The 144,179-nt window shown below is 46.1% G+C and overlaps 3 protein-coding genes and 3 non-coding genes across 8 annotated transcripts in view; 4 read left to right on the forward strand and 2 right to left on the reverse strand.

The window, feature by feature from the left end:
- LOC140189345 (histone H3) overlaps nucleotides 1-19,881 on the reverse strand; it is a 35,911-nt gene extending 16,030 nt beyond the window's left edge. For 2 of the 3 annotated variants that reach the window (XR_011883502.1, XM_072246091.1), the window contains exons 1-2: nucleotides 19,729-19,881; nucleotides 5,698-5,797 (exon numbers count right to left, since the gene is read on the reverse strand). The gene's annotated coding sequence lies outside the window, so the exon portion shown is untranslated. Of the gene's footprint in view, nucleotides 1-5,697; nucleotides 5,798-14,098; nucleotides 14,295-19,728 lie in introns of those variants that run through there. The other variant, XR_011883501.1, reaches the window with a different exon arrangement.
- Nucleotides 394-935, reverse strand: LOC140189087 (histone H4). The gene has a single exon (XM_072245787.1). The coding sequence runs from the start codon at nucleotides 719-721 to the stop codon at nucleotides 410-412; it is 312 nt and encodes a 103-aa protein (XP_072101888.1). The 5' UTR covers nucleotides 722-935; the 3' UTR covers nucleotides 394-409.
- Nucleotides 19,882-25,493: 5,612 nt separating the features above from the next.
- Nucleotides 25,494-108,184, forward strand: LOC140189181 (uncharacterized). Its single transcript, XM_072245874.1, has 6 exons — nucleotides 25,494-25,564; nucleotides 48,660-48,789; nucleotides 50,671-50,835; nucleotides 55,001-55,061; nucleotides 66,009-66,905; nucleotides 107,829-108,184. Exons 1-6 carry the CDS (start codon nucleotides 25,494-25,496, stop codon nucleotides 108,182-108,184), a joined length of 1,680 nt encoding a protein of 559 aa, XP_072101975.1.
- trnaa-ugc (transfer RNA alanine (anticodon UGC)) lies at nucleotides 41,238-41,309 on the forward strand. The gene has a single exon. It is a non-coding gene; the product is annotated as a tRNA-Ala (tRNA).
- Nucleotides 47,031-47,112, forward strand: trnas-aga (transfer RNA serine (anticodon AGA)). Its single transcript has one exon. It is a non-coding gene; the product is annotated as a tRNA-Ser (tRNA).
- On the forward strand, nucleotides 55,164-55,235 carry trnad-guc (transfer RNA aspartic acid (anticodon GUC)). The gene has a single exon. It is a non-coding gene; the product is annotated as a tRNA-Asp (tRNA).
- Nucleotides 108,185-144,179: the final 35,995 nt, after the last annotated feature.

A 144,179-nucleotide genomic window follows, 5' to 3' on the forward strand; every position in this document is an offset into this window, starting at 1 on the left:
GGCAATTGAAGACCATCCAGCAACGGTGCTTGATTACATTTTATTTACAATTAATTGTATGACGAATTATACAAATTCAGTTTCGTTTAATAAATTTAATATCTAATTTCCTCAGTTAAGATTTAAATTCACAACTGCAGAATCGTTCTCTAAACGAGTGAACTGATTTCTGTTCGAAACTGATAGAGGATTAACATCGATCCTAATGCAGGTTTTGCGGTAATCACTGACTGGAAAGGCAGAATTGCAGTATGTTTCAAGCGGAATCGATCAATCTGTTTCAAATGCAACCCAACTGAATGTATCGATAAAAAATAATTAAAAGTCTGCGGATACGGCTCCGTTTGTGAGGCGGTGGGTGGCTCTCAGAAGAGCCTTTGTTTTGTGCTCGGGAGGAAGTGGGAGTTTTTCAGCCGCCGAAGCCATAGAGAGTGCGGCCCTGGCGTTTCAGAGCGTACACCACATCCATGGCAGTCACCGTCTTGCGCTTGGCGTGTTCAGTGTAGGTGACCGCATCCCGGATCACATTCTCCAGGAAAACCTTCAGCACCCCGCGGGTCTCCTCGTAGATCAGACCCGAGATCCGCTTGACGCCGCCACGGCGAGCCAGACGGCGAATGGCCGGTTTGGTGATGCCCTGGATGTTATCACGGAGCACTTTACGGTGCCGCTTGGCTCCGCCTTTGCCCAGTCCTTTGCCTCCTTTCCCTCTGCCAGACATGATGCTGCTTCACTCAAGGTCGCTGCTCACTGACAAACTGCCTGCTGCTGTCTCCTTTTATACACAGCGCCCCGACCTGCCCGAGAAACGCGCAGAGAGACAGAGGCGGGGAGGGGAGGAGACAGAGTCAGAGTGACGGACAGAGCCGAGAGCGGCCTCTCATCGTCCAGCTCCGCCTTCACTTTACCACAACCGCCAATTTCCAACGATTCATCCGACACGAAGCGCTCCAGCGAAAAACAAAACTCCCTCACACACCACGTACATACTATGGGTTTTCTGGGAATTTGCCGATTCTCCTGCTTTAAATTAAAGGAAGTGCTTTTCCATTCTACAAATCCCCGAGGACCTCGGTCTGTCCCTCCCGGCCCCATGACCAGTGTCAGCGCCCTCACACACAGCAGTTGGTGGGAGAGGGTGCAGTCACTTCCAGTGATGAGGGGGTTGATTCATTAGAACAATTGTTCCTCTGGGTCGTCAGGGAAATGAAAGACTGGTCACATACAAGAACAGGATACATAACCAGATATATAGACCGCGCTTCTGGCGCCTTCTAAAGCCCAGGTAAAGGGGTGGCTGAGGAGCTGGTGCGAGGTGGGTGGTTCTTCAGGTACAAGGATCTTTGGGTCTCAAGGGAAACGAGAGGCGGGTCCAAGGAGGAGGGGAGCCAATATGTTTCCGGGGAGCCTTCTTCGTGCTGCACGGAAGGGTTTAAACGAGCAGGGATGTTAAGTCCTACACACTGGTTTTAGAGAACTAGGTTAAAAAAACAGCAGGACTTCCAGGATTGTAATCGCGGAATTGTGACCAAAACCATGCGCTAGTGTGGTGAGAAATCGATGTTTCGCGCAGTTTAATATGTTGCTGAGGAACTGATGCAGGAGGGAGGTTTTCAGATTCATGGATTCATGGGTGGTCCAGGCAGCTGGGAGACCGGGACAAACAAGACCATTTGCATTTGAACCGGACGGGAACCAATATCTTCACCAGGAGGTTTGATGGTGTCACTTGGCAGAGTTTGAACTGGAGTAGCAAGTGGGAGAATGTATGTCTGACAAGACAGTCTGAAAAGAACGAGAGCCAATGTCAGGCTAATAAACATGGTGGGATTGCTGGGCTGAAATGAGTTTATTTCAACATTAGGAGTTTTATGTTGTCGGACGGACAGGGCTGGCAGCTCAACATTCCTGGGTTTGATTGTTTTACATGTGAGTGGGGGTGGGAGGGGGGGGTTAAAAGATGCAGAGGTTACCCCACTGGGAATGTCACTGCAAACTGGAAGGTTCATTTACAGAGGCAATCTGCAGTTACACTGTTGGGATGTTTGCACTGGCCCCACAATAACCAGTGGGGGGACTTTATCTTCCCTAGAATTGACTGGAATTTGCTCAATACTAAGAAGCGCAAGATTTCTTCAGTGAATCTGAGGAAAGTTTGAAACATTATGTCGAGCCCAACCAGAGTTGAGAACATGTGGGAATTAGTTTTGGGAAATGAACCAGACCAGGAGACAGCCAAGACTCAGTGAAAATTTTGGGATCTTATATTTTTCTTAGTTATGAGTAAGAATAAAATTAGATCTTGTAAGAAGGTACTAAATTGCAGGAGGGCAAGTTAGGACGTAGTAAGACAGAAGCCAAGGGGCATTGAATGGGAGCAGCCACATGTGGGAGTTGTTTCAAGACCACCAGGTCAGAGTTAAATATTGAGGTACAGGATTTATGCACATTTGCAAAGGCATGGCCTGGTTAGGGACAATCAGCATGGTTTTGTGTGGGCAGATCATGCTTGACAAAGTTGCTCGAGGTTTGTGAGGTGATGACAGAGACTAAGGTATAGGAGTAGAATTAGACCATTTGGCCCATCGAGTCTGCTCTGACATTTCATTGTGGCTGATCCATTTTTCCACTCAGCCCCAATCTCCTGCCTTCTCCATGTGTCCCTTCATGCTCTGACCAATCAAGAATCTATCGATCTCTACCTTAAATATACCTTGGCCTCCACAGCTGCTGCCTGTGACAACGAATTCCACAGATTCACCACTCTCTCTAAAGAAATTCCTCCTCATCTCCATTCTAAAAGGATGCTCCTCTATTCTGCGGCTGTGTCCTCTGGTCTTACACTCCCATCCTCTCCACATCAACTTTATCACAGTGATAGGTTTCAATTAGTCATCCCTCATTGTTCTCAATTCCAGTGAATAAAAGGCCCAGAGCCATGAAATGTTCTTCATATGACAAGCTGTTTGATCCTGGAATCATTTCAGAGAATCTCGTTTGAAACCCATCCAGTTTCAGCTCACCCTTCCATACAGGGCCCAAAACTGCTCCCAATACTCCAAGTGAGACTTTGCCAGTACTTCATAAAGTCTCAACATTACAGTCTTGTTTTTATATTCCAGTCCTCTTGAAATGAATGCTAACATCACAGTTGCCTTTCTCAGCAGAGACCCAACCTGCAAATTAGCCTTTAGAGAATCCTGCACAATGACTCCCAAATCCCTTTGTACCTCAATTTTTTGTATCTTCTCTCCATTTAGAAAATAATCAACCCTACTATTTCTTCAACCAAAGTGCATGACCATACACTTCCCAATTCTGTATTCCATCTGCCACTTCTTTGCCCATTCTCTTCATCTGTCTGTCCTTCCCTATTTCCTCAAAAATACCTGCACCTCCACCTGTCTCTTCATATCATCTGCAAATTTTGCAATAAATTCATGAATTCCATCATCCAAATCATTGACATATAATGTGAAAAGAATGAGACCCAACATCTTGGTGCTTGATGAGGGCAAGGCTGTGGACATGATCCACATAAACCTCAGTACGGCATTTGAAAAAGAGCAGTGGGATTCAATATAAATTGCAATTTCAATTCAGAAATGGCTTTCTCATAGAAGGCTAAGTTGGGCTGGAAGTCTGTGAGCAGTGGTGATCCACAAGGATTGATGCTGGGAATTATGTTGTTTCTGATACATATCGATGTTTGGATGAAAATGTTGATGGGCGGTTTACAAGTCTACAGGTGACAGCAAGATAGGTGGAATTGTGGACAGTGTAGATATTGATCAATGCACACAGTGGGATACAGATCACAAACAGATATGCAGAGTAGCTGCAGAAGGAATTTAATCTGGGAGGGAATGTGGCGTTGCAGTTTGGGAGGTCAAATGAAAGAAGAAAGTATAATGTTAATAACTGACCCCTTCACAGCATTGGTGTAAAGAGTGATCTTGGGATCCAGGCACATAGTTCACTGAATGTGGCTACACAACAGGATAAGGTGTGCAGAATGCTGGTTTCCACTGGTCAGGGTGTTAAGCATAAGAGTAAGGGTGTCATGTAATATAACGTACAGGGAATGGACCCTGTGCAGGTAGGTGTATTCACCTCCTTCAAGTCAGTATTTAGTCGATGGACCGTTGGCAGCAATTACAACCATGAGTCTATGTGGATAGGTCACTATCAGCTTTGCACATCTGGACACTGCAATTTTTCCCATTCTTCCTTACAAAACTGCTCAAGGTCTGTCAGAATGCACAGAGTTTATGAGTGAACAGCCCTTTTCAAGTCCAGCCACAGACTGAGGTCTGGACTCTGACTTGGCCACACCAGGACATGAACTGTGTTGTCTTAAGGCATTCCTGTGCAGCTTTGGTTTTAAGCTCGCAGTCATTGTCTTGCTGGAAAACAAATCTTTTCTGAAGTCTCAGTTCTCTTGCAGATTGCATTAGGTACAGCTCATCCTTAGGGAATGTGTGGTTTGTGGAAGGATGATGATCTGAGGAGCTGGGTGACAGGCAGAAAAGGCAAAGCGATGAAGAGAAAGGAATCCAATAGGAGAGAACTTTGGACCATGGGATGACACGAAGGAGGTGGAGAACCAGACAGAGTTGATGGGCAGGTCATGAGGGTGTGTGAAGAGAGGTGAAGGGGTTAAATGGTATCAGAATGGGGGAAAAGAAGTGGGGGTGAGGGAAACAGAGTGCAGTGATATCCGGAATTGGTAGAAATCAATGTTCATTCTATCAAGATTGGAGGCTGCACAGTCAGAATATGAGGTGTTGTTTGGCTAACCTGTACTTGGCTTCGTCGTAGCAGTAGAGGAGGCCACATGCAAACATGTTGGTGATGGCTCTCCGCTGGTCAGGGTCGACCATGGATATTGCGCCCTAGCTGTGGAAGTCGATATGCAAGTCGGGGACGTACGATACGTAAAGCAAGTCAGGGACGTACGAAACGTAAAGCAAGTCAGGGACGTACGAAACGTAAAGCAAGTCAGGGACGTACGAAACGTAAAGCAAGTCGGGGACGTACGATACGTAAAGCAAGTCGGGGACGTACGATACGTAAAGCAAGTCGGGGACGTACGAAACGTAAAGCAAGTCGGGGACGTACGAAACGTAAAGCAAGTCGGGGACGTACGAAACGTAAAGCAAGTCGGGGACGTACGAAACGTAAAGCAAGTCGGGGACGTACGAAACGTAAAGCAAGTCGGGGACGTACGAAACGTAAAGCAAGTCGGGGACGTACGAAACGTAAAGCAAGTCGGGGACGTACGAAACGTAAAGCAAGTCGGGGACGTACGAAACGTAAAGCAAGTCAGGGACGTACGATACGTAAAGCAAGTCAGGGAAGTACGATACGTAAAGCAAGCAGTCGCCCATGCAGGAGCTGATGAATCCAGAGCAACATCGGAGACCGATGGCGTCAAGCACCAGCGGTGTCGCAGGATTGCCAGTCTGCACTGAACATCAGACCATCAGACCAACAAGGAGTTAGTGTTCACAGTGGGGACACAGAAAACATCCCACAGATATCTGATGGTGACATTTCAATATTGTGCCATAATGTGTAACAACCGCTGTCTCCAGGGAGAAACTAATGGGACTAAAAGCAAACATTACCAGGTCCCAACGACCTGCAATAAAGTCTGGAGAGAAAGGAGAGACATTGAAGTCTGTCAAAACTCACTGTTACAGAAAGGTCCCAGTTAGTTGAAAACCATTGTTGAAGAAGGGTGGAAGGCAACTGTAGTCCTGTTAACTTCACTTCAGGTACTGGAGTCGATAATCTATCAAGAAATAGCAAATCATTTCGAAAAGTTTAATGTCATTGAACTAAGTCAACAGGGTTTACAGTCAGATTCACACAGCACAGAAACAAGACCTTCAGCTCAAATTGTCCACTATGACCAAAGTTTCCATCTGAGTTCGTGGTCTGTAACCCCCTCACCACCACCAACTGGAAAAGTTGCCCTTCAGGTTCCTATTAAATCTCATCTTAAACCAATGCCCTCCAGTTCTTGATTCCCCAACACTGGCAAAATAATTGTTATCTTTGACCCAACTCAGGCCCCTTATTATTTTTTACACCTCTGCAATATCATTACTCATTCTCCAACATTCCAGGGAAAATTGACCAAAACGCTTTCCACAAATCAGTCCTTCAAGATCCAGCAACATCCTCGTAAATCTCCTCTGCTCTCTTCCCAGCTTAATGGTGTCTGTCACACTGCAGGGTCACTGAAACTAAACACTATTTGCGAAATGCGGCCAAACCAACGTGTTGGACAACTGCAACATTTCATCCCAGCTTCTATATTCGGTGCCCTGACTGAAGGCCAGTGTTCCAAAAGCCTCTTCACCACCCTGTCCATCTGGAACCTGGTCTTGGACCCTGTAACCTGGGTTGTTGAATGTTCAGTCATGTTTGACAAACATACCAGAGATTTGAGACTTTACAGAGGAAGTTGGAGAAGTGGTGTTATTGGATTTTTGGGAGCCATTTGCCAAGGTGCCACATGTCAGGCTGGTGCACAAGACCAGAGCTCAGTACTGGGAAGGAAGTGTGTTAATACTGACTGAAGACTGGTTACCATACTGAGACAGAATAACAGGTCTGTTTCAGACTGGGATGATATTACTAGTGGAGTTTCCCAGTGACCAGTTCTGGATCGACAATGATTTATTATTGATATTAATGACCTAGAGGAGGGAGTTCAATGACAGGGAATGTGGTGGGAGACATGTTGTGATTGGACATTTCATCTCTCCAACAGGATAAGAAGAAGCTGGTGAGTAGAATACTTGGTAAATGGAGTTTAATGTGGTGAAGTATGATGGCGTGTAGAGTGGTAGGAGGAATCAAAACTGTGATTTATGTGGAGATAAATTGTAAACGAGAGAAATAGAGAGGGGTCAAGGTGCTGAACTACACAACAAAATAGAGATGGATGCAGTGAGTGGTTCATAAAACAATATATGACCAAGGTTCAGAGCTGAATGGTTCATTGACATTCACTGCTGGGTTGTTGGTGCGGAGAAACAGAGAAATGTTGTTACTGTGACAGACAAGTGCACAATGATGGATTTTGGGAAGTTAAAGCAGGTCAGGACATATCCAGTGAATGGAGGGTCCTGAGGAGTGTTGATGAAAGAGAAACCTGGGGCACAGGTGCGTAATTCCCTGAAAGTGCCAACACAGGTAGAAAAGGTGGTGAAGAAGGAACACGACATGCTTGTCTTCATTGGCAAAGGCTCTGAGAGGAGTTGGGTCATCACATTACAGTTGTACATATCAATAATGACACCACACCAGGAGTACCCTGTGCAGTTCTGGTCACATGAGAGGAAGGATGTGATTAAGCTGGAAAGGTGCACAAACGATTCACAGGAATGTTATCTGGACTGGGGGCTTGAGTTACAAGGAAAGATCAGACCGACTGGGACTGTCTTCCCTGGAGTGAAGGAGACTGAGAGGAGACCTGACAGAAGTTTATAAAACTATGAGAGGTGTAGACAAGGTAAACAGGCAGAATCATTTTGCCAGGGTAGAAATATCAAATATGAGAAGGTGCAGCTTTAAAATGCCAGGGTGAGAATTTAAAGGTGGACGTTAGGGCAGGTAAGATTTCTGTTTCTGTACAGAGAGTGGTGAGGGCCGGGTATGGGCTGCCATGGGGAGTGGTGGAAGCAGATACGATAATGACATTTAACAGGGTTTTAGACAAGTCCATGAATATTCAGAGAATTTAAGCACATCAATTATAAGCAGGCAGAAGAGATTAAGTTTCATTTGGCATCGTGTTCAGCACAGACATCATGGGAAGAAGGGTCTGTTCCTGTGCTGTACTGTTCTGTGTTCTCGGTGAGCCTCAGTGACAGGGGAGTCTTTAGCCAGGTGTAGCTGTGGTAAGGAGAGAGACTGCACGATGGTGCATTACCTCCCTGGTACCAGGGACAGGGATGGAACTGAACAAGTACAGGCCATTCTGAAAGGGCAGGGTGAGCAGCCAGAGGTCGTGGTCCATATTGGCTCTAACAAAAGAGACAAAGTCCTGCAAAGAGAACTTAGGGAGTTGGGGAAAAGTTAAGTAGAAACTCTGGTGGGGGGTGGGGATAATCCCAGTACCACTCGCTAGCGAGGGAAGGAAAAAAAAAGGTATCACAGTTCCGGCCCAAAACGGTGACTTTTCGTTTCCACGGATGCTGCCCGACCTGCTGAGTTCCTCCAGCGTGGTGTGCATGTTGCTTTGACCCCAGCATCCGCAGAGTATTTTGTGTTTACAGAGATCCAGCTGAGAGAAGGGCAAGACTGGAAGTGAAACATTCCAGGATTCAGATGATTCAGACAGTCCAGAGGGAGGTGAATGAGGTTGGGGATCTGTACGGCTGATCAGGCAGAATGTCACAAGGTCGAGGTCACTCTGGAGGCTCCTCCAGTCAGACAATGTGGGTGAAGTTCAGGAATAAGAAAGGAGCAATCCCCGTGCTAGGATTATACTGGAAGCCTCACAACGGCCAGTAAGAGAGGAACAGATATGTCGGCAGGTTATGGACTGATGTAAAAACTACAGAGTAGATGTGGTGAGTGAATAATCTCCCCAGAGTAACTGGGACTCCCTTGCACCCTCAGGCTTGGATGGAGCATTATCTGTGTTCAGGAAGATTTCCTGAAACAATATGTGGTCTACCAGGGAGGGGGACATTCTTGACTTCACCTTGGGAAATATGGGACTCAGCAGAGTGGTGGCAGGAACAACCAGTGTTCAAAGAGGAATTAGACAGGTCCTTCAGGGGAAATGACCTGCAGAGTTGTGGGTGCAGTGGGGAATGGGATTGTGGAAATGTTGTAGCAGGAGTTGGTATAAATTTGATGGGTCAAATAGTCTCGACGATCACAGAATGATTCTCTGCCCAATAATAGTCTGAAAAAAATCACTCTGGTCGCCAGTGAATCTACCAAACTCCAGGATGGACAAGATCAATTGTGTAATAAGGACACACTTCTGTTGAAACACTGACACTGTATACCAAGCACACTGAGCTGCCAGAGCACAGCACCGGCCCGTGAGGACACAGACCAGTACAACACCCGGCTCTCTACTACAAAGTTCAAAGCTGAAAGTAAATGTATTATCAAAATACATTTCTGTCACCATATACAACCCTGAGATTAGTTTTCTTGTGGGCATACTGCTGGTTTGTTAGAGTGGTTGGGGAGGGTTTAAACTAATTTGGCAGGAGCATGGGAACTGGTGTGAAAGGATGCAGGATAGGACAGATGGTAAAGAAAGCAAAGATTGCATGCAGTCACACTGTCAGGAAGGGCAGGCAGATGATAGGACATAACTGCAGCCAGCAGGGTGAGTATCAGTGCATGAGGGATGCAAAATCAATTAGGGTAGCAAATGCAGAACTCAAACTGTTATATCTCAATACACGGAGTGTAAGAAATAAGGTGGATAATCTTATTGCCCTATTACGGATTGTCATGTTTAATGTTGTGACCATCACTGAATCACGGCTGAAGAATGTTTGTATTTGGGAGCTAAATGCCCCAGGTTACACGTATCAGAGGGATAGGAAGGTAGGCAATGGGGATGGCGTGGCTCTGCTGGTAAAGAATGGTAACGAATCAGTAGAAAGATGTGACACAGGATCGGAAGATGTTGAATCCTTGTGAGCTGAGTTTAAAAACTGCAAGTGTAAAAAGGACGTTGATGGTAGTTGTATACAGGCCTCCCAACAGTTGCTGGTATGTGGACCACAAATTACAACAGGAAATAGAAAAGGCAGGTCAAAAGGGCAATGTTGTGGGAGATTTCATCGGAGTCATGGGAGATTTTAACATGCAGGTCGATTGGGAAAAATCAGGTTGGAAATAGATCTCGAGAGTCAGTTTGGTGAATGCCGAACAGATGGCTTTTTGGAGCAGTTTGTCATTGAGCTACTAGGGGAACAGCTATACTGGATTGTGTGTTATTGAATAAACTGGAGGTGATTAGGGAGCTTAAGGTAAAAGAACCCTTAGGAGGCAGTGATCTCAGTATCATTGAGTTCAACCTGAAACTGGATAGGGAGAATGTACAGTCTGACACAGCAGTGTTTCAGTGGAGTAAAGGCAGTTACAGTGGTATGAGAGAAGAGTTGGCTAAAATAAATTGGAAGGAGATGCTGGCAGGGATGGCAGCAGAGAAGCAACAGTTTCTGGGGAGAATGAGGGAGGTGCAGGATGAATGTATTCCAAAAACAAATAAATACTCAAATGGCAAAATAGTACAACCGTGGCTGACAAGGAAATCAAAGCTAATGTAAAACCAAAAGGGAGGTGTGATGAGAATACACATAAAATTAAGATGTTTGCTGGCCTGGGTTAGCATCAGTGGCATCAGCAGTTGGTCTGCCACCTGTCCTCAGGGGGAAGGAGAGATAAGGAACAATGAAGCAGCATGTGGAGATGGTAATGAAGGAGCCATCAGTCTGGGTATTGCCAAGATCGGCTCCCCCTTTGAACCCTGAACTGTTTAAAGTGATGGACAGGCGATGTGAAGATGTGTAATGAGGGGGGGGGGGAGAGAGAGAGAGAGAGACACACACACACACACTCCCCCTTTGAACCCTGAACTGTTTGAAGTGATGGACAGGCGATACCCCAGCAGGGGGATAAAAAGGGACAGGTTCGCTAAGGCAGGACACACGACACCCGAGGTAACGAGACCCTGGAAGCGGTGCGCCTCTCACAAGTCGGTGAGAAGCTCTTGGATGGCTGATCGGGGGATCAGCCTTAAACGCACAGGGTGGAAAGGTACGATCAGCGGGAACCCGGTGGGTGTCCACCCTCGCTTGGGTGCCGGGTTCACTGCAGAGGATCGACCGCATCTGGAGGAGGGTCACAGACGGTGACCTCAGGTGACATCACCAAGGACCTGCCTGGAAGCTGTTTGTGAGCCATATCGCCGGTCTAGTGAGTGGAAGCCGTGTCTGAATGATCAGTCGTTCCCATTCTCTCTCTCTCGCTCCCCCCACGTTGTCTATCGCCATGGCAACGATTACTGCGAACTGAACTAAATTGGACTGAACTTTTGTGTCACTTTGAAATTTGGTCATTTACCCCTAGACAACGATAGAGCTTGATTGATGCTGTTATCTTAATTCTGTGCACATGTGTGTTTATCATTGCTGAACTGCTGCATTTATTATCCTTTCAATTACTGTGTTGCTTGTTTCTTTAATAAAACTTTCTTAGTTCCAGTAATCCAGACTCCAACTGAGTGATCCATTTCTGCTGGTTTGGCAACCCAGTTACGGGGTACGTAACAGAGGGCATATAACAAAGCAAGGCAGCAGAAAGGGAAATATAGACCAGTTAGACTGACCTCAGTGGTTGGGAAGATATCGGAGTCAATTATTGAAGAGTATTGGAAACACAGGACAAGAAAGGACAAAGTCAGCACGGTTTCCTTAAGGGAAAGTCTTGCCTGATGAACCTGTTGGAATACCTTGAGGAGATTACACGCAGGATGGATAAAGGGGATGCACTGATGTCATATACTTGGACTTTCAAAAGGCTTTCTTTGACAAGGTGCCACAAATGATCGTGGCAATAAAAGGATTAATGCATGAGGGTGACCACTAGAAGTGGGAATGGTGCTGGAGATGGACAGACCTGGAGTTTCCAGGATGCTGAGACCAGAGATTCAGTGGGTTGGTCAAACCTGAGGTCAGGCTGTAAATAGTTTGGTGACTACCACGACTGGAAAGGGGAAGAGACAGACAGTGCAATGTCTCCCTGTGGCTGTGACCCTCAGCAACAAGTACACTCCTTTGGATACCCCTGGAAGAGTGACAAACCAGAGAGCAGCAGCCTGTCATGTCAGTGATACTGACACCCCGGTCCGATGCTCCGCGGGAGGAAAGGTCAATCACAGCAGTGATGACAACAGACTCACAGTATAGGGGATGTGCAGGAGATTCTGTGACAGCAAGAGAAATGCCACAGCGGGGTGTCGCCTCCTGGGTACTGGGGTCAGGCACGTCTCAGATGTGCAGGGTTTCCTAATGATAAACTTGCCAGTTGATTTGGTGGTACGGAAATCAAATGCAACGTCAGCATTCATTTCAAGACTACAACACAAAAGCAAGAATGTAATGCTCAGAGTTTATAAGGCATTGGTCCGATCACACTTGGAGTATTGTGAACTGTTTTGGGCCCCTTATCTAAAAAGGTACGTGCTCGCATTGGAGAGGGTCCAGAGGAGGTACACAAGAATGATCCAAGCAATAAAAGGGTTAATGCACGAGGATTGTTTGCTGCCCTGGGCCTGTACTCGCTACACTTTACAAGAACGAGGGAATCTCATTGAAACCTATCAAAAATAGAAAGACCTACAATGGAGTGGGGAGGATGTTTCCGATAGTGGGGCAGCCTGGGATCACAGGGCACAGCCTCAGAATACTAGGACATCCTGTTAGAACAAAGATCAGGAATAATTTCCATACCAAGGGGTAGTGCATCTGCACAGCCTGTGTCAGGATGTTGTTCATTGACTATAGCTCAGTGTTTAATACCATCAATCCCACAGTCCTGATTAATAAGCTGCAGAACCTGGTCTCTCTGCAACTCGATCCTCGACTTCCTAACCGGGAGACCACAATCTGTGTGGATTAATGGAGATGGGCTAACCCCTATTGACATCAGTGGATCTGGGGTTGAGACTGTAAACAGCTTTAAGTTCCTCAGCATCAGCATACCGAGGATCTCACGCAGTCTGCACACACCAGCTGAGTGGTGAAAAAGGCACAACAGCGTCGCTTTCACCTCAGACGGTTGAGGAAGTTTGCTATGAGCCCCCAAATCCTAAGAACTTTCTACAGGGGCAAAATTGAGAACATCCTGAATGGCTGCATCACTGCCTGGTATGGGAACTGCATCTCCGTTAATCGCAGGACTCTACAGAGAGTGGTGCAGACAGCCCAGCGCCATCTGTGGTTGTGAACTTCCCATCACTGAGGACACTTACAACAGAAGGTGTGAGAAAAGGGCCTGAAGGATCACTGGGGACCTAAGTCACCCCAACCACAATCTATTCCAGCTGCAACCATCCGGGAAACAGGACCGCAGCATAAAAGCCAGGACACACAGGCTCCGGCTCAGCTTCTTCCACCAGGCCATCAGACTGATTAACTCACACTGATTTGAGTGTATTTCTATGTTACACTGGCTGTTCTATTTATTATAAATTAATATAAATTACTATGATTGTAAATTGCACATTTAGACGGAGATGTAACAAAAATTTTTACTCCTCATGTACATGAAGGATACAAGAAATAAAGTCAATTCAAATTGATATCTCCTCCTCGCTGACAATCAACACTGACACTGGTGCACCTCAGGGATTGTGCTTAGCCGACTGCTCCACTCCCCCTCTACCCATGACTGTGTGACTAAGCGTAGCTCAAAAGCCGTCCATAAATATGCTGGATACAACCGTTGCTGGTACAATCTCAGATGGAGAGGAGAGGACTTACAGGAGCAAGATATACCAGCTAGTTGAGTGGTGTCGCAGCAACAACCTTGTGCTTAATGTCTGTGCGACAAAAGAGCTGATTGAAGGAAAGGTACGATGAGGGAACACAAACCAATCCTCAGAGAGGGATGAGAAGTGGAGAGAGTGAACAATTTCAAGTTCCTGGATATCAATATCTCCGAGGATCTAACCTGGTCCCAACATATCGATGCAGCTACAGTATAAATAAGGCATGACAGCGGATATGTTTCATAAGGAGTTTGGAGAAAGTTGATTTCTCAATTTAAAACAGACAAAACTGCTCTAGATGTATTCTATATATGTTATTTCTGTTTTTGCACTGTTTTCAATCTACAAAATAAACATATCCATACACACACATACTGTAATTTATTTATTCTTTCTATATTATCATGTACAGCATTGAACTGCTGCTGCTACATTAACAAATTTCATGACACATGTCGGTGGTAATAAACCTGATTCTGGTTCGGACTCTGAATTCATCCCCACAGACGGCTGTGGCCAATTCATTGGGTATATTTAATGTGGATGTTCTTGATTGTGGGTGGGATGGGAGGGATAAGGATCGGTGATGGTCTCCCGAATGACCTGCCAGAGGAGGTGGTGGAGGCAGAAACGCACAAGTCTCTGTTCATGAACACTTCTCAGGAACCTGTCATTCACTGTGTACATCCTGTCCTGGTTAAACTTCCCAGTGCTGGATCCATTGCTGTTTTCCATCTGTATTAACGATCTGGATGAGAATGTGGTAAACTGGATCAGCAAGTTTGCAGATAACACCAAGATTAGGGGTGCAGTGGACAGCAAGAAAGGCTAGAAAATATTGAGATGGGACGTTGTCCAGCTGTTAAAATGGCAGATGGAATTTAATGCAGATATTATGATGTGTGTGTAACAAAAGTTTAACGAGAGAAATATGTGGTTTAAAGAGGATGAGGAAAAGCAAGCAGGCTGCGAGTGGAACGGCTCAGGATTTCCAGAGCGAAGGCATTTTACTACTCGGAGTAAAGAGAGGCAAGACTGCACAGGTACATGACGTCAGCCAGTAGAGCGGGAAAAGGTTAAAAAGAAGACCGCCATATCCAGCGGGCAGCAGAATGAGAGGGCTTTGGCTCAACTGGTTTAGGTGGTAATGCGGCGAGGTAGGTTTACCTGTGTTAATTGCGGAAAGGAAGTATGTGTGTGACACTGGTGTTCTGTGCTCGGTGCCAGATGTGGTAAGTTCTGGAGTCTCCCAGCCTCCTGGACGGGAATATCCGCACCCGTGTGTTGAGCTGTGGCTCCTAAGGGATCGCGTCAGGGAACGGGAGTTGCAGCTCGTTGACCTTCGTCTGGTCAGGGAGAGCAAGGAGGTGATACAAGGATGATCACACCGGGACCACAGGAGACAGACAAGTGGTTAAGAGTCAGGAGAGGGAAGGGGAAGAGTCAGGTACCAGAGAGTAGCTCTGTGGCTGTCCCCCTGAACAATAAGTACTCCTGTTTGAGAACTGTTGGTGGGGCGGGGTGGGACAGTCTTCCTGGGGGAAGCAACAGCAGCCGAGCCACTGGCACAGAGCCCGGCCCTGTGGCTCAGAAGGGTAGGGAAAGAAAGAGAAAGGCCTTAGTGATAGGGGACTCTTTAGTTAGGCACTCTGTGAATGCAGGAAAGAAACACGGATGGTAGTTTGCCTCCCAGATGCCAGGGTCCGGGAAGTTTCAGATCGCGTCCAAAATATCATGCAGTGGAATGGAGAACAGCCAGAGGTTGTGGTACATATTGGTACCACTAACATAGGTAGGAAAAGGGTGGAGGTCCTGAACACAGTCTACAGGGAGTTAGGGAGGAAGTTGAGAAGCAGGAGAGCAAAGTTAGTAATCTCGGGATTACTCCCTGTGCCACGCGACAGTGAGTATAGGAATAGAATGAGCTGGCGGATAAATGCGTGGCTGAGGGATTGAAGCAGGGGGCAGGGATTCAGATTTCTGGATCATTGGGACCTCTTTTGGGGCAGGTGTGACCTGTACAACAAGGACGAGTTGCACTTGAATCCCACGGGGACCAATATCTTGTGGGGAGGTTTGCTACTGAGGAGAGTTTAAACTAGAACTGTTGGGGGGTGGGGACCGAATTGAAGAGACTGGGGAAGAGGCGGTTGGCTCACAAATAGAGAAAGCTTGGAGACAGTGTGTGAGGGAGGACAGGCAAGTGATAGAGAAGGTACATGCTCAGACCAACAGTTTGAGATGTGTCTATTTTAACGCAGGGAGTATTGTGAACAAAGCAGATGAGCTTAGAGCATGTATCACTACTTGGAGCCATGATGTGGTGGCCATTACAGAGACTTGGATGGCTCAGGGACAGGAATGGTTACTTCAAGTGCCGGGTTTTAGATGTTTCAAGAAGGATAAAGAGGGAGGCCAAAGTGGTGGGGCGTGGCACTGTTGATCAGAGATAGTGTCATGCCTGCAGAAAAGGAGGACGTCATGGGAGGATTGTCTACAGAGTCTCTGTGGGTGGAGGTTAGGAACAGGAAGGGGTCAATTACTCTACTGGGTGGTTTTCATAGGCCACCCAATAGTAACAGGGATATCGAGGAACAGATAGGGAAACAGATCCTGGAAATGAGTAATAACAACAGAGTTGTCGCAGTGGGAGATTTTAATTTCCCAAATGTCAATTGGCATCTCCCCCGAGCAAGGGGTTTAGATAGGGTGGAGTTTGTTTGGTGTGTTCAGAAAGGTTTCTTGACACAATGCGTAGATAAGCCTACAAGAGGAGAGACTGTACTTGATTTGGTATTGGGAAATGAACCTGGTCAGGTGTCAGTTCTCTCAGCAGGGCAGCATTTTAGAGATAGTGATCATAATTCTATTTCCTTTACAATAGCATTGGGAGAGATAGGAACAGACAAGTTAGAAAAGTGTTTAATTGGAGTAAGGGGAATTATGAGGCTATCAGATAGAAACTTGGAAGCTTAAATTGGGAACAGATGTTCTCAGGGAAAGGTACAGAAGAAATGTGGCAAACATTCAGGGGATATTCGTGTGAAGTTCTGCATAGGTACATTCCAATGAGACAGGGAAGTTATGGTAGGGTACAGGAACCGTGGTGTACAAAGGCTGTAGTAAATCCAGTCAAGAAGAAAAGAAAAGCTTACAAAAGGTTAAGAGAGCTAGGTACTGTTAGAGATCTAGAAGATTGTCAGGCTAACAGGAAGGAGCTTAAGAAGGGGCCATGAGAAGGCCTTGGCGGGCAGGATTAAGGAAAACCCCAAGGCACTCTACAAGTATGTGAAGAGCAAGAGGATACGACGTGAAAGAATAGGACCTATCAAATGTGACAGTGGGAAAGTGTGTACGGAACCGAAGGAAATAGCAGAGGTACTTAATGAATACATTACTTCAATATTCACTACAAAAAAGGATCTTGATGATTGGTGTGATGACTTGCAGTGGACTGAAAAGCTTGAGCATGTAGATATTAAGAAAGAGGATGTGCTGGAGCTTTTGGAAAGCATCAGGTTGGATAAGAGGCCGGGACCAGATGATATGTACCCCAGGATACTGCGGGAGGCAACGGAGGAGATTGCTGAGCCTCTGGCGATGATCTTTGCATCATCAATGGGGACAAGAGAGGTTCCGGAGGACTGAGGATGTTGTTCCCTCATTCAAGAAAGGGAGTAGAGATAGCCCAGGAAATTATTGACCAGGGAGTCTTACTTCAGTGGTTGGTAAGCTGATGAAGAAGATCGTGAGAGGCAGGATTTATGAACATTTGGAGAGGTATAATATGATTAGGAATAGTCAGCATAGCTTTGTCAAGGGCAGGTTGTGCCTTACGAGCCTGATTGAATTTTCTGAGGATGTGACTGAACACATTGATGAAGGGAGAGCAGTAGATGTAGTGCATATGGATTTCAGCAAGGTATTTGATAAGGTACCCCGTGCAAGGCTTATTGAGAAAGTAAGGAGGCATGGGATCCAAGGGGACAATGTTTTGCGGATCCAGAACTGGCTTGCACACAGAAGGCAAAGAGTGGTTGTAGACGGGTCATATTCTGCATGGAGGTCGGTGATCAGTGGTGTGCCTCAGGGATCTGTTCTGGGACCCTTACTTTTTGTGATTTTTATAAATGAACTGGATGAGGAAGTGGAGGGGTGGGTTAGTAAGTTTGCTGATGACACAAAGGTTGGGGGTGCTGTGGATAGTGTGGAGGGCTGTCAGAGGTTACAGTGGGACATTGATAGGATGCAAAACTGGGCTGAGAAGTGGCAGGTGGAGTTCAACCCAGATAAGTGTGAAGTGGTTCATTTTGGTAGGTCAAATATGATGACAGCATATAGTATTAATGGTAAGACCAAGGCAGTGTAGAGGACCTGAGGGCTCTTGGGGTCAGAGTCCATAGGACATTCAAAGCAGCTGCGCAGGTTGACTATGTGGTAAAGAAGGCATACGCTTCATTTTCCTTCATCAATTGTGGAATTGAAATTAGGGGCTGAGAGGTAATGTTGCAGCTCGATAGGACCTTGGTCAGATCCACTTGGAGGACTGTGCTCAGTTCTGGTCGCCTCACTACAGAAGGATGTGGAAACCACAGAAAGGTGCAGAGGAGAATTACAAGGATGTTACCTGGATTGGGGAGCATGCCTTATGAGAATAGGTAGAATGAACTCGGCCTTTTCTCCTTGGAGCGATAGAGGATGAGAGGTGACCTGATAGAGGTGTATAAGATGATGAGAGGCATTGACTGTGTGGATAGTCAGAGGCTTTTTCCCAGGGCTGAAATGGCTGCCACAAGAGGGCATAGGTTTAACGTGCTTGGGTGTAGGTACAGAGGAGATGTCAGGGTAAGTTGTTTTTTTTTCTTTATTTTAAACGCAGAGAGTGGTGAGTGCATGGAATGGGCTGCAAGCAATGGTGGTGGAGGCTGATACGATAGGGTCTTTTCAGAGACGTTTGGATAGATACATGGAGCTTAGAAAGACAGAGGGCTATGGGTAACCCTAGTAATTTCAAAGGTAGCTACATGTTTGGCACAACTTTGTGGGCCGAAGGGCCTGCATTGTGCTGTAGGTTTTCTATGTTTCCTTTCTCCCCAGAGGGAGGTTACAATCTGGAACACAGTCTGAAGGGGTGATGCAGGCTGGTATTTAAGGAGCATCTGGATGAGCATTTGAATCACCAAGGCAGGGTAGGAGACAGACCAAGTTCTGAGTTAGTGGAGACAGATTCTCGATGGTCAGTATGGACATGCAGAAACCACTGACTGTGAAAGTGCAATGGGAACCTGAAACACAGAACTTCAGGATGGTCATACCTAAAACATTCAGTACCCAGTATGATGGGATTGTTGTTGTACAAAGGAATTAATGGTCAAATACTGAACCAACCCCCTCAAAAGGCTACCAAAATGCTGCCATTCCCTATGCACCAGTAACAATAGTTTTCTATGGGAATTTGGTGAAGTACTCTGGGTGATATTAGGAGAGATGGCTGACAGGTTGGTCATAGTGGGAGGGTGCAAATGTCTTCTCAGAGGGTAAGGGGTTCAGTGGAACAAGCTCACAGCTGAGAATGAAGGTGACAAGCCCCAGTGCAGTGGAGGACTGCTGTGGTCAGGGTTGTACAGGATAGAAACAGACCCTCTGGCCCATCACATTTATGTTCCCCATCATACACAGCTATACTAATCCCACTTCCCTGCATTAGTTTCATATCCCTCTGGGTCTTGCTCACTGAAGCCCCTGTGCATGTGCCTCTAATATTGTTACACAGTTCTCTGTATGTGGCATCACAGGCAGACAGGGTTGTGTGTTCTACTTGCCTTGTCAGCCAAAGAACTGCCTCTCATTAGAGTAGGACAAAACTGTTTAAAGACAGATTTAAAGGGGATCTGAGGGGTAAATATTTCACACAGAGAATAGCTGGTATCTAAATCAGTACCAGAAGAGGTGTGGGGGAGGGGGGCAGAAACTCCTCAGGAACCTGTGTACATCCTGCTATGATTTAACCTCCCAAAATAGAGTCACTGATTTATACAGAACTGAAACAGTCCCTTTGGTACAACTCATCCCCGCCGACCAAGTTGTCGACCTAAACTCGTCCCGTCTGCCTGCATTAGGCCCGAATCCCTCTCAACCTTTCCCATCCATGTGACTGTGCAAATATGTTTTAAATATTGTACCTGAGGCAGAGAGCCGGTGCAGTGAGGCGCTGACAGACACTCACTGTTCCGCGGGCAGGAAAGGGAGAGGCCGAAACCCCAACAAGTCGAGACCGACTCCACCATCCCGGACTTACCGCCCACCCCGGACCGTTCCCCAGGAAACGACGTCGCTGAAGGTGGGGCTTTGTGACGTCAGCGCGTCACGGGGCAACAATCACAACGTGTCACGTGACAATGACACGGCAGCCGGGGAGGCGGGGCAGAGGGAGCTGTCAATCAGCAGAGCGGCTGAAAAACTTGCGACATTGTAAACAGAATGGGGAGAGCGGGAGATTTCCAGGGACGTGACCCACTCCCCCATTCCCTGGAATTGAGTGTGTTATACACAGTAATATTCATATTGTAATTTAGCTCTTCGATCTTATAAATATGTCATGTTTGTATTTTCTATATTTTTGTGTGGATAATCTTTTTATAATTTTGGATAAAATATGTTGGAACTAGATCATGAAAAAAGAGCGTCACGGAAAAATATTGTCAAAGCCAAAATATTATCCAAAGTAAGTTGTTATCACACTGCGCATATGTCACCATATTGTTCAAAGTTCAAATTAAAATTTATTCTCACAGTCCATACATGTCATCCCAGACAACCCTGAGAATCTTGTTCTGCGGGCAATCTTAACAAATCTATAGAACAGTAACTGTGAACTGTAAATATGAGGAACTATAAACAAATTGTGTAAATGCAGAGAAATAAATAGCAATAAATTACAAGCATGAAATAACGATATAACAGTGGTGACATGAGTGTTTTGTTCAAGACACTGATGGTTGAGGGGTAGTAACTGTTCTTGAACCTGGTGGGGCGAGTCCTGAGGTACCTGTACCTTCTACCTGATGGTAACAGTGAGAAAAGATCGTTGCCTGGGTGGTGAGGATCTTTGCTGATGGACACTGCTTTCCTACGGCAATGTTTCATGTAGATGTGCTCAGTGGTTGTGAGGGTTTTACCTGTGATATACTGGGCCGACTCCACTACCCTTTGCAGGATTTCCCACTCAAAGGCATTGGTGTTCCTGTATCAGGCTGTAATGCAGCCAGTCAGCACAACTTCCACCACACATTTATATAAGTTTGCCAAGGTTTTCAATGACATGCTGAACATCCGCAGAGTCCTGAGGAAGTAGAGCGCTGTTGTGCTTTCTTCACAATTATATTTATGCGATGGGTCCAGGACAGGTCCTCTGAGTGAGTGACACACATGCATTTAAAGTTACTGACCCTCTCCACCTCTGATCATCCTTTGATTACTAGCTCATGGACCTTTGGTTTCTCCCTCCTGAAGTCTATAATCTGTCCCTTGGTCTTACTGACATTGAGTGAGGGGTCGTTGTTATTACACCACTCAGCAAAGTTTTCAATCTCCCTCCCATTTGCTGATTCATCACCACCTTTGATTGTCGTGTAATCAGCAAACTTGTATATGGTGTTGGAGCTGTACTCAGTTACACAGTCATAGGTGTAAAGTGAGTAGAGCTGGGGGCTAAGCACACTTCATTGTGGTGCTCCTGTGCTGATAGAGATTGTGGAGAAGCTGTTTTTGCTAATCTGAACTGACTTGGATCTGCAACTGAGGAAATCCAGGATCCAATTGCACAAGGGGGTATTGAGGCCCAGGTCTGGGAGTTTACTGATCAGTTTTGAGGGGATGACAGTGTTATGTGCTGATCTGTAATCAATAAAGGACATCCAGATGTTTGCATCTTTGCTGTCCAGATGTTCCATAGTTGTGTGAAGAGACAACGAGACAGCATCTGCTGTTGCTTCGGTAGGTGAATTGGAGAGGATCCAAGTCACCATTCAGACAAGAGCTGATATGCTTCAACACCAGCCTCTCAAAACACTTCATCACTGTGGATGTAAGTGCCACTGGGCAATAGTCATTTAAACAGGTTACCACGCTCCTGTTGGGCACCGATATGATTGAAACTTCCTTGAAGTAGGTGGGTTCCACACACTGCCAGATCGAGAGGTTGAAGGTATCCGTGAATACACCAGCCAGCTGGTCAGCACAGGTCTTCAGTACTCGGCCAGGTACTCCATCCAGACCGGATGCTTTCCTTGGATTCACTCCCTTGAAGGCAGCCTGCACGTCATCTTCAGATACTGAGACCAAATGACCATCGGGAGACACGGGCGTGCACGATGGTTCCTCCCTCTTCTGGTGGACAAAGTGAGCATAGAAGGCATTGAACTCGTCTGGAACCGAAGCTCTGCTGTCTCCTTTGTCACATGATTTACCTTTGTAGGAGGTTTTGACATATAAACCCTGCCGTGGCTGTCAAGCATCCCTCTTTTATTCCAGTCTAGTCCGGAATCTCCACGTTGCCTGAGAGATCGTTTCTGGAGATCAAACCTGCACCTCTTGTAGCATTCCTGATCTCCAGACTTCAATGCCTCTGACCTGGAACTCAGCAGGTTCTGGATCTCATTGCTCATCCAGGCCTACTGATTTTTGGAAAAGCCTGAATGATTTTGTGGGGACACACGACTCCACAGCTGTTTTAGTAAAGTCTATAGTGACCCCGGTGTCGTCCTTCAGGTCCTGAGATGAGTTCTTGAACATGGCTCAGCCTGCTGACTCAAGGCAATCCTGTAACCGTTCCTCTGCCTCCCAACACCACCCCTCGGTTATCTGGATATCTGGAGCCTTGTTCCTTAGGCTCTGTCTGTGTGCAGGTAGGAGGAGTACAGCCAAATGATCCTACTTAATGAAATGTGGTCTTGGGAGCAAACGATAGACATTCCTTATCGTAGTGTAGCAGTGGTCCCCTGTGTTGGGACATCTGGCACAACAGGTTACTACTTTCAGATTAATTTTCTTTCAGGTATTTACAGGAAAATGAAGACAGTGGAATTTATGAAAACTATAAACAGCAAAGACTGACAGACAACCAATGTGCAAAAGAAGACAGATCATGCAAATACTAAAGCATAAATATTACTGTGCAATTCAGTTGTGGAGTACTTGAAAGTGGGTCTGCAGGATATGGAATCAGTTCAGTGAAGATACCTACACCATTTCAAGAGCATGACTGGTGTAGGGTAATAACTCTTCCTGAACCTGGTGGTGTGGGACCTAAGGCTCCTGTACGTCCTTCCCGATGGCAGCAGTGGAAGAGAGCATGAGGTGGCTGAAGGATGTTGTTGATGATGGATGCAGCTTTCTTGTAGAAGTGCTGCTTGTAAATGTACTGAATGATGGGGAGGGCTTTGCCTGTGATGTACTGGGATGCATCCACCAGTTAGAAACATGGAAAACCTACAGCACAATACAGGCCCTTCAGCCCACGATGCCGTGCCAAACCTGTACCTATTTTAGAAATTACCTGGCATTACCCAGAGCCCTTTGTTTTTCTAAGCTCCAAGTACCTATCTAGGAGTCTCTGAAAATACTCTATTGTATCCGCCTCCACTACCTTTGCCGGTAGCCTATTCCACGCACTCACCATGCTCTGTGTAAAAAAAATTACACCTGACATCTCCACAAATTTCTTGTAGACAGTTTCTTTTCCATTCCTGATCATTGTGTTTCCATATCAGGCCATGATGAAACCAGTCAGGTTACTCTCCACTCTGCATCTATATACGTCAAAGTTTGAGATGTCACGCTGATTACACACAGGCAGAGTCTCTGCCCTGCCTGCTTTATAGTGACACTTACTGCTAGTCCCAGGACAGACCCTCTGAAATGATAATGCTCAGAAATTTAATGTTACTGACTCTCTCCACCTCCAGTCCCCTGATGATGACTGATCCGTGGACGTCCGGTTTCCTGCCCCTGTGGTCAGTGATCTGCTGATATTGAGTGAGAGGTTGTCGTTGTGGCACCATTCAACCAGATCACACATCTCCCTCCTGAGGGCAAATTTGTCACCACCTTTGATTCATCCAACAACAGTGGTGTCATCTGCAAACTTAAATATGTCACTGGGGTTGTACTTAGCCACACAATCACAGGTATAAAGTGAGTAGAGTCATGGGCCAAGCACAACCTTGTGGTGCACCAGTGCTGACAGTGATTGCGGAGGAGATGTTGTTGACTTTGAATGCAAAGTCTTCACCGTGCAGAGAAATAGAAATTACAACTGAGGAAGAAGATTACATTAAAATCAGCAAAATATAAGAATGAAAATTAGTTACTTTTCTCACAGAAATGTGAAAACAGGGGGCCCACTTGTCCATGCTGACATTTGTCAGTCTGCAAGGAGTATTGTGAGCAATGCTGGGCCCTTCATCCAAGGAATGATGTGTTTGCATCGGAGAGGGTCCGGAGCAGGTTGACAAGAATGACCCCAGGAATGAAAAGGTTAACACATTAGGAGCATTTGATGGCTCTGGGCCTGTACTTGCTGGAGTTCATAAGAATGAGAAGAGAGTGACATTATAACTACTTGAGTGAACGTGGAGAGGATGTTTCCTGTAGTGGGTTAGTCCAGCACCAGATGGCACACACTCAGAATAGAAGGATGTCTCTTCAGGAAAGAGATACGAAGACATTTCTTTAGCCAGAGGGTCAGGTACAAGTTCACATCCTCTGTCCCGCACAATATCCCAGCTGTCAGACCTGTGTCCAATCACGTCACCTGTATCTACCCCTTTGTAGACTCCTCATCGCTCTTCACAACTCAGTTCCCATCAGTGTTTGTGATCAGCAAGTTCAGAAATCACAGTCAGCTCTCATTTTCCCCAATCCCCTGTGATGGAGCGGCATATCAAACGTGTCCTGGACATCTCGGTTCAGTGCGTCACTGGGTCCCTTTATCCACAGTTGGTGTTACAGCTTCAACCACTCAAATGTGTTTGTTAAACACGGAGTCACTTTCACCAGACTCTGCTGACTTTGCCTGATGGTTTTGTAAGTTGGCAAAAAATTCCTGCTTTGCTACAGCTCCAAATGTTTTCCTGGTACAAGTGGAGAACACTCAGGTCTGGAGTTTCCTGTTTTCTGCTTTTGCTTCAGACTACAGAATCTGCAGTTTTTATTGTAATGTTTTACTTCTCTTCTATTTACTTATTTTTCTCCTATTTGGAGCAAAGGAGTTACTCAAAGTGGTCTTCCCTCCAGACACAGACTGGTTTTGAACCCTGTCATTATTTCCGTCTCCTATCGTGTCTGGATTTTAGTCTCTGATACTCCAGCACTTGGGTCCTGACCATCCTCACCCAGGTCTGCCGTCACTGATGAAGTTTATTGATACGGTTCATATAGGCCTCAGTCAGGCCATTTGGCAAATTGGATCCAGAATTGGTTTTGCAATAGGAGACAGAGTGATGGCAGAGAGTAGTTTTGTGATCAGATGCTGGTGACAAGTGTTGTTCCACATGGATCTGTTCTGGGACCCTTGCTGTTTGTGACACAACTGAGTGATTTGGGAGTGGATGTTGGAACCGTGAGCAGTAAGTTCACACTGACTCTGAGATGATGGAGTTATTGCTGGTGTGGATGGTCATCTTTGGCTGAAGTGTGACATCGATGTGTTGATGAAATGAGCCGAGACCAAAACAAATAGATCAGTTGGTGTGAGAATTGGGATTTCCCATCAAACAATCCCAAAACTCCCATAGGGGAGATCAGAGGGATAATGTGTGTCAACACTACAACAGTCTCATGAAGAGAAAGCGACAACCCTTTCCTCTTCCAGGTTTGTGGCTTTTAAAAGAGTCTTTTGTTGTGTTTGCTGCCGAGGCCAGGCTGAGGCTCGCTTCCGGCGGATGCGATGAGCCAACTGAATGTCTTTGAGCACAAGGGTGACTCGCTTGGTGTGGATGCTGCAAAGAGCCCGACCAGGTAAGCCTCGTTAATCTCCTACAGGCCTTTGATGGCCGAGCTCTGGAAGCATAGATCGGTTTTGAAGTCCTGCCTGATCTTCTGCACCAGATGCTGGAAGGGAAGTTTGCGGATGAGCAGCTCGGTCGATTTCTAGTAGCATTGGTTCCCTGTCAGAGTCACGGTGATGGGCCGATAGCTCCCCAAGAATACCCACACAGACACCCAGGGATATTCAGTGCTCCTTTACACTTATCAATTATTTACAGAGTCACAGTGATGGGCCAGTAGTGCCCCAAGAATACGTACACAGACACCCAAGAATATTCGGTGCTCCTTTACATTTATCAATTATTTTACTGATATGGTGCTTCCATGTCAGCTTATAATCCAGCCACATGCCATAAAATCTTACCACTGACACTTATTCAAGAGTTTGACCATATAATTTCAAATCAATTGCTATTGAGGAAGATATGGATGAATAAAGAGGTCTATTGATCATCTTTGTGAAACACAAAATGTATTTTAGCTACTGAAAGCTTTAAACCCTGTCTATATTCCCACTGTTTGACCTTATTAATCACTAATCACATTCTATATACAATTGAATTAAATTTTATACCTCTGATCCATAAATCTGCATCATCTGCAAAAGGTCATTTCCCCACCCCAGTACCTATCTCAGAAAAAATATCACTAATCATAATATTAAACAATAAAGGGCTACAAATACTGTCTTATGGGGTCCCATTCTCCACCACATAGAAGCCCAAATATACCTCACGCATCCTTAACTGCCTGAAGCATACAAATAAAAAACTCAGAAAAAAATAATGTAGCCTTCTTCTCACTCCACATTTCTATAATTTAATCCTTTCATAACATACGATATGTTTTTTCAGTACAAAAATACTGCAATTACAACTTCTTTATTTACCTGTGCTTTCCCAATATCATCTTCCAAACATAAAACTGAATCCAATGTCATTCTACAGTTCCAAAATCCACGCTGATAAAATGCTCCATCACCTCTCTTTTCCAAAATATAATTCAACAACTCTATTACCATACGTTCTGTAAGTTTACCGAAATGAGATGGGATATTAATGATATTGGTCTATAATTAGAAGGATCCTGTGGGGATTTCCAGGTTTCAGAACAGGTACTACCATTTTCTATAAGGAGGAAATATGGTCTAAACTCCAAATATGATTCCAAATTGTTAATATTATCTCAAGAGTTGTAAGCTATATGTTTAAACATACAATCCTACAGCCATCTGACTTGCACTGTTAATAGCATTCTTACATTCACACAAATAAACTCTACGTAACTAATACTATCATTGTTACAGCTGGCTTCCAACACATCAGTGTATTCACTTAAAACCTCATCTTGACATCATTTAGGCTCTTTACTTAAATTACCTTGATTGTGACTTGCAGCAAATGACAAAGCCAGTAACTCAACCTTCTCTATTTCAGTAGAGGGGGTACATTCAGATTGGAGGATCGTGACTAGTGGTGTCCCACAAGGATCTGTTCTGGGACCTCTACTTTTCCTGATTTTTATTGACGACCTGGATGTGGGGGTAGAAGGGTGGGTTGGCAAGTTTGCAGATGACACAAATGTTGGTGGTGTAGTAGATAGTGTAGAGGATTGTCAAAGATTGCAGAGAGACATTGATAGGATGCAGAAGTGGGCTGAGAATTGGCAGATGGAGTTCAAGCCTGAGAAATCTGAGGTGGTACACTTTGGAAGGACAAACTCCAAGGCAGAGTACAAAGTAAATGCTAGGATGCTTGGTAGCATGGAGGAGCAGAGGGATCTGGGGGTACATGTCCACAGATTCCCTGAAAGTTGCCTCACAGGTGGATAGGGTAGTTAAGAAAGCATATGGGGTGTTAGCTTTCATAAGTCGAGGGATAGAGTTTAAGAGTCACGATGTAATGATGCAGCTCTATATAACACTGCTTAGGCCACACTTGGAGTACTGTGTCCAGTTCTGGTTGCCTCACTATAGGAAGGATGCGGAAGCATTGGAAAGGGTACAGAGGAGATTTACCAGGATGCTGCCTGGTTTAGAGAGTATGCATTATGATCAGAGATTAAGGGAGCTAGGGCTTTACTCTTTGGAGAGAAGGAGGATGACAGGAGACATGATGGAGGTGTACAAGATAATAAGAGGAATAGATTGAGTGGATAGCCAGCACCACTTCCCCAGGGCACCACTGCTCAATGTAAGAGGACATGGCGTTAAGGTGAGGGGTGGGAAGTTCAAGGGGGATATTAGAGGAAGGTATTTTATTCAGAGTGGTTGGTGTGTGGAATGCACTGCCTGAGTCAGTGGTGGAGGCAGATACACTAGTGAGGTTTAAGAGACTACTAGACAGGTATATGGAGGAATTTAAAGTGGGGGCTTATATGGGAGGCAGGGTTTGAAGGTCGGCACAACATTGTGGGCCGAAGGGCCTGTACTGTGCTGTACTGTTCTATGTTCTAATAATCACCTTCTTTAATCAATACTGGAATGTTATTAACCCGATGAACCCCACACCCCGATTTTCTGAATCATTCCCCAAACACCTCCAAGTTTAGTATCCTGTCCAATACTATCACAAGATGACCTCCAGTAAACCTCTTTCACAACCTTCACCACTTTCCTCACCATAGCTTGTACCCTTTCATACTTAATAAAGTCACTCGGAGAATGATAATTCTCAGCTCTCCCAAATACCTTATTTCTCTCCCTAATTCCCTCTGCACACTCCCCCATCCACCAAGGTGCAGTCTTCCTCCTATTAATGTCATTTTTAACAGGCAACACTTCCACCGCAGTTTGATGAATAAAGTGACATCACCATTCATTGCAGAAACCCCTATCAGCCTCAACATTCTCCCAGTTTGCTTCATCAAAATTCCACTTCCTAAAAACAGTCTCCTGCCCCCTATATAACTCCAAACCCATGCTTATAAATATAGGAAAATAATCACTCCCCATTGTCTCCTCACCCATAACATCTCATTTAGTCACTCCAGCCAGAATGTTTGAAACTGGAGTTAAATTTATAGCAGTTTTCAGATGATTAGAAACATTACATTTCATACCCCTCCCATCATTAAAGCACACAAGATTGGAAATACCTAAACATTCTTCTACAATCAAACAGTTCCATGAATGACCCCACAGTGAACTGTGCACAAAAATCCCCGCACCATACAACCCTTAGTGAGCTAGAGTGACATATGCTTTCCAACAAATCAATCAAAAGCTCTCCACAAGAGTTTTACCACTTTAGTACCCCTACCTGTTGAATCAAATGCTTCTGCTACAAACACCTCATACACTTCATTCACATCCACAACTCTGTGTCCTGCCCCTTCCCATGTTAAACGTGCAACACCACCCCCTCTATCACCTAACCTATCATGCCATACTGCAATATAATTTCCTGTAAAGGAAATGCAGTAACAGCCCGGTTTCACATTAGGCCGATTTGATGAATCAGAAATAAACTTCCTAATGTCTTGACCATCGAATTTCTCTCATTCCACTGCAATATTCTTAATCCCATTCTGTACCTGCACAAAGAGACTGAACTACAGATACCCCATCCATCAGAGCTTCTTTTACAGTTTCCCATGAAACACTAGTTATACCTAGATACCTTGCAGCAGCTTTCACAATAATTTTAATTTTCTCAGTATGTCTAGATGACTGAACAGTACAATTCACCACACCTTTTATAAACATCACAAACTTCATTTCATTGACTAGTAAAGTATCTTTATTAATGGACCTGTGAAGTGACACATAGCCGCTGACTTCATATTCTGTCTGACTGGTTATACTTGATCAACATTTGGTTTAACTGTGTTGCAAGGCCTCTGTTTAAGACACACCTAACTGTACTTTAACCTGTTCAACCAGCTGCTTTCTTAAGTACTGTACTTCACATCTTTGTAACATGGTGTGAGCTGAATTATCTGCAGCTTAATGTGAAAAAGACAAAGGAGCTGGTGGTAGACCTGAGGAGAGCTAAGGTACTGGTGACCCCTGTTTCCATCCAGGGGGTCAGTGTGGACATGGTGGAGGATTACAAATACCTAGGGATACGAATTGACAATAAACAGGACTGGTCAAAGAACACTGAGGCTGTCTACAAGAAGGGACAGAGCCATCTCTATTTCCTGAGAAGACTGAGGTCATTTAACATCTGCCAGACGATGCTGAGGATGTTCTACAAGTCTGTGGTGGCCAGTGCTATCATGTTTGCTGTTGTGTGCTGGGGCAGCAGGCTGAGTGTAGCAGACACCAACAGAATCAACAAACTCATTTGTAACACCAGTGATGTTGTGGGGATGGAACTGGACTCTCTCACGGTGGTGTCTGAAAGGAGGATGCTGTCCAAGTTGCATGCCATCTTGGACAATGTCTCCCATCCACTACATAATGTACTGGGTGGGCACAGGAGTACATTCAGCCAGAGACTCATTCCACCGAGATGCAACACAGAGCGTCATAGGATGTCATTCCTGCCTGTGGCCATCAAACTTTACAACTCCTCCCATGGAGGGTCAGACACCCTGAGCCAATAGGCTGGTCCTGGACTTATTTCATAACTTACTGGCATAATTTACATATTACTATTAAACTATTTATGGTTCTATAACTATTTATTATTTATGGTGCAACAGTAATGAAAACCAATTTCCCTCGGGATCAATAAAGTATGACTATGACTATGACTAGACTGCACTATGTTCTCCTCTACAATTACACCAGTCAAACTTTACACCTTCACAATCTTCATATTAAGTTTCCCACAACACTAACTACACCTTAGTTTTCCAGGAGATACTGCCACAAGATGCCCAAATCTCTGACATTGTGACATCTAAGCAGAGGTGGAATATGTGCTCGTGCATTATAACTAACATACCCCATACTAACTTTACTTGAAAGCTTCACCTCATCAAAATATATCAATGCAGTTAAACTGTCCATGTTTTCTCCATTTCAAACTACTTGCAATCTCTGCAACACACACAAAAAATGCTGGTGAACGCAGCAGGCCAGGCAGCATCTATAGGAAGGGGTACAGTCGACGTTTCGGGCGAGTCCTGACGAAGGGTCTCGGTCCGAAACGTCGACTGTAACTCTTTCTATAGACGCTGCCTGACCTGCTGCGTTCACCAGCACTTTTGTGTGTGTGTTGCTTGAATTTGCAGTATCTGCAGATATCCTCGTGTTTGCACTTGTAATCTATTTACATTCTTAATCTCTTTATCGAAATCTCCACCAGAACACCTGTCCTAACACCCCGATACCTGTATTTTCATTAGGCAACACAGATACCATCTTTTTTAACCAAATAAAGTCTTCAAATGTAATGCCTTCTCACAGTTTCTTATCTTAACGATTAGCACATCACCTCCCCTTAAGGTTTGAGCACAATCTATATTCCCTAAAATAGTTATCAAATTTAGTTAATTTCAAATGAGAAAACGTGCAGATGCTGGAAATCCAAGCTACACAAATGAAATGCCGGAGGAACTGAGGACTGATGAATGGTCTCGGTCTGAAATGTCGACTGAACTCTTTTCTATAGATGCTGTTGAATTCCTCCAGCATTTTGTGTATTGCTGCAGTTAATTTAATGGGATTGGTAAAATAAATCTGTTTCGGGTAAAATTTAAACAGTACCTTGAAGTCTTCTTTCCTTTTTTCAGTATCCTCTCAAATCTCTTGAAATGATTGCAATATTGTTTTCCTTTTTCTGTTTTACAGATCTAGATCCAACTTCATTCCAACCTCTTACCGCACTCACCCGGACCCCTTATTTCCGGTTCCTTTTCCAGACACTCTTCGCCCCCACCCCCAACCTGAACTTACTTTATTTCCCATCATCCCCGCACATTCACAGCCAGCGCCACCAACGCTACTGAGCCAATCAGCAACTCGCACCGTTTTCAGGTATTTTGCTGTCAATCAGGTCTAGGGGCGGAGCTACAAACCGAATGTTCACGTGTTGTAATGACGTCACAAAATCAATCGTACCTTCCCCGCCCCCAAGTTCATTTTCTGAACGTCTGTTCAGCGGGTCCAGTGTTGCGGGAGGGGCAGGGTGGCTTTAAACCCGGCGTTACACATTCCATGGCATCGTTCTCTCCAAAGTGTTTCAGCTGTTCCTTTGCCTGTCTTCTCCACACAGTCAACCAGACAAACTGAGAGAGTGCGGGAGTTCATATCTCACGGCAGCAGTCTCTGTATAATGTTTCGGAGTGACGGATTCGGTCATTGAGTGTAACGTCAAACGGCCTTGAGATACAGACGTCGTGAGGGAAAAGTGAAAACAAAATGATGAATGTCCCTTGTTCTCGGGAAACTCTCCAGTTTTGGGCTATTTGCACACTAGATTGTCCCATATTATAATCCCGTCTTCATTTGAAGCAGGAAAACGGTCTCCTCGTTGGCGAAATGAACCTTGGTCTCCCGCGTGACAGGCGGGGATACTAACCGCTGAACCAGCGAGGAATAAACAAGAGTATGGAACCTGTCACACGGATGTCAGTGTATAGGAGAACTCATAGAGTCACTCTGATGTTTGTTTGCTGAGTGTAGAGCTGGTGCATTTTACCCATCCGCTCCTCACTTTGTGACTGGACGGGTCTCAGGATTCATTAGCGATTCAGTCACTTACCGTGTTCAAGGACTGGGCAAAAGAGGGGATCCCATTAACGTCTAACTGCGTGTTGTTTGAACGGATACTTATAATCAGGATTTGTTTCCCTTTTACTGATACGTGAAGCAGGAAACCATTTGTAGCCCTTCGAATCTCTCGGGTCGATTCTCCCTTCAGTTGGATCCCAGGTGCTGTGTTTCTCCGGTCTGTCGGAACGTCGCGACACCCACTGGTCGGAATAGGAACTGCAACAGAGTGAGGAACGATCCTTCAGAAAACAGCTCAGACACTGAGAATCGAGTTACAGAATCTGATAGCACCAGAGACCATTCAGTAACCGAATCTGGTTTGCATCATGGGGCGATGGTGGTATAGTGGTGAGCATAGCTGCTTCCCAAGCAGTTGACACGGTTTCCATTCCCGGCCATTGCAGGTTGTACACTTTCAGGCTAAAAAAAAATCCCTCGCCAAGCACCATGAACGCAGAACTCTAATTCCTGAGCAATTTGTTCTGACTGAAATTCACTCTAATGGATCTGATGAATTCCTCATGTACGATGGTGGTGGTCCCTCATGTAGGATGATCGAGGACCCCAAACTGAATGAGAAAAACAGCATTAGACCAGGGAAGTCGGTTAGTTCCACGGACTCCGCTGTAGGAAACACACACTTTCTGGTCAAATCGAACATACATTTTCCTGACCAAAGACATGACCTGCCCCAGATATTCTCTCGTTCCCTCTTTCATCCGGCAGAAAGTACAAAAGCTTGAAAGCACGCGTCACAGTCTCAGGGATAGTTTCAGTCCCACTGTTGTGTCTATTGAATGGTTTCCCATAAGGTAGCATGGACGTTTGACCTCACAATCCACCTCGGTACGAAGCTGCACCTTATTATTTATCTGCGCCGTCCTTTCTCTGTCGCTGTTACACTTTATTCTGCATTTTGTTATTGTTTCACCTTGTTCTCTCCCAATACAGTGTGTAATCATTTGATCTCTCTGAACAGTGAGAATGAGAAGCTTTTAACTGTATTTCGGTACAGTATGTGACTGAAACACGTAGAACAGATTCAATTCCCCCTGAGCCCGTTGCAGCATCAGTAGGGAGCGCCGGCCTCCGGACAGCGCAGAGTTTCCCAGCTGGTAATGAAACACAGCAGGAAAACAAGAGCTGAGATCACAGAGGGGGAGCAGTGAGAGAGGGTTTCACTAACTCCCGTCGAAGGGAAGATTCAAACTCCTTCAGAGTACGCAGCCCTATTGACATCAATGGATCTGGGGTTGAGAGGTTGAAAGGTTCTCGGCATACACATCAGCGACGATCTCACGAGTCTGTGAATACCGGCTGCGTGGTGAAAAAGGCACAGCAGCGCCTCTTTCACCCCAGACGGTTGAAGAAATTTGGTCTGGGTCCCCAAATCCTAAGGACTTTCTACAGGCACAGAATTGAGAGCACCCTGACTGGCTGCATCACTGCCTGGTATGGGAACTGTACTTCCCTCAATCACAGGACTCTGCAGAGAGTGGTGCGGACAGCCCAGCGCATCTGTAGATGTGAACCTCCCACTATTCAGGACATTTACAGAGACAGGTTTGTAAAAATGGTCCGAAGGATTGTTGAGGATCCGAGTGACCCGAATCTCAAACTGTTTCTGCTGCTACCATCCGGGAAACAGTACCGCAGCATAAAAGCCAGGACCAACAGGCTCCGGGACAGCTTCTTCCACCAGGCCAGCAGACTGATTAATTCAAGCTGATACAATCGTATTTCTGTCATATTGACTGTAATAAATATAGTACTATCTATTACATATTTACTATAAATTGCACATTGCACATTTAAACGGAGACGTAACGTAAATATTTTTACTCCTCATGTATGTGAAGGACGTAATTACTAAAGTCAATTCAATCCAATCCAATTCCATGGAAGAGATTTCGTCGTGCACTAGTCGAATCACAAACGAGAAAATGTGCAGCAGATGCTGGAAATCCAAGCAACACACACGAAAGGCTGGAGGAACTCAGCAGGCTAGGCTGCTTCATGATCTTGAAGAAGGGTTTCGGCCTGAAACACCGACTGTGTACTTTATTCCATAGATGCTGCTGAACATTTTCTCGGTTACAAGAGAGAGAGAAAAAGCTACCGGAATACTAGCGTCCCTGGGTGGGCTCGAACCACCAACCTTTCGGTTAACAGCCGAACGTGCTCACCGATCGCGCCACAGAGACAAGAATTAAACAAGTACGAATAAATGAAGAATTTCAATTGAAATGCGGTTTCCTCTCTAGATGTATGACGTGACACATTGGTGTTTCAAAACATGAAGATGAATATCTGCTGCCGCCAACAGAGAATATAGCAGAGGATGATTTCGATCCATCGACCTCTGGGTTATGGGCCCAGCACGCTTCCGCTGCGCCACTCTGCTACAGGGATTATTAAGAATTGTAGAACTGTGAATGTTGCGCGATGTTTTGTGTGAATGTGTGTATGTGTTTATGCCTGTGTCTGTAAATGTCTGGGTCTGGTTCTCTGTCTGTGTATGCCTGTGTCTGTACATGTCATGGTCTGGGTCTGTGCCAGTATATGTCTGGGTCCATTCCGTCTCTTTCTCGTATACAAACTCAAACGTACTTCATTTCTTTTGTTCATTCCTGTTTTTCCTCTTTCTCTTTTTCTCCACCTTTCTTTCTTGTTTCCCCACTTTCTGGCCCACCCGGTTATTATCTCAGTGCCTTTTGTGTTCTATCCCGTCTTGCACCTCGTTCCCGATATTTCACCCGCAAAATGTGTTTTACTTCACTTAATTGTCTAGACGGACAATTCATCACACTGGTAAGCTCATTTTTAATAAATAGGACGTTTTCAGCCGAGGTGCCATTAACTTCCTAATCCTGTCCTGATGATTGAATGAATGTCGGAGTTGCTTCAGTGTTGAACCCGCAGTTCACCTTGTGAGCGGAACTCGCGACGTTGATGTACTGCAAGCACTCACCTCAAACGCAGCAACTCCTCCACCGGGATTACCTGTTGGTGTCATGTTCAGACCATCACGGCCGGACCAGTGAGTGACAGATGGGGAGATGTGGAGTATCGCTGATGCTTCGCACCTCCCTGCCACGCGGGGCGGGTTTTCCATTTCACCACCACAGCTTTGTAACTGAAACAGTAAGGGTCGGGTTTTAACTCTCCACGTGGGACGGTGTGAAGACAGGCAGGCAATTGCTTATCCCCTGGCCTGCTGAGTTACTCCGGCATTTTGTGTGTGTTGCTCGGAATTTCAACATCTGGGATTTCCCACCGATTTTTTTTAATTCACAGTCACCAACCTGGAGATGCCGGGGGTTGAATTCCTTGCCTGTCCATCGCCTCCCTCTGGTGCTCCTCCTCCGTTTCCTTTCTTCCATGGCCTTCTGTCCTCTCCTATCAGACTCCCTCTTTTCCAGTCCTGTATCTCTTTCGCAAAACAACTTCCCAACTGTTTGCTCTGCCCAGCCCCTCCCGGTTTCACCACTCACTTGGCTTCATCCTTTCCTTTCCCTACATTTTAATTCTACCACTCATCTTTTTATTGCTCCAGTCCTGCTGAAGGATCTCGGCCTGAAACGTCGACTGTTCTCTTTTCCATAGATGCTGCCTGTTCCTCCAGCATTTTGTGTGTGTTGATCCGTGTCTTCTATCTCACTTGGCAAACCGGTGAATCTGCTTCCTCATAACGTCTCCCCAAATCTTTGATTAGATTAGATTATGAGGACACTCCGTCCTCGTTTATTGTCATTTAGTAATGCCTGCATTCAGAAATGATACAATGTTCCTCCAGTATGATATCACAGAAATACAAGACAGACCAAGACCAAAACTGACAAAAAGACGCATAATTATAACATACATGTATATTTACAACAGTGCAAAGCAATACCGTAATTTGATACAGAGCAGGCCATGGGCACGGTAAAAAAAAAAAGTCTCAGAGTCCCGATAGCCCCATCATGTCACGCAGATGGTAGAAGGATGAAAACCTCTACCTGCCATGAACCTCCAGTGCCGCAAGCTTGCCGATGCAGCATCCTGGAAGCATTCGATTACAGCTGATTCTGAGTCCGTCCAAAAACTTCGACCCTCCGACACCGAGCACCGGGCACCATCTCTGCCGAGAGCTTCGACCCTGGCCCCAGCCGCCAAGCAACAGGCAACGCTGAGGATTCGGGGCCTTCCCCTCTGGAGATTCTGGATCGCACAGTCGAGCGGCAGCGAAGCAGACATGTCAGAAGTTTCACCAGATGTTCCTCTGTGTTTCTCACGTCCGCCTCCATCAAATCAGGATTGTGCACGGCACCCTGCTTGACAGATTACAGATATTCATTCCGGAGTGGCCACTGCGTGCTGCATCGTGCAGCCATCTTCTCTGCTTTTTAAGTAGATATTCTGAGAAATGTTCTTATGTTGTAAAAATAAAATTCGGATTGATTAATTCAATAAAAGCTATTAACACATACCAAAACCAGCCACAGAAAATGTAATTAAAGTATCTTTTTTGATTTACGAAACTGACCCTTTCCCTCCCAGAGGCAGACTCTTGATATGAGTTGTTTCTCTGGTCTGGGAATGAGTTCCCAAATATTAAATTGAAATTATATCTGCTGGTGAATCTCACACCCACACAAACAACACACACAGAGACAAACACACACACACACACACACACACACACACACACACACACACACACACACACACGCACATTTACGCTGGAAAACTGAAAGTCTAAATGTGACAAAACAGAGGGATATAAAATAAAAACAGGTCTGGAAATACCTCAGAGGACCTGTCTAAATATTCGTTGCATGCGGACATCAATAAATGCGCGACGGTCATAACCTCCTGGCAGCGTGTTATGCCTTTGAAGAGACGGTGCTGCGGAAGACAACAACGTAAGAAGCAGTGGAACTTTTTTTAGGTAGTTGAGCTGTCACTGAAGCAGCGTTATAGGAGTGAGTTGACAAACTCAGCTCACGAAATTAAATGAAAGAAGTGAGAAGGGAATCTATGTCAAAAGCCAAGTGAGAGCGCAGTGCGGATGGTGAGGGACGAGGGAGCAGCAGCGAGGGAAGGATGAAGGGGGAAATATAACTTCCTCAGTGTTATCATTTCAGATTCTCTCTCCTGGGCCCGGCACATACCTCCTGTTACAAAGAAGGCACGGCAGCGCTCTGCATGTCATCTAAACATTTGACAGACTTCAACAGATGTGTGGTGGAGATTATATTGACTGGTGGCAAGAGGACCTGGCATGGAACCGCCAGTGTCCTTGTATGGAAAAGCCCAGAAAGCGTAATGGATAGAGTCCAGTCCAGCACAGTTATGCCCCTCCCCACCGCTGAGCGCATCTACACGGAATAGAGGGCCGCGGCCATGCAGGTCATACTCTCTTCACACAGCTCCATCAGGAAGGAGGTAACACATCAACAGGTCCATCACCCCGCAACCATCAGACTCCTGAAGAAGAATGGATAGCTTCATTCACCCAACACTGAACTGTACCCACAACCCATAGACTCACTTTCAAGTCTGTTCATGTTCTCGACATTTATTGATTATTTATTTATTATTAATATTTCGTTTGTCCTTTATTGTATTTGCATAGTTTATAGTCTTTTGCACATTGCTCATTTGCTGTCTTTCTTGAGTGCGGTCTTTCATTGATTCTATTGTGTTTTATTGTATTTACAGTGGATGCTCATGTGGTTACGAGTATATACTTCGGTAATAAATTTCGTTTAATCTTTCAACTTTGTACCTTAGGGAGATGAATCCATTTGGTGAGATGCGGATGCTGTTTCACACTGTTGGGCAGGAGGTGAAAAGATTGGCGCAGACCCACAGCTTTATTCTCTGGGACAGGATTGTGGCAGAGGACTGCACCGAACGGAATGCATTATCTACGGAAATAGAAGTCAGGAATCTGTGGCATTCATTGCTGAGGAAGCCAAGTAATTTGTATATTAAAAACGGACGGCTCTGGTGGTAAAGTTACTGGGTCTATTTAAAGCGGACGTAGGTAAGTTCTTAAATATTAAGAGTGTCACACATTATGGAAAGACGGCAGGAGAATAGGGTTGGGAGGGATAATAAATCAGCCACGATCGAATGGAGGAGCAGACTCCATGGGCCCAGTCACATAACACTGCTCCTGTGTCTGATGCTGTTATTGACTGATAGCATTGATTCTGAGATACTGTATTCATGCGGATCATTGTGTCCAATAGTTCAAAGAAGATTTAAAATTTATCAACTGCAGTAATGAAACTGAATTAACATTACTTCGAGGTAAACTGTGCACTAAACCTCTGCACTATACTAGAAACTGACAGTTACAGATTGAACCCCCACGCTCTCAGTTTGTGCCAGAGACTGATGGATACAGAATGAAGCCCACACTCTCACACTGTACCAGAGACTGACAGGTACAGAATGAATCCCACACACTCACACTGTACCAGAGACTGACAGGTACAGAATGAACCCCACACTCTGACACTGTACCAGACAGTAAGAGGTACAGAGTGAAGCCCACACTCTCACATTGTACCAGAGACTGACAGGTACAGAATGAACCCCACACTCCCACACTGTACCAGAGACCAACGGGTTCAAAATGAACTCCACACTCTCACAATGTACCAGAGACTGACTGATACAGAATGAATCCCACACTCTCACACTGTACCAGAGAATGACAGGTACAGAATGAACCCCACACTCTCACACTGTACCAGAGACTGACAGGTACAGAATGAACCCCACACTCTCACACTGTACCAGAGACTGACAGGTACAGAATGAACCCCCAGTCTCATTTGCACCAGAGACTGACAGGTACAGAATGAACCCCCAGTCTCACCTACACCACAGATTGACAGGTACGAAATGAAACCCACACTCTCACACTGTACAGAGACTAATGTGTACAAATGTTTTTGACCTGCCTGTTTTGTGAAACATACTCAAATTTACTGATAAACCCTGCACCATGCCTACTTGTTACCTCTTGAATAAATCCACGCATCACGTGATCGTGACTCGTCTCTGCCTTTCTAAAATGAGATTACACTGTACCTGTGTCCTCTCAAACTGAATGCGAACATTGTATTTACCTCCTTACTCCCAACTCAAGCTGCAAGTCAGCATTTGGGGAATCCTGCACAAGGACACCTAACTTCATTTGTACCTAATGGCTGAATTTTATCCTTATTGAAAAATCAGTTGACAAGAAAATAATTTATTTGTAAAATAATGCTTAATAATGGACTCCAACATCATGTTAAACACTGAAATCAGGCCATATGGTTGTTGCCCCCTTCCATTCTTCGAAAAGTGGAGAGAGAGTTTCAATTTTCCACTTTCCGGAAACATTTCTGAATCTAGTGATTCTTGAAAAGATGCACCATCTGTTCAGCTACCTCTTTCATATCTCTGCAATGAAGTCCATCCGGCACAGATGAATCCGCTTCCCAAGCGCGTCAGCCTGTTCAGTTATGGGAGGCGACGGGACGACACAAAGTGACTGGGGCGCCGAGGCGATGAATAGGTGGATACGCGGGACAAAATTGTTCAAAAGACTGGGGAATGTATCGCCCCATGATTAAGTCGGTTGTGTGATACAGATACAGATACGGTGTCTCTGGCCATGGAGAACAACGACTTGCTCCTTCTTTCTGCAGAAAGTGACATCAATAGCCAGCGGTGGAATGAGAATGATGTGCTTACATATTTTGAGGATTTCGCCCTCTTCGATAGACTGGGACACGAGTGTGCACCTTGATAGACCAGGGACGAGGGACGCATGATGCTTTAATCATGCAAAGAATGCAAACAACACTTAAAGGGAAAATTAGGAGAGGAAAGGAAAGTATAAGTTTGCTTTGGCAGACAACTGGAAGGAGAATCCCAAGGGATTCTACAGATATATTAAGAGCAAAAGGATAGCGAGGAAACAACATTGGCCGTCACGATGGTCAGCGTGGTCATCTGTAAATGGAACCAAAGGAGATTAGGGAGAACTTAAAAGAATATTGTTTTACTTTAATTTTCTCAGGAAACGGACGCACGATCTATATAACTAAGGTAAAACATTAGTGAGGTTATGGGCAATACTCTGATTGCAAAAGAGGGGGCAAATTGGGGTGTAAATACTTCATGACCTCGTAAGGTATCCCTTTGTCCCTGTTGAAGGTTAGTGCAGAAATAGCAGGGGCGATTCTCATTTCGGTCTGGCACATAAATACCTCTGCAAACCAGGGATTGTTTGCTGGACTGTTCCGTTCCCTTCCTGCCTGAAACCTTCGCCTGCATCCTCGTCAATATCCCCATCAAGTTCAACCGCTGGAGTGAGTGGAGCATTGCCACGCCAAGAGAAGGAACTATCTATCGTTGAGTTCGGAACTGTCTCTTTGTGTCCCCGTGTTTAGTGTCCGTGTTCTGTGTCCGTGCTCCCTTTCTGCTGCCGTACCTAGATACAATATGTAACAAAGGCTTCTCTTTCATCCTATTCATAGACATCATATCATTACACAGTTCCTTGAGAGAGAACAAGATAAATAAATAATAAAATGCAGAATAAAGTACAACAGCGACAGAGAAAGCACAGTGCGGGTAAACAATAAGGTGAAGTGTCATAACAGGTAGATTGTGAGGTCAAGCGTCCATCTTTTTTCACAAGGAAACCATTCAATAGACAGAACAGCGAGATTGAAACTATCCTTCAGAATGTGGTACGTGTTTCCTTTTTCGTGATCATTCTGCTGGATTCTAATTGGTTTCATTCCACAAAAATTATCATGGTGTTTAAGAAGAGAACTGAACAAGGATTAAGTATGATCGCACTGGATGGTGCAGCAGACTCGGGGCCGAATGACTGTGGCCATCAGACATTATCTGTGTCGCACTGCTCAATTGTGATATGCAGGAAGGTTTGGACCTGAACACTTCTGCATTTTAAGTGGGGATGTAGCTCAGTGGAAGAGCGCATGCTTTGCATGTATGATGTCCCGGGTTCAATCCCCGGCATCTCCACGCTGGTGAGCATTGAATTTTGAACATTGCAAAACTCAAACCCAATCGTCAGGTTTGCAGTCAGCACAATGATGCGTTGAGTCTCAACGTGGACAAGAGTAAAGAGATGATTCATTAGGCCAGGGGACCGCTCATTACTGCAAATAAACGGCTCCTCAAGAGAGAGAGAGAGTGGACCACCAAACCTGCCCTCTGAACGCCACAAAGAACAGCAAGAAAGCGCACCGGTGTGTCCACTTCCTGGCTTCAGTGAGACTTCCCCAACCCTTCTTTAATCTGTTTTTATTTCACAGGAGCATCATTGAGCGAGCTCTAACCACTTGCTAAACCGTCTGGTACGAGAATCGCAAGACATCCGACGGCAGGACTCTACAGAGGGGAGAGAGGACTGCTGACAGCAGCTCACTTTCACATTCAGACCCAGTGATTTGCGGACTATTGAAAACTGACGGAATTCTGATCTTCATTCGATCATATGGACGGATTGGGAGGTGAACGAGACTCAGGACTGGACAAAATAAATCCCGGAGTGTGGGTGTATTCTCCACTGCACCTCAGACTGCGATCGCTGCTCGTTATGTCGGAGTCTGACCGAAATAGCATACACAAATGGAGGAGGAACTCAGCGGGCCAGGCGGCATCTCGCACGAAACATCGACTGTTTACTGCTCCCCAGAGATGCTGTCTGACCTGGTGATTTGCTCCGGCATTCAGTGTTTGGGATTTCCAGCACCTGTGTTTATAGCCTAAATAACAGCCCGCTGACAGAGAGAAGGAAGGCAAGGAGACACAGAGGGAGATAACCAGCGTGTCTGACTGCAGGGCCGTAGGAATAGGGCCAGAATGATAATGAAAATCAGATCCGTTGCTGAAATGTCGGGTCGAGATATCCGGCTGGGTCGTAGCACAGAGACCGGATAATAACCGGATGGGGCAGGAAGTGATGAACAGGGAAAGGAGGACGGGGAGGAAGGTAAAAGCGTGAGAGAGACACGAGGGAAATTGGACAGGGAAAATAATCCAACAAACAAAACAATAGATAATCGGGGTAAAGCGTCAAAATTAACAAATAGAAAGACAGGAGAAGAACAGAGATATTTACCTATCAGCAGAATAGCGCAGCGGGAATGTGCTGTGCCCGTTATGCAGAGGCCGACACATCGAAGCCATCGTCTGCTATTCTTCAACAGAATTTTTTTTTACCGCAAATCGCCGTCACGTCACCTGTGTACACAACACACATTTAACTTAAAAAGAAAAACTTGTACTTCTAACTGAAATTTCCGTCCACTCACTTCATCACTTTCTGAGATTTGTTGAGAACTTCGCGGGTAAAACGACAATTGCTCTTGTGCTCTGCGTTTGTCCAACACATCTTTTTCTCCACTGCATGAAGCTGTGTCTGGTATTGAACAGATTGAACAGAAAATACTGGAAACACTCATCACCTCAAGAAACATTTGTGAGTGATGAAACGGGATTACGCTTTCTGATCTTGACACTTAATTAGAAATGATGAGAGAAGAAGATAGTTTTCTGTGTCAAAGAAGGTGAGAAGTTGTGTGGGAAGTGAAACGGGGGACATCTCTGATAGGGCGACACCAATACAGGATGACGGTAAGACAAATAGGAAACAGAAAAACTGGTCTAAAATGGCAGAAGAACGACGGGCAGAGATGTCATTTCATAGAGAAGGAAGTGATGTGGCTGAGTGATTCCAGACCGATGCGTTTATGTGATAAGTGCTGAAAAACAGGTACAACTCACGGCGATCGCCGGGAATCGAACCCGGGTGAGCTGCTTGAAAGGCAGCTGTGCTCATCCCTATACCACTGTCGCTCCATGTTGCGGGAGTTTCGAGTAGTGAAGCGGCTCCCATGCGCCATGTGATTCCACCAGATCCCGAGCCGCTCTCTGTCGGATCAATCCTCACTCTGCAGCAGGTTTTATTCCTGCAAATGGCGCCGGCCTCACGCATCAGCAAATGGGAAAGAAAATTCTGATTGTTCATGTTCTTTAGAAAAGCCGAGGAATATGCAAGTATGAGTTGAGTTTAGGAATAAATAAAATAACCACCAACAACCACATTGCTGGGATTATACTGTAATTCTCTCCATAGCTGGTAAAATTCTGAGGAGCAGATCTGCTGGCAAATCACACAGAAATGTCATTTTGTAGATAGGGTTACAGCAATCAGACATTTCAACTTCTCCAAAATTAACCAGATCATTTTTTAGGCAAGATAAGAAATGGAATTTTTGAAGTGCATCTGGAAGAGTATTTTTGTTCCTGTCCATCGATAGTCCTATCGAACTAGGTTAGGAAATTCACTCTGTAATCAAAACTCGCACTTCATTGTCTCTGCATAAACAACAACGTAACTGTGTCGACACCGGGCCAACAACTTAGAACAGGAATTCTGCTGTTCCCGCTATACCAATACTCACTCAGCCTAATTTTCTCATCTATATCACCAAACTAGGGCATCTCAGTTGGCCAAGTGATCCATCCTTTCTTCTCTCAGTCACCGACTTGGGAGTTCTTCCTTGCGATGGTGGGTTTCTAGAAAGAGTTATTGCTGCTAGCACATTCGAAGTTTCCACTTTTATATTCATATTTTCCAGTTCAGTTATCCCATTCCAGTGTCATTGACTGTAGGCCATCTGATTGGTTTGAATTCTCCTGTTTGTTGACTCTGCTCCAGGTCAGCATCCATTTATTGCCCTCTTCTCAGCAAGCGTCAATCGGTAATTTATGGCTCTTTGTTCCCTTCAGGAACCAATTTATGTCATGGTCCGGTCCGTGAAGTCTGCATTCCGGTTCACAGTCCAGTCCGTGGACTCAGGACTCCCGGTCTTCGAACTGTCCCTTGTTTTGATTGAGTTAATCATAGGCACCTGTTTCCCATCTTGTGGCTTGGAATCTAAGTAGCCTTGGGGTTGAGTGCGGGCTGCTGGTCTGTCTTGTCATGATCCCCTGGGAGCAACCTGCCTGTGGAAGGCTAGAGCGGCCACTTCCCATCTTTAGGCCGCGTTGGAGAACCATCGCTTCATAGAGCCTTGCTGTCGGTAGTCGGAGCTGTCTTTGCGGTATGGATTCGGCTGTTTCCAGGGCCAGCTGAGTGGCTGCCAGACACTCCGAGCTATGTACGGATCCGGTTGTTTCTGTAGTCAGCTGAGGTTGCTGGCCGAACTGCGACTCGGAGCAACTCCGATGCAGAGGTGGAACTTTCTGTAGTTCTTTGGTGTTTATCTCTTCTTGTCCTTGCCTCCGTGGGGGTAAGTCAGGCCGTTTCTTCCGTTGCCTGCGGGGAGATCTGTCTTGTCTTGTCCACGCCTCCGTGGGGTAAGTCAGGCAGTTCTGCCGTTGCCCTGCATGGGGTCTTGTCTTGTCTTTGCCTCTGTTGGGTAAGTCCGGCCGTTCTGCCGTTACCCGACAGATGGACGTGTCCCACCTTGGTGTGCAGATAAAGTTGAGTTCTGGCTTGTCTAAGGATAAGTCCCGGCTCTCTGTCTATGTACTGTCCTGTCTCATGTTTGTGTCGTGTTAAAGATGAGTCCCGGTTTTTCGAAGTATAAATCCCGGCTCTATGTTTATGTGCAGTTCGCAGTCTGGCTCCGAGTTTCAGCCTTCGAGTTATCAGCCTCTGCAGGCCTCAAGAACCAAGAGCCAAGAGCCAAGACCCCAGCCTGCAGGCCTCAAGAGCCAAGTCCAACACCCCAGCCTCAAGCCCCAAGACTGTAGACCCCAGCCACGTCCTGTCCTGTAGTTATGTCCTGTCCTTGCCTGGTTCTAGGGCCCGAGCCCTAGTCCAGACTCAGGTTCTGGCTCTTTGTCCAGTCTCTGGCTCGGAGCCCAAGGCTAGGCTCCTAGTGCTTAGTTCCTTGTCCGGGTTCCCTGTCTTGTCCATGTCCTAACCCAAGTCTGTGTTCTCGTTCGTGCTCGTTTGCATCCTGTCACGTCCCTGCCCTAGTCAAGTCCTGTTCCTTGTACTTCAGTGTCTGTGTCTTCCTGTTGGGTCCACCATCTACGCCCCCCCCCCCGCCATTGTGACAGTTTCAATCACTCCAGGCAGGGATTGACCCCAACATTCACACATTTGCATGTTATATTATATCAGAAACACTTCACAATAACTTCTAATTTGGAAAAGATTTCTTAACCCGCAATTTACCTGAAGCAACGTTGTGTTTACTTTAAAATACCAAAATTTTCACCTCATAAAATGGAAGATGTAAAACGGTTCCACAAAATTACATGTTCACTTCCAAGTACATGGCTGGTACAAAGACACTTGTTCTGTCTGCTTCCACTGTCCTTGAGCCATTTGAGTTCTATGTTATGTTACACATTTGAAATCTTCCGTGGCCAACATCTCCTCCTTTTCCATCCACGGAAAATTCTGGGGATCACATTACTCTTTATGTCTCAGTGAATATAGCACAAAAGGAACAGCAGAATTCATGACTATATCAAAAAATACCGATAAGGATTTAAAAATAATGTCATAACAAAAGCGTGAAGAAACATGATAACGTAACTAACTTCATACCATATATCAAGGAATTTAACAGGAATTAATAATTTTAAAATTCAACATAGCTATAAGAAATTAAACGATCAACAAAAAGAAATTTTAGAATGGCATGTGCTTTTCAAACACAGAAGTTATTAAAATTGGCCTAAAAAAAAAACAACACCGGGGGAAATACCTTGTGTAACCATCAGAACAAAGAGCAAAGCAATAAGAACATGGGAAGTAAAACATATCCATTTAAACCTCAGTTCCAAACTTTATTCCAAAAGGGATGGATTCTGCAAAAAGTCATTAGCTGAACCCACATAATATTTAATAGTCTTGGATAACAGAGCCCATAGTTTAATAACATTTTTAAAACATTAAAAACCAAAAAAAAACTTTGCAACTTAGGGTTCCCTTCTTGTCAGATATGCTTGAAGTATCAATGCGATGAGTATTATTCACCACACCAAACAAATACCAACATACATTAGCCTCATTTCCTTTACACACTTCGTCCTACATGCAACCTTCAGTGGAGCCTTCGACCATTCTGAGGCCACTCATTAGCAGAATTCCAACACCAATCGCTTCTGAACAGCAGCGTGTTTTAATTACTACTGTGTGTTTAATCCATTGATGTATTATCTACCTTGGCTTGTTCACAACAGCTGTCCAGACTGCAGTCAAGTTAGAGGCAACTTAAAAACAACGTAGTCCAAAAAATTACACAACACCCAGTGCTGAATTGTTTATTCCCCAGTAGACTCAACCAAACAGATATCTCGGAGGCATTCCATGCATTCATCAACTTGATTTTCCATCTATATGCTTTTTGAAATACTCCCTCTGACGTAATCTGACCTTTCTTACATGTTTTTTTCTGTCTCCCGCTGTTGTAGACCAGATCCGTGGCTACAATCCGAAAGCCTATAAAATACTCCCATCAGGGTCTTCTTAGCCGAGGAATTTCTTAATCCCCGCAGAAGGATTCTACATCTTCCGATCCTGCTCTGACTGAGACTCCATCCAATTCAGTGCACTGATTTCCTGGTGAAAGGTCATGGAGCTGAACGTGAATTCGGTTTGTCTTTTCTCAGACGCTAACAGATCTGCTGAATATTTCCAGCAATCCCCGCTTTTAGTTCAGGATCAACCCTGTTTATCTGACTCCGGGATTTGAATCCAGCTGTGAAGAACTTGTAGTCGTGGCCGAGTGGTTAAGGCGATGGACTAGAAATCCATTGGGGTTTCCCCGCGCAGGTTCGAATCCTGCCGACTACGTGTTTATATCGGTTTTGACGCCTTGATTCCTCTCACGGATGCAGATTGTAAAAAGCCAGTCGAAACACCGATCTGTGTTCGCCGCCTCCAAAACCAGAAGTGCACCTGAAGTTCCGCTTTTATTCAGGTGGGCTCTACGACGCAATCCATCAGCGCGTTCGGCACTGTATCCGAAATGCTGGTGGTTCCAGACTATTCAGGGACGCTGTTGATCCAGTGGCTTTCGCTGTACGCTCCGTGTGTTCCTAATACAGTCATTAAAAACCCACATATAGAAAACAGAACACTACCACGACCTGTCTTGCTTACATTGATGTTGACATAAACTTAATATATTGTACATGGACGATCAAACCAACAGAAACTCTTACAGGGCACCAGAGTATTTCATGTTTAAATTGATGTTATCGCCACTTGAACCAGAAGGATCAATTCACTGAACTTCACTCACACCAACACTGACTGTTTCCACAACTCACTTTCAAACTGGACATTTCGTGCTAGAGACATTTTTGCTTTGTTGTTGTTGTTATTACTTTCTCAGCTCACGCTAGCCTGAAGTACGGAGGTGCTGAAGCACACTCATTCTTCAATAACTCCGGACTTCGGGCCATTCTACTGGTGTATAGTATAGTGGTTTTCAGCAGATTTACAGAAATATTGCTTTGCTGGCCTAACTGTTTAATGCTATTGTGTAGTGACTTTGAGATGATAGTTGTTGATATTACCATTGGGACAATATATACCCTGTTCATGCTCGATCGTCTTTCAGTTTCTTCTTTCAATTCAGTATAGTTCTGGTGCTTTTCACTTGTTAATTGTTGTAGGTTATGTGTGCTTGCAATGGCTATATCGATTATGTACGTTGTAATTGCCTTTTAATCCAGTAATATTATGTATGCAGACGGTTATTATAGATTGTCCTGTAATGGATCAGTCATAAAATAATTGTACGACTCTGACCCTAATCTAGAACAGGGTTGTACTTATAGTAAGGTTTATGAGTTTGCATTTTAAAGCAGTGATGTTTGTCAATTGACTGTCCCTGTGTAAGCAATCAGATTGAGTTAAACTGCTGCTCCATCCTGTAATGTGTTGGATTGTTTCTGGTGTCTCTTGTCATTTTCTGCAATTATCGACTTTAATTTGTTGGGCTTTTATTATGGATTTGTAACATTTTTGTGTTAAACACTTGGCCCTGTAATGCCACAACGAACCCCTCTGTTTCTGGGAAGATGTCTCCAACTCTGACCCAAGCGTTCCACGTCTCCTTCACACCCTGTCTGCTCAGATTATGGGGATGTTTTCCATGGAGGGTTGCTGCTCCATTAGTTAACTTTATTTGATTATTATTTTGCGTTTTTGTACTTTCAGTCTGTTATGTTTTCTGCATTGATTGTCCGTCTTGTGTGCACTCTTTCATTGATTATATTTTGTTTCTTTCACTTACTGTGAATCCTCTCGAGAATATGCATCTAATAGTAGCATATTTGTGCTTTGATACTGAATTTACTTTGAACTCTGAAGTGTTCTGCGCTGCTACACAGGACCCGGACCCTCGGTTCCCTCCAGTGGCCGGTCGCTGGTACTGCCTCACGGATCTCACTGCGACTCTCCGGGTCGTTTTGTGAATCCAGGAGCAGGGACGTTTCGCTTCTTGTTCACATCAACGTGCAAGTTAAATAAAGCGGCGACTTGCTGCTCCTCTGCGAAGTTCACGGGTCGGTCACATTTGTAGAAAGGGAAACAGATAATGTTTCAGGCGGAGCCCCATTCGTCACCACTAGGAAAGAGAGAAAATAAGGTATTTTTCAGTTTCAGACAAAGTGGGCGAACGTGATCAGGCAGAAGAAAAGCCGCGGATCTGGTGAGACCAAGTGAGTGACTGACTGTTATCATCGGGACTTTTGTTTCTATGTTATATGTACAACAGAACTGTGGGGAATGCCCAGGACAGCAGTCTATGGCAATGAAAGGAGTGGGGGGGTGGGGGGGAAGGAATCAAAAACCAGGTGGGCGGCGATCAATGATGGGTATCTTTTGGCACAAGAATCAGAGTAACGCACACAAAACACTGGGGCATCTCAGCAGGTCAGTCAGCATCTATGGAGAGGAATAAAAAACCATGTTCCTTCATCAGTACTGGAAAGGAAGGTGGAAGAAGCCAGAATAAGAGAGTCGGGGAAGAGAAGGGGTTCACGCTACAAAGTGATAGGTGAAGCCAGATGAGGAAGGAGGGTAGATAACTTGGGGAAAGGAGATTGAAAACTGGGAGGTGACAGGTGAGGAAGGAGGGTAGATATGGGAAAAGGGGAGTATTGAAAACTGGGAGGTGACAGGTGAGGAAGGAGGGTAGATATGTTGGGGAAAGGGGAGATTGAAAACTGGGAGGTGACAGGTGAGGAAGGAGGGTAGATATGTTGGGGAAAGGGGAGATTGAAAACTGGGAGGTGATAAGTGAAGCAATTTGATGAAAGAATGTAGATATGTAGGGGAAAGGGGAGATTGAAAACTGGGAGGTGATAGGTGGAGCCAGTTGAGAACAAGAGGTAGATATATTGGGGACAGTGCAGTATTGAAAACTGGGGGCCATAGGAGAAGCCAGGTTAAGATGGAAGTTAGATATGCTGGGTAAAGAGGAATATTTGAGAGGCTGGGCGGTGATTGGTGGAAAAGGAAAAGGGTTGAAAGGCAGAAATCAGTTTGGAGGGGCGGGTTGACTAGAGAGAGGCGGTAAACATGTGGGGAAACGTGAAGACTCAAGAGGGAATCCGGAACAGAAAATTAAAGCAAAAGGAGGAGAATGGAGAGATTAGCGGGTTAGAGTAATCGACGTTCATTCCATCAGATTGAGGGCTACCCAGACGGAATATGAAGTGTTGCTCCTCCATCCCGAGCGTGGCTTCATCGTGGCAGTAGAGGAATCCACGACCAACATGTCAGAATGGGAATGCGCAGCAGAATTAAAATGGTTGACCATTGGGAAATCCTACTCGTTGCGGATGGAGCAAAGTTGTTCCACAAAATGTTTCCCCAATCTATCTTGCGTCTTGCAGTTGTAGATGAGGCCGTATTGGAGCATCCGATACAGTATATGACCCAGAGAAGCTCACAACTGAAGTGTTTCCTCACCTGGAAGGACTGTTTGGGACTCTGAATGTTATGAGGGAGGAGGTGAACGGCCAGGCGCAGCACTTCCTCCGTTTGGATAAATGCCAGAAGGGAAATCAGTGGGAGTGTGTAGTCGTGGCCGAATTGTTTGGCGATGCACCCTGAAACCATTGGGATTTCCTCGCGCAGCTTCGAGTCCTGACTACGGTGTACTTCCAACATTTTCTGTTTGACTCTCTGATGCAAACCAGTCATCTAGATTGTGAAAAACCGAGTCCCGCCCAGCAGCGATTGTCGGTCACGTTCTACAACGCAGAATTGAACCATTTATTCCTACTTTCCACAAAACTTGTCTCTGCGGCGCATCGGTGAGCGCGTCCGGCTGTTAACCGACAGGCTGGCGGCCAATGATCCGGCAGATTTGTTTCTGTTGTGTTTCATTGGCAGCTGGGAAACGCTGCGCTGAAGGGAGGCCGGGGCTCCCTACTGCGGCCGCGATGGGAATTTAAACTGTTATATTTTAGACACATGTACCGAGATACAGTGAAAACCTTCTCGTTCATACTGTCCATGGAGATAAAATCATTGCACAGTGCGTTAAGATCGCACAAGGTAAAGCAACAACAGAGTGCAGAATAAAGTGTAACAGCGACAGGGAAAGCACAGTGCAGGTAAATAATAAGGTGCTGCATCATAACGAGGTGACTTGTGAGGACAAACGTACACCTTATCGTACTAAGAAACGATTCAGTAGATAAAACAATGGGATTGAAACTATCCATGAGCCTGTGATACGTTCTTTCAGGCTCTTCTGCTTTCTGCCCGTTGGAAAGAGGATACAGACAGTCGTTTTTCAGGTAGGTAGGAAGTTTAAAAATACAAGAGTAAACTTCAGACGATGGCAATCGGATAGGGGACAAAACTAGCGGAGGAACTTACGCTTTTTGCGTCTGTCATTTTATGTTGATACCAGCAGTATGTTAGAAATTCCGGATGTCACCTGGACCAGATGAACTACACCGCGGGTTTATGAAAGAAGTGGGTGACGATATCACGGAAGCGTTAATAGTGATTATTCAGGAATGACTGGATTCTGGAATGGTTCAGACGACAGGAAAATTGCAAAAATAATTTTAAGTTTACAAAAGACAAGATATTACGGACCGGTTGGCATGGATTTTATGTTGGGAAAATGCTGTAGTCCATTCGTAAGGATGTGCTTTCAGGCGTCTGATAAAATAGTCCGGTCAACATGGTTTTCTTAGAGAAATCTGGCCACACAGATCTGTTGGAATTCTTTGGAGAAATAGCAGTCGAGATAGAGAAAGGAGAGTCAGTGGGTGTTGTTAACTGGGATTTTCAAAAGGCCTTTGTCAAGTGATGCAAAAAGGTTGCTAAACAAAACTAGAGCTCATGGTATTGCAGGAAAGATACGAGAATCGAAAATATATTGGCGACTGTTGGGAGGTAAAGTCTGGGAATAAATATGGCATTTTCAGTCGTTTGTCGGTAACTAGGTGTCTTCTGGAGGGGTCTCTGCCTTGTACCTTATCTGTCAATGATCTGGATGACGAAATTGATGGCTTTGTATGTGATAGAAAATTAGATGGAGGGGCTGGTAATATTGATGAGGCAGGAAGTCTGCAGAAGGTCTTGGAGAATGGGCAACTAAGTGGAAGCTGGGATACAGAGTACGATAATGTATGGTCAGGCACATTGACAGAAAGACTATTTCCCAAATGGGGAGCAAATTCAGAAATCAGACGTGCAAATGTGCTGGAGAGTTCTCGTGCAGGATTCCCTAAAGGATAAGTTGCGGGTTGAGTTGGTGGTAAGAAAGACAAATACAATTTTAGCATTCATTCCGCCAGGACTAGCACCTAAAAGCAAGGTTATAATGAAGATGAATTGTAAGACATTGATCAGATTCATTTGGAGCATCGTAGACAATTGTGGGCCCATTTCTGATAAAGGATGCGCTGGCATTGGAGTGGGCCCAGGGGAGTCTCACGAGAATGATCCCGGAATGAAACGGTGAAGATACAAGGAGCATTTGACGGCTCTGAGCCTCTACTCATTGGAATTCAGATAAATGAGGGAGCATCTCATGGAAACCTATCAAATATTGAGCGGCCTGGATAGAGTGGATGTGGAGAGGATGTTAGTTCAGATTCTCTGACCCTCAGCGTTGATGTTGAGCCCAATCGACCCGGGACATAGTGATAGGATCCCATGAAAATGTCGTTCTGCCTCACTGTCTGTGTGGTAGCAGTTGTCATGGCCGAGTGATTAGGCGATACACCAGAAGTTCATTGAGGTTTCACTGCGCAAGTTCCACTGCGGGAGAGGCGGGTCCTCTCAGAGTAATCCGTGTCCACGTAATTCCAAATTTCTTCATTCCTTCTACCAAAGTATTACTTGTTTCGCCGTCTCGTGATGAAACTATGGAATAAGGAAATTAAAACCCTTTATTGCATTGCGCTTCAAGGGTCTTGTTATGAATTCAGGGTGTTCATTGGAAATTCAATCGGGTGAGTCACTCTTGACATTCGAGAGATCTGCCGCCAACATGGACTGAACTGCTTTCCTGTTGAGCCGCACATCCTCAGAATTCCAAATCTCAGGGTTCACTGAGTGTGTGAAGAAATTAGATTGTTCTGGAGAGTATCGGCGATCAATGCCTAAGGTGTCCTGAATGGACAAATCTAGTGTCCCTTTGCCGCACCCACTCAGTCATTTAAGGTATCCTTCCTCAGGTAGGGTCCCCTGACTGCCGGCAAGCGAGCGGAGTTGTCTGGATGTCCCGTTCTCAGAGGGAGATAGAGGCAGATTCTATTAATGAGTAATGACTCAACTATTCAAAACATATTTATTTTCAGATTTGCCTTCATCCAGGCAGCCACAAACCAAGAAACTCGAATAACCCAATTAAAAAAACACTAAAAACCACTGCGCAGAGAAAGAGAAAGAAAAAAAAACGTTATGCAAACAAGAGAAGCAAGCTAACAGCATCTCGAAACAGACTGGGTAACGGATCTGCTCCCGGAGCATCCGGAGTAGGCCGAAATCCTCGAACCCCAGTTTTCACATCAGCAGGACAGAAAAGCACAGCAGCCGGATCTGCTGCGATCCCTTTGATTCTGTTATTTATTCAATTAGCTATACGGCACGAGATGTTAAAGACACTTCTGGATACAATAAATTAACCCACCTAGGTGTGAGTCAACACATCGTAAAGTTCAAAATACCCAATAACAGTGTCCTCCGATAATCTCGGCTGCAACTCAGCTGGTGTCCATTGTTCGAACCATTGATGTCTATCCCAATGAACAACCCAGAGGCAAAGAGAGAGAACGCGGAAGAGACACAGTGGAAGAGTAACTGAATGTGTAACAGCAGGGCCACTGAAACCGGACTCATTAAATAACGTAAAACACATTCACTGCTGACATGTCGTGAACAAGGCCTCCGGAAGGGTCGGAGCACAGAGGCAATAACAGGACGGGGCAGGAGGTAGCAAGCACTGAATGACAGACAGAGTCACGGGCAGAGAGACACGCGAGGAAATAAACCACCAAACAGCAGCTCGCGAGGGGAACGATGTGACGTCAGCAAAGAATCGACAAATAAAAATGAAGGAAAAGAATGGGAAGCGTCCACAACGGAGCGGCTCAGCACCACGTTCAGCCAACAGCAGAGTGGCGCAGCGGGAGCGCGCTGGGCCCATGGTCGTCCAGTCGGTAGAAACCAGCTCCGACTTATCAAGTTTACCGCGGATTCGAGAATTGAAAACTTTGGCATTCTGTAAACTAACTGGAGTGTTGAATGCATGGGATGTTCGCAAGGATTTTGCCAGAGATGGAGAGTTCCGGTATAAACCGAGGCTGGATAGACTGCGGGCGTTTCCATGGAGCGCTGGAGATGACGGAGGTCTTTGTAGGTCATATCAAATTAACGGGGGCCGTTCAGAATAGTAGGAAACTGTCCTGACGTGTGTAAACCGAGACAGCATGAGAGGAAGAACTTCATGCAGATGGCGGCTGGAAACTGGAACCGATGCCGGAGTGGCTAGTGGAGGCAGGTATTCCAACAATATAAGAGAATTGCCTGGATGAGCACCTGAATCATCAAGGCACGGAAGGCAATAGCTGATAAGTGAGATTCTTTTCTGGTGGGATTGGTACTTGACTCTCAACATCGACGTGACGGGCCGAAAGGCCTGTTTCAGGGTTGAATGATTCTGTGATTCTAGATTACATTTGTTAATCGTATTAAAGGGTTTAATTTAATCGTGTATTGGAGAGAAGGATCGCTTAGGATATAAATAGAGTGGTGAGTGGACTGAGAACACTCAGTGTGAACACATCACCCGACATGTTTTGGTGTGTCCTAGTTTGTTGTGAGAATCTGGTTTATAGTGACAGCAGGAAGCTGCATTGGTCGGTCCATCGGGAAAATGTGAAAGACAGGAAATCCACCCTTGATCCACTTGATAGCCCAGTGTGAATAATAATTTTACACTCTCTTCGATTTAAATAATTTGGGGAATTCGTACCCGAGGATCGGGTTCTATGAGACGTTTACATCTGATAGTTTCGATGAAAGAATATTAAAAGTCGATTAACTACGATCATCGGAAATGGAACCTGCGTCAATTGCCTGGAAGACAGATATGTTCACCATTATATCACCATCGTTCCATCATTCTGCAGGAGACTCGAGTCCTGCACCGTCTCCAGTGGTCTATGACTGTGACTCGCACTGCTTTCTGAATCAGGTCACTCCGATGCAGTTCCTGTTATGTCAAGTTGTGGTCGCCATCCTCCCACAGACCGGAGGTAAGTGAGTAAAATCACTTCCAAACTCGAAGAGCTGCACATCGTTTGCTGCTTGTCGCATTACAAAACCGGAATAATATATATTCCGATACCACCACCAATTCCTCGTTAGTATAGTGGTTAGTATCCCCGCCTGTCACGCGGGAGACCGGGGTTCAATTCCCCGACGGGGAGATACAAATTTTACTGCATTCTTCAAGCTGAATACTGTCTTAAAAAGACAAATAAAAGAGGAAAAAGTATTCGGTGTTGAAGCGATCAGTCCATTGGACATTGGGGAGGTGAAATACCTCGGACTCTTGTGAGCTGAACCGCCTCTTCAGGTCAGTGAAAGCCGAATCAGCTTCGGAACTCCAACAAAAAGTTTGGTAGGCGAGGTAAGTCGGTAAGGAGCGCCGCCACTCGACTGTAATCCCTGATAAAACGGCGATAACAGTTTGCAAACCACCAAAACGGCTGAAGTTGATTGCGAGACGTGGGTCTGGGCCATTCTTCCAACGCCCGGATCTTATCAGGAGCTGCCCTCACCTGCCCGCTCTCGATGATATCGCCAAGGAGATGACCAAAGGGACGTCGAACTTACATTTCTTGGCCTCCACAACTAACCTGCTCTCCCACAGTCTCTGGAGGACTAGTCGGACGAGGTGAACGTGTTTCTGGGGGCTGCTAGAAAATATTAAGATGTCATCTAGGTAGACGAACACGAAGCGTTTAATGAAGTCCCGCAGCACATCACTGATTAGGGCTTGAAAAACGGCGGGGTATTTGTGTGGCTCAGACGTGTATTAAAGGCCGTCTTCTACTCGGCTCCATCCCTCATCCTGACTAGATGGTAGGCGCTACGATGGTCCAACTTTGAGAAGATGGTGGCTCCCTGAAATGGTTCAAATGTCGAGTTAATCAGGGATAGTGGGTACTTATTTTTAACTGTTATATTGTTCAGGCCTCGGTAATCAATACAGGCACGAACTGACCCATCCTCCTTCTATAGAAAGAAGAAACCGGCGCCTACCGGCGAGGATAAAGGTCGTATAATGCCCGCCGAGAGGGACGCACTAATGCACTGTCCGGTCGGGATAAGTTATAAAGACGACTGCTAGTTAACGAGGCCCCGGCCAGCAGGAAGATAGCGCAATCATACGGGCGGTGCGGGGGCAGGGAAAGAGCCCGTTGTTTGCTGAATACCTGTCCCAGGTTATGCTATTCTGCGGGGACTCCGGACAAGTCCAGTGGTTCCAATACAGGCGGGGTGTGTTGTAATTAGAGGAACTGGGAATGATTGAAAATCAGACGAGGGGATTAAGGCCCATTTAAGGAGGTAATAGCAAGATGGGGAATAGCCAGACGGGCCTATGGCAATGGGTTAAACTTCAACTGCCACTTTTCAGCCCTATTTTGCATCCTAGCGATGTCCCGATTTAAACTCTGTCAGCCCTCCACACTATCCAAATGTCCCCAACATTTGTGTTATCAGCAAATTTAGTAACGTACCCCTCCAATTTCTCATCCAAGTCAGTTATAAAAATCACGATCAGAAGGGGTCCCTGAAAAGAACTCTGAGGCAGATCGCTGGTCACTGATATCCAATCTGAATATGATCCGTCTACAATAATTTTTTGCTATCTATGGGCAAGCGAATTCTGGGTCAACAAAGCAATGTCTCCTTGCTTTCTTAGTAAGCCTTGCATGGACTACCTTATCAAATCCCTTGCTGAAATCCATACAATCGCCAAGGTCCTTTTGCAGAGTGAATAGCACTTGTGCTGTCTCCTCTGGTTCCGCACACACTTTTCCATTGTCACGGTTCATTGATCCTATTTTCTCACATCTTATCCTCTCGCCCTTCACAGACCTGTCGATTGCCTTAGGGTCTTCCTTAAACTGCTCGCCAAGGCCTTTTCATGGCCCCTTCTGGCTCTCCTAATTTAATTTTCAAGCTCCTTCCTGCTAGCCTTATCATTTTATATATTCTATCAATACCTAGTTTTTTAAACATTTCGTAAGCCTTTCTTCTTGACTATATTTTCATCATGTGTCCACCATGGTTCCTGTACCGTAGCATCTCTTCTCTGCCTCATTGACACCTATCTATGCAGAAAGCCACGCAAATATCCCCTGAACATTTGCAACATTTCTGCCATGCATTTCCCCGAGAACTCTGTTCCTTCCGAGTCTCTGCCTGATAGCTTCATATTTCCCTCGAACTCCAGTTAAATGCTTTTGTTACTTGTCTGTTCCTATTCCTCTCCAATGCTATGGTAAAGGAGATAAAATTGTGATCGCTGCCTCAAAAATGCTCTCCCACAGTCACGGTCCGGATCGGCGTCCCTTTAAAATTACTTTGTTTATGATACGATCCGGACCGTTGACTCCCTGTTTCCCTTTGGTTCCCTGTTTTCCCGTGTCCCTCGGGCTTGGTGATTGGAGGCAATTTGCTCTCGGTTGAACCGGCAGTTTATAGTTTCCGGCTTTCAGCCGTTCGGCGCGACAGCGTTTGCAAAGTCAGCGAAAGTACTGCGAGCCCATGTCATCTGGACGGAGAAAGCCTAGTCTCTTCCCGGAGCAAGTGCCAGCAAGCCGCCTTCCCTTGTCAGTACGGGTCAGTCAAAGTTAACCCGCTGTGGTGAGTCATGAGCTCGCCGCGGCTTGAAGCGTACTTGAGCCCAGTTATAGGTCTGTCCATTATTCTGTGGTCTCCGTATCCATGTCGTACGTCTGAAAGCGATCCCGGCCTTGTACCAAGGAATACTGGGTCACTGTGTCAAGAAGATTCCCGACTCCGTCATGTGTCTACGGAGGATTCCCGGCTCAGTGTTTTATGTCCTGTGTCTGAGTCTGTGCCGTGAATAAAACAGAATTCCTGTCTCCGGAGGCTCCAAGTCTCAAGTCCTGGCCCTGCCGGCTCCAAGTGCCGAGTGCTGAGCCCGGCGGCTCCAAGTGCCGAGTGCTGAGCCCGGCGGCTCCAAGTCCCGAGACCAGGCCCCGGTGGCTCCAAGTACTAGGTCCTGGCCCTGGCGGTCCGTGATTCCGACTCCTAGCCCATACCCTTATTCCCAGCCTTGTCTCAGGCCTGAGTCCTTGTCCAGTTCACTATTCTTGCTTCTGCTTTGCACCGAGCAATAAAATTAATATAAGTTAACCTCACATGATGTGTTTGAGTCTTGCATTTTGTTCCACCCTTGCTCCCAGCACAGCCCACTGAGATACCTGACACCTGACCAGGTTCATTTACCAACAGTAGATCAAGTGCAGCCACTCCTCTTGTAGGCTTATCTATATATTGTGACAGGTAACCTTCCTGAACACATTTAAACTCTACCCCATCTTAACACCTAGCACCAGGGATATGCCAGTCAATATTGGGCAAATTAAAATCTCCCACCACGTCAACAATTATTTGTTACACCTTTCCAGAATTTGTCTCCCTATCTGCTCCTCGATGTCTCTGTTACTATTGGATGATCTATATATTTAAAAAAAAACACTCAGTAGAGTTATTAACCCCTTCCTGTTCCTATTGTCCACCCACGGAGACTCAGTAGACAAGCCCTCCATCACTTCCTCCTTTTCTGAGCCGTGATGCTGTCTCTGATCAGCAGTGACTCGATCCGACCACTTTTGCCTCCCTGCCTGTCCTTTCTGAAACAGCTGAAGCCTGGCAGTCTGAGAACGTAAGACAATAAGACCATAAGATATAAAATCGTAAGCTATTCGGTACATCGAGTCTGCTCTGCCATTCAATCATTGGCTGATCCAATTCTTCCGGTCATCCCCACTCCCCTGCTTTCACCCTATACCCTTTGATGCCCTGGCTAATCAAGAGCTTATCTATATCTGCCTTCAATACACCCACTGACTTGTCATCCACAGCCGCTAGAGGCAACAAATTCCACAGATTTACCACCCTCTGACTAAAGGAATCTCAGTTCTTAAAGGACACCTTCAATCCCGAAGTCGTGCCCTCTTGCCCTATAATCGACTATTATGGGAAATAACCTTGCCATATCTAATGTCTTCAGGCCTGTTAATTCGAAATGTTTCTATAAGATCTCACGCCCCCCCCCCCCCGCACTCTCCTGAACGCAGCGGAATACAGCTCAAGCGTTTCCAGACGTTGCTCATACGGTAACCCTTTCATTCCTGGAATGATTTTCGAGAAGCTTCTCTGAACCCTTTCCAATGTCAATATATTATTTCTCAAATAAGGAGCACAAAACTGCTAATAATACCCCAATTCTGGTCTCACGAGTGCCTTATAGATCCTCACCAATCACATCCCTGCTCTTGTATTCCATACCTCTGGAAATGAATGCCAACATTGCATTCGCGTTCTTCACAACCGATTTAACCTGGAGGTTAACCTTTAGGTCATTTAGCACAAGGACTCCCAAGTCCCTTTGCATCTCTGCATTTTGAATTCTCTACCCATCTAAATAATGGTCTGCCCGTTTATTTCTTCCACCAAGGTGCATGACCATACACTTTCCAACATTTTCCTTCATTTGCCACGATTTTGCCCATTCCCCTAAACTATCCAAGTCTCTCTGCAGGCTCTCTGTTTCCTCAAGAGTACCCGTTCCTCCACCTCTTTTTTGTATCATCGGCAAATTTAGCCACAAATCCATTAATTCCGTAGGATAAATCATTGATATACATCGTAAAAAGCAGTGGTCCCAACACCGACCCCGGTGGAACTGCAATGGTAACCGACAGCGAACCAGAATAGGATCCCTTTATTCTCACTCCCTGTTTTCCGCCGTCCAGCTAATGCTACGCCCAAGCAAGTAACTTCCCTATAGTTCCATGGGCTCTTAGCTTGCTAAGCGCTTCATGTGCGGCACCTTATCAAAGGCCTTTTGGAAACCCAAGTACACCACGTCTACTAAATCCCCGTTGTCTACCCTGCTTATAATTTCTTCAACGGATTGTAGTACGTTTGTCAGTCAGGATGTCCCTTTCAGGAAACCATACTGGTTTTATCCTACCTTGTGATGTCGCTCCAGGTACTCCGTAAACTCTTTCTTAACAATAGATTCCAACAGCTTCCCAAGCACTGATATCAGGATAACAGGTCTGTAGATTCCTTCCTGATGACTCCCTGCCTTCTTAAATAGCGGAGTAACATTTGCAATTGTCCAGTCATCTCGGACAATGCCAGAATCTAGCAATTCTTGTATGATCATCGTCAATGCCTCTACAATCTCTCCAACTACTTCCTTCAGAACCCAAGGGTGCATTTGATCAGGTCCAGGAGATTCATCCACCCTGAGACCATTAAATCTCCTGAGCACCTTTCTCAGTCGTAATTTTCACAGCAAAACTTCACTTCACTGACACTCTTGAATGTCCGGTACACTTCCACTGTGAGGACTTATGCAAAATAAGCATTCGGTTTCACTGCCATCTCTGCATCTGTCATTACAGTATCTCGAGCGTCATTTTATATTGGTCCTATATCTACCCTCGACTCTCTTTTGCCCTTTATATACCTAAAAATTGATTTTAGTATCTTCCTTTTTATTCGTCACCAGCTTCCTCGCGTTATTCCTTTTCCTTCCGAATGACCTTCTTAGTTTCCCTTTGCAAGTTTTCAAAAGCTCCCCAATCCTGTACCTTCACGTCAGCTCTGGCTTCCTTGTATGCTCTCCTTGCTTTTACTTTGGCTTTGATTTCACTTGTCAGCCACGGTAGTGTCCGTCTTCCAACTGAAAATTCCTTCATATTTAGAGTATATCACTTCAAGCAGCTGCCCCTGAGCCATACAAGTCTCTGCAATGGCCACAACATGATAGCTCCACGTACTAATCCACGATCTAACCTCACTAGCTTTGTTCATGATACCCCTTGCATAAAAATAGACATATCTCGAAACATCGGTCTCAGCGCATCCCTTCTCTATCACCTACCTATCCTCTCTCTCACACAGTTTACAAGCTTTCTGTTCCAATGTGCGCGGCGATTGGAAAGCGGACTTAAAAGCAGGACACGGACACGTAAGTAGCATTACCGGAAGCGTGTTTTTTTTTTTTATTAATAGTTGCCAGGACAAAAAGGAAGCGTGGATTAGATGCTTACATGGACGTGAACGTAGGATGACAAACAGGCGGAACCTGGACACGGAGCCGGGGCTCGGAAATTGGACACGGAGCTGGGACTCGGAACCTGGACACGGAGCTCGGACTCCGAACCTGGACAGGGAGCTGCGACAAGAAACTTGAATACGGAGCCATGACTAGAAACTTGGACACGGAACCGGGACTTGGACTCGGATTTGGACACGGAACCTGGACTTGGACTTGGACTGGAACACAGAGACTGGACCTGGACTTGCACTGGATCCCAGAGCCTGGACTTGCAATTGGACTGGAACAATGAGCCTGGACTTGGACGTGGACTGGAGCACAGAGCCTGGACTTGGACTTACCTGGAACTCAGAGCATGGACTTGGACTTGGACTTGGACAACGAAGATATAGAATACCCATCCCGGAGTAGCCGCAAACGGCCGGATCTTCTCAGCTGTATACGAGAAGCCGAAACTAAACAACAACAGACAGTTCTAGTCTGGGCACAGAGTAGGTTATGAAGCGGTAAACGGCCGGCAATCACTCAGCTGGGCACGAAGAGACAGAATTCCCCACTCGGAGCAATGGCAAACGGCTGGACCCACCCGGCTGGAAACGATTCGGTAAAACCAAACGATGACAGTCCATTTGTATCTTGGCTCGTCAGCAAATCTCGGAGGAACATGAAAACAACAGTATTCGCATCTTGACTTTTCATTTCCTATTCCTTACATTGTCATTGGTACCAGACCATGATGTATCCAGTCAGGATATTCTCCACTATACACCCACAGAAGTTTGTCTAAGTTTTACACAACATAGTAAATCTGCTGAAACTGGGGAGTATGGGCTGTAAATGCCGGTAAATCGTTCCAGGATGCCAGGAAATTCTGCTCCTCAAAACTTCCACACTCAATGAATTCCAGTCAATATTGGGGAAATTATAGTCACACACTACTCTGTTGCTATTACATCTTTCCTGTAGCCTGCCTACATTTCTGTTCCACTTTCTCTTGCTGGCATTTTAAAAACAGTTGGAAATGGAAACACACAGCATCTCAAGATGCCACTTTATCAATTCTCCGGTCCATCCTGAAAGATGCCCACTGGGAGGGAGGGGGTAGATAGAGTCCATGAAATGCAGTTCATTATTAGGGTTGTGCAGGTCTCTGTCCTTGAATTGCTGGGATAGTACTAGAGTTTAACGGTGGAGTGCCGGGTGTGTACATGTCTCTGCGCTCACTGCACAGTGCTGAGCATTTTAATGTTCTGTGTCGTGGAAGTGAATGTCTGGATATTGTGAGGTACTTTGTCCCTGTAGTCCACTACTGACTGTTCTTGGACAGTCTCTTATGAAGGGCATGTTTATACCAGAGATTCAGCCTGGCCTTCCTCACCATGCTGAGTTGCAGCAGTCTGTGTTCCTGCAGGACATTTTTGGTTTCTACTTGTCCGCCTCCCTGCTGTGCATTGCTGGAGCTAAAGTGGGCAGTGTCCATGCAGTCCAGAGCTGGTTTGTGCAGGTCAGTGTTCTTGCAGTTTTGCAGGTGGCTGGTGTACACAACGGGATGAGTGTGGTCTGCGTTCGGCTGTGAATTTACAATGCAATCTGGGGTTTTCCATGTCTTTATCTGTAGAGCCAATGGGCTGGTGCTTGAAATCTGTGGCACCAAAAAAACAGTGCTGGGGTTGTGGTGATGTCTGTTCCCCTATTCTGCTCTGCTCTGGATCAATACTAATATATTTTCATAAATTTCTGTCCTTGTGTTAGAGTCGTGTACTGCTTCGTACTCTCACTGACCAGTGTTGTGCTCTGGCATCTCAGTGGGCATGGAATGCACTGCCAGTGTTTTTACAGAGTGCCTCATTATTACAGAAAGAAATACCTTGTACACCCAGGTAAATTAGATGGTTCATGGAGGCCAGACCGAATGTTCCGGATCATTAGTGGACACCGGATCATCGGGGGATGCCCTAGAACATTCAACCCATCAATTCTATACTATAGAGCATCAAGTCTATAGTACAACATTCCACTGTCCCATTCCCAGTTCTGTTCCCACAGCTCAGCGGGTTATTGTCCCGGAAGGACCTGTCCAGTTCCACTATGAACAATTTAATTGGCTATTCCCATCACCCCTGCAGGCAGTGTGCCCCAGATGAGAACCACAGTCAGTGTAAAAATAAGAATGTCATTACATGATCCTTTGATCCTTTGCCCATTCTTCTCAAGTCATTGAGCAATTTACAGTGAACAGAACAGCACAGGAACAGTCCCGTCAGCTCACTGTGTGTGTGTTGACCATGATGTGAGTTCGATCTGTGTGTTTGCCCTCATGTGGTCAGTGTCCCCCAGTGGACTAATTCCCCCAAAGTATATGCCCACCTTAATACACTTTGAGAGACCCAACAACAGCTCTTCCTTAGGTTCAACACGCCCGAGAATGTCACCATACCCGCTTCCTGATCTCGCTTTCCTCCAGGTCCTTCTCCTGAGTGAACATCGATGAATGCAGAGTGTTCATTTTGTACCTCGCAGTACAGAAATCAAAATAATACGGATCATCCATTTAACAAGCCGATCTCAGTTTTGGAGGGCACCACAGATCCGACAGTGTCACACAGCCTGTTCCCTCTCTCTGTCTCTCTCTCTCTCTCTCTCTCTCTCTCTCTCCCTCTCTCTCTCTCTCTCTCTCCCTCTCCCCCCTCTCTCTCTCTGTCTCTCTCTCACTCTCTCTCTGTTCCCTTCTCTCTCTCGCTTTTTCCAACTCTCTATCGCTCTCTCTCTCTCTCACTCTCTCTCTCTGTCTCTCTCTCTCTCTCTCTGTCTGTCTCTCTCTCTGTCTGTTTGTCTCTCTTTCTCTCTCTCTGTGTCTGTCTGTCTGTCTGTCTCTCTCTCTCTCTCTGTATCTCACGCTAGTCGTTTTCTCGTTCACTTTTAGTCGTCCTGCATTTATTGTTCTTCCAATTCCGAGTACTATTTTTATTATTTTACCGGTCTTCCATTCTGTTGCACAAGAACACATTTCTGTCCAATTACCTTTTGACCATGTCAAATTTAAGATGTGTATAAAAGACTACTGCATCTGAAACTCCAACACAAAATGCTGCAGGAACTCAGCAGAATTCTAGTGTGTTCCCTTGGATTTCCAGCATCTGCAGATTTTCTCGTGTTTCTACATCAGTAACGTGGTCAATTGATCGTTTCCATCCCGACATTTTTCTCTATTGTATCCTTAATGACCAGGATGAAGCTGAATGACTGAAGGACAGATCAAAATGGGAAGCTACAGAAAAAAAGAAGGCAGGATTAGGACAGCGTCGCTGGTCTTCGTTGAATACTGAATAAATAGACAACAAAATGAAATCTCTAAATGTAGCTGCTCCGTGACAAGATTCAGTCCTTGTAGTTAAAGCTACCGGCCTATTTCCACCAGAGACACTACTGAGGTAATGCCACAGAATTTTCATGTATACAGTATATGTACATCAGAGACAATGGTGTTGAATCAAATTGCTCGTTGTAGTACCTGTAACTGAGAAAGTTAGTGAGGAGTATAACCGTATCTCTGGAGACTGAGCTTCTGTATAAATCAGGGTTGATGTGAAGCATCAGCCCGGTATCTGCCGGAGCTGTGAATTCAGGAGCAACACGAATCACAGATTCTCATGAAATGGTGTATCCAGTCATCTGGCGGATACGAGACATTTACTATCCTTTTATTTCAGCCTTTGGAATTCCCGGTAAGTCGCAGTCTCAGCTGCTGTTGGTGGAAAATAATATTTACTTCCAATGTTGTAATTGTTCCTATCACTGCCACATACCAGTTCTAGTATTCCGTATTTCAGGGTTGGAATGGAAACACCGGGGATATGGATTCTGGGATCAGGATCTGAAATAAACGGCTACCGGAATTGAGGGATTCTGCCAACATCTGTGGTACTGAGTGGGTCAGGCAGCGTTCTACGAACAGTTTGGGATCAATAATGGGATGTTCTTGTTTCTGTATTTTTGGTCTTGTAGCAGCTGAACTGCATTTGCAAATATTGTGTTGAAACACACCGCGCACAATCTTGTCCGTATTTGTATACGAGAGATTGCCTGAGTTCGGTGCGGTGCTCAATCAATCGACTGGCTGTAACGCGTTAGCAAATGTCCGGAGTCCCATGATGTTTCACGGACCTGTTGTGGATTTTTAATAACTGTGCGCAATATCACTGAATATAAAGCAGTTGATGGACAACACAATAAACACGAAACCCCAAGCAGCTTGTACAGAACGAGAAAGCAGTTAACACACGTGTCTGGGGTCTATCCGAGAACAGTTCTGTGGAGAACTGTTTTAACTGTTTTTCCACATATTCTGTTTTACCCGAATTAGCATTTCCAGCATTTCCTGTTTTTGTTCCGTCCTTCGGCAGTTCTGTCGCTGAGAGTGATCGCCATGACTGTCTAATGGAGGAATCCCGCCATCAGCGTCCGAACGAGACGCGGAAGGCACCGGTAGAAAATGTTCCATCCAGTATTGACTCTGAGGAGGTAGTTACTCAGTTTTAGCTTTCCGCTGACATTTCACATTTCGGTCACAGTAAGTAATCCGTATTCAAATTATTTTACTATGTAAACTCCTTCCTTGTCTCCGCCAGATCTTTACCCTCCCTCGACCCTCCCATGCTAAATCCAACAGTTAAGTGGCAATATCACAGGTTACCCTGAACCTGCTGCACTGGCTTCTAATCAGTATTTTCTCAACTTGTAGCCTCTCTCGTCCCTCCCACCACTAAATTCAAATATTAAGTGGAAAGATTACAGGATCGCTCGAACTGCAGAATTGGATTCTGTTTGGAATTTCTCAAACTGCTGTTCCCTGTCTCTCTTCCAGCGAACTTGGTGGCGATTGTGATCCTGTCCCGAGGAAAGTGCGGTCTCTCCAAATGTATCACTCTCTACCTTGTGGGAATGGCAGCGGCCGATCTCCTGGTCGTTATTTCGAATCCGCTGCTGAAGTGGACTGCTGAGATTTATTTTCCCCGATCATTCCTGCGAATCACTCCTGTGTGCAGACTCGGTGAATGGTTGATGTTTGCGAGCACTGCGACCTCAGTCTGGCTGACTGTCGCTTTCACCGTCGATCGATTTGTGGCTATTTGCTATGAGAAGCTGAAAACAAAATATTGCACCGAGAGAACGGCGGCTGTGGTTATCGGGGCAGTGAGTGTGCTGGCGTGTTTGGAGACTGTCCCCTGGGGCTTTGTGTACGGGGCTGGAAAAATAATTGATGGTGTTTCCTGGTATTGTGTTTTAACACCGAGCTTCACAAATTCTCCCTCATGGGCCGCATTTGAGATTTTTCACCGCATATTCTACCCTTGCATCCCTTTCATTCTGATGTTGCTGTTCAATATTCTGACTGTCAGGCGGATTCTAGCGGCCAATCGAGCCCGCAGGGGGCTCCGGGGACAAAAGAGTGGAGAGAATGACAAGGACCGGGAGATGGGGAACCGACGCAAATCCATCGTTTTGCTGTTCAGCATCACCGGTAGTTTCATATTGTTGTGGGGAACAATGGTGGTATTCTCTATCTATAGACGGGTTACAAACAGTTATGTTCGTTCTGTCACGGATCCTCGTTACGTCACAGACCAAACATCGATAATGCTGCAGATTCTCAGTTCCTGCACCAACACGTGTATTTACGCCCTGACTCAGAGCAAATTCCGAGAGGAACTAAAGAATGCGGTGAAATACCCACTGAATCTGATTTTGAAACTCATGAAACGTTAGAAATAAATGCTGTAAAGTATTACAATTTAGCTGCCTTCATACGTCCTATTCTAGCTCCCCACTTGTGGGTAAATGGTAACAATGTGATGAACAGAGTTACAAAACAAACACGAGAAAATCTGCAGATGGTCGCAATTCAAGACAACAAACACAAAATCAGACCCTGATGACGTTTCTCACAGAAAATGCTGGAGGCGCTCAGCAGGTCTGGCAGCATCTATGGAAAAGAGTAAATTGTCGACGTTTCGGACCGCCACCCTTCATCAGAAACCTGACAACTGTTTACTCCTTTCTATTATGTGTGTGTTGCTTAGTTTGACAAGACAGCTGTTTAAAGCTGATCCCGATGGCATCGCTGGCTTCATATTCCCAGAGAAATCCCCTTTGCATCTCACGTCCCGCCATGTTAAAATGAAGCTCGAGACGAACCTGTTTCCCCTGCTTCCAGGTTCTGACAAAACTGCCTGATCTTGGATAATATTTTCGACTGTATCAACCACTCCTGCTTCCGTCACAACCCGTCTTTTCCTTCAACCTCTTTTCTCCTCCTTCTCTACCTGAAGGTTTCCCTTCTCATTGCCACCTTGAACTATCTCTATGTAACAGAGATTTTGTTTTACAATTGAAGACAAATTAACATTACTTTCACTCGTAGCTCTGTGAGGAATATAGTGATAGAGAAAGAGAGAGAGAGAGAGAATGGGGGAGAAAGATAGATGGAGAAAAGGGAGAGAGAGAGAGGTCAAAATATAGAGATAGTGGGAGCGAGTGAGACATCGTGAAGGAGTGAGCGTGAGAAGCAGACATCGCGTTCGGAGAGAGGAGTGGGAGAGATAGAGAGAGAGAGAGAGAGAGACAGACAGACAGACAGACAGAGAGAGACAGAGAGAGACAGAGAGAGACAGAGACAGAGCGAGACAGAGCGAGACAGAGAGACAGAGAGAGAATGAGATATCGTGAAGGAGTGAGCGTGAGAAGGAGACAGCGTCACGTTTGACGGTGGGAGAGAGAGAAAGTGACTGAGACTTCGCGAGAAAGGGGGCGCGAGGAAGAGCGCGCAAGATGGAGAGCCTGAGGGAGAGGGCGCGAGAGTGAGCAGGAGGGTGAGAGCGTGCGCGAGGGTGGGCGTGAGGGAAAGCGAGAGAAGCAGACATCGCGGTAGGAGAGAGGGGTGGGAGGGAGAGAGAGATAGTGAGAGTGAATGAGACTGTGAAGGAGTGAGCTCGAGAAGGAGACATCTCCAGGGCTGAGGTCGCGAAGGATAGTGAGCGAATGAGACATCAGGAACACCCATCATTGGGGTTTCCGGTATAAGGAGGATGGATTACACTGAAATTATATTCTCACAGGGAATCTTGCTGAAGCCACCCTGATGATTTTTATCAAGTGACATCTGGAGGATATGTTGGTGTCCAGAGCTACAGGTCAGTAGGTTGCATTGATGGAAGGTAGAGATGAGGTCAAAGCAAACCTAAAGGAAGTCAAGATGGGGTCACCATAATGAGCACAGTGGCACCGAACGGCAAAAGTGAGTTTATTTCAGTGTAGGGGGAAAACTGTTAAGGCAGACATAACCAGATCCTGCATTTATACATGGCACGGTGATTCATCCGTTGCAGATATCTGGTTGAGAGAGAGTCAGGACTGGTATCTAAACATTCCAGGATTTAGATGATTTAGAGAGTCCAGAGGGAGCTAAAAGAGGTTGAGGAGCCGCACTGCTGATTAGGCAGAATGTCACCAGCTCGAAGTCATCCCGTCACAATAGCCAGTAAGAGAGGGAAACGGACATGTCAGCAGGTTATTGACTGATGTCAAACAATAGAATACACTAGTTGGTTAATCTTCTCTCCAGAATGACTTGCACCTCCTTACCACCTGAGGCTTGGACGGGGGATTATTTGTCAGGTGTATCTATGATGGTTTACAGAAACAGCATGTAAATGGTCCACCAGGGAGGGGACATACTTGAGATGTTAGTGGGAAATGAGCCTAGCGAGATTAGTGGGGTTTCATTGAGATAGATTTACGGATTATAATTCTGGAGGTTTTCCCCTGGGTATTATGAAGGGTAAGTCTGAACCTGCAGGTGGACGAATCAGAATCAGGGTTATTATCAACGGTATGTGACGTGAAATTTGATAATTAGTAGTCGCAGTTTAATGCAAAACATAATATAGAATAAAAAAGGAATAATCAATCAATCAATAAACCTCAGTATACATATATTGAATATATGAGAAATTGTGCAAAAAACTTAAATACTATATATCAGAACAAGTCAGATGATGTCCAGGGGTCCGATGCCAATTTAGGAATCGGATGGCAGAGGGGAAGGAGCAATTAATGAATCACTGAGTGTGTGCCTTCAGGTTTCTGTATCTCCGACCTAATGGTAACAGTGAAAAACGGGCATGCCTTGGGTGCTGAAGGTCCTTAATAATAGATGCTGCCTTTCTGAGACACTGCTCCTTGGGTATTTAGTAGGCTTCTACCCAAGATGGAACTGACTAAATGTACAACCCTCTGCAGCTTCGTTCGGTCCTGTACAATAGCCCCCCATACCAGACAGTGAAGCAGCCTGTCAGAATGCTCTCCACGGTACATCAATTGACAGTTTTTGAGTGTACTTGTGGACATAACACATCTCTTCAAACTCTAATGAAATATAGTTGCTATCATGCCTTCTTTATAAAAGTATCGATATAGACATAGACATAGCATTGTACAGCACAGTACAGGCTTTTCGGCCCACAATGTTGTGCCGACCCTCAAACCCTGCCTCACATATAAGCCCCCACCTTAAATTCCTCCATACACCTGTCTAGTAGTCTATTAAACTTCACCGGTATCTGTGCCTCGACCACTGACTCAGGCAGTGCACTTCACGCATCAACTACTCTCTGAGTAAAAAAAAATTCCTTCTTCTAAAATCCCCCTTGAACTTCCCACCCCTTACCTTAAAGCCACGTCCTCTTGTATTGGGCAGTGGTGCCCTGGGGAAGAGGTGCCGGCTATCCACTCTGTTTGTTCCTCTTATTATCTTGTACACCTCTATCATGTCTCCTCTCATCGTCGTTCTCCCAAAGAGTAAAGCCCTAGCTCCCCTAATCTCTGATCATAATGCATACACTCTAAACCAAGCGTCATCCTGGTAAATCTCTTCTGTACCATTTCCAATGCTTCCATATCCTTCCTATAGTGAGGCGACCAGAACTGGACACAGTACTCCAAGTGTGGCCTAACTAGAGTTTTATAGAGCTGCATCATTACATCACGACTCTTAAACTCTATCCCTCGACTTATGAAAGATAATACCTCATAAACTTTCTTAACTACCCTATCTACCCATGAGACAACTTTCAGTGATCTGTAGACATGTACCCTGAGATCCCTCTGCTCCTCCACACTACCAAGTATCTTGCCATTTACTTTGTACTCTGCCTTGGAGTTTGTTCTTCCAAAGTGTACCACCTCACACTTCTCCGAGTTGAACTCCATCTGCTACTTCTCAGCCCACTTCTGCATCCTATCAATGTCTCTATGCAATCTTTGAATATCCTGTACACTATCTACAGCACCAGAAACCTTTGTGTCATCTGCAAACTTGCCAACCCTCCTTTCTAACCCCACATCCAGGTTGTTAATAAAAATCACGAAAAGTAGAGCTCCCAGAACAGATCCGTGTGGGACACCACTATTCACAATCCTCCAATCTGAATGTACTCCCTCCACCACCACCCTCTGCCTTCTGCAGACAAGCCAATTTTGAATCCACCTGGCCATACTTCCCTGGATCCCATGCCTTCTGACTTTCTCAATAAGCCTACCGTGTGGAACCTTGTCAAATGCCTTACTAAAATCCATATAGATCACATCCACTGCACTACCCTGATCTATATGCCTGGTCACCTCCTCAAAGAACACTATCAGGCTTGTTATACACGATCTGCCCTTCACAAAGCTATGCTGACTGTTCCTGATCAGACCATGATTCTCTAAATGCCCAGAGATCCTATCTCTAAGAATTGTTTCCAATAGCTTTCCCACGACAGACGTAAGGCTCACTGGTCTATAATTACTCGAACTATCCCTACTATCTTTTTTTGAACGAGATGTCAACATTCGCCTCTCTCCAATCCTCGGGTACCATTCCCGTGGACAACGAGGACATAAGGATCCTAGCCAGAGGCTCAGCAATCTCTTCCCTCGCCTCGTGGAGCAGCCTGGGGAATATTCCATCAGGCCCCGGGAACTTATCCGTGCTAATGTATTTTAATAACTCCGACACCCCCTCTCCCTTAATATCAACATATTCCAGAACGTCAACTTCACTCATATTGTCCTCACCATCATCAAGTTCCCTCTTATTGGTGAACACGGAGGAGAACTATTCATTGAGGACCTCGCTCATTTCAGGGAGCGTACTACCAACGGTTTGGAATCAATAATAGGATGATCGTGTTTCTGTATTTTTGGTCTTGTAGCAGCTGCACTGCATTTGCAAATATTCTGTTGAAACAGCCCGCGAACATTCTACCAATTCATTGTCCGTATTTGTATATGAATGATTGACTGAGTTAGGTGCCATGTTCAAACCATCGACTGCCAGTAACGCGTTAGCAAATGTTCGGAGTTCCATGATATTTCACGAACCTGTTGTGGATTATTGATAAATGTGTGCAACATAATTGAATATAAAGCAGTATACGGACAACACAATGAAATATTTGCTGAGCAGATTATCTCAAGCGAGGGTCTAGTGAGTTGGATGAACTGAGGGAAATACATATTAGTAGGAAAATGGTGTTAAGTAAATTGAAGAGATTAAAGGCAGAAAAATCCCTAGGGCCAGATGGTCTGCATCCCAGAATGCTTAAGGAAGTAGCCCAAGAAATAGTGGATGCATCAATGATAATTTTTCAAAAATCCTTCGATTCTGGATTAGTTCCTGAGGATTGGAGGGGGACTAATGTACCCCGCTTTTTAAAAAAAAAAGAGAGAGAAACCAGGGAATGATAGACCGGCTAGCCTGACATCGGTGGTGGGGAAGATTCTAGAGTCAGTTATCAAAAATGTGATAACAGCACATTTGGAAAGCAGTGAAATGAGCAGACAAAGATAGCATGGATTTGTGAAAGGAAAATCATGCATAACGAATCTCATAGAATTTTTTGAAGATGTAAGTAGTAGAGTGGATAGGGGAGAACCAGTCGATGTGGTAAATTTAGATTTTCAAAAGTCTTTTGACAAGGTCCCACACAGAAGATTAGTGTGCAAACTTAAAGCTCACAGTATTGTGGGTATGGTATTGATGTGGATAGAGAATTGGTTGGCAGAGAGAAAGCAAAGAGTGGGAATAAACGGGACTTTTCAGAATGGCAGGCAGTGACTAGTGGGGTACCACAAGGCTCAGTGCTGGGACCCCAGTTGTTTATAATATATATTAATGATTTAGACGAGGGAATTACATGCAGTATCCCCAAGTTTGCGGACGATTGGGAAAAGGGGAGGTGCAACGAGACCTGGGTGTCATTGTACACCAGTCGTTGGAAGTGGGCATGCAGGTACAGCAGCCGGTGAAAAAGGCGAGTGGTATGCTGTCATTCATAGTAAGAAGATTCGGGTACAGGAGGAGGAAGGTACTACTACAGTTGTACAAGGCCTTAGTGAGACCACACTTGGAGTATTGTGTGCTGTTTTGATCCCCTAATCTGAGGAAAAACATCCTTGCCATAGAGGGAGTACAGAGAAGGTTCACCAGATTGACTCCCGGGATGGCAGGATTTTCATATGAGGAAAGACTGGATCGACTAGGCTTATATTCGCTGGAATTTAGAAGATTGAGGGGGGGATCTGATTGAAACGTATAAAATTCTAAAGGGATTGGACAGGCTAGATGCAGAAAGATTGTTCCTGATGTTGGGGAAGTCCAGAACGAGGGGTCACAGTTTAAGGATATAGGGGAAGCCTTTTAGGACCGAGATGAGAGAAAAAAAAAAACTTCTTCACACAGAGAGTGCGAATCTGTGGAATTCTCTGCCACAGGAAACAGTTGAGGTCAGTTCATTGGCTATATTTAAGATGGAGTTAGATATGGCCCTTTTGGCTACAGGGATCAGGGGGTATGGAGGGAAGGCTGGTACAGGGTTTTGAGTTGGATGATCAGCCATGATCATACTGAATGGCGGTGCAGGCATGAAGGGCTGAATGGCCTACTCCTGCACCTATTTTCTTTGTTTCTATGTTTCTATGTCCTAGACCAGACCCTCTATCCTAGCCTCGTCTAGGGCCTGTGTCATGTCCAGCATCGTTTCTTCCCCACTTACCTTGCTTGCTTGACACACCAAGTCCTGTTCAAAGTACTTCAGTGTTGATGTCTTGCATTTGGATTCGCTCCCATCGTCCCCGTTAAGACAGAGCTGGAGCTTTTGGAAAGCATATACTTGGATAAGTCACCGACACCGTACGGGATGTACCCCAGGCTCTCTGGAAAGTGAGGGAGGAGTTTGCTGAGACTCTGATGAATATCCTTGAATCATTAGTAAAGACGGGAGTTTTTCAGAGGATAGGATGGTTGCGGATGTCGTTCCCTTATTCAACAAAGGGAGTTGGGATAGCCCAGGAAATTATAGGCCAGCGAGTCTTACGTCAGAGGTTGGTAAGTTGGTGGAGAAGATCCTGAGAGTGTCACCAAGGCAGGGGCTTTGGGAGCAAGGGTGGACCCAAATGCATGACACATCTTGTGAGGTTACTAAGATTTAGTTTATTGTTTGATACCAGGAGAGCAAGGCAGGAGCAGGAAAGAGTGAACTGGACAAGGACTCAGGACTACGACTAGGCTGGGACCAAGGGTCTGGGCTTGGACTCGGAATCGGCTCCCAGAACTAGAGGAGACATGAAGAGGCTAGGGTATGGACTCCGAGCCAGAGACTGGGCAAGGACCCGGTACCTGGATCCTCCCTCGGACTCGGACCCCAGAACCAGGCAAGGACATGACATGGGCTAGGGAGAGGAAGAACATGGGAGCACAGAGCCTCGGTCTCGGGGAGCAGGTACATGGAACCATGGACACATACACAGAACACAGAGTCGAGACCCTACCTTGGGTACAGGACATAGGGCCGGGACTCATGACCCTCCGCGGGGCAACGACAAGACGACCTGACTTACCCCACGGAGGCGAGGACAGGACAAGACATGATTCCCCGCGGGACAACGGCAAGACGGCCAGACTTACCCCACGGAGGCGAGGACAAGACAAGACAAGACCAACACGAATGAACACCAGACAGCACCTATATAGCTCCGGCGATGGAACTAGACCGAAGTGCGGGCGCGTCCTGCAGACGAGGGCTGGAGGCGAGAGGGGCAGAGTAGGTATTCAGACAAGGGGGTGGGACAGGAATCACAGACGGCCAGGGCCAGGACTTGACTCAGAACTGGGAAGCTGCCAGGGCCAGGACTTGACTTGCTGCTTGAATGCCGCCAGGAACAGGACTTGATTTGGTGCTTGAATGCAGCCAGGACCAGGAGTTGACTTGGTGCTTGAATGCCGCCAGGGAAAGGACTTGACTTGTGGCTTGAATGCCGCGAGGAAAAGGACTTGACTTGGTGCTTGAATGCCGCCAGGAACAGGACTTGACTTGGTACTAGAATGCCGCTGGAGCCAGGACTTGACTTGGAGCCTCCGGGTAGTGGCAAGCTCTCGACTCGGCCCGGGAATAGTAGACAGTGGTTCTTGATTCCCTCCGGCGGGTTAACTGACGGACCTACCTCGGTGAGGAAACTTTGCAGGCTCGCTTTGGTGAGGTAACTGGACAGGGTTGCTCCGGTGAGGAGAGGCGAATTACCAGCACTCGCTTCGGGCGGAGACAAGGCTTGCTCCGGCCAGATGTCACTGGCACGCTGTAACTTTGCAGACGCTCCCGTGCCGAACGGCTGAAAGCCGGAGACTATAAACTATCGGTTCAGCCAAGCGTTAATTGCCTCTAATCACCAAAGCCAAGGGACACGGAAAAACAGGGAATCAACGGTCCGGATCGTAACATAAACAAGGTAAATTTAAATGGACCCCGATCCAGACCATGACAGCGAAGTAGGATTTCTGAACATTTGGAGAGGCATAATATGATTAGGAATAGTCAGCATGGCTTTGTCAAAAGCATGTCTTGCCTTACGAGCCTGATTAAATATTTTGAGGATGTAACTGTAAATATTGTAGAAGTAGAGCCGTCGATGTAGTGTATATGGATTTTAACAAGGAATTTCATAAGGTACACCTTGCAAGGCTTACTGAGAGAATAAGGAGGCATGGGATCCATGGGATCCAAAGGATATTTGGTTTGTGGATCCAGAGCTGGCTTGCCCATAGAAGGCAAAGCGTAATTGTACACGGGTTATCTTCTGCATGGAGGACCGTGACCAGTAGTGTGCCTCAGGGATCTGTTCTAGAACAACTACTCTTTGCGATTTTTATAAATGACCTGGATGAGGAAGTGGAGGGAGGGGTTAGTAGATTTGCTGATGACACAAATGTTGGGGGTGCAGTGGTTAGTGTGGCGGTCTGTATGGGTTTACAACGGGACATTGATAGGATGCAAATCTGGGCTCAGAAGTGGCTGATGGGATTCAACAAATTAAGTGTGATGTGTTTATTTTTGGTAGATCAAATATGATGCCAGAATATAGCATTAATGGGAAGACTCTTGGCTGTGTGGAGAATCAGAGGGATCTTGGGGCCCGAGTCCATAGGTCACGCAAAGCTGTTACGCAGTTTGACTCTGAGGTTAAGAAGGCATACGGTGCATTAGTCTTCATCAATCGTGGGATTGAGTTTAACAGCAAAGAGCAGCTCTTCTGGACCCTGGTCAGACCCCACTTGTAGTACTGTACTCAATTCTGGTCGCCTGAGTATAGGAAGGACGTGGAAACCATTGACAGGACGCAGAGGAGAATTACAAGGATGTTGCCGCGATAGGGGAGCTTGTCTTATGAGAATATTTTTAGTGAACTCGGACTTTTCTCCTTGGAGGGACGGAGGATGACAGGTGACTTCATAGAAGTGTAGTAGATTAGGAGAGGCATTGATCGTATGGATAGTCAGTGTTTTTTTCTTTTTTTTCCCCAGGGCTGAAAGATGGAAATCGGGAGGAGCTGAGGGCAATACAGAGGGACCTGAAAGCTAGGTTCAGGGAGGCTAAAGACAGGTACAGGAGGAAGCTTGAGTGGGAACTCCAGCAGTACAACATGACAGAGGTCTGGAGGGGGATGAGGACCATCACTGGGTTCCGGCAAACTAGCAACAGAGGAGCTGAAGGCAGTGTGGACAGGGCCAACGAACTTAACCTGTTCTTTAACAGATTTGACATTGTGGCCCCTGCCCATCCCCCACATGGGTCATCTGTTGTCTGGCACCAACCAATGCATATTCCACTCTCCCCTCCTACCCCTCCTAACAGTCCCCCACTCTGCTCTCATGACTATACACCTTCCCCACATGAAATCACCACTGTGGGCTTCACAGCTGAACAGGTGAGAACTCAACTGAAACGTCCCAACCCATGCAAGGCTGCAGGACCGGATGGTGTCAGTACCAGGCTGCTCAAAGCCTGTGCCCCTCAGCTAAGTGGAGTACTTCACCATGTATTCAACCTGAGCCTGAGGAAGACGTCCTGCCTCGTACCTGTGCCGAAGACGCCGCGCCACAGCGGCCTCAATGACTACAGACCAGTGACATTGACCTCCCACATCATGAAGACCCTGGAGAGACTTGTTCTGGAGTTGCTCCGGCCTATGGTCAGGCCACACTTAGACCCCCTCCAGTTCACCTACCTTCCCCGACTAGGAGCTGAGGATGCCTTGTCTACCTGCTGAACTGTGTCTACGCCCACCTGGACAAGACAGCGAGCACTGTGAGACTCATGTTTTTTGACTTCTCCAGTGCATTCAACACCATCCGCCCTGCTCTGCTGGAGGAGAAGCTGACAGCGATGCAGGTGGATGCTTTCCTGGTGTCATGGATTCTTGATTACCTGACTGGCAGTCCACAGTACATGTGCTTATAACAGTGTCTGTCCGACAGAGTGATCAGCAGACCTGGGGCTCCACAGAGGACCGTCTTGTCTCTCTTTCTCTTCACCATTTACACCTTGGACTTCAACTACTGCACAGAGTCTTGTCATCTTCAGAAGTTTTCTGATGACTCTGCCATAGTTGGATGCATCAGCAAGGGATATGAGGCTGAGTACAGGGCTACGGTAGGAAACTTTGTCACATGGTGTGAGCAGAATTATCTGTAGTTTAATGTTAAAAAAGACTAAGGAGCTGGTGGTAGACCTGAGGAGAGCTAAGGTACCGGTGGCCCCTGTTTCCAAACAGGGGGTCAGGGTGGACTTGGTGGAGGATTACAAGTAACTGGGGATACGAATTGACAATAAACTGGACTGCTCAAAGAACACTGAGGCCGTCTACAAGAGCGATCGGAGCCGTCTCTACTTCCTGAGGAGACTGAGGTCCTTTAACATCTGCCGGACGATGCTGAGGATGTTCTACGAGTCTGTGGTGGCCAGTGCTATCATGTTTGCTGTTGTGTGCTGGGGCAGCAGGCAGAGGGTAGCAGACACCAACAGAATCAACAAACTCATTCGTAAGGCCAGTGACGTTGTGGGGATGGAACTGGACTCTCTGACGGTGGTGTCTTAAAAGGGGATGCTGTCCAAGTTGCATGCCATCTTGGACAATGTCCCCCATCCACTACATAATGTACTGGTTGGGCACAGGAGTACATTCAGCCAGAGACTCATTCCACCGAGATACAACACAGAACGTCATAGGAAGTCATTCTTGCCTGTGGCCATCAAACTTTACAACTCCTCCCATGGAGGGTCAGACACCCTGAGCCAATAGGCTGGTCCTGGACTTAGTTCCTGGCATAATTTACATATTACCATTTATGGTTTTATTACTATTTATTATTTATGGAGCAACTGTAACCCAAATCCAATATCCCCCGGGATCAATAAAGTATGACTATGACTATGACTAAATTGCTAGCACAAGAGGACATAGTTTTAATCTGTTTGAAAGTCGGTACAGAGGAGATGTCAGGTGTAAGTTGTTTTTTTTTAAACGCAGAGAATAGTGAGTGCATGGAATGGGCTGCCTGCAGCGGTGGTGGAGGCTGAAACGACAGGGACTTTTAAGAGACTCCTGGATGGCTACATGGATCTTAGAAAAATAGAGCGCTATGGGTAAGCCAAAGTAGTTCTGTTACGTCATCAGCAACAATTAATGTAGAATTGAGTCAGGCTTTATAAACAAACAATCATATTTATTAAACTCTGCTCAACAATAGCGAAAAGTATACAAACGACTAACCTAACCGTAAGTTAACTGCTACATGGCAACTCTGGAACAGTTCTTAAAATGGTAAATACGAACAGTCTTAAAGTGGTAAATTCAAACACAGTCTTAAAATTGTAAATTCTGAAATCCAATTGACTTACACAGTCAATAAGGAGAGACTTCTCTGGAAACGAATTTCTTCGAGGACGTGATGTTACTGTTGATTCTGTCCAAAGGATTCACGACGAAGGAAATAAAATGGCTTAAAGTAATTGACCTTTTCCTGGCGAATGAACACTACACAAAACTTCCTGATCTTACAGGAGTTATCCCAGATGCAGGTCACTATTTCTGAACGAAGATTCAATAAGGTCGATCCTGTATTAAACCACCGAATGACAGCAACTTTACTCAATCATTGAGGTTTTCGTACTTTAGTAAGGTCTTCACTCTCCAATGCTAGACTTACAATAGAAAGTACAACTCCACCTTAAAATGAAACTGCGCTATGAGACAAATACGTAGCATAACGGAATAACTGACGAATTAAACAACGAATCAAACTGCGGAGCAACAGAGGTCTCCCTTTTATATACCTGTTGGGAACATGTCATCACGTGACCTCGCACTGGCAGGAAAATTACATCACCCCACCATCACCAGACTATTACATTGTGCTCACAAGATACTCAGTTACATCACGGTCATAGGACAATCACGAGATACACATGATGTACGTAACAGTTCTAAGGTAAGGATATCTTCAGCATAGCTTTGTGGGCCGAAAGGCCTGTACTGTGTTGTAGGTTTACTATGTTTCTAACATTATCAATGTTTTCGGTGAAATTCTTAACTCTGCACAAACTTACATAGTATAGACTGTAAATGATCGTAAATCCAACAAATTTCGCTCTAAAATAATCTGAGTCAATTTTGAAGAAATTGCAATGACACACTACTCAGTTGCTTTTACTATTTTCCATAACATGCCTACATTCTTGTTCCTCTTTCAGCCCATGGCATTTCCACAACTTTTGGAAATTGAAGCACAGATAATACAAAGTTCTCCTTTATCATCTCTGGGTTAATTCGTCAGAGATGCCAAGTGAGAGGGAAGGCATTGACAGTGTCTGTGAATAGCAGTCCAATTATGGGGGTACAGGTGTCTGTCTTTGAAGTGGCTGTGTTGTACAAGTGTTTAATGTTGAATTACTGTGCTGGGTATGTGCAGGTCAATGTGCTCACTTCACAGTGCTCTGAGTATTATAGGCCTGTGTCCTGGTAATGAAGGTCTAGATATTGTAAAGTTCACTGTCCCTGTATTCAACTACTGCCTTTCTTGAGCAGTCACATATGCAGGACATGCAGGAGTTAGACTCTCCCCTTGTAGTACGGGCCAGATATTGTTACGTTTTGTCACTATACAGTACGCTGCCAGCAGTTTAAACATCATATTTAACTGCATGTGGTCTGTGTATCCCAAAGGACCAAATAACCCAAATTATTTGCCCATCTAAATGGTCTTAGAGTCCCAACAGTACCTTCTCATTAGTATCAACACGCCAGAGAATATCACCATGCCCCCTTTCTGATCACGCTGTCCTCCATGTCCTCCTCTATAGTGAAAGCTATTGAATGCAAAATATTCATTTTCTACCTCGCATGCTAACTCTTGCCTCCAGGCAGAAACTCAGTGTATTCATTTTCTGGTTTCTGTTCGCGCTCCTGATTCTCAGTGTGACTTGTTTCGTGTTTCTGGTATAATCCTCTAAGACACTATCTATTTTCATCTTCCACAACCTTACACATGACTGCTCTTGCATTTATAAAATAATACAATATTTCTCATCACATCAAGCTCTTGAACGACCCTGCCCTTCTCTACCTTCCTCACAGGAACCGTGAACACCTGACTTCTGACGGCTAGACGGTAAGTGACGCTCGCATGTCCGACATCCCTTAAAACCAGCTCTATCCAGTAACATCAGCTCCCAGACTACTCTCTATGATTCCTGATCAATTCTTCTGCGATTTGTCTTCCACAAGCTTACATTCATGCACCTGCAGGTCCATTTTTATCCTTATCAATAACCATCTGAAAACTTTCTGCATTATCATCTTTAGTTATTTTCCCAATCATCTTGCTAGGCTAATTTCCCAATAATTTGCCAAATATGTCCCTCACTCTGGCGGACCATCAATGCACTATTTCTGGAAACCTTTCGGAATACACCACACAAATAATGTCCCATCCAGGCCTCTGGTGGTAAGGAAGCCCCAGTCATTCTGAGAAGATTATTCACCCACGGGATCTATCCTATTGTTTTTATATTAGTCCATAACCTGCTAACAAATCTTTTCCTCTCAGTTGCTGGCTATTGGGAGGCCTACAGTATAACCCCATCACAGTGTTTGCACCTTTCTTATTCCTGAGTTCCACTCTGATTGTCTTACGGGATATCCCTCTGGGATGACCTCAAACTTGCGACATTCTGCCTGATCAGCATAACAGCCCTCCAACCTCTTTTAGCACCCTGTGACACTGTGCCATTGCTAAACCAGGCTCTAAGTACACCTGCTTTCACTGTTCTACACTCTGCAGTGAAATAAACTCACTACTGCCCTTCGGTGCCAGCTCTACCTTCCTCTCAATGCTACTTACTGACCTGTAGCTCTGGATCACAACAACCCCTCCACATGCCCCATGATAAAAATCATCAGGGTGGCTCCAGCAAGATTCTCTGAGTGAATATTAGTTTCCCTTCACTGTAACCCATCCTCCTTACACCAGTCCCACTTATTCTGCAAAGGAGTCCAATGTTCCATATTCCTGATGCACCTTCGCCCCCCACCTCCACTCCTGCACCAGATTATGAGCCCCTCATTTAGGTGTACCAAATTACAATATCTTACCTCGCAAGCATGTGGCAATGGAAGAAATCCTGAAATCACCACTCCAGCTTTCCTACTTCTTCACTCCCTAAATACTCTTTGCAGGACCTTTTTTCTCTGTTGTTAGCTCTAATAAGGACAATCATTTCTGGCTGATACCCCTGCCCTTTCAGAATACCTTGTCTCTGGCATGATCCAGGTAACGCACTTCCTGCATTCTCACTTATTTCCACAGATACTCCTATTTATGACCACACCCACCACACCCCGGCTAAAGTGAGTGTTGCACACATCAAAGTTGCTGGTGAATGCAGCAGTCCAGGCAGCATCTCTAGGAGGAGGTACAGTCGACGTTTCAGGCCGAGACCCATAGAAAACCATAGAAAAACTACAGCATAGAAACAGGCCTTTTGGCCCTTCTTTGCTGTGCCGAACCATTTTCTGCCTAGTCCCACTGACCTGCACATGGACCATATCCCTCCGTACACCTCCTATCCATGTATCTATCCAATTTATTCTTAAATGTTAAAAGAACCCGCTTTTAGCACCTCGTCTGGCAGCTCATTCCATACTCCCACCACTCTCTGTGTGAAGAAGCCCCCCCCCCACAATGTTCCGTTTAAACTTTTCTCCCCTCACCCTTAACCCGTCTTCTCTGTTTTTTATCTCCCCTTACCTCAGTGGAAAGAGCCTGCTTGCATTCACTCTATCTATACCCATCATAATTTTATATACCTCTATCAAATCTCCCCTCATTCTTCGACGCTCCAGGGAATAAAGTCTTAACCTATTCAACCTTTCTCTGTAACTGAGTTTCTCAAGTCCCGGCAACACCCTTGTAACCTTCTCTGCACTCTTTCAAACTTATTTATATGCTTCCTGTAATTTGGTGACCAAAACTGAACACAATACTCCAGATTCGGCCTCACCAATGCCTTATACAACCTCGTCATAACATTCCAGCTCTTATACTCAATATCTTGATTAATAAAGGCTAATGTACCAAAAGCTCTCTTTACAACCCTATCTACCTGTGACGCCACTTTTAGGGAATTTTGTATCTGTATTCCCAGATCCCTCTGTTCTACTGCACTCCTCAGTGCCTTACCATTAACCCTGTATGTTCTACCTTGGTTTCTCCTTCCAACGTGCAATACCTCACACTTGTGTGTATTAAGCTCCATCTGCCATTTTTCAGCCCATTTTTTCCAGATGGTCCAAGTCCTTCTGCAGGCTCTGAAAACCTTCCTCACTGTCTACTACTCCTCCAATCTTTGTCTCATCAGCAAACTCGCTGATCCAATTTACCACATTATCATCCAGATCATTGATATAGATGACAAATAACAATGGACACAGCAATGATCCCTGTGGCCACCACTAGTCACAGGCCTCCACTCGGAGAAGCAATTCTCTACTACCACTCTTTGGCTTCTTCCATTGAGCCAATGTCTAATCCAATTTCCCACCTCTCCATGTATACATAGCGACGGAATTTTCCTAACTAACCTCCCATGCGGGACCTTGTCAAAAGCCTTCCTGATGTCCATGTAGACAATATACACTGCCTTCCCTTCATCCACTTTCCTGGTAACCTTCTCGAAAAACTCCAATAGATTGGTCAAACATGACCTACCACGCACAAAGCCACATTGACTCTCCCTAATAAGTCCCTGTCTATCCAAATACTTGTAGATTCTGTCTCTTAGTACTCCCTCCAATAACTTACCTGCTACCGACGTTAAGCTTACCGGCCTATAATTTCCCGGATTACTTTTCGATCCTTTTTTAAACAACGGAACAACATGAGCCACTCTCCAATCCTCCGGCACCTCACCTGTAGACAGCAACATTTAAATATTTCTGCCAGGGCCCCTGCAATTTCAACACTAGTCTCCTTCAAGGTCCGAGGGAACACTCTTTCAGGTCCCGGGGATTTATCCACTTTAATTTTCCTCAAGGCGGCCAGCACCTCCTCCTTTTCAATCTGTACAGTTTCCATGATCTCACTACTTGTTTCCCTTAATTCCATAGACTTTATGCCAGTTTCCTTAGTAAATAGAGACGCAAAAAACCTATTTAAGATCTCCCCCCTTTCCTTTGGTTCCGCACATAGCCGACCACTCTGATCGTCAAGAGGACCAATTTTATCCCTTGCAATCCTTTTGCTCTTAACATACCTGTAATAGCTCTTTGGATTATCCTTCACTTTGACTGCCAAGGCAACCTCATGTCTTCTTTTAGCCCTCCTGATTTCTTTCTTAAGTATTTTCTTGCACTTCTTATATTCCTCAAGCACCTTATTTACTCCCTGTTTCCTATGCATATCATACAACTCCCTCTTCTTCTTTATCAGAGTTGCAATATTCTTTGAGAACCAAGGTTCCTTATTTCTATTCACTTTTCCTTTAACCCTGAAAGGAACGTACAAACTCTGCTCTCTCAAAATTTCTCCTTTGAAGGCTTCCCACCTACCGATCACATCTTTGCCAGAGAACAACCTGTCCCAATCCACACTTTTCAGATCCTTTCCCATTTCTTCAAATTTGGCCTTCTTCCAGTTCAGAACCTCAAATCATCAAGTTGAAACAAATGGTGTTACGATCACTGGAACCAAAGTGCTCCCCTACACAGACTTCCGTCACTTGTCCTAACTCGTTTCCTGACAGGAGATCCAATATTGCATCCCCTCTAGTTGGTCCGTCTATATATTGATTTAGAAAACTTTCCTGAACACATTTTACAAACTCTAAACCATCTAGACCCCTAACAGTATGGGAGTCCCAATCAATATATGGAAAATTAAAATCCCCTACCACCACAACTTTATGTTTCCTGCAGTTGCCGGCTATCTCTCTGCAGATTTGCTCTTCCAATTCTCTTTGACTATTGGGTGGTCTGTAATACAATCCCACTAATGTGGCAATACCTTTCCTGTTTCTCAGCTCCACCCATAAGGACTCAGTAGACAAGCTCTCTTATCTGTCCTGCCTGAGCACTGCTGTAATATTTTCCCTAGCAAGCAATGCTACTCCCCTACCTTTCATTCCCCTGCCTCGATCACATCTGAAACATTGGAACCCTGCAATATTAAGCTGCCAGTCCTGCCCCTCCTGTAGCCAGGTTTCACTAATTGCTATAACGACATAATTCCACGTGTCAATCCACGCCCTCAACTCATCCGCCTTCCCCGCAATACTCCTAGCATTGAAGTATATACAACTCAGAAGATTTTTACCACCACTCACAACCTTTCTATTAGCGGATTTGCTTGAACTTTTAACATCATTTATTTTCACCCCAGCCACACTGTCAGCTCTGGCACTCTGGTTCCCATCCCCCTGGAAATCTAGTTTAAAGACTCCCCAAAAGCACTAACAAACCTGCCTGAAAAGATATTGGTCCCCGTGTAGTTCAAGTGCAACCCGTCTCTCTTGTACAGGTCCTACCTGCCCCAGAAGAGGTCCCAATGATCCTGAAATCGGAAACCCTGCCCCCTACACCAGTTCCTCAGCCACTTGTTCATCCTCCAGAGCATCCTATTTTTACCCTCACTGGCACGTAGCATAGGTAGTAATCCTGAGATTACCACCCTCGAGGTCCTGCTTTTCAACTTCCTACCAAGCTCTCTATACTCACTCACCAGGACCTCCTCACTCTTCCTTGCTATGTCATTGGTACCGATGTGCACCACGACATCTGGCTGATCACCTTCCTACTTCAGAATGTCATGCAAGAGATCACAGCCATCCTTGACCCTGGCACCCCGGAAGCAACAAACCATACTGGATTCTCTGTCACTACCACAGAACCTCCTATCTGTACCTCTAACTATCGAGTCGCCTATCACTACCGCTCTCCTCTTTTCCCCCCTCCCTTCTGCACTGCAGAACCAGACTCAGTGCCAGAGATCTGGCTGCTGCAGCTTGTCCCACGTAAGACATCCCCCCAACAGTATCCAATGCGGTATACTTGCTGTTTAGGGGAATAGCCACAGGGGAACCCTGCTCTGCTTGCCCTGCCTCTTCCCTTACCTGAAAGTGTCCCAATTTCCTGTGCTCTGCTCCTTTGGCGTAACTACCTGCCTGTAGCTACTATCTATAATCTTCTCATTCTCCCGAATGATCCGCAGGTCATCCAGCTCCTGCTCCAGTTCCCTAACGCGGTTTGTTAGGAGCTGCAGCTGGATGCTCCTCCTGCAGGTGTCGTTGTCAGGGACACCGGAGGGCTCCCTGACTTCCCACATCCTGCAAGAGGAGCACTCCAACATCCTGCCTGGCATTCTCTCTACTCTAAACAATCTGAACAAACAACTTACCGGAACCTACCCTGGCCTCTGCCTGTTGAGGCAAAACCGTCTCACTCTGACTCAGTCCACTCCGACGATGTCGCTGTATGTGGTGGTCTGCTTTTAAACCTTGGCGCGCTACGTCACGCACCTGCGCAGTGCAGACCCTTCCCTCCGAGCAGTGTTTTTTTTAATGACTTTTCTACACCATTTCTTCACTCCCTTCTTCTCAGCTGCTTGCTTCGACTGGACTAACTGAAGGAAGAGCTATTAAGAGATTTGAAAGTGGGAGCGGGAGGGGGTGATCCAAAATGATAGGAGAAGACAGGAGGGGGAGGGATGGAGCCAAGAGCTGGACAGGTGATTGGCAAAAGGGATATGAGAGGATCATGGGACAGGAGGCCCAGCGAGAAAGAAAAGGGGGAAAGTGGGAACCCAGAGGATGCGCAAGGGGTATAGTCAGAGGGACAGAGGGAGACAAAGGACAGTGAGAGAAAGAATGTGCAAATATAAATAACAGATGGGGTACGAAGGTGAGGTGGGGCATGAACTGAGTTAGAGAAGTCAATGTTCATGCCATCAGGTTGGAGGCTACCCAGACGGAATATAAGGTGTTGTTCCTCCAACCTGAGTGTGGCTTCATCTTTACAGTAGAGGAGGCCGTGGATAGACATGTCAGAATTTGAATGGGATGTGGAATTAAAATGTGTGGCCACTGGGAGATCCTGCTTTCTCTGGTGGACAGGGCGTAGGTGTTCAGTACAAAGATCTCCCAGTCCGCGTCGGGTCTCGCCAATATATAGAAGGCCACATCGGGAGCACCGGACGCAGTACATCACCCCAGCCGACTCACAGGTGAGGTGTCGCCTCACTGGGAAGAGTGAAAGTGAGTGGAAGGTGAAGTGAGTGCTGCATCTCATTTATAGCATTCGAGCTCTGTATATTCACGTGTCCTCAAATAGACTCTTTGCAATGAATATTGTGTACGGGGTCTTTCTTTTGTTACATTTAAAATGGCGATTTTTGTTATGTTAATCTGTGGAATGCGGCTTTGTTGTGTTATAACGCTGCAGAGAGTTTGCGCTAGCAGTTTATTGTGGTTTCGAGGGTGATAAGAGGGTGCTATTAGCCAATGGGTGGTTATGTATCGTTTTGTTTTCGGATGCCATGCTGTATGATATGACTGTGGACTGAGTTTTGGCGGGGAGTCGGGAGGAGAGACGAGAAGGACGGCGGACGTGCGGAGAGGCTCCGGTCGATCACTTCGGGTGGTCCCGAGCCGTGGGTCGACGGAATTCGGGTGGTCGTCTGATGTCGAACTTGAGCTCCAACGGTAGCGCGCGAAGAACTTGGACTTTGAATAAGTGTTGGCGCCTTTTTTTTTCATTACTTTCCTCTCTGTATCAAATGTATATTAATGCCCTAGAATTAGTAATATCTATAAAGTGTATGTGTTAAAATTTACTGGGTGTGCTGGCTGATGATTGATGTTTGTGATTGATTCGGGCGACGATTGACCCTGAGGGGACTGCTGAAGCAGGTGCTGGGCGGGATTTCCCCTAGACATACACGAGCCAAAATAACGGAACGTTACAAGTGGGGGCTACCGTCAGGGATTTGGATTTTTTTTTCGGGAAAGTTGTATTTGTTGTTGCGGTAAGTGGTGTGAAGATGGAGCAAGATAAGATTGTAAGTTGGTGTGAAATGGAGGAGGTACCGGTGAATCATGCGTGTGTGGTAAGCGGGGTCGATTATCGCATTCCGGCAGAGGTACTGGTGCGAGGGTTGAGTTTGATTAAAGGTATCGGGCAGGTAGAACTTGTAGCTAGGAGGGGTGGGAAAGAACTGGAGGCTAGCTGGATGTTGGTGCGGGCGAGTGCCGACGTCATGACTTTAGAATTACCAGCGACAGTCCATGTCCAGGGGGAGGCGGGGCCGTGGGGTCTCCATACCCTCCCCGAGGACGCAAGTGAGGAGGTGCCGGAGGAGGAGGAGCTAGATGAGGCCCCCGGCCGGGTGCCCGTAGCAAGAGGTAGAGGTGTGGAGTGGGAAGGTTTGGCCAGGCCTCGCCCCCATGGGCTTGAGGAGACTGCCGAGTTAACGGCTGCCATTACCTCCCTGGCGAGAAGGGTTGAGGTGCACCGCCCGAAGCTGAGAATTTTCTCGGGAGCCAAGCCCACCCCGGAAGGGGAGGATGACTATGAGACCTGGGTTGAAGATACATCCCAATTGTTAGAGGTGTGGCCAGTTTCGGATGAGGAAAAGAGACAGCGATTGGTGGAAAGCTTAAGGGGCGGGGCAGCCCGGGTGGTCCGCCATCTGAGAGCGGCACGCCCCTTGGCTTCCCTATCGGAGTGTTTAGACGCTTTGGAGGAAGTGTTTGGACTGTCAGGGGATCCCTGGCGGCATTTAGCAGAGTTTCAACGGATGGGGCAGAGAAGAGGGGAAAAGCTCTCCGACTATGCTTTCAGGCTGGAAGGAAAGCTTACGGGGTTGCTGCGACGAGGTATAGTGAGGGAGGACGATGTGGCGGAGTTAAGGATGAGCCAGATATGTAGCGGTTCCCGGGAGGATGACAGGGTGGCTTGGAGTGTACGGCAGTCATTTAAGCAGAGCTCCCCTCCATCATTCGGACGGCTGATCCGAGAGGTACGGGCCGAGGAGTGTGCTTTGGGCCGACCAGGGGGCTCGGACCCTCAGGGACGGTCTTCAGCGGTTCAGGAGGTGGTAGCCGGGATGAGACCAGAGAAATCCAAGGGGTCCTCGGGGGCCCGTATCGGGAGGAGAGAGGCGGCGAGTAGTGGGTGCTATATCTGTGGGAGAGAGGGGCATTTCCGCCGGGAATGTGAGTGGCCGGGGGCGTGCTACCACTGTGGGGAAGCTGGCCACTTACGGAAGGATTGTGAGAGACGAGATGCGCCGAGGGGGGAGGGCCCCCAGGCCACCAAGAAGGGAGAGGTGTCGGGAAACTTAAGAGAGGCTCAGTGAGGGAACGGACTGGAGTCTCGGGAGGAACACGTTCCCAGAAAACCCCTATGGAACCCCGGAACGAACAAGCCCAAATTCCTGATGGGCTGGTGGGACCCCGTTCCAGCGTGTCCCTACGGATAGAGGGAATCTTTGCGAAAGCCATCCTTGACTCCGGGTCGCAGGTTACCTTACTGTACCGGTCGTTCTACAACAAATATCTGAAGCATTTGGCAGTAACTCCGTTTAACGCATTGGAGATTTGGGGCATAAGTGATGGTGATTACCCGTACGATGGATACTTGTCAGTGAGATTGGAATTTTCAGAGGGAGATGTGGGAGTATCGGAAGCCTTTGAGACGCTGGTGTTGGTTTGTCCGGACCCGGTGGAGACCGGTGGTGCTGCCCTGTTGGTGGGGACTAACTCCCCTCTGGTGCGACGGCTCTTGGGAGCCTGTAAGAAGAAGGGGGGGGGGGAGAACTTTTTGGAGACCCTCTCGGTACACCCCGTGTTCCGAGGAGTGTACGAAGGAGTGAGTGACCCCCAGGGGCTGGACCCGGAGTGCAAACGAGGGACGGTGTGGTGCACTCAGGCGAGGCCTAAGGTGATACAGCCAGGGGAGGCGGCATTAGTGATGGGAACCCCCAGATTCCCCGGATTGCCGCCGGGAGAGGCCCTGCTAGTAGACGCCCCCGACGACCTGGAAAGGGAGTCCTGGTTCCCGGCTGGGGCGCTGGTGAGACCTGAATTGCAGAGGCCCTCAGCTGTACAGGCACGGCGGATGGGGGTGATGATACGGAACATAACGGAGAGGGAGATCACCTTTAAGCGCGGGATGCCCCTCGCGCACTTGTTCCCAGTGACGGTGATGTCCAGCGCCCCCGTGAAGCCCACTGGAAGAGAACTATTGGGAGACGGGGGGCGGCTGACCGAGGAGGCCTTTAATTTTGAAAACTCCCCTGTACCGCCGGCGTATAAGAGTAGGCTGGTGGAGAAGATGCTGAAGTTAGGGGATGTCTTTTCTCAGGGCGAGTTTGATGTAGGGTTTTCCAAGAGCACTCGGCACACCATTCGGGTAACAAATGACACCCCGTTTAGGGAGAGGTCGCGGCGGTTGACCCCAGCAGATGTGGAGGATGTGCGGCAGCACTTGCGGCAGTTGAAAGATGCAGGAATTATTGCGGAGTCCCGAAGCCCATATGCGTCCCCCATAGTGGTGGCAAGGAAGAAAAATGGGAAGGTACGCATGTGCGTGGACCATAGGACCCTGAACCGCCGCATTGTTCCCTACCAATATACGGTCCCGAGGGTGGAAGATGCATTGGCCTGTCTGAGTGGTGCACAGTGGTTCAGTGTATTGGATTTGCGGAGTGGGTATTACCAGATTCCGATGAGCGAGACTGATAAGGAGAAGACAGCCTTTATCTGTCCCCTGGGGTTTTTCCAGTTCGAACGAATGCCCCAAGGTATCTCGGGGGCCCCACCCACCTTTCAGCGGCTCATGGAGCGGACAGTGGGGGACATGAACCTGCTGGAGGTATTGGTGTACCTGGACGACCTGATAGTGTTTGGATCTACGTTGGAGGAACATGAGGAGCGGCTGCTGAAGGTGCTGAGTCGGCTGAAAGAGGAAGGGTTAAAACTTTCCCTGGATAAATGCCAGTTCTGTAAGACGTCGGTCAGCTATGTCGGGCACATAATCTCGCGAAATGGAGTGGCCACCGATCCGGGTAAGATAGCCGCAGTCACCACCTGGCCGAGACCTCAGAAGGTGAGCGCCTTACGCTCGTTTTTGGGGTTTTGCGGATATTACCGGCGATTCGTGAAAGGATATGCGAAAATGAGTCATCCATTGAACCAGCTGCTGTGTGGCTATCCACCTGTGGGGAGGCGGAGGAAGGGAGACCCAGGGTCGGAGGTAGGAGGATACTTGAACCCGGGGGAGCCTTTTGGATTGAGGTGGGATGCTCAATGTGAGGAGGCGTTCCAATCTCTAAAAAGGGCGCTGACACAGGCCCCAGTGTTGGCTTTTGCTGATCCCCGGAAGCCGTATGTTCTACACACTGATGCCAGTCACGACGGTCTGGGGGCTGTTCTGTACCAGGAACAGGGAAACGGATTGAGGCCAGTGGCGTTTGTCAGTCGGAGCTTGTCGCCATCTGAGAGAAACTACACAAGCTGGAGTTCTTGGCGGTGGTGGACAAGTTGAGTGACTACCTATACGGGGCCCAGTTTGAGGTGAGAACTGATAACAACCCCCTCACTTATATCCTGACCTCGGCGAGGCTGGACGCTACTGGGCACCGGTGGTTAGCAGCCTTGTCTGCCTATGAGTTCAGCCTGAAGTACCGGCCGGGGAGTCGGAACATCGATGCAGATGCCCTGTCTCGTCGGGCACGGCCGAGGAGTGGAAGAGTGTCCCTGCCCAGGGAGTAAAGGCCATGTGTCAAGTTGGGAGCGACGGGGAAGTAGGAGCACAGATGGGAACGGATCGGGCAGCAGATCAACTGGGGGCTGACGATGACGCGTTACCCACTGTTTACTGTAATGTGACTGCTCTGAGGAACAGGCAGCTGCCGGAGTTGAGTCCCCAGGAAGTAAAGGCGGCTCAGCGTGATGACCCAAGCCTTGGCACTATCTGGTACGCGGTTAGCCAGGGTAATATGGGGCATGTGGAGAAGGCGAAACATGCCTCTGTTCCTCTACTACTGAAGGAGTGGCCCCGGTTGAAGCTGAAGAACCACGTCCTGTACCGAGTCACGTCGCCTCCGGACCACCCCCGGCGCTGGCAGCTGGTCATGCCTGAGAAGTATCGAAAGGTTGTGCTTCAGGCTCTACATGATGATTCCGGGCACTTGGGGGTAGAGAAGACCTATGGATTAGTCAAGGACCGGTTTTACTGGCCCCGGATGAGGGGGGAGGTGGAAGAATACTGTAAGACCTGTAGCCGTTGCGTCAGGAGGAAGACCTTGCCTGCGCAGGCGGTTCCGTTATCCCACTTGCAGAGTGCAGGACCCATGGACCTGGTGTGTATGGATTTCCTGTCTATTGAGCCGGACACCAGCAATACTGCGAATGTCTTGGTCCTCATGGATCACTACACTAGACATGCGCAGGCTTTTCCTACTAAGGATCAGAAAGCGATTACAGTGGCGAAGGTGTTATGGGAGAAGTACTTTGTTCATTATAGCCTTCCCCGGCGGATCCACAGTGATCAGGGACGGGACTTCGAGAGCAGGCTTATCCATGAATGCTGGATATGCTTGGGGTTGAAAAGTCCAGAACCACCCCCTATCACCCGCAGGATGATCCTCAACCCGAGAGTTTTAACCGGACCCTGCTGGACATGCTCGGCACCTTGGAGATTGGACGGAAGAGTAAGTGGAGTCAGCACATCGCCCATTTGGTTCATTGTTACAATTGTACTCGCAATGATGCTACGGGGTACTCGCCCTACTATCTGATGTTCGGACGGGAAGCGAGGTTGCCCATTGATCTGTGTTTTGGGACTGAAGCGGGGGAAATACCTTCGAAGCCATGTCTGAAGTACGTGTCCGATATGAGGAGAGAGTTGAAAAGGGCGTACGAGTTGGCTGAGGCGGCAGCCACCAAGCAGAACCAGCGGAATAAAAGGAGGTATGATCAGAAGGTAAAGTTCGTCGAGCTATTGCCGGGAGACCGAGTCCTTATCCGGAATTTAGGACCACAGGGTAAGCACAAGTTGGCGGACCGTTGGGCAGCCACCCCATATGTGGTGGAGAGTCAGATGCCGAATCTCCCGGTTTACCGGGTGAGACCTGAGGGCGGGCAGGGGCCTGTCAAGGTACTCCATCGGAACCATCTGTTGCCTCTGGGTCGAGAGGTGAAGATGGACCCAGAGCCCGAATGGGACTTTACTCCTAGTACGAGGACTCTGCGAGGGCGCGGGAAGAGCCCGCTGCGAAGAAAACGGGGCCGGTCCCCACCTCGAGAAGGGATACGTCATCGGAAGATGATGATTCGGACGTGTGGTACCTGCTTCCGTTCGCTGATTCCCCGGTGCCGGGAGAAGAGACTCTTGGCCCTTCCATCACTGAGTCAGGGGAACCGAGGGAGGGTGTTGCAGAGCCGCCTGTATTACAGCCGGCATTGGGGGAGGAGAGGGTGGAGGCAGAACCCGAGCCAGAGGGCTCACCGGGGCAGAGGGATCCCGGTGAAGGGGAAGGTCCGTCAGATAGGCTCGAGGGGTCAACTGGGGTGTCTGAACAGGGAGAGACAGCAGAGGAAGTCCTGAGGCCTCAGAGGAGTAGGCATCCCCCGGAAAGACTCACTTATATAGCGCCGGGAGAGCAGGGTGTGATCTCTACTGCCCTGCAAAGTTATGTCACTGCATTATGCATCTGGGTTGGGTTTTGTGTTTTACAAGGAGTACTAGTGAATTCTGTTAACGTCATGAGGGCATGACTTTTTGAGGTGGGGGGAGAGTGTACGGGGTCTTTCTTTTGTTACATTTAAAATGGCGATTTTGTTATGTTAATCTGTGGAATGCGGCTTTGTTGTGTTATAACGCTGCAGAGAGTTTGCGCTAGCAGCTTATTGTGGTTTAGAGGGTGATAAGAGGGTGCTATTAGCCAATGGGTGGTTATGTATCGTTTTGTTTTCGGATGCCATGCTGTATGATATGACTGTGGACTGAGTTTTGGCGGGGAGTCGGGAGGAGAGACGAGGAGGACGGCGGACGTGCGGAGAGGCTCTGGTCGATCACTTCGGGTGGTCCCGAGCCGTGGGTCGGCGGAATTAGGGTGGTCGTCTGACGTCGGATTTGAGCTCCAACGGTAGCGCGCGAAGAACTTGGACTTTGATAAGTGTTGGCGCCTTTTTTTTCCCCCATTACTTTCCTCTCTGTATCAAATGTATATTAATGCCCTAGAATTAGTAATATCTATAAAGTGTATGTGTTAAAATTTACTGGGTGTGCTGGCTGATGATTGATGTTTGTGATTGATTCGGGCAACGATTGACCCTGAGGGGACTGTTGAAGCAGGTGCTGGGCGGGATTTCCCCTAGACATTCACGAGCCAATATAACGGAACGTTACACTATTATTTAGATGGGGAGATGATTCAAAATGCAGAGATGCAAAGAGACTTGCGATGCGTTGTGCAGGATACCCAAAAGGTTAACCTCCAGGTTCAGTTAGTGGTGAAGAAGGCAAATGCAATTTTTGCACTCATTTCTAGATGTATAGAATATTAGAGCAGGGGTGTGATGTTGATGCTCTATAAGGCACTCGTTAGTCCACACTTGGGAGTCTTGTGCGCAGTTCTGGGCTCCTTATTTTAGAAAGAATATACTGACATTGGAGAGGGTTCAGAAAATATTCACGAGTATGATTCCAGGAATGAAAGGTTTACCATATGAGGAACATCTGGCAGCTCTTGGGCTGTATTCCCTGGAGTTCAGGAGAATGAATGGGGATCTCATAGAAACATTCTGAATGTTAAAAGGCCTGAACAGATTAGATATGGAAAACTTATTTCCCATGGTAGGTGGGGTCCAGGACAAGAGGCATGACTTCAGGATTGTCCATTAAGACCGGAGATGCGGAGAAATTACTTTAGTCAGAGGGTGGTAAAGCTGCGGAATCTGGTGCCACGAGCAGCTGTGGAGGCCAAGTTTTTGGGTGCATTTAAAGCAGAGATAGATAGGTTCTTAATTAACTAGGGCATAAAAGGTATGAGGAGAAGGCAGGGGAGTGGGGATGACTGGAAGTATTGGATCAGCCCATGATTGAATGGCAGAGCAGACTCAATGGCCTACTTCTGCTCCTGTATCTTCTGGTCGTATAAGCACATGGAGACAGTACGAACAGAAAACACAAGCCCAGACTTTCCTCATCAGACAACCAGTTCACTGCCAGTATTGGTCCAGTGAACATTCCCTGAACTGATTCCAACACATTGAGATTCTTCCCTGAATAATGTATAAATGGGCTCCCCCACCCTATATATGGTGTATAAGATGATGAGAGACATTGATCATGTGAATAGTCAGAGGCTGTTTGCCAGGGCTGAAATGGCTAGCACGAGAGGGCACAGTTTTAAGGTGCCTGGAAGTAGGTACAGAGGAGATGTCAGGGGTATGTTTTTTTTACGCAGAGAGTGGTGAGTGCATGGAATGGGCTGCCCGTGACGGTGTTGGGGGAGGTTACAATAATGTCTTTTAAGAGACTTTTGGATAGGTTCAGGGAGCTCAGAAAACTAGAGGGCTTGGGTAATGCTAAGTAATTTCTAAAGTACATGTGTGGCACAGAATTGTGCACCGAAGGTCCTGTATTGTGCTGTAGGTTGTCTATGTTTCAATGTTTCTATAAGGGAAGCATAAGCTCCCGACATTTGTATCCTGTTCCCCATCAATAAAATGTCATGTTCTCTCTACTACTTATAGCTGCAAACAGGATTAGGAAAAGCTCATTCGGCCCACGATACCTCTGCTGACACCGGTGTCAGGTGAGACTGCACACTGGGGCGCCATGACCGTGTAGGGATTTGCACGACGCTGTTACAGCTCGGGGCATCAGAGTCAGAATTCAGCCCCTGCACCTTCTTTAAAGAGTCTCTGTATGTTCTTCCTGTGGATTGCGTCAGTTTTATTCAGATCCTCCTGTTTCTTCCCACTCCCACAGTCCAACAATGTAGCGGGAAGGTTAACTCGTGATTGTAAACTATCTTGTGAATAGATTAGGGTTAAATTGGGTTACCAGGGTTTGCCGGGCAGTGTGATTCGAAGGGTTTATTTTGCTCTGTGTTTATAAATAAAATAAAATAAAACAATCCAGGTGTTATCCAACTTTCCCTATACTAATCCAGACAGCACATTGGGAAATCTCTTCTGCGCCCTTTCCACAGTCCCCACGTCCTTTCTGTGATGTAGCAAACAGAACTGCACCCACGGCTCGAAACGTGACATAACCAAGGGTTTGTACAGCTGTAACATGTCATCCTATGGTTTGTACACAACACCATGACTGATGAAGACAAGCTTACCACACATCTCCATTCGTTTTCAATACCACTTGCAGGATGATATGGACAGAGACATCAAGATATATCACTGCTCCCAAGGGTGCTGTCATTTACTGTGTACGTTCCTCCAACATTGGAATGTAAACTCGTCGCACTTGTCCAGATTAAACTCTGTCCCCCGTTTCTCCATCCATGATTCCAACTGACCTACATCCAGTTCTGTCCGTTTGACAACCTTCCTCACCACCCACAACTGCACCAATATTCATGTCATCAGCGATCTGATCACCCATGTGTGTTTTAATCTGATCAAACAGAGGTCTCATTATTGATCACTGTGCACACACGGGTTACAAATCTACAGTCAAAATCATTCTCAATTCCATCAGCCCAAATGTCACGACAGAGTACACACCACTCAAACCATCCCACACCGAGACTCGAGGAAAGTTATATATTTATCACAGAATAGTGTTTGAATCAATGGTCTGGTCTTGTTGCTCCAGATGCTCTGCTGCAAAGTACCTGAATATTAGTTCAATGTAGCCAGTGGCATCATCCCTGTGGTATTGATTAAAATGAAAAATAGACTTAATCAAAAAATTCAACTGCAAGAATAAATCTGAAAGAAATGTTGTAATGTTACACTAGATGAGAGATTGAAAGATGCAGTGTTAACCGCAAATCTCGCACTGTACCAGAGACTGACAGGTACAGAATCAACCCCACACTCTCACACTGTACCAGAGACTGACAGGTACAGAATGAACCCCACACTCTCACACTGTACCAGAGACTGACAGGTACAGAATGAACCCCACACTCTCACACTGTACCAGAGACTGACAGGTACAGAATGAACCCCACACTCTCACACTGTACCAGAGACTGACAGGTACAGAATCAACCCCACACTCTCACACTGTCCCAGAGACTGACAGGTACAGAATGAACCCCACACTCTCACACTGTACCAGAGACTGACCGCTGGAGAATCAAGCAGACATTTACACAAGGCACCCAAAACTGACCAGCAGAGATTGACTCCTACACCCTCACTCTGTAGCAGAGACTGGCAGATACAGGAGAAACATCTGCCTAATTGTCTGTCTCTCCCTCTCTCTCTATCCCTCTCTCTCCCTCTCTCTCCCTCTCCCTGTCTCTCTCCCTCTCTTTGTCTCTCTCTCCCTTTCTCTGACTCTTTCTGTCTCTCTCTCTCTCTGTCTCTCTCTCCCTCTCTCTGTCTCTCTCTCTTTCTCACTATCTCTCTCTCCCTCTCTCTCTCTGTCTGTCTCTGTCTCTCTCTCCCTCTGTCTCTCTCTCTCTCTGACTCTCTTTCTCTTTCTGTCTCTCTCTCCCTCTGTCTCCCTCTCTGTCTCTCTCCCTCTCCCTCTCTGTCTCTCTCTCGCTCTCTCTCTCTCTGTCTCACTCCCTCTCTGTCTCTCTCTCCTTCTCTCAGTCTATCTCTCTCCCTCTCTCTGTCTCTATCTCTCCCTCCCTCTGTCTCTCTCTCTCCCTCTCTCTGACTCTCTCCCTCTCTCTCTGTCTCTCTATCTCACTCTCCCTCTGTCTCTCTCTCTTTCTCACTCTCTCTCTCTCTGCCTCTCTCTCTCCCTGTCTCTCCCTCTCTCCCTCTCTTTCTCTCTCTGCCTCTCTCTCTCTCTGCCTCCCTCTCTCTCTGTCTCTCTCTCCCTCCCTCTCTGTCTCTCTCTCCCTCTCTCTGTGTGTGTGTCTCTCTCTCTGTCTCTCTCTCCCTCTCTGTCTGTCTCTCTCTCCCTCTCTCTCTCTCTCTCTGTCTCAGCTAACATGTTATCTCACGATTGCCTTTTTTCTCCTTCACTTTCAGTCATCCTGCATCTATTCATCTCCCTGTTTCGAGTACTTTTCTTTTTTATTTAACCAGTTTGCCCATTCCTTTGTAGATTTAAATATTTCTTCTGAATTTCTTTTGACATTTGACAGATTCGAAATACCCATTAAAGACTGGGACTTCAGCAATATCACACACAAAATTTTGGAGGAACTCAGCAGAATTTCTTGCGTTGACTTGGATTTCCAACATCTGCGTATTTTCTCTTGATTGTATGTTAGCAATGTGCTCATTTGACCATTTCCATCCTAATCCTCACTATTGTATCTTTGTTCGAATCTGTGGTTGTGGGTTTTGAATTGAATTGACTTTATAACTTACATCCTTCATATACACGAGGAGTAAACATCTCTACATTACGTCTCCGTCTAAATGTGTAATTTATAGTAAGCATAGAGCATAGAATAGTACAGTACAGGCCCTTCGGCCCACAATGTTGTGCCGATCCTCAAACCCTGCCTTCCATTCAACTCCCCACCTTAAATTCCTCCATATACCTGTCCAGTGTGTACAACAGGACATTTGATATAACATAGAAATACAATTTTACAAGTGTGTGTGTGTGTGTGTGTGTGTGTGTGTGTGTGTGTGTGTGTGTGTCTGTCTGTCTGTGTGTGTCTGTGTGTGTGTCTGTCTGTGTGTGTGTGTGTGTGTGTGTGTGGTGTGTGTGTGTGGGGGGGGGCTGAGAGAGAGAGAGATCAGGAAGAAGCTGAAGTACTAAAGAACATTTACAAAATGGGAAACTGTAGGGACGGAAGTAGAGATCGGTCTGTGTCGCTGGTGTCCGTTCAGAAATCAGTAATTAGCCAACAAAAAGACGAAATATGTAAATGTCGCTGCTCCGTGACAAAGCTTAGTCTTTGTAATTAAATCAACCGGCCTATTTTCACTAGAGACTCCGCTGAGGCAAAGCCAAAGAATTTTCATGTATTTGTCTCCAATCGCCCGAATATTTACAATAGAGACAAAGGTATTGAATGGAAGTGTTTGTTCAAGCAACTGTAACTGAGCAAGTTAGTGAGGTGTATAACCGTATCTCGGGAGACAGACCCTCTGTATAAATCAGGGCTGCTTTGAATGTATAAGCTGTCTGCCGGAGCTGTGAACACAGGAGCAGCAGAAATCACAGATTCTCACTGAAATGGTGTATCCAGTCATCTGGAGGATAGAAGACGTTTACTATCCTTTTATTTCAGCCTTCGGAATTCCCGGTAAGCCGCAGTGTCAGCTGCCATGGGCGGATGTTGAAGTTTAATTCCAATGTTGTGATTGATTCTGCCGCCGGTTTAAACTCTCACGTTCCAGTCCCGGTATTCCGCTTTTCAGGAATAGAGTGGAAACACCGGGACGAAAGATGCTGGAATTTGGATCTGGAAACAAACCGCTGCAGGAATTTAGCGAATCCGCCAACATCGGTGGAACTGAGCTTGTCAGACAGTGTTCTTCCAGCGGTTTGTGATCAGTAATGGGATGTTCCGTCTCTGTGCGTTTGGTCTTGCAGCAGCTGTACTGCATTTGCAAATATTCTGTTTATAGAGCCCGCGGAGATTATACTAATTGATCGTCTACATTTGCATGTGAGCGGATTTCTGAGTTAGGAGCAACACTCAAACAAATGATTGGTAGTAACAATTTAGCAAATGTGCGGACTTTCGTGTTGTAGATCGAATCTGTTGTCCATTTTAAATAGATATCTGCGGTATGACTGAATGTGAACAGCTGATGGACAACAGACTGAACTCATTGCAGAGTCAATTAACAGAGCCGGCCTAGTGCTTCAGAGTGAAACGTTTTCCATCATATCTCTATCAGACAGATATCTGACTACGGCACTGAGTTTGCTGCTGGACGTTGAATTCCTCTCCCCTGCTTCCCTGTGATGGAATCAACGGGAGGCATCATGTCTGTCTGTGAGGATTTGCCAGAACTCGCTGTATCTGTTGGAATCAGTCAATGTTCTGTTGTAAAGTCAGTGAGGTGGTAAATGTTGGAACAAGGAACAAACCCGGGGAATGCTGGAAACACTAAGCCCCAAGCAGCTTGTATGGAAAGAGAAACCAATTAATACTCGTGTCAGGGGTCTCTCTGAGAACAGTTCTGAGGAGAGACACGTTAACTGTTTTTCCACATGTTCTGTTTTACCTGTATCAGTGCTTCCAGCATTTCCTGTTGTTGTTCCGTCCTTCGGCCATTCTGTCGCTGACAGGGATTGCCATGGAAGTTGATGATTGTCTGATGGAAGAATCCCGCCATCAGCGTCCGGATTTATTCATTTCATCCAGACGAGATGCGCGGTAGAAAATGTTCCATTCAGTATTGACTCTGAGGAGGTAGTTGCCCAGTTTTAGTTTTCCGCTGCCACTTCAGATTCGATCATCAGTAAGGAATCCGTATTCAGATCATACTGAATTTATTTTACTGTGTAAACTCATTCTCTGTCCCGCCGCTCTGCGCCCTCTCTCGACCTTCCCACCGCTAAATGTAACAGTAAAGTGGAAATATTACAGGATCCCCACAAACTGCAGCATCCGCTTCTGCTCAGTGTTTTCTCAACTTGCTGTTCCCTGTCTCTCTTCCAGCGAACTTGGTGGCGATTGTGATCCTGTCCCGGGGGAAGTGCGGTCTCTCCAAATGTGTCACTCTCTACCTGATGGGAATGGCAGCGGCCGATCTCCTGGTCGTTATCTCCGATCCGCTGCTGAGGGGGACTGCTGCGATTTATTTTCCCCGATCATTCCTGTCCATCACTCCTGTGTGCAGACTCCGTGAATGGTTGATTTTCGCGAGCACTGCGACCTCCGTCTGGCTGACTGTCGCTTTCACCGTCGATCGATTTGTGGCTATTTGCTGTGAGAAGCTGAAAACAAAATATTGCACCGAGAGAGCGTCGGCTGTGGTTATCGGGACAGTGAGTGTACTGGCCTGTTTGGAGACTGTCCCCTGGGGCTTTGTGTACGAGTCTGGAGAAATAATTGACGGTGTTCCCTGGGATTGTGTTACTACACCGAGCTTCACAAACTCTCCCTCATGGTCAGCATTTGAGGTGTTTCACCGCATTTTAGTCCCTTGTGTCCCATTCTTTCTGATGTTGCTGTTCAATATTCTGACTGTCAGGCGGATTCTAGCGGCCAGTCGAGCCCGCAGGGGGCTCCGGGGACAAAAGAGTGGAGAGAATGACAAGGACCGGGAGATGGAGAACCGACGCAAATCCATCGTTTTGCTCTTTAGCATCACCGCTAGTTTCATATTGTTGTGGGGAACACAGGTGGTATTTTCTATCTATCAACGGATTTCAATGAGTTTTGTTTATTCTGTCACGGATCCCCGTTACATCACAGAACACACATCGACAATGCTGCAGGTTCTCAGTTCCTGCACCAACACGTGTATTTACTCCGTGACTCAGAGCAAATTCCGAGAGGAACTGAAGAATGCGCTGAAATACCCACTGAATCTGATTTTGAAACTCATGAAACGTTAGAAATAAGCGCTGCAAAGTTTTACAATTCAGCTGCCGTCATGCTCCCAATTCTATCCCCCACTTGTGGGTAAATGGAAACAATGTGATGAACAGAGTTACAAAACAAACACGAGAAAATCTGCATTCGCTCAAAATACAAAACAACTCACACAAAATCACATCCTGATGAAAGGTCTCGACTGGAAACGTCGACTGTTTACTATTTTCCTCACACAAGATGCTGAAGGAACTCAGCAGGCCAGGCAGCATTTATGGAAAAGAGTAAGTTGTCGATTTTTCCTGCCAAGACAGTTCATCAGAATCCTGTCAACTGCTTAATCTTTTCCATTTTCTGTGTGTTGCTTTAGAGTTACAAAACAACTGTTTACAGCTGAGCCCGACGGCATCACTGACTTCACCATCCCAGAGAAATCCCTTTTGCGCCTCACCTCTCGCCCTGTTAAATTGGAGCTTGAGGAGAAACTGTTTTCCCTGCTTCCCGGTTCTGACAAAACTGCCTGATCTTGGAGTTTACTTTCGTCTCGATCAACCACTCCTGCTCCCGTCAAAACCCGTCCTTTCCTTCACCTTCCTTTTCTCCTCCATCTCTACCTGTAGGTTCTCCCTCTCACTGCCAACTTGAACTATCCTCCTGTAGGAGAATGCTCCTGTTTTACAATTGAAGACAGAGAACCGATCCGTTCACTTGTCTCTCTGTGAGAGATGGAGAGACAGAGAAAGTGAGCGCGAGGCTGAGGGCGCGAAGGAGAGAACGAGTGAGACATTGCGAGGAAAGGGCGCGCGGGAGCGCACTTGAGGGAGAGGGCGCGACGGAGAGGGTGCCATGGAGATGACGCTAGAGTGAGCGTGATGGAGAGAGCCTGGGGGAGAGCGTGCAGGCGATATTGAGCTCGAGGGAGAGCGACAGAAGGAAACATCGCGAGGGGGAGAGCACACGAGGGAGTTGGCGGGAGGCAGAGGGCGCAAAGGAGAGCACGTGAGGGAGAGCGCGCGAGGGAGAGGACACGAGGAAGATGTCGCGGGAGTGAGCGCGAGGGAATGGGCGTGTGGGAGAGAGAGAGAATAGAATGAGAGAGGGAGCGAGATAGTAAAGCGACAGAGACATCGTGAGGGAGAGGGAGAGGGAGGAAGGGAGGGAGGAAGGAAAGAAGCAAGGGAACCGGCTGTGTGACATTGCCGGATCTGCTGTGGTTCCACTCTTTCACAGAGATCGGCTTGTTTCGTGGATAAGTATTGTTTCGAATTATGTATAGCTATACTGTAGATATCAGTTTTCTTTTTGTTCTATATCAAAATCGTACGAGTTCTAACAAATTCTGTGGTTTCAACACATGTCCAGTCTCCTTTGTTTGCGAATGCATAAGTAAATTGCCTGAGCTGAACCAGAGAAGAATACAATGAATAAATTTTCAAACAATGTTCATTACAAACAGAAAGCACAAAAGTACACGGGGATGGAAAGATATGAATCACATGCAGCGAACACTATAGCTGGGGCACAGACAGGAGTATGTGTGTAAATGAATGAGATTGCAGGATGATGCGCTACCCCAATCATGCCATGGCCAAGTATGTCTCTAAGAAGGTAAGGACCATTTTGAAAGGGCAGGATGAACAGCCAGAGGTCATGTTCCTTATTAGAACTAACAACAGAGAGAAAAGGTCCTGCAAAAAAAGAATTTAAGGAGTAGGGCAGAAAGTTAGGGAATAGTAACTCTTGGGTGGTGATTTCAGGATTATTCCAGGTGTCACATGCTTGCAAGGTAAGATATGGTAAGTTGGTACACTTAAATTTCTGGCTAACAATTTGGTGCAGGAGGGAGGGCATCAGGAACACGGATCATTGGGCTGTCTTCCTGGATAAGTGGGACTGGTGTAACAGGGATTGGTTACAGTGAAGGGGAAGTAATATTCTCACAGGGAAGCTTGCTGAAGCCACTCTGACGATTTTTATCATGAGGCATGTGGAGGAGGTGCTGGGATCCAGACCTACCGGTCAGTAAGTAGCATTGAGCGGATGGGGCGTTATTTGTGTGGTGTGTTCAGGGATGTTTCCAGAAACAGTATGTCGACGGTCCACCAGGGATGGAGACACACTTGGTATGGTATTGGGAAATTAACCTAGCAAGACGATTGGAGTTTAATTGGGAAAGATCTATGGATCTTAATTCTGGAGGGTTTCAGATGATTATTGATAAGAATATATTTGGACCTGCAGATCGATGATTATAAATTTGTGGAAGAATTGGGCAGGTGTCATAGAGAGTTGTCTGGGAGCTGATGTTACTGGTTGTTATTGGATGGAGCTGATGTTAGCTGATGTATGATACTGTGAGAGTCACATACAGCCCAGACGGTCAGAATTTAGTACTTCCCTGTTCCTATGAGGAGAGTAGAGAAGGACAGGGATGGTCAGGAACTTAGGGTGATGAGAAATATTGTAAGAGGAGTCATATGTAAGGACGAGGAAGATGAAATTAGACAGGGTCTTGGAGGAACATACAGGAAGCAAGAAACAAGTCACACAGCGAATCAGGAGAGTGAAGATTTACCAGGAAATGTCCTCATTCAGGAGGATCAATGAGAATCCCAATACATCTTATGCATACACAGTAAACAACAGTATAGTGGGGAGAGGACAGGACCACCCGCAGACAAAGGTGGGAGTTTATGCCCCGAGACAGAGTTAGCACGCGAGGTAGAAAATGATTACTGGTGATCACTAAGGAAAAGGACAAGGAGGAAAGCATGATGAGAAAGGCTGTATGGTGATATTCTCCAGCGTGTTGATAATAAGGAGGAAGTGCTGTTGGGTCTCAAATCATTTTGACGGGAAAAGTGAAAGATTTGTATGGAGTGATCTTTGCCAAGAGGAATTTGAACATCTGAAAGCCATCCTGTGTTATCATCCTCTGCTCAAAGCACCTGATTTTTCAAAACCATTCTCTATAGCAACAGACACTAGTGACGAAGCTGCTGGGGCAGTATTGTTACAGAAAGGTGTGGATGACATTGAACACCCAGTAGCTTATTCCTCAAAGAAATTTAATGTGCATTAGGAAAATTATTCCACTGTTGAAAAGGAATTGCTAGCACTTATTCTGGCATTTTGAAGACTATGTTTGTCCTGCCCAGAGACCACTTGTGGTTTACACGGATCACAATCCGTTGGTGTTTCGAACTAAGATGAAGGATAGGAATAGAAGGTTATTAAATTGGACTCTGATATTGCAAGAATATGACCTGACAATGAAACATGTGAAAGGTACTGACAACATTATAGCTGATAGTTTATCTAGATGTTAAGTTAGAAATTCTACACGTTTTTGCTCTGTTATCTGTTGATTATACATGTTTCAAACTTTATAATTTTCAGTTAAAGTAAAATTTTGCCTGCGTCAGAGAGAGAGAGAGAGAGAGAGAGAGAGAGAGAGAGAGTGAAAGTGAGTAAGTGAGTTGTGGAACAAAGACACCTTGTTAAAAAGAGAGAGAAAGAAAGAGAGAGAGAGGCAAGGACTGCTCACAGTTTGTTTATACTTTCTACAAGGACACTAGCAGCATCCATGTTCTTACAGAGAGAGAAGGGAGGAGCTGCTTTATGAACAGTTGGTATTCAGCGTGGTGAGATAAATAGAAGGTCAGCTGTTAGACCTACAGACACATGGTTTTGGACACTGAATGAGCTTTGTTGTGCCCACAGAAAAGCTGGGTTTTGGAGGATTGATCAGGCGGATCGATCAGTGGCTCTAGCAGTGCACAAAGGGTGTGACCGGTGGGGAGTTATTCGTGTGCCACCCTCGCTGGGTTGACAATTCCACCACAGAAGAACGGTCTGAGTTCGTTGTGGTCACAGTCGGTGACTTCTAAAGGATTTCCGGGGACAACAGGAAGATTGACGGCGTCAGCTCACCTGAAGGCTCAGACTTCTCCCTCTCTCTCGCTCCATCACTACTCAACTCAATACCACGAACTGAACTGAACTTTACTCTCATCGGAAGACTATCTATTTACCCCTAGACTTGATGAAGCTTGTTTTTCATATATTTCCACATTTACTTATACATATATATATATATATATATATATATATATAAGCACTGCTAACCTGTTTGATTTATCTGCACTTATATTACTGAATTACTTAGTAACTAATATATACCATTAGTTATTTGCAATACTGGATTCCAAAGTGTTTTCCATTTCTGCTGGTTCTTTAACCCGTCACGGGGTACGTGACAATAGATATATTGTATGTGCAGAGTAAGTAATTTCAAATATTCCTTTCCATTCTAAAATTAAAGGATATAATTTCGTGGTGAAATTTGCTGACATGGATTAACAATCTTTTGACTGACTGGAAACAGACCAAGGGAGTTTCTTCTCTTCTCTGTGGCAGACATTTACTCTTGGGCCAGTGAAGGGATCGGAGTTTTGAAACAGCTGCTCACAATCCACATGTCACCTGGCCAAGTTAACTACATTTAGACACTCCAAGTTCACAGACGGCAGGGAGCTGGGAATAGAATTTAAGAACAGATCGATGGGGAGATACTGAGCAATTATGCAATAGGTTAGTTTAGGCATACCTGGAGTACTGTGTTTGTGAAACAAATTTGCATCCCCTGTTCACTCACCTGTCGATCTGTTAACTTCCTGAATCCAGCCCGGCAGAGGTACCGTCGTCATCTCCTAACAATTCACCTTCATTCCATGTCTTTTCATTATCATTTCACAGTCAGTGATGCCATCTCTCCCTGACCGGCTTACCTTTGGCAGAAGTATATTCACCGGGAAGCACAGGAAAGACACTCCAGTGGTGGCGCTCATCTCACGCACAATGGACAATAATGGTGTTTCTCACACCAGGCAGCGTCAATCACACCAGGCACAGGACTTCTCTGAAGGAATTCCTCACATCTGTCCCTTGGGCTCAAACACCTTCAACTGTATCCTCAATGACTTTTCTTTCACTGCAAGATTTGAAGAGTGATATCACAAACACGAGAAAATCTTGAGATGCTTGAAATCCAATTTAAACACACACAAACTGTTGGAGGAACTCAGCAAGTCAGGCAGCATCTGTGGATCAGACGCTATCTGTGTAAAGTTACTATTGTATATGGAGCAGATCACTCGGCTGTTTTTTTTAAATGCAAAGTGATGTGTGTTTTCAGCATTGTCAGTTTTGGTTTCCAAGTTCATTGTCTCCAGCATGTTCTTCAATTTTTGACACAATCTGATTGAAACATATAAGATTATTAAGGTATTAAACATGCTGGAGGCAGGAAGCATGTTCCCGCTGATGGGCGAGTCCTGAACCAGAGGCCACAGTTTAAAAATAAGGGGTAGGCCATTTAGAATGGAGTTGAGGAAAAATTTTTCCACCCAGAGCATTGTGGATATGTGGAATGCTCCGCCCCAGAAGGCAGTGGAGGCCATGCCTCTGAAATGCTTTCAATAAAGAGATGGTTAGAGCGCTTAAAGATAGCGGAATCAAAGGTTATGGGGATAAGGCAGGAACTGGATACTGATTGATGATCAGCCATGATCACAGTGAATGGCAGTGCTGGCTCGAAGGGACGAAGGGCCTACTCCTGCACCTATTGTCTATTGTCTAACCCAAACGGCACCAGCCTGTCACTCTTCCCAAACCCCACACACCACCAGCACAGTTTGTGGCTGGACTTGCACTGACCAGGACTTCGTCCCTCTCCTTCCAAAAACATCTAATAATAAAGCCCTGCACTCCGGCCGCTCAAATCTACAACAACACTGAGCCTTGGAATCTCTACTTCATGCTAATCCAGGTTGTTTGTTGTTTAACAGAACTACTGTCACAGCAATTCCTACACGCATTCGTAATGTGAATTCTGTCTGCGGAAAACACCTGTTGATCGTATCTGATCCCGGGGCCTCTATATTCAATAATGCTGAACTAACAGAATTATTTTGTGCCATTCTGATGGCCGTTTTTCAACTGATAAACCTTGTCTCTCCAGGGATTCGGTGTAGCCTGCCGAACGTTCCCACAGTTTCTTAGTCTTCCTGTTCAAATTAAATAAATTCGTAGAATCAAGCAAGCAGAGGGCAAAAGTCACGAACAGCGTCAGTGGATTCGGTCTGATTGTCTGAGAATTTTGCTTATAAACTGCTACACCCTGACACAAGATCTCGGATGGCAGACCCACAGGCCATGGAGTAGATCATAAGAGTAGAAAGAAACTGCACCAGTTTCCTTCTAAAGACCATTGGGCACTAGATGCCGTCCCTTCTGATCATGGAATATAGAAAGAAACTTCGAACTACAGTACAGGACAAGGCGGTTTGACCCCCAATGTTGTGTGGAACCAGCTGAAAACTATATCAATAAATCTCCATGAAGTGATCGCTCCGACCCACACAATGTCATTATCCCAGGCTGCAGATTTTGAGCATCCTCCACCCTCTAAGCAAAAAACTTAACCCTCATATCTCCTCTGAATCTACACCCTCTCACCTCCAATGCATGCCCTCTGTTACTGGAGATTTCTATCCTGGGAAAAAGAAACTCCATCTCTGCTTGATCTGCGCCTCACATAATCTTACAAACCTCTATCAGATCTGCCCTCAGCCTCCACTGATCCAAAGAAAATAACCCAGCTTTGCCAAGCCCCTCATAATAGCCTGTCCTCTAAACCAGGCAGAAACCTGATAAACCTCTTCTGCACCCTCTACACTACCTCAACATTATTCCTATATCGGGGCGAGCATAACTGTGTGTAATGCTTCAGATGCGGCATAACCAGGGTCTTTTTAAATTACCTCGTGACATTTGAATTCAAGGCCTCAAATAATAAAACAAGCAGTCTGTAAGCATTGTCAACCACATGATCAACCTGTGTAGCCACTTTGAAGGAGCTATAAACGTGGGCCCCAAGATCTTGCCATAAACTGATTACTGTCTCCTTGCATTTGTCCAACCATTTATTTAGGCTGAGCTCCATCTGACATTTCTCTGCCCATACCTGCAACTGATCAAAATCACACAGAAGCCGTAGCACAGATCCCTGCAGAATACTGCTGACCACAGATCTCGAGCTCCAGCAGGCGAGCTTGTTGTCCTTCTTGGATGCGAGGAAGGGGAAGAAACGGCAGTTTGAGGCACGAATCCGGCGGAGAATGAAGTGTAGGAGAGGTCCACGGCAGACGGTGGAGAGTCCCGGAGTGGTGGCAGAGAGGGACAGGGCCCGTAGGTATCTCCGCATGGCAGTGAGCGTGGCGCGGAGAATCCTGCGGGAGCAGTGGAACGAGCCGTGGTCAATGAAACGGAGGTACCTGGGATCCTCGCTGGGCCCGAGCTGGGAGGCCTGGAACCGGAGCTGGAATCCCTGCGGTAACAGATGGCGGCAGAGACACGCTCCCAGGAAGGAGACGTGGCTGTGGTAGCGGGTCTGGTTCAGGATGTGGTCAAAGAGTCGGAGAGAGGCAGAGATCACTCGAAGAGAGGATTTAAACTTCTTCAGGGTAGGCATACCTTGAAGAGACTTTGCAGCGGAGTAGCAAATCGTAAAGACAAAATAATCTGCAGATGCTGTTGTCAAAGGAACACTCACAATGCGCTGGAGGAACTCGGCAGGTCAGTCAGCATCAGTTGAAAAGATTAGTCGATGTTTCAGGTCGAAACCCTTCGTCAGGACTGAAGGAAGAACTTTGGGGGGGGTTTGAAGAATGCTGGTAGTTGAACAAAACAGTAATTTGAAAGACAAAGGGGTGGGGGAGGGGAAGCAGGGAGGTGATTGGCAGGAGAACAATGCGCAGTAGTAGAAGGAGGTGGAACTATGAGGGCAGTGATGTGAAATAGGGATAGAGGAAGGGAGGGGGAGGGAATTACCGGAAGTTGGAGAATTTTATGTTAATACCAAGGGGCTGGAGACTACCAAGACGGTATATGAGGCGTTGCTCCTCCAACCTGAACTTAGCCTCATCATGGCAGTAGAGGAGGCCATGTATTGACATATCTGAATGGGAATGGGAAGCAGAGTTGAAGTGGATGGCTACCGGGAGATTCTGTCTGTTGTGGCGGATGGAGTGGAAGTGCTTGACGAAGTGGTCCCCCAATCTGCGTCGGGTTTCACCGATGTAGAGCAGGCCGCACCGGGAGAGCCGGATGCAATAGATGACCCCAACAGATTCACAAGAGAAATATTGCCTCACCTGGAAGGACTGTTTGGGGCCCTGAATAGTGGCAAGAGAGGAGGTGTTGGGACAGGTGTAGCACTTACGCTTACAGGGATAAGTGCCGGGTGGAAGATCCGTGGGGATTCACGTGCGGATAAGTGAGTCTCGGAGGGATCGATCCCTGCGGAAGGCGGAGAGGGGTGGAGAGGGAAAGATGTGCTTATTTTCTTAGTGCTTAGCCTGTTCCTAATATTGTACTGCAGGGGTCGAGACATTTTCCTCCCTGCTACATGGGAGATGTAAAGGATGAGAGAAGAATAAGCCATTCAAGGACCTTTGAGAAACAGAATGAGATCATGCGAATGAAAATAGTGTAACACCAGACAACAGATGACAGCTGCTGAAGATGAAGGACTTGAATACTGAATTCAGCCGACCCAGTCCTTCACACGCATATTGTAGTGTTTTAGTCACACCAATAGAGGGCACCTATCCCATCAAGTCCAAGTCAGTACTCTGGAGGGATATCCATTCCCCCTCCAGACAGCTTGCAGGCCATATCCTTCAACTGCCAATGCTATTTCCATTTGAAATCACATCTACTTCCAACAACCTAAAACATCAGATTCCTGGACTTGCCTCTTGCTGTATCAAAAGGTTCTTCATTCACATCCTTTATTGGTTGCCCAAAACCTCAAATCCATCTCGTCTAATTCAGAAGTAAATTTATTTGCCTTACCTAATGGCTTGATATTAGATTAGATTATGTGGACACTCAGTCCTCGTTTATTGTCATTTAGAAATGCATGCATTGAGAAATGATACAATGTTCCTCCAGTATGATATCACCGAAACACAGGACAGACCAAGACTAAAACTGACAAAAACACATAATTATAACATATAGTTACAACAGTGCAAAAGAATACCGTAATTTGATAAAGAGCAGACCATGGGCATGGTAAAAATAGAAGTCTCAAAGTCCCGATAGCCCCAACATCTCACGCGGACGGTAGAAGGGAGAAACTCTCCCTGCCATGAGCCTCCAGCGCTGCAAACTTGCCGATACAGCATTCTGGAAGCACCCGACCACAGCTGACTCTGAGTCGGTCCGAAAACTTCGAGCTCCCAACCAGCACTCTGACACCAAGCACTGTCTCTGCCAAGCGCTTCGACCCTGCCCCGGCCGCCGAGCAACAAGCAAAGCCAAGGACTCGGGTCCTGCCCCTCCGGAGATTTCGGATCACACAGTAGCAGCGGCAGCGAAACAGGTATTTCAGAAGTTTCACCAGATGTTCCTCCGTGTTCTCACGTCTGCCTCCATCAAATCAGAATTGTGCACGGCACCCTACTTGACAGATAACAGATATTCATCACGGAGTGGCTGCTGTGCACCTCGTTGCGTCGCCATTTTCTCCTCTCCAATTTAACATCAACATATCAAATGGAGCCTGGACAATGATACAATGTCTGCCTTAGGATTTGAGTGCAAGATTACTCACTTCCACTCTGGTTCCTCTATCCCGATTTCACATCACCTCCCTCATAGTTCCGCCTCCTTCTACTACTGCGCATTGTTCTCCTGCCAATCACCTCCCTGCTTCCCCTCCCCCACCCCTTCATCTTTCAAATTACTGTTTTGTTCAACTACCAGCATTCTTCAAACACTCCCCAAAGTACTTCCTTCAGTCCTGACGAAGGGTTTCGACCTGAAACGTCGACTAATCTTTTCAACTGATGCTGACTGACCTGCTGCGTTCCTCCAGCACATTGTGAGTCTTCCTAAGAGTACCGTCTGTGGTCCTATCCACCTGGGGGCAAACCCCGGCCTTTCTGGCAGCACCCTCACCATAACCTGTTCACCGGGCTGTGGAAAAACTATCCCCTCTCCCTCTGGCTCCTTTTGATCAGCGATTCACTGTTGTTGTTTCGCTCGGTCCTTTAATACTTTAAGTTGGTTACAAAGGTCTTTCATGTATTGGGTCATTCTATCCCTGAATGTCCCAGGCTCCCCGCAACCCATAATTACCCCATAAGGGAGTCGCATTGCTCACCCCATCAATAATTCGTAGGGGCTGAGACCCAAAGTGCAGTTCAGGGTTGCGTGCAATCTCATCAAGATTCCTGGTAATACATCAACCCATGTCTTTCCTGTCTCAGCTATAGCTTTGGCTAACGCATTCTTGATTGCTTGGTTCATCCTTTCTACCATCTCTGAACTCTGGGGGTGGTAGGGTATGTGGAACCATTGTCGAATCCCTAGTAGTTGGCACATTTCCTTCATCACTTTCCCCGTGAAATGTGCTCCCTGATCTGAATCCACCTGAACTGGGGTTCCCCAGCTTGGGACGATTTCCTGAACTAGGATCCATGCAGCAGTGCGGGCGGTGCAGTCACTTATTGGGAAAGCCTCTACCCACCGAGTGAAGTGATCCATAATTACCAGACAGTAGCTTTTCCCCCGGCTTTTTAGCAGGGGCCCTGTGAAGTCTATCTGGATGTTTTTCCAGGGTCACCTCAGCTGAGGCTGATTTGCCAGTTGTAGCTTTCTGCCCTTACCAGGGTTATGCTGGGCACAAATGATACAACGGCGGCAGAATTTCTCAACATCCCCACCCATCCCTGGCCACCACCAGTCCTGCTGGAGGGTTGTGATCATGCTCTGCCTTCCCTCATGCATCGCCCCATGATAAAACTTTAGTAGTATCTGTCTAACACAGGGTGGGTCCATCGCGACTATTTCCTCCCCGTGTGTCCAGCACCCATCTGATCCCTCCTTTGCTCCTTTTCTCGTCCATTTTTCCTTCTCTTCAGCCTCTACCTCTTCATATAATTTTACTAAGCTAGCTTCTGTCATTTCCTCCTGCACACTTGCAATTTCAGTTGCCTCTTGCCCCCCTGCTGCCTTATTCGCAGCAATGTCTGCCCTCAGAGGAACTGGGAAAACTTCATATTCTGGAGTGGCCGCAGTCTCTCTGAGTATCCCTGTTGTTTTTGTTCCTTCGCTATACCCTGAGCAGCAGTCAGTGTGTCATTTTGTATAGGGTCCTGCTTAGGGGGTTTATACAGACCCTCCTCTATTTTAACTGGGTTTATCTTCACCTGCCCACAACCTTGCTTGTCTCTAGCCCACACTGCTGGGAACTGTTGACAAGGTAACCCATAGACACCATCCTGGCTCCAGTCTCTAATGATCTGGGCAGCTGCGCCTATGCTAGCCAGGCCATGTATTCTGTTGGTTGTGCGCGTTCACTGCCCCTGACTCGTCCACATTATTTCTCCCTTTCTCGAATCTACAAAAGCTCCTGCTTCCCTTAGGATGTCTATTCCAAGGATCGTGCCCTCATTATTTGGACATACCCAGAAATACACTGGAAGCTGCACTCTCCCGATTTCTAGTACCTGCAATTCACTTCTTTCTGCTTTTACTGTTTTCCCTCCTACATCCCTGACATAACTGGCCTGTCCGGTTGTTGGTAAGGGTAAGTTTGTTATCGATACCGTGCCCCTGTGTCCATTAACATATTGCATTGCCGTCCCCTTAACAATGCCGTTGTGTACACCCGCGGGTCACCAGCGCTGGCAGAGCAGCCCGCTGCCACATCTTTTTCTGTCCTAAGAGGCACCGTTACCAGCTCTTTTATCTGATCGACAGTCAGACCGGTTGCTGATGGGGTGAGTGACTGGGTGTCTGCCGTGACCGTCGCCTGGGTTTTCCCCCTCCCTTTTGGACACTGTCTCCTGCCATGCCCCGACAGGGCACAGCTGTAGCATATCAACTCCTTCACTGCCTTATACTTGGTCCAGCAGTCCTTTGCTGGGTGCCCTGGCTGCCGGCAAGCAAAACAAGTCCTCCGGGACATCACAGCAGCTGCATCCACTATAACCACTTTACGATTTCTCTTGCCTTTTCTATGGTCTATCTCACTGGCCCACGAAACTATCTCAGAGTAGTTGGACCCTACCGTTATGCCTAAATCTAAAACTTCCTGGTGGGCTGAGCTCAGGCCTTGCTTCAGCATTTTTAGGAAGACTGGGTCGTCCCTCCCTGGGTTATCCAACCCTGAATACTCCTCGTACACTCGGTATTTACGTTCTGCATAATCCATGGCTGTCTCATCAGCCCTCTGGGTCACTGCCATTATCGTTCCCCAGCTACTCTTGCCTCCCCCCAGCCACTGCCTCACTTCCCCTTTAAAAGAGCGATATCTTTCTTCATCACTGGCGCTCCCGGTAGTTGTCCATGTACCATCCTGCACCCTCTGGGCCATCCTGTCCCACGTATTCCTCGGGCACTTGGCTTTCACTAACACATGTACATCTTTAGGGTGCATCTGGTGAATTTCAACCATTTCCTCGAGTTTGCGCCAGAACTCTGCATTCCCACAGGCGACTTTAAGTGAGGGCAACTTGGACAAAATGCTCTGTTTCTCCCCGGGGGTGAAGGGCGTATGAATAGTCGTAATCAAGGTCAAGGGCTGGCTCGGATCATCAGAGTTCTCAGCCTGATGTTGCCTGACTTCAATAGGTGCCATTCTGGTTGATCCCTCTGGATAAAACCTCTCCCTGACATATATGCATACTAATTCCCACACTACGCAAAATATAAAAACGCAGAGTATGTATTCCACAATCTGCCAATTTCGAGTACCCAAACTCATGATGCCTGCTGTATTCCCTCGCATCACACTTGCAAACGCATACACTAAAATGCAGGTCCCCGAACGAGTATACACGCCCCCACTCCAGCGTCTCGAACCGTACCGTTGGTTACCACCTTTCGCAACTGGTGGTTCAAGTCTCACCAAGTTAACCAAGTTAACATGCAAAGGTTCCTCACTTATATAAACACACATGCACACGCACACACTACTTTAATATCTACCAGTTCAGCTCTCCACGTTCGTCATACCTCGTGTTCCCGTGTGTCCACCGACCGAACAGATCCAAGTGAGAGTGTTATTTTCGAAAAATACTCACCAATTTCGACTGCTAGGATCGCTGGCCACACGACAGATCACGAAGTATCCCACTCCTGACACCAAATGTTGTATCGTGGGTGAAATCACCAGACAGACAGAGTCACTGGTAGATACAAAGCAGCTTCTTTATTCAACACAACAAGGTACAGTAGGCATCTTACGGACAGAGACGCTTTCCGTAGAAAGGTCTGCTAGCTCAAAGTGGGCTCAATATTTCTATACTTTATACTTGATTGTCGCTAAACAACTGGTACTAGAATGTACAATCATCACAGCGATATTGGTTTCTGCGCTTCACACTCCCTGGATTACAAATATTAAATATTAAAAATAGTTAAAATTTGTAAATATTAAAAATTTAAATTATAAAACATAAATAGAAAGTAGAAAATGGTAAGTAAGGTAGTGCAAAAAAACCAAGAGGCAGGTCCAGATATTTGGAGGGTACGGCCCAGATCCGGGTCAGGATCCGTTCAGCAGTCTTATCACAGTTGGAAAGAGGCTGTTCCCAAATCTGGCCGTACGAGTCTTCAAGCTCCTGAGCCGTCTCCCGGAGGGAAGAAGGACGAAAAGTGTGTTGGCTGGGTGGGTCGTGTCCTTGATTAACCTGGCAGCACGGCTCCAACAGCGTGCGGTGTAAAGTGAGTCCAAGGACGGAAGATTGGTTTGTGTGATGTGCTGCGCCGTGTTCACAATCTTCCGCAGCTTCTTTTGGTCTTGGACAGGACAACTTCCATACCAGGTTGTGATGCACCCTGGAAGAATGCTTTCTACGGTGCATCTATAAAAATTCATGAGGGTTTTTAGGGGACAGGCCAAATTTCTTTAGTTTTCTCAGGAAGTAAAGGTGCTGGTGGGCCTTCTTGGCAGTGAACTCTGCTTGGTTGGACCAAGTCAGGTCATTTGTGATATTGACCCCGAGGAACTTAAAGCTTAAATATGCTAAACACAAAGGCAATCGCTACTTGAAAAGTTGCAGACAATGCATAGGCAATGCTTCCTTTTGAAGCTACATACAAAATATCACACCATCCTTTCCTTCTGACGCCAACATATCTGGGTTGGTATCCACAGCCTTTAGGATTTACTTGGCATTTTGCATGCTAACATAGAAGACAATTAATATTCATAATGTGTAGATCATACTGTCTTCAAAACTACAACATTCAGACAAACTATGACGCCAGAAGCATCTGGTATTTACACCTTTTAGGAAGCCCATTGTGGTGGACTCAATCCACAGTCCTTTGTCAAACAGGTAAAATAGAAATCTGGTGGCCAAAGGCATTTAAGTGTAAACATATCATCTACCCAAAAAAAACTCACTCTAACAGCATGAATACTTTTCATAGGCACTTTACATGTAGGGACAGTGATGGTGAAAGGGGGAGGGAAAGAAGACATGCGGAGGAGTGGTCTCAAGATCCTCAGGTGTTCCTCCCGATGGGATAAAAGCACAAAGAGGAGAAATATCAAAGAGAGATGAGAATGGAACTGTGATTGTCATGAGAAATTTAATCAGAAGCAGATTAGGGTAGTGCTGTATCCAGTCCCTTTGCTGTGTGAGCTGCTACAACCACGATCTGCTGGTGACAACCCATTCCAATTGAGTTTCCGATTCACATACCGACATATCGGTCACTTACAGCTGTCTTAACCAGTGGTGGGGTAGTAATGGGACAAGCTCCCACTTCCCATCAAATGCAGACAATGGTGTGCACCTCAAATTGCCTCTGTCAATCAAGTCCAGCTCCTGGCTTTTACATATGGCTTAGCTACTACACCCAATGAACTGTTTCCAGTGACAGGGGAAGGTGCAAATGGATTGACTAGCGTCATATAACGAACCGCTATGGACAGATGGGGCTCCTCAGCCATACTTGGCAGCTCAAGTGGAAGAAAAATTCTGATCTCAAACCTCCACTGGCCTGTGGCTAGACCCATTCATGGGGAAGACTTCGGGAGTAAACCCTGAGGAACAATCCGGAGCTGGATTCCCTGTCGGTCCTGTGTTCAATGCAGACTGGCAATCCTGCAACACCGCTGGTGCCTGACTGCATCGGTCTCTGCCGTTGTTTTGGATTCATCAGCTGTGTGGAGAACAGGAGCCCCTGCATGGGCAACTGCTTGCTTTACATATCACACTTCCCTGACTTACATATCGACTTCAACACTGGGGTGCAATATCCATGGTCGACCCTGACCAGCAGAGGGCCATCACCAACATGTCTGTACACGGCCTCCTCTCCTGCTACAGTGAGGCCGAGTACAGGTTGGACGAGCAACGCCTCATATTCTGACAGTGTAGCCTCCAATCTCGATGGCATGAACATTGATTTCTCCAAATTCAAGAAATCTTACCCCCTGTTTCCACACCACCCCCACCGAACTACTACTTTTCCCCCATTCTGATGCCATTTAACCCCTTCATCTCTCCTCACGCACCCTCATGACCTGCCCATCAACTCTCTCTGGTTCTCCACCTCCTCCGTCTCATCCCATGGTCCAACATTCTCTCCTACTAGATTTCTTTCTCTTCATCTCTTTGCCTTTTCTGTCTGTCATCCAGCTCCTCACATCATCATCCCTCCACAAACCACATATTCCCCACCCCTCACTTGTCCTCCTCCCCCTCCCCCACCACCTTATTCTGGTTTTTGTCCCTTTCTTCCTAATCCCGACGAAGGTTCTCAGCCTGAAATGTCGACTGTTTGCTGAGTTCCTCCATCATTTTCTGTGTATTTGCTTCAGTCTGTGTATTGATTAAGCTAATCTAACTGGTACAGTGGAAGAGGAATATGTGGAATGGTCAGAGACAGTTTCTTACAGCAGTATCTTACCCATGAACGGGCTATTTCAGATGTAATCTGTGTAATGAGGTGGGATTACAGAGAGATCTTGTAGTGAAGGATCCCTGAAGAAGTGATGACAATGTGGGAGAACTCCAGACCAGAGATTGAGGGTGAACACCAGGTCAGAACCAGAGTCCTCAACCTAAATAAAGACAATTACAGAGACGTGACTGTGGAGTTGTCTGGGGCAGATGGGGTAAGTAGGCTCAGGGACAGGTCAGTAATGAGCAGTGGCAGGTGTTTAAGGAGAGAGTGTTCGTAACACTCAGCAGACGTTGTTCCCGATTAGATAGAGGGATCACAGAGAGCAAAGAACATTCTGTGGTCAAAGGAGGCAGACAAGAGGATCAGGATTTTTCCAGGCACCAGTGATGAGACAAAATCTAAAACTAACAAGGAAAAAGCAGAGAGATTAACTCCAATAATTTGCATTAGTGTTCACAGTGGGGGCACAGCAAACAACCCACAGATATCTCATCGTGACATTTCAACATTGTGCCATAATGTGTAACAATCATCATCACTAGGGAAAAGAATAATGGGACTAAAAGCAAACATTACTTGGTCCCAAAGACCTGCACTGGAGGCTTTCACAGGAAGTTTGGAGAGAAAGTAGAGACGTTGAAGTCTGTCAAAACTCACTGTTACAGAAAGGTCCCAGTAGAGTTGAAAGCCATTGTTGAAGAAGGGTGGATGATGAAAAGCAGGTAACTGTAGCCCAGTCAACTTCACTTCAGGTACTGGAGTCTATAATCTATGAAGAAATAATGTCATTTAGAAAAGTTTAATGTCATTGAATTAAGTCACCAGGGTTTACAGTCAAATTCCCACAGCACAGAAACGAGCCATTCAGCTCAAATGGTCCACACTGACCAAAGTTCCCATCTGAGCTCGTGGTCTGTAACCCCCTCACCACCACATTATGAGCAAGGTTATTTGTCCCATTTCCTTCCATCTACCTGCCCAAGTGCCTTTTTAATGTACCTCACTCAACCACTCCCCATAGCAGCTCATTCCATTTACTGACCAGCCTGTGTGTGGAAACGTTGCCCTTCAGGTCCTTATTAAATCTCATCTTAAACCAATGCCCTCCAGTTCTTGATTCCCCAACACTGGCAAAAAGACTGTTCTCTTTGACCCAACCCAGGTCCCGCATGAATTTATACGCCTCTGCAATATCAGCACTCATTCTTTAACATTCCAGGGAAAATTGTCTGAAATGCTTCCCAGAACTCTCCTCTGCACTCTTTCCAGCTTAATGGTGTCTGTCATACGGCAGGGTGACCAAAACAAATCATTCTGGTCGCCAGTGAATCTTCTCAGCTCCAGGGTGGACAAGGTCAATTGTGTAATAAGGACACACTTCAGTAAAAACACTGACACTGTATACCAAGCACACTGAGCTGCCAGAGCACAGCACCGGCCAGGGAGGACACAGACCAGTACAACACCCGGCTCTCTACTACAAAGTTCAAAGCTGAAAGTAAATGTATTATCAAAATACATTGCTGTCACTGTATACAACCCTGAGATTTATTTTCTTGTGGGCATACTACCAGTTTGTTAGAGCGGTGGGGGAGGATGAAACTAATTTGGCGGGGGTGGGTTGTAGAAACCAGAGTGGAGGCACTCAGGATAGGAGGGAAGGTAAAAAAGCAAAGATAGCATGCAATTACACTGTCAGATGATAGGACATCACCGCAGCCAGCAGGGTGAGTATCAGTGCATGAGGGATCAGAATCAAAGGGTAGCGATACTGTACTCAGAGTGTTATATCTCTATCCACAGAGTATAAGAAATAAGGTGGATGATCTTATTGCCCTATTACAGATTGTCAGATATGATGTCATGGCCATCGCTGAGTCGTGGCAGAAGGATGCTTGCAGTTGGGAGCTAAATGTCCAAGGTTACATGTTGTATCAGAGAGATAGGAAGGTAGGCAGAGGGGGTGGCATCAATTCAGTAGAAAGATGTGATAGAGGATCAGAAGATGCTGAATCATTCTGCATTGAGTTAAGAAACTGCCAGGGTAAAAGGACCCTGATGGCAGTTATATACAGGCCTCCAAACAGCAGCCTGGATATGGACCACAGATTACAACAGGAAATAGCAAAGACGTGCCAAAGGGCAACGTTATGACAGTCATGGGAGATTTCAACATGCAGGTAGATTGGGAAATTCAGGTTGGAATTAGGTCACAGGAGAGTGAGTTTGTTGAATACCGACAAGATGGCTTTTTAGAACAGGGATGAGCTACATTAGATTGGGTGTTATATAGTGAAACCAGGGTAATTAGGGAGCTTAAGGTAAAAGAATCCTTAGGAAACAGTGATGACAATATGATTGTGTTCAGCTTGAAATTTGATAGAAAGAAAGTAAAGTCTGACGTATCAGTATCTCAGTGAAGTACAAGACATTACAGTGGTATGAGAGAGGAGTTGGCCAAAGTAAATTGGAAGCAGATGCTGGCAGGGATCAAACAGAGAAGCAATGTTGAGAGTTTGTGGGAAAAATGAGGAAGATGCAGGATAGATGTTTTCCAAAAAATGAAGAAACACTCAAATGGCAAAATGGGGCTGATGAGGGAAGTCACAGCTAATGTAAAAGCAAAAGAAAGTGCATCCAACAATGCAAAAATTAGTGGTAAGACAGAGGATTGGGAAGCTTTTAAAAGCCGACAGAAAGAATAACAGGAGGGAAAAGATGAAATGTGAAAACAAATAGTAAACAATATCAAAGTGCATAGTAATAGTTTTTTGAAGTATATTAAAAATAAAAGAGAGATGAGAGTGGATACAGAACTGCTGGAATACGAGGGTGGAGAAATAATAAAGGGGGACAAGGAGATGGCAAATGAACTAAACGGGTATTTTGCATGAGTCTCTGCAGAAGACACTAGCAGTGTCCCAGATATTGAAGGGTGTGAGGGAAGAGAAATGAATGCAGTTATTATTACAAGTGAGAAGGTGCTCAAAAGGTTGAAGGACCTGAGGGTACATGTCACCCAGACCAGATGTACTGCACCCTACGGTTCTGAAAGAGATAGCAATAGAGATTGTGAGGGCATTAGTAATTATCTTTCAAAATCATTGGACTCTAGCATGATGCCAGATGACTGGAAAACTGCAAATGTCACCCAACTCTTTAAGACTCCAGGAAAGCAACAGAAAGGAAATTATAGACCCGTTAGCCTGAACTCAGTGGTTGGGAAGTTGTTGGAGTCAATTTTTAAGGGAGAAGTTATGGAGTACTTGGAGACACAGAACAAGATAGGACAAATACTCAAACACGAGGAATTCTGCAGATGCTGGAAATTCAAGCGACACACATCAAAGTTGCTGGTGAACGCAGCAGGCCAGGCAGCATCTCTAGAAGGAGGTACAGTCGGCGTTTCAAGCCGAGACCCTTCGTCAGGACTAACTGAAGGAAGAGCTAGTAAGAGATTTGAAAGTGGCAGGGGGAGGGGAAGATCCAAAATGATAGGAGAAGACAGGAGGGGGAGGGATGGAGCCAAGAGCTGGACAGGTGATTGACAAAAGGGATACAAGAGGATGATGGGACAGGAGGCCCAGGGAGAAGGAAAAGGTTGGGGGCGGGAGAAACTCAGAGGATGGGCAAGGGGTATATTCAGAGGGGCAGAGGGAGAAAAAGGAGAGTGAGAGAAGTCGATGTTCATGCCATCAGGTTGGAGGCTACTCAGACAGAATATAAGGTATTGTTCCTCCAACCGGAGTGTGCTTCATCTTTACAGTGGAGGAGGCCGTGGATAGACATGTCAGAATGGGAATGGGAAATAAAATGTGTGGCCACTGGAAGATCCTGCTTTCTCTGGCGGACAGAGCGCAGGTGTTCAGCAAAACGATCTCCCAGTCTGCGTCGGGTATCGCCAATATACACAAGTCCACATCGGGAGCACCGGACGCAGTATGTCACCCCAGCCAACTCACAGGTGAAGTGTCGCCTCACCTGGAAGGACTGTCTGGGGCCCTGAATGGTGGTAAGGGAGGAAGTGTAAGGGCATGTGTAGCACTTGTTCCGCTTACAAGGATAAGTGCCAGGCGGGAGATCAGTGGGGAGGGATGGGGGGGGGTACGAATGGACAAGGGCGTTGCGTAGGGAGCGATCCCTGCGGAAAGCAAAAGGTGGGGGGAGGGAAAGATGTGCTTAGTGGTGGGATCCCGTTGGAGGTGGCGGAAGTTACGGAGAATAATATGTTGGACCCGGAGGCTGGTGGGGTGGTGGGTGAGGACCAGTGGAACCCTATTCCTAGTGGGGTGGCGGGAGGATGGAGTGAGAGCAGATGTGCGTGAAATGGGGGAGATGCGTTTGAGAGCAGAGTTGATGGTGGAGGAAGAGAAGCCCCTCTCTTTAAAAAAGGAGGACATCTCCTTCGTCCTGGAATGAAAAGCCTCATCCTGAGAGCAGATGTGGCAGAGACGAAGGAATTGCGAGAAGGGGATGGCATATTTGCAAGAGACAGGGTGAGAGGAGGAATAGTCCAGATAACTGTGAGAGTCAGTAGGCTGATAGTAGACATCAGTAGATAAGCTGTCTCCAGAGATAGAGACAGAAAGACCTAGAAAGGGGAGGGAGGTGTCGGAAATGGACCAGGTAAACTTGAGGGCAGGGTGAAATTTGGAGGCAATGTTAATAACCACATGAGTCCGAGTTTTTGTTGGCTTTGTGGAACAATCTATGTTCTGAACCTATTCTGTCATCTGTCCCCCACTTTTCCTTTGCTACATCGGCGTTGCTTCCTGCACACATGCTGAGCTCGTTGCCTTTATTAACTTTGCCTCCAACTTTCACCCTGCCCTCAAGTTTACCTGGTCCATTTCTGACACCTCCCTCCTGTTTCTAGATCTTTCTGTCTCTACCTCTGTAGACAGCTTAGCTACTGATGTCTACTATAAGCCTACTGACTCTCACAGCTATCTGGACTATTCCTCCTCTCACCCTGTCTCTTGCAAAAATGCCATACCCTTCTCGCAATTCCCCCTTCTCCACCGCATCTGTTCTTAGGATGAGGCTTTTCATTTCAGGACGAGGGAGATGTCCTTTTTTAAAGAAAGGGGCTTCCCTTCCTCCCCCATTTCACGCACAACTACTCTCACTGCATCCTCCCGCCACCCCACTAAGAATAGGGTTCCCCTGATCCTCACCTACCACCCCACCAGCCTCCAGGTCCAACATAATATTCTCCGTAACTTCCGCCACCTCCAACGGGATCCCACCACTAAGCACATCTTTCCCTCCCCACCCCCGCTTTCCGCAGGGATTGCTCCCTATGCGACTCCCTTGTCCATTCATCCCCACCATCCCTCCCCACTGATCTCCCTCCTGGCACTTATCCTTGTAGGCGGAACAAGTGCTACACATGCCTTTACACTCCCTCCCTTACCACCATTCAGGGCCCCAGACAGTCCTTCCAGGTGAGGCGACACTTCACCTGTGAGTTGGCTGGGGTGATATACTGCGTCCGGTGCTCCCGATGTGGACTTGTGTATATTGGCGATACCCGACGCAGACTGGGAGATCGTTTTGCTGAACACCTACGCTCTGTCCACCAGAGAAAGCAGAACCTTCCAGTGGCCACACATTTTATTTCCCATTCCCATTCTGACATGTCTATCCACGGCCTCCTCTACTGTAAAGATGAAGCCACACTCCGGTTGGAGGAACAACACCTTATATTCCGTCTGGGTAGCCTCCAACCTGATGGCATGAACATTGACTTCTCTCACTCTCCTTTTTCTCCCTCTGCCCCTCTGAATATACCCCTTGCCCATCCTCTGAGTTTCTCCCCCCCCCCCACCTTTTCCTTCTCCCTGGGCCTCCTGTCCCATCATCCTCTCATATCCCTTTTGCCAATCACCTGTCCAGCTCTTGGCTCCATCCCTCCCCCTCCTGTCTTCTCCTATCATTTTGGATCTCCCCCTCCCCCTCCCACTTTCAAATCTCTTACTAGCTCTTCCTTCAGTTAGTCCTGACGAAGGGTTTCGGCCTGAAACGTCGAATGTACCTCCTCCTAGAATGCTGCCTGGCCTGCTGCGTTCACCAGCAACTTTGATGTGTGTTGCTAGGACAAATACTGCATGGTTTCCTTAAGGGAAAATATTGCCTGATGAACCTGTTGGAATTCTTTGAGAAGATTACATGTAGATTGGGTAAAGGGGATGCAGTCCATGTTGGATATTTGGACTTTCAGAAGGCCTTTGACAAGGTGCCACATATGAGGCTGCTTACCACATTAAGAGCCCATGGTATTACAGGAAAGTTACAAGCATTGATTGACTGGTAGAAGGCAGTGAGTGGTAATAAAAGGATCCTTTTCTGGTTGGTTGCCAGTAAGTAGTGGTGTTCTGCAGGAGTCAGTGTTACGACCGCTTTTTTTTATGCTGGATATCAATGATATAGATGAACAAATAGATGGCTTTGTTGTCAAGTTTACAGATGATATGAAGACTGGTGGAGGGGCAGGTAGTGTTGAGGAAATGGGTCGGCTGCAGAAGGACTTAAACAGATCAGGAGATGGGCAGGAGAGTAGCGAATGAAATACAATGTCAGAAAATGCATGGTCATGCTCTTTGGTAGTAGAAATAAATGTGCAGACCTTTTTCTAAATGGGCAGAAAATCCAAAAATCTGAGATGCTAAGGGAATTGGCAGTCCTCGTGCAGAACAACGTGAAGGTTAACTTGCAGATAGAGTTGGTGATGAGGAAGGCAAATACTATAATTAACATTCATTTCAAGGGGTCTCAAATATAAGAGCAGGGATGTGATGCTGAGGCTTTATAAGGCACTGGTGAGACCTCACCTTGACGACAGTGAACAATTCTGGGCTCCTCATCTGGAAAAGATGTGGTGGCATTGGAGAGGGTTCAGAGGAGGTTCATAAGGATGATTCCAGGATTGAGAGTGTTAGCCTCTGAGGAATGTTTGATAGCTCTGGGTCTGTATTCGCTGGAATTTAGAAGGATGAGGGGGGATCTCATTGAAACCTTCCAAATGTTGAATGGACTAGACAGAGTTGATGTGGAAAAGATGTTCCCAATTTTACATGGCGAGGGAGTCTAAGACAAGTGGGCACAGCCTCAGGGTAGAGGGGTGCCCATGTAAAACAGAGATGCAGAGAAATTTCTTTAGCCAGAGTGTGGTGAATTTGTGGAATTTATTACCAGAGGTAGCTGTGGGGGCCAGGTTGTTGGGTGTATTTAAGGCAGAGCTGGATAGTTTCTTGACTGGATGGGGCATCAAAGGCTATGGGGAAAAGGCCCAGGAGTGAGGCTGAGGAGGAGAAACAAGGGTCAGCCATGATTGAATGGTGGGGCAGACACGATGGGCCAAATGGCCTAATTCTGCTGCTATGTCTTATGATCTTACTCAGTAAATCCAAGAATCACAACATAATCAATGAAAGACCGCACCCAACCCAGTAACCAAATAACCAATGTGTAAACAACAACAACGTGTGCAAATACAAGAGAGAAAATAATAATAATCATAAAGAAATGAGAAATAAATAGAGAACATGACGTACAGAAGTCGGGAAAGTGAGTCCATAGATTATGGGAAACAGTTCAGTGTTGAGTTAAGTGAAGTTAAATGGAGTGATCTCCACTGGTTCTGGTTTAAGGTGACACTGGTGAATCTCTTTTTCTAGTAAATGAATAGCCTGTAACTTCCCTTTGGACTTGGAGGCAATTTGATGTGGCAGAACAGAGGTGAGGCAGTGGACCCGTCACTGAGAGTGAGGAAGACACGAAGTTCGGTTGATTTAAACGCTGGGCCCAAATGATAAAGTCAGGTACAGGCCAAATGGAGGCAGCGGGGACCAGGCCCCAGATCGTATCGAAGCAACTGAACCCAGTGTTTGGTTGATTTCGGTGCCAGGCCAGATTGAAATGGTCAGTGTGTTGGGCCCGAGGCCAGGGATGAGCCGGTTCAGCTCGCTGCTCCATTCTGTGCTGAACTAAGCATCTGTGGAATGGACTATCTGAGGATTTCAGTTCAAAATGCTACAGTATTTGCTTGCGTTTATTGTTTGCATGATTTATTTTCCTTTCTGCACATTGGGTGTTTGACAGTCTTCTTGCTTTGTTAGTGGGTTCTTTTGGCTTTCTTTGTTTTATGGCAGCCTGTTTGGAATGAACCTCAAATTTGTAGAATATAAGCATACTTTGATAATAAATGTACTTTGAACTTCGGTTGAAAAACCTGATGGTCGAGGGTTAAAATAAGGTCAAAAATTTAACAAAACTCAAAACTGATGATCTTTTAATTACAGGCCAGGATGCAGAAGAGTGGAAAATGACAAATATTCTTCCCCTTTTTAAGAACTGCAATAGGGACAAGACAGGAAACTATACCCTGGTGACTCTTACATTAGTGGTAGGGATAATTTTGGAAATGATTTTTAACGATGGGATCAACTTGTATCTGAGAAAGCATTAACACATTCAGAGTAGCGCAAATCTCTTTGCATGGACAACATCAAGTCTTGCAAACTTGGTTGAATTTTTAAAGTGAGAAATTCAATTGCTGAGGGCCGGGTAGTGGATATAGAACATGTGGACTCTGGTGAAGCTTTCAACAAAGGCACTGATCGAAAGCAAGAAGGCATACGGGCTGAATAGATATTTGGTAGAATATATTCAAAGTGTAGCTTGGTCAGGGAACGCAGAAGGTAATGGTTGAGGGGTGTGATTCTGACTGGAGACCTGTGAACAGTGGTACCCCACAAGGATCACTGCTGGGAACTCTGTCCTGACGAAGGGTCTCAGCCTGAAACGTCGACTGTACCTCTTCCTAGAGATGCTGCCTGGCCTGCTGCATTCACCAGCAACTTTGATGTGTCTGCTCTTTGTGAAGTGATTTGGATGAAGCTGGGCTGATTTGTTGGTCTGCAGAGACACAGAAATTATTGGAGTTGTGGGTACAGAGTAAGGTTCACACAGGATAGACATAGACATACTTTATTGATCCCGAGGGAAATTGGGTTTGATTACAGCTGCACTAACCAAGAATAGAGCATAAATATAGAAATACAAAAACCACAGACAATCAAACAACAATAAGCAAACTATGCCAGATGGAAATAAGTCCAGGACCAGCCTATTGGCTCAGGGTGTCTGACCCTCCACGGGAGGAGCTGCAAAGCTCGACGGCCACAGGCAAGAACAACCTCCCATGACGCCCAGTTGTATCTCGGTAGAATATGGCCCGAGTCCAACAGCAAAAAGTTCAATATCCGGGCTACAAACACGTTCCTCGATCGCGATATGACCAGGATTGCACCATCCGTTGTTAACCACAACAGCAAGCCCCCAACTCCTTTACGCTTACTGCTCTCAGTGCACTTCCGGTCAGCCTCAACGGTCTGGAAGCCCTCCATGGAAAAGTTTTGGTTGGGAATGTCCATGTGCAGTCCAAGTGGAGAATTCCTCTTCTCCATAAGTCTCTGTTGTCTCGACCCGGTCCTCTTTCCTCATTCAGGATTCAGCAGAATATAGACCAGCTGTTATGCGGACAGAGAAATGGCAGATGAGCCAAAGAACTTTGGGAAGTCAGATTTCAGAGGTTTTCTTCGAAATTCCTCTCCCTGTTGGAGTAGTTGAAATGGCATTTATGGCTATGACAAGCTCCACCTCAAGATGTGGGAGATCAGGGAGTCAGTCATTGTCCCCGACAACTTCACATCAGGGAAATGCACCATCTTCAGCTCCTGCAAACAACAGGAATTCTGCAGATGCTGGAAATTCAAGCAACACACATAAAAGTTGCTGGTGAACTCAGCAGGCCAGGCAGCATCTCTAGGAAAAGGTGCAGTCGACGTTTCAGGCCGAGACCCTTCGTCAGGACTAACGAAGGGTCTCGGCCTGAAATGTCGACTGCACCTCTTGCTAGAGATTCTGCCTGGCCTGCTGCGTTCACCAGCAACTTTTATTTATCTTCAGCTCCTGACTGACCGTGTGAAGGAAACTGAGCTAGAATGGACAGATCTGGAGTTTCCAGGATGCTGAGACCACAGATTCAGTGAGTTGGTCACACCTGAGGTCAGGCTGCAGATAGTTTAGTGACCACCATGACTGGAAAGAGGAAGGGACAGACAGTGCAATGTCTCCCTGTGGCTGTACACGTCTTTGGATATCCCTGAGAGGATGACAAACCAGAGCACAGCAGCCCGTCAGGTCGGTGGTACTGACAGCCCGGTCTGATGCTCTGCGTGAGGAAAGGACAAGCAGAGCAGTAATGACAGCACTCTCACAGTACAGGGGACATGCAGGAGATTCTGTGGCAGCAATAGAGATGCCAGGATAATGTGTCGCCTCCTGGGTACCAGGGTCAGGTATGTCTGAGATATGCAGGATTTCCAAAAGATAGACTTGCCAGTAGAGTCAGTGGTAAGGAAGCCAAATGCAATGTTAGCATTCATTTCCAGAGGACTACTGCACAGAAGCAAGGATGTAATGCTGAGGATTGATGAGGCATTGGCTCAATCACACTTGGAGTATTGTGAACGTTTTGGGCCCCTTATCTAAAAAAGTATGTGCTGGCATTGGAAAGGACCCAGAGGAAGTTCACAAGAATGATCCCAGCAATGAAAGGGTTAATGCATGAGGAGGTTTGATGGCTCTGGGCCTGTCTGTACTCACTGGAGTTTAGAAGAGAGAGGGGATCTCATTGAAACCTATCAAATATTGAAAGGCCGAGATAGAGTGGACGTGGAGAGGATGTTTCTGATAATGGGGCATCTACAACCACAGGGCACATCCTCAGAATACTAGGACATCCTGTTAGAACAAAGATATGGAGTAATTTCCTTAGTAAAGGGCAGTGAATCTGAGCAGCCTATGTCAGGATGCTGTTCACTGAATACAGCTCAGCATTTAACCCCATCATTCCCACAATCCTGATCAATAAGCTACAGAATCCGGTCCCTCTGCAATTGGATCCTCGACTTACCAACCGAAAGACCACAATCTGTGTGGATTGGTTATAATATCTCCCCCTCGCTGATGATCAACACTGGTACACCTCAGGGGTGTGTGCTTAGCCCACTGCTCTACTCTCAATATACCCATGACTGTGAGGCTAGGCATAGCTCAAATACCAGCTACAAATTTGCTGATGACACAACCACTGTTGGTAGAAACTCAGATGGAGATGAGAGGGCACAGAGGAATGAGATATACCAGCTGTGGTGTCGCAGCGAGAACATTGCACTCAGTGTCAGTCAGACAAAAAGAACTGATTGTCGACCTCAGGAAGGGTGAGACGAGGGAACATGAACCAATCCTCATGGAGGGATCAGAAGTGGAGAGAGTGAACAATTTCAAGTTTCTGGATATCAATATCTCTGAGGATCTAACCTGGTCCCAACATATTCATGCAGCTACAGTACAAAGAGGGCAAGACAGTGGATATATCACAACAGGAGTTTGAAGATTTTTGGTTTGTCACTTTAAAACACTCAAAAACTGCTATAGGTGTATTCGATGTATAGCATTTATAATACACGTTACTTCTGTTTTTGCACTCTAGTTAATCTACATAATATACACATCCATATACACACATTCTGATTTATTTATTCTTTCTGTGTTATCATGTACTGCATTGAACTGCTGCTGCTACATTAACAAATTTCATGACACACGCCGGTGGTAACAAACCTGATTCTGGTTCTGACTCTGAATTCATCCCCACAGACGGCTGAGGCCAATTCACTGGGTATATTTCATGTGGAGGTTCTCGACTGTGGGGAGAAAAAGAGGGTCTGAGAGGGTTCAGAGATCTGTCATGATCTCTTACTCCTGGCAGAATGGTGCAGCAGACTGGATGGGCCAAATGGCCTAATTCTGCTCCTGTGTTTTATGGTCTGATGGTCTCGAAGCAGCTGCAGGACATTTCAAATGGAAGGCTGAGCAGCCAGACATCGTGGTGGACGGTGCATGCTGGTAATAGCAACGTAGGGAGGAGGAGGGATGTGGTCCTGAGCAGTGAATTTAGAGATATAAGACAGAAACTAAGAAATAGTAAGCTGTGTATTACTCCAAGTGACACTTGTGACAGGGAGATATAGAAAGATACCACTGATGAATGTGTGGCTGAGGAGCTGGTGCAGGGCAAGAGATTCAGTTTGATCGATCAATGGGGATAACTTCTAGGGATGATTGACAGAAACTGTTCACTCCCTCAGGTCTTCATGGGGAGGAACAGTTTTCTCCCTCCTGAAACTGCAGGGGATAGTTTTAACGTGACAGGTTGGAGGTTTAAAGAGGATCTGAAGGGTGAGCTGATGGAGGTCCATAAAATTATCTGAGACATACAGAGGTTAGAGAGACAGAGATAGTTTCCCTCGGTATAGGTGTAAATCTAAAGGGAATAGTTTCAATGTGAGAGGGAGGAGATTTAAAGGGGCTCTGCAGGGTTAATATTTCACACAGAGAATAGCCGGTATTCCAAATGAGCCGTCAGAGGAGGTGGTGGAGGCAGAAACACACAAAGTCTCTGTTCACAAACACTTCTCAGAACCTATCATTCACTGTGTACATCCTGCCCTGGGTGAACTTCCAGGTGCTGGGTCCTTGTTGTTTTCCATCTGTATTGATGATCTGGATGAGAATGTGGTGAACTGGATCAGGAAGTCTGCAGATGACACCAAGATTACGAGTGCAGTGGACAGTGAGGAAGGCTAACAAATCTTGATATGGGATGTGGACTAGCTGGAAAAGTGGCAGATGGAATTTAATACACACAGGTATGAGGTATTTTTGAACATAGGATTAACGAGAGAAATGTGTGGTTTAAAGATGATCTGACGAAAACTGACCTCTTTCCCCTTTCCCCAGAAGGAGGTTACAATCTGGAACACACAGTCTGAAGGGGTGGTGCAGGCTGGTATTTAAGGACCATCTGGATGAGCATTTGAATCACCAAGGCAGGGTAGGAGACAGATCAAGTGCTGAGTTAGTGGGGACAGATTCTCGATGGTCAGTATGGACATGCAGAAACCACTGACTGTGAAAGTGCAGTGGGAACCTGGAACACAGAACCTCAGGATGGACTCAGCTAAAACATTCAGAACCCAGTACGATGGATTTTTGTTGGACAAAGGTATTAATGGTCACATACTGAACCAAATCCCTCAAACGGTGACCAAGGTTGACTAATCTTTTCAACTGATGCTGACTGGCCTGCTGAGTTCCTCCAGCGCATTGTGAGTGTTCCTTCGACAACAGCATCTGCAGATTATTTTATGTTGACCAAAATGTTCCCATCCCCTGTGCACCCTGTACTTTTATATGGGAATTTGGTGAAGTACTCTGGGTGATATTAAGAGAGATGGCTGACAGCTTGGTCACAGTGGGAGGGTGCAAATGTCTTCTCAGAGGGTAAGGGGTTCAGTGAACAAGCTCACAGCTGAGAATGAAGGTGACAAACCCCACTGCAGTGGAGGACTGCTGTGGTCAGGGTTGTACAGGATAGAAACTGACCCTCTGGCCCATCACATTTATGCTCCCCATCATGCACAGCTATACTAATCCCACTTTCCTGCATTAGTTTCATATCCCTCTGGGCCTTGCTCACTGAAGCCCCTGTGCATGTGCCTCTAATATTGTTACACAGTTCCCTGTATGTGGCATCACAGGCAGACAGGGTTGTGTGTTCTACTTGCCTTGTCAGCCAAAGAACTGCCTCTCATTAGAGTTGGACAAAACTGTTTAAAGACAGATTTAAAGGGGATCTGAGGGGTAAATATTTCACACAGAGAATAGCTGGCATCCGGAATTAACTCCCAAAATAGAGTCACTGGTTTATACGGAAATGAAACAGTCCCTTCGGTACAACTCATCCACGCCGACCAAGTTGTCGACCTGAACTCGGCCCATCTGCCTGCATTAGGCCCGTATCCCTCTCAACTTTTCCCATCCATGTTACTGTGCAAATATGTTTTAAATATTGTACCTGAGGCAGAGAGCCGGTGCAGTGAGGCGCTGACAGACACTCACTGTTCCGCGGGCAGGAAGAGGAGAGGCGGATGCCACAGCGGAGCCGAAACCCCAACAAGTAGAGACCGGCTCCACCATCTCGGACTTCCCGCACTGGACCGTTTCCAAGGAAACGACGGCGGTGACGATCGGACCCTGTGACGTCACCGCGTGTTTGTCACGTGACGAGGCAGCGGGAGCTGTCAATCAGTGGAGCCGCCAGAAAACTCGGGAGCATCGTAAATAGAATCGGTCTGGGGAGGGTGGGGGCGGATTTCCAGGAACGGTGACTCTCCCACCCCACCTCCGGGAAGTGACTGTAATATTCACATTGCAATCTGACTCTTCGGTCCTAGAAATATTTAATGTTTGTATTTTGTATATTTCTGTGTGGATAGTCCTTTTAATTTTGGGTAAATCACCTTCATCAACCTTCCTGGTAACTTCCTCAAAAACACTCTGAAAGATTGGTTAGACATGACGTACCATGCACAAAGCCATATTAACTATCCCCAATCAGTCCCTCTCTATCCAAATAATTATATCTATGGTTGCTTAGAATACCTTCCAATAACCTTCCTACAACTGATATTAGGCTCACCGGCCTATGATTTCTTGGCTTATTCGTAGACCCTTTCTTAAGCAACAGAACAACATTAACTAACTTCCAATCCTCTAGTACCGCACCAGTGGATGAGGAGGTTTAAGATATCTCTGCTGGGACCCTGCAATTTCTGCATTATCCTCCCGCAAGGTCTGTGGGACCACCTTGTTGGGCCAGTAGATTTATTCACCCTTAGGCAGCAAACTTCTCCTCTTCTGTGATCTGTACAGGGTCCATGACCTCGCTGCAGCATTGTCTCACATATGTGTCCCTCTCCTAAGGATTTACAGCTGAACAAAATCTATCTCCTACAACTCTTGTGGTTCCACATATAGATTACCAATCTGATCTTTCAGAGGACCAGTCTTGCCCCTTTCTATCCTTTTGCTCTTAACATATCTGTATAAATGCTTTCAATTTTCCTTCATCTTTTCTGCGACATCAAACACGTTTTCTTTTCACCCTCCTGATTTCCTTCATACTTCTTCTCCTGCATCTCTTAAACACCTCAAGTACCCCATTTGTTCCTGCCTGTCGAGACCTGCTGCATACCGTACATCTTTTTTTTCTTCTTACTTTTCAACTTACGTTATTTCTTGTATTTTTTTTCACGGTAACATGTCAAAGCTGCACCCTCTCTAACATGCTGGTATAGAGAGTTTTATTTGGGTTTTTAGCACTGGAAATAGTTACATTCTGACACGTCTCATTAGTGGGACAGAAGCATGGTTGCATTGTTTATTCCAGGGACCAGCTGATTGCGCTCATGCCGGCCAGTTTAGCAAACACAGCGGCGGACAGCCCTGCTGAAATCTGGAGGAAAAAACACAGAGGATGCAGATGGGGATCACAATGGCGAGGAAAGAGGACCGGGTCGAGACAACAGACACTTATGGAGGAGAGGAGTTCGGTGGGTAACAAAATGGATGAGTTCATGGCGCTAGCCAGGCATCAGAGAACATTTCGAGAGTGCAGTGTTATGTGTTTTACTGGAACGGGGCTGCACGAGGACATACCCGATCAAAACTTCTCCATGGACTGCTTCCGGCTGCCCGGAAGTGCACTGAGAGCGGTAAGTGTGAAGGGGTTGGGTGCTTACTGTTCTGGTTAACAACAGATGGTGCAATCCGGGTCATATTACAATCGAGGAATGTGTTTGTAGACCGGATATTGAACTTTTTACTGTTGGACTCTGGCTATATTTCACCGAGATACAACACTGGGCAGCACGGGAGGTTGTTCCAGCCTGTGGTCATCGAATTTGCAGCTCCTCCCGTGGAGGGTCAGACACTCTGAGCCAATAGACTGTTCCTGGACTTATTTTCCATCTGGCATAGCTTGTATTTTGTTGTTTGATTGTTTGTGGTTTTTGTATTGCTATATTTACGCTCTGTTCTTCATTGGTGCGGTTGTAACGAAACCCAATTTCCCTCGGGATCAATAAAGTGTATCTATCTACATCTGTCATTTTCTTAATCCACTCTCAATTTCTCTCAGAACCAAGGGCAAAGGTTCAACCTGTTAGCCTTGCCTTTTATTCTGAAAGAAGATACAAATTCTGTGCTCTCAGAATTTCACTTTTGAAATCCTCCCACTTACAAATCACACCTTTGCCAGAAAATATCCTATCCCAATCCACACTTGCCAGATCCTTCTGGTACCATAAAATTGGCCTTTCTCCAATTTTGAATGTCAACCTGAGGACCTGACCTATCCTCTTCCATAATTACATTGAAACTAATGGCATTATGATCACAGGATCCAAAGTGTTCCCCTACACAAACTTCTGTGACCTGCCCTGTCTCATTGTCTAATGGAGTTCTGGTACCACACTCTCTCCAGTTGAAACTTCTGTGTACTGATTAAGGAAACTTCCCTGAGACAAATTTGACAAACTCTTCCCATCCAGCCCTTTTATGGTATGGAAGTCACACTCAATACGTGGAACTTTGAAATCACACACTATCAGAACCTTAATTTTCTTGTAACAGTCTGTGATCTCTCTAAAAGTTCTTTCTGCTAAATCCCAAGGACTGTTGGGTTGTCTATAATATAATCCCATTCCTTTCTTAATTCCTCAGTTCTACCCATATAGCCTCATGAGACAAGCTCTCCAGTCTACCCTGACTGAGCACTATTGTGGCATTTTCCCTGACTAGTAATGCCACCTCGCCCCCTTTAATCCCTTCTGCTCTATGACATCTAAAACAATGGAAGCCTGGAACACTGACCTGCCAGTCCTGCCCCTCCTGCAATCAAGCCTCACTAATGACATAATTCCACATGTTGATCCATGCACTGACCTCATCTGTCCTTTCCTACAATACTCCTTGTGTTGAAATATACGCAGCTCAGGACATCAATCCTACCTTGCTCAAGCTTTTCATTCCTGACTTTGTACGTGGGGTTAACAACATCTTTTCCCACAACCACTCCACTATCTGTTCTGGTGCTCTGGTTCCCATCCCCTTGAAACTCTTGTTTAAACCAACACCCCTAGTAAACCTTCCCACTAGGATATGAGTCCCCCTCAAGTTCAGAAGAGAACCAAGTGATCCGGAAATCTGAAGCCCTCCCTCCTGCACCAACTCCTGAGCCTCTTTAAACTGTATGATCTTCCTATTTCTGATGTCACTAGCATGTAGCACAGGTAGCAATCCTGAAATTCACAACCCTGTGGATCTTGTGCTTTACGTAGCACCCAACTCCCTGAACTCACTTTGCAGGACCTCGGCAGTCACCCTCACCACGTCATTGGTACACAAGTGAATCACAACCTCAGGCTGCTCACCCTCCCACTGAAGAATGCTGTGAAATCGATCTGAGATGTCTCTGATCCTGGCAACCGGGAGGCAGCAACCATCTGGGAATCTTGTTCTCATTCACTTAAACTCCTTTCTATTCCCCTAACCAATGAACCCCCATCACTACAGCTCACCTCTTCTCCCCACTTCCCTCCTGAACCACAGAGCCAGACTCAGTCCCAGAGACCTGACCCATGTGGCCCACAGTATTCCAAAGTGGTATGCATGTTGTTGACGGGAACAGCCACAGGGGTACTCTGCCCTGCCTTCCTATTCACTCTCCCCCTCCTGACAACCATCCAGCACCGTGGGTTTAATCACTTCCCCCATGTCCTGTCTATCAACACCTCAGTCTCTCAGGGGATCCAGAGTCCATCCAGTTCAATCTTCAAATCCTCAGCACGGCCTGATAAAAGTTTCAGCTTTATGCCTTCTAGCAACAGTAGTCATCAAGGACACTGGATGTCTCCATTTCTTCAGTCGTAGAAGAGAGCATAACAGAGGGTCATTCACTGATGGGGTTATAGCACAGATCTCCCAAGACGGTCTTGTTACATGCACGTGCAGTTTAACTCTTTGAATGATAAGGCAGAAAGTTTGAAGTTAATAACTCATCTCCTTCTACCTTAGGCCACAAACTTATCAATTACCCCTCGTATGTCTATATTAATGTGAGGAGTATTATAAATAAAGCAGATGAGCTTGGAGCGTGGATCAGCACGTGGAGCAGCACGTGGAGCTATGATGTTGTGGCCATTACATGGATGGTACAGGAGCAGGAATGGCTTTAGGTGTTTCAGAAAGTAAAGGTAAGGAAGCAAAAGAGGCGGGGGTGTGGCACTGTTGATCAGGGATAGTGTCACGGCTGCAATAAAGGAAGAAGACATGGAGGGGTTGTCTATGGAGTCTCTGTGGGTGGAAGGTAGGAACAGGAAGGGGCCAATAATTCTACTGTGTTTTTATAGATGACCCAATAATAACAGGAACATCGAGGAGCAGATGGGGAAACAGATTCTGGAAAGGAGTAATAGCAAGTGTTGTTCTGGTGGGAGATTTTAATTCCCCAAATATTGATCAACATCTCCCTAGAGTCAGGGGTTTAGATGGGGTAGAGTTTGCTAGGTGTATTCAGGAAGGTTTCTTGACACAATATGCAGGTAACCCTACAAGAGGAGAGGCAGTACTTGATCTGGTATTGGGAAATGAACCTGGTCAGGTGTCAGGTCTCTCAGTGGGAGAGCATTTTGGAGATAGTGATCACAATTCTATCTCCTTTACCATAGCATTGGAAAGAGTTAGGAACAGACAAGTTAGGAAAACATTTAATTGGAGTAAGGGGAAATATGAGGCTATCATGCAGGAACTTGGAAGCATAAATTGGAAACAAATGTTCTCAGGGAAAGGTACGGAAGAAATATGGCAAATGTTCAGGGGACATTTTTGCGTGGGATTCTGAGTCGATACGTTCCAATGAGACATGGAAAGGATGGTAGGGTACAGGATCCGTGGTGTACAAAAGCTGTTGTTAATCTGGTCAAGAAGAAAAGAACAGCTTAAAAAAGGTTCAAAAAACTTGGTAATAATAAGAACCTAGAAGATTATAAGGCTTGCAGGAAGGATTTTAAGAATGAAATCAGGGGAGCGAGAAGCAGCTATGAGAAGGCCTTGGAGGATAGCATTAAGGAAAACACCAAGGCATTCAACAAGTATGTGAAGAGCCAGAGGCTAAGACGTGAGACAATAAGACCAACCAAGTGTGACAGTGGAATTGTGTGTATGGAACCAGAGGAGATGGCAGAGTAATTAATGAATACTTTGATTCTGGATTCACTACGGAAAAGGATCGTAGCGATCATAGGGAAGACTTGCAGTGGATTGAAAAGCTTGAGCATGTAGATATTAAGAAAGAGGATGTGCTGGAGCTTTTGGAAAGCATCAGGTTGGATAGGTCACTGGACCGGACGAGATGTACCCCAGGCAACTGTGGGAGGCAATGGAGAAGTTTGCTGAACCTCTGGCAATGATCTTTGCACCTTCAATGAGGATGAGAGAGGTTCCGGAGGATTGGAGGGTTGCAAATGTTATTCACTTATTCAAGAAAGGGAGTTGGGATAGCCCAGAAAATTATAGGCCAGTGAGTCTTACTTCAGTGGTTGGTAAATTGATTGAGAAGATCCTGAGAGGCAGGATTTGTGAACATTTGGACAGGCATAATATGATTAGGAATAGTCAGCATGGCTTCATCAAAGCAGGCTGTTCCTTACGAGCCTGATTGAATATTTTGAGCATTCAGAATGTATTATTGGGCTGTTAATATGTATTATGTTTGTTCTTGGTTATATTGGACTGATAAAAATGAACGAACACCTTGGGATGATTTGGAATTGAAAGCAGTGAACAATTTTACTTAACTTCGTTATTAGGAGCTTATTTACCTGTGCAACTAGCCAAAATTTCTAATCTAAATTTATATCCTATGATTAAGCAGTCATTACGAATTTGGTGCCATTTCATATTTTTTTTAATCTTAAAAAAAATAACCTTTCTAGTTTAATTTATCGAAACTATTTATTTAAACCTTCACTCAGTGATCCTACCTTTTCTCTTTGGAGGAATAAAGGAGTTTATTCCTTCATGTATCTGTTCCAAATTGCTTAAAGACAACAAAGTCAAGGTACTGGAGTGGCCATCACAAAGCCCTGACCTCAATCCGATAGAAAACTTGTGGGTAGACCTAAAAAAGTATGTGGGAGCAAGGAGGCCTACAAACCTGACTCAGTTACACCAGTTCTGTCTGGAGAAATGGAACAAAATTCCAGCAACTTACTCTGTGAAGCTTGTGGAAGGCTACCCTAAATGTTTGATGGAAGTTGAACAATTTAACGGCAATGCTACCAAATACTAACAAAGTGTATGCAAACTTCTGACCTACTGGGAAAGTGATGAAAGAAATAAAAGCTGAAATAAATCATTCTCTCTACTATTATTCTGACATTTCACATTCTTAAAATAAAGTAGTGATCCGAACTGACCTAAGACAGAGAATATTTTCTCGGACTAAATGTCAGCAATTGTGAAAAACCGGGTTTAAATGTATTTGGCTAAGGTGTATGTAAACTCCTGACTTCAACTGTAGTATTAATGGCAAGACTCTTGGCCATGTGGAGGATCAGAGGGATCTTGGGTTCCGAGTCCATAGGACACGTAAAGCTGCTACGCAGGTTGACTCTGTGGTTAAGAAGGCATACGGTGCATTGGCCTTCATCAACAGTGGAATTGAGTTTAAGAGCCAAATGGTAAGGTTGAGGCTCTATAGGACCCTGATCAGACCCCACTTGGAGTACTGTGCTCAATTCTCGTCACCTCACTACAGGAAGGATGTGGAAACCATACAGAGGGTTCAGAGGAAATTTACAAAGATGTTGCCTGGGTTGGGGAGCATGCCTTATGAGAATAGGTTGAATGAACTCTGCCTTTTCTCCTTGGAGCGACGGAGGATGAGAGGTGATTTGATAGAGGTGTAGAAGATAATGAGAGGCATTGATCATGTGGATAGTCAAAGGTTTTCTTTTCCCCCAGGGCCGAAATGGCTCGCATGAGAGGAGATAGTTTTATGGTGCTTGGAAGTAGGTACAGAGGAGATGTCAGGGGTAAGTTTTTCTTATGCAGAGAGTAGTGTGTGCATGGAATGGGCTGCCGGCGGCAGTGGTGGAGGTGGAAACAATAGGGTCTTTTAAGAAACTCCTGGATGAATACATGGAGTTCAGAAAAATAGAGGGCTATGGGTAAGCCGAGGTAGTTCTATGTTAAGGACATCTTTGGCACAGCTTTGTGGGCTGAAGGGCCAGTTTTGTGCTGCAGGTTTTCTATGTTTCTAACATTATCAAAGTTTTAGATGAAATTCCTAAATCTGCAAAAATTCTGCACTAAGATAATCTGTCAATTTTGGGGAAATGACAGTCACACATTACACAGTTGCTTTTACAACTTTCCATAACCTGCCTACAACCATATTTCTCTTTCTGCTGGTGGCATTTCCAAATCTTTTGAAAATTGAACAAACATAATTCAAAGTTCAACTTTATCAACCCTCTGTTAGATCCTGAGAGATGCTCAGTGGGAGGGAGGGGATAGATAGTGTCTGTGAATAGCAGTCCACTATCAGGGTTGTACAGGTGTCTGTCCTTGAAGTGCCTGTGTTGTACAAGTGTTTAATGGTGGAGTACAGTGCTGGGTATGTACAGGCCCGTGTACTCACTGCACAGTCCTGTGAGTATTATACGGCTGTGTCCTGGTAGTGAAGGTCTAGATATTGTAAAGTTCACTGTCCTTGTATTCAACTGCTGCCTTTCTTGAGCAGTCACATATGCAGGGCATGTTTACACCAGACACAGACTCTCCCCTTCCCCTTGCATTATGGGCCAGATACTGTTAAGATCTGCCTTCTTACAGTATGGTGCCAGCTGATTAAACATCATATTTAACAGCATGTGGTCTGTGTATCCCAAAGGACAAAATAACCCATAGGATTTACCCATCTAAATGGTGTGAGAGTCCCAACAGCCCCTCCTCTTTAGTATCAACGTGCCAGAGAATATCACCATACCCCCTTTCTGATCACGCTGTCCTCCATATCCTTCTCCTTAGGGAACACCAATACAATGTGTTCATCTTCTACCTCGCATGCTAAGTCTGGTGCTAAGTCTGGCTCCAGGCATTAAACTCAATGTGTTAATTTTCTGGTCACTGTTCACTCTCCTGATTCACAGTGTGACTTGTTTCTTGCTTCTGGTATGGCCCTCAAAGACCCTGTCTAATTTCATCTTCCTCAACCTTAAACATGACTCCTCTTGCATTTTTAAACAAATTGTCATCACCCTCTGTTCCCGAGTGTCCCTGTCCTTCTCCAGCTCCCTCACAGAGACAGGGAACTCCTGATTTCTGACCGGCTGGACTGTAAGTGACGCTCGCATGTCAGACATCATTTAATATTAGCTCCATCCAGTAACATCAGCTGGCAGACTACTCTCTATGATTCGTGTCCAATTCTGCTGTAATTAAACTTCCACAAACTTACATCTATCCACCTGCAGGTCCACTTTTATCCTTATCAATAACCATCTTAAAACTTTCTGCATTATCACCTTTAATTTTTTTTTCCCAATGAATCTCCAATCATCTTGCTAGGCTCATTTCCCAATACTACACCAAATATACCCGCTCACTGGTGGACCATCTATACACTGTTTCTGGAAACCTTCCTGAACACACCTCACAAATAATGCCCCATCCAAGCCTCAGGTGGTAAAGGAGTCCCTGTCATTCGGAGAAGATTATTCACCCACTACAGCTACTCTATTGTTTTTACATTAGACCATAACCTGCTGACTCATCTTTTCCTCTCTCTTACTGGCTATTGTAAGGTCGACAGTATAATCCCATCACAGTGATTGCACCTTTCTTATTCCTGAACTCTACCCACATTGTCTTACTGGATGAGCCTCTGGGATGACCTCAAACTTGTGACATTCTGCCTGATCAGTAGTACAGCTCCCCAACCTCTCTTATCTCCCTCTGGACTGTCTGAATCATATAAACCCTGGAATGCTCAGATACCAGTCCTGCCCGTCTCTCAACCAGATCTCTGTAATGGATGAATCACTGTGACATTACTAATCCAGGCTCTAAGTACACCAGCTTTCACTGTTCTGCACTCTGCTCTAAAATAAACTCATTTCTGCCTTGCGGTGCCACTCTGCTCAATAATGTGGCCCTATCATTACTTCCTTTGGGGGTTCTTTGACCTCACCTCTACCTTCCGCTCAATGCTACCTACTGACCTGTGGCTCTGGATCCAAACAACCCCTCCACATGCCCCATGATAAAAATCATCAGGGTAGCTCCAGCAAGATTCCCTGTGTGAATATTAGTTTCCCTTCACTGTAACCCATCCTCCTTACACCAGACCCACTTATTCTGCAAGACAGCCCAATGATCTGTCTTCCTGATGCATTCCCCCCTGCACCAGATTGTTAGCCACTCATTTAAGTGTACCAAATTACCATATCTTTCCTCGAAAGCATGTGGCAACTGAAGAAATCCAGAAATCACCACCCCAGGGTTTCTGATTCTTAACTCCCTGAATACTATTTGCAGAACCTTGTCTCTCTGTTGTTAGTTCTAATAAGGATCACGACTTCTGGCTGCTCGCCCTGCCCTTTCAGAATGGCCTGTACCTTCTGAGAGACATCCTTGTTCCTGGCATGATGAGGTAACGTACCTTCCTGCAATCTCACTCATTTCCACAGATACTCCTGTTTATTACCACCCCTCACCTCGGCTAAACTGATTGCTGCATGTGATTCTTTGCATTCAATCTCTGTATATTCATGTGCCTTCAAATAGCCTCTTTGTAATGAAAATTGTATTAAAATTCATTCGCTGTATGTTTTTTTTTGATTCAGTTAACGGTATTGATTTACGCGTTCACAAAGGAGCCCGCACACGTGTTGAAACAAAACACTTTGTTAGAACTCGGACGATTTTAATACAGAAAGAATAAAATTCTACAGTAGCAGCAGTACATAATTCGAAATAATACTTATCATCCACTAAACAAGCCAATCTCAGTGATGGAGGGGAAACACAGATCCGACAATATAATGCAGCCTCTTCCCTCTCTCTATCTCCCTGTCTCACTCACAATGTCTCAATGGTTTCACTCTCTCTCTCTCATTCAATCCTTCTCTGTCTCTCCCACACGCCCTCTCGCGCGCTCACCCTCGCGTCATCTCCCTCGCGCCCGTAACCCTCGCGCGCTCCCTCGCGCCCTCATTCTCGCGATGTCCTATTCGCTCTCTCCTTCTCGCCCTCAACCCTGGTGCTCACTCCTTCCTGATGTCTCATTAGCGCTCTCTCTCTCTCTCACTATCTCTCTGTCTCTCTCTCTCTCTCACTCACACACGCAGACACACTCACTATTTCTCTGTCTCTCTCTCTCTATACACACACTCTCTCTCTCTCTCACTATCTCTCTGTCTCTCTCTCTCTCTCTCTGTCTCCCCTCGCGATTTCTCATTCGCTGTCTCGTTCGCGCCCTCAGCCTCGCGCTCACTTTCTCTCCCTCTCTCTCGCTGTCTCTCTCTCGCTGTCTCTCACACAGAGACAAGGGAAGGTAACGGTACTTTGTCTTCAATTGTAAAACAGGAAAATTCTCCTACAGGAAGATTGTTGAAGATGGCAGTGAGAAAGAGAACCTACAGGTAAAGAAGGACGGGGGAAAGAGGGTGAACGACAGGACGGGTTTTGACAGGAGCGGGAGTGGTTGATAGAGACGAAACTATGCTCCAAGATCAGGCAATTCTGTCAGAACCGGGAAACAGGGGAAACAGGTTCACCTCAAGCCTCATTTTAACAGGGCGGGACGTGAGGCGCAAAGGGGATTTCTCTGGAATGGTGAGGCCAGTGATGCCGTCGGGATCAGCTGTAAACAGCTTTAACCCAAAGGCAACACACACACAGAATGGAAAAGAGTAAACAGTTGACAGGACTCTGATGAAGGGTTTCGGCCCGAAACGTCGACAATGTACTCTTTTCCATAGATACTGCCTGGCCTGCTGAGGCAGCTGAATTGTAAACTTTACAGCATTTATTTCTAATGTTTCATGAGTTTCAAAATCCGATTCAGTGGGTATTTCACCGCATTCTTTAGTTCCACTCGGAATTTGCTCTGAGTCACGGAGTAAATACACGTGTTGCTGCAGGAACTGAGAATCTGCAGCATTTCCGATGTGTGTTGTGTTACGTAACGGGGATCAGTGACAGAATAAACATAACTCTTTGTAATCCGTCTATAGATAGAAAATACCACCAGTGTTCCCCACAACAATATGAAACTACCGGTGATGCTGAAGAGCAAAACGATGGATTTGCGTCGGTTCTCCATCTCCCGGTCCTTGTCATTCTCTCCACTCTTTTGTCCCCGGAGCCTCCTGCGGGCTCGACTGGCCGCTAGAATCCGCCTGACAGTCAGAATATTGAACAGCAACATCAGACAAAATGGGAAACAAGGGGTTAAAATGAGGTCAAACATGTCAAATGCGGCCCATGAGGGAGAGTTTGTGAAGCTCGGTGTCAGAACACAATCCCAGGGAACACCATGAATTATTTCTCCAGCCCCGTACATAAAGCCCCCGGGGACAGTCTCCAGACAGGCCAGCACACTCACTGTCCCGATAACCACAGCCGCCGTTCTCTCGGTGCAATATTTTGTTTTCAGCTTCTCACAGCAAATAGCCACAAATCGATCGACGGTGAAAGCGACAGTCAGCCAGACTGAGGCCGCAGTGCTCGCAAAAATCAACCATAGACCAAGTCTGCACACAGGAGTGATTCGCAGGAATGATCGGGGAAAATAAATCACAGCAGTCCACTTCATCAGCGGATCGGAGATAACGACCAGGAGATCGGCCGCTGCCATTCCCACCAGGTAGCGAGTGACACATTTGGAGAGACCGCACTTCCCCCGGGACAGGATCACAATCGCCACCAAGTTCGCTGGAAGAGAGACAGGGAACAGCAAGTTGAGAAAACACTGAGCAGAAGCGGATGCTGCAGTTTGTGGGGATCCTGTAATATTTCCACTTTATTGTTACATTTAGCGGTGGGAGGGTCGAGAGAGGGCGCAGAGCTGGCGGGACAGGGAATGAGTTTACACAGTAAAATAAATTCAATATCATCTGGATACGGATTCCTTACTGATGAGCGGAATGCAAAGTGGCAGCGTAAATCTAAAACTGGGTAACAACCTCCTGAGACAATACTGTATGGAACATTTTCTACCGGCGCTTGCCGCGTCTCGTCTGGATGAAATGAATAAATCCGGACGCTGATGGTGGGATTCTTCCATCAGACAATCATTAACTTCCATGGCGATCCCTGTCAGCGACAGAACAGCCGAAGGACGGAACAAAAAACAAGGAAATGCTGGAAACACTAATACAGGTAAAACAGAATACGTGGAAAAACAGTTAAGGTATCTCTCCTCAGAACTGTTCTCAGAGATACCCCTGACACGAGTATTAACTGGTTTCTCTTTCCATACAAGCTGCTTGGGGCTTACTTTTTCCGGCATTCCCCGAGTTTGTTTCCTATTCCAGCATTTGTCATTCCAACAGATACAGCGCAGTCTGACACAACCTCACAGACAGACATGACGCTTCCCGCTGAGTCCATCACAGACAAACAGGGGAGAGTAGTTCAATATCGAGCAGCAAACTCGGTGCCGTAGTCAGATGTCTGTAACAGAGTCAGATGTAGGTGTAATAGAATACATTTTACAGTATTGATAACAATGAAGCACCACGTCTTATTAATTGGCTTAGCAACGACTTCTTTCTGCTTTGCACACCGTCATATTGTAGACATTTATTAAAAATCCATAACAGTTTCGTCTTACAACACGGAACTCCTCACATTTGCTAAAGTGTTACTATCAGTCAATGCACCTAACTCTGAAAACTGCTCACATAAAAATGCAGACAATCAATTGATGAATCACCCTTATAAACACAATATTTGCAAATGCAGTGCAGCTCCTACAAGACCAAAAATACAGAGACACGAACATCCCCTTGTGATCACAAATCGCTGCCTGACCCACTCAGTCCAACAGAAATTGGCCGATTCGCTGGATTCCTGCAGATATTTGATTTTAGATCCAAATCCCAGCATCAAAAGTCCCGGTGTTTCCACTCCATTCCTGAAATGCCGAATACCGGGACTGGAATGTGACAGTTTAAACCAGCGGCAGAATCAATCACAACATTGGAATTAAACTTCAACATCCGCCCACGACAGCTGACACTGCGGCTTACCAGGAATGCCAAAGGCTGAAATAACAGGAAAGTAAACGTCTTCTATCCGCCAGATAACTGGATACACCATTTCAGTGCGAATCTGTGATTTTCGTTGCTCCTGTATTCACAGCTCCGGCAGACAGCTGATGCATTCAAACAGCCCTGATTT

The sequence above is a fragment of the Mobula birostris genome, chromosome 28 (genome assembly GCF_030028105.1).
Source record: "Mobula birostris isolate sMobBir1 chromosome 28, sMobBir1.hap1, whole genome shotgun sequence".
NCBI classification, from domain to species: domain Eukaryota; kingdom Metazoa; phylum Chordata; class Chondrichthyes; order Myliobatiformes; family Myliobatidae; genus Mobula; species Mobula birostris.

Bases quoted from the DNA above. Each gene is read 5' to 3' on its own strand.
- LOC140189087 (XM_072245787.1), bottom strand. From the start codon at position 721: ATGTCTGGCAGAGGGAAAGGAGGCAAAGGACTGGGCAAAGGCGGAGCC.
- LOC140189181 (XM_072245874.1), top strand. From the start codon at position 25,494: ATGAGCCAACTGAATGTCTTTGAGCACAAGGGTGACTCGCTTGGTGTG. The intron at 25,565-48,659 runs GTAAGCCTCGTT...GCTGCTACACAG, and splicing joins GCTGCAAAGAGCCCGACCAG to GACCCGGACCCTCGGTTCCC. The intron at 48,790-50,670 runs GTTAAATAAAGC...TTTCATTGGCAG, and splicing joins TTGTTCACATCAACGTGCAA to CTGGGAAACGCTGCGCTGAA.